The sequence below is a fragment of the Carcharodon carcharias genome, chromosome 34 (assembly GCF_017639515.1).
Source record: "Carcharodon carcharias isolate sCarCar2 chromosome 34, sCarCar2.pri, whole genome shotgun sequence".
Classification (NCBI taxonomy): domain Eukaryota; kingdom Metazoa; phylum Chordata; class Chondrichthyes; order Lamniformes; family Lamnidae; genus Carcharodon; species Carcharodon carcharias.
The window spans coordinates 14293000-14414989 of NC_054500.1; the positions used below are offsets into that span (position 1 = coordinate 14293000).

At 48.4% G+C, this 121990-nt stretch overlaps 6 protein-coding genes across 11 annotated transcripts; 4 read left to right on the forward strand and 2 right to left on the reverse strand.

The window, feature by feature from the left end:
• The first annotated feature begins 23153 nt into the window (after positions 1–23153).
• On the forward strand, positions 23154–30293 carry gemin7 (gem (nuclear organelle) associated protein 7). The gene is made up of 2 exons (XM_041179401.1): positions 23154–23304; positions 29634–30293. Exon 2 carries the CDS (start codon positions 29643–29645, stop codon positions 30021–30023), a length of 381 nt encoding a protein of 126 aa, XP_041035335.1. The 5' UTR covers positions 23154–23304; positions 29634–29642; the 3' UTR covers positions 30024–30293.
• A 12533-nt stretch (positions 30294–42826) lies between these two features.
• On the forward strand, positions 42827–55503 carry yif1b (Yip1 interacting factor homolog B (S. cerevisiae)). 2 transcript variants are annotated; one of them, XM_041179300.1, is made up of 8 exons: positions 42827–42940; positions 46571–46794; positions 49761–49865; positions 51378–51456; positions 53333–53390; positions 54381–54536; positions 54641–54734; positions 55226–55503. In XM_041179300.1, exons 1-8 carry the CDS (start codon positions 42916–42918, stop codon positions 55379–55381), a joined length of 897 nt encoding a protein of 298 aa, XP_041035234.1. In that variant the 5' UTR covers positions 42827–42915; the 3' UTR covers positions 55382–55503. The 2 variants fall into 2 exon arrangements, with proteins under 2 accessions (XP_041035234.1, XP_041035233.1); XM_041179299.1 differs by having other exon boundaries at positions 42855–42949.
• A 5535-nt stretch (positions 55504–61038) lies between these two features.
• Positions 61039–72787, reverse strand: c34h19orf54 (chromosome 34 C19orf54 homolog). Of its 3 annotated transcripts, none has more exons than XM_041179460.1 (7): positions 72728–72787; positions 68715–69112; positions 67623–67691; positions 66892–67016; positions 66196–66325; positions 65320–65390; positions 61039–61563 (listed from the first exon to the last, which is right to left on the reverse strand). In XM_041179460.1, the coding sequence occupies exons 2-7, from the start codon at positions 68963–68965 to the stop codon at positions 61223–61225; spliced, it is 987 nt and encodes a 328-aa protein (XP_041035394.1). In that variant the 5' UTR covers positions 68966–69112; positions 72728–72787; the 3' UTR covers positions 61039–61222. The 3 variants fall into 3 exon arrangements, with proteins under 3 accessions (XP_041035394.1, XP_041035395.1, XP_041035396.1); XM_041179461.1 differs by lacking the exon at positions 72728–72787 and adding an exon at positions 72133–72225; XM_041179462.1 differs by lacking the exons at positions 65320–65390; positions 66196–66325.
• Positions 72368–79116, forward strand: snrpa (small nuclear ribonucleoprotein polypeptide A). Of its 3 annotated transcripts, none has more exons than XM_041179464.1 (7): positions 72368–72495; positions 73602–73692; positions 74716–74888; positions 75822–75989; positions 76990–77163; positions 77700–77788; positions 78375–79116. In XM_041179464.1, the coding sequence occupies exons 2-7, from the start codon at positions 73620–73622 to the stop codon at positions 78532–78534; spliced, it is 837 nt and encodes a 278-aa protein (XP_041035398.1). In that variant the 5' UTR covers positions 72368–72495; positions 73602–73619; the 3' UTR covers positions 78535–79116. The 3 variants fall into 3 exon arrangements, with proteins under 3 accessions (XP_041035398.1, XP_041035397.1, XP_041035400.1); XM_041179463.1 differs by lacking the exon at positions 72368–72495 and adding an exon at positions 72529–72609; XM_041179466.1 differs by lacking the exon at positions 72368–72495 and having other exon boundaries at positions 73600–73727.
• Positions 79117–82673: 3557 nt separating this feature from the next.
• Positions 82674–89053, forward strand: LOC121272682 (melanoma-derived growth regulatory protein-like). The gene is made up of 4 exons (XM_041179402.1): positions 82674–82931; positions 83883–84016; positions 87961–88071; positions 88880–89053. Exons 1-4 carry the CDS (start codon positions 82784–82786, stop codon positions 88898–88900), a joined length of 414 nt encoding a protein of 137 aa, XP_041035336.1. The 5' UTR covers positions 82674–82783; the 3' UTR covers positions 88901–89053.
• Positions 89054–92273: 3220 nt separating this feature from the next.
• On the reverse strand, positions 92274–102865 carry LOC121272496 (CLOCK-interacting pacemaker-like). Its single transcript, XM_041179103.1, has 4 exons — positions 102659–102865; positions 99137–99347; positions 96487–96653; positions 92274–95252 (listed from the first exon to the last, which is right to left on the reverse strand). Exons 2-4 carry the CDS (start codon positions 99339–99341, stop codon positions 94293–94295), a joined length of 1332 nt encoding a protein of 443 aa, XP_041035037.1. The 5' UTR covers positions 99342–99347; positions 102659–102865; the 3' UTR covers positions 92274–94292.
• Positions 102866–121990: the final 19125 nt, after the last annotated feature.

A 121990-nucleotide genomic window follows, 5' to 3' on the forward strand; every position in this document is an offset into this window, starting at 1 on the left:
AGCACCTTCAGGAACTGTCTCCCAGTGAGAGTCAGCACCTCCAGGAATTTTCCCCCAGTAAGAGTCAGCACCTTCAGGAACTTTACCCTAGTGGGAGTCAGTACCTTCTGGAACTGTACCCCAGTGAGAGTCAGCACCTTCAGGAGCTGTACCCCAGTGCGAGTCAGCACCTTCAGGAACTGTCTCCCAGTGACAGTCAGCACCTTCAGGAACTGTACCCCAGTGACAGTCAGCACCTTCTGGAACTGTCTCCCCATGAGAGTCAGCACATTCAGGGCCTGTCCCCCAGTGAGAGTCAGCACCTTCAGGAACTGTACCCCAATGAGAGTCAGCACCTTCAGGAACTGTCTCCCAGTGAGAGTCAGCACCTTCAGGAACTGTCCCTCAGTGAGAGTCAGCACCTTCAGGAATTATCCCCCAGTGAGAGTCAGCACATTCTGGAACTGTCTCCCTATGAGAGTCAGCACATTCAGGGCCTGTCCCCCAGTGAGAGTCAGCACCTTCAGGATCTGCCCCCCAGTGAGAGTCGGCACCTTCAGGAACTGTACCCCAGTGAGCGTCAGCACCTTCAGGAACTGTCTCCCAGTGAGAGTCAGCACCTCCAGGAATTTTCCCCCAGTAAGAGTCAGCACCTTCAGGAACTTTACCCTAGTGGGAGTCAGTACCTTCTGGAACTGTACCCCAGTGAGAGTCAGCACCTTCAGGAGCTGTACCCCAGTGCGAGTCAGCACCTTCAGGAACTGTCTCCCAGTGACAGTCAGCACCTTCAGGAACTGTACCCCAGTGAGAGTCAGCACCTTCAGGAACTGTCTCCCAGTGACAGTCAGCACCTTCACGAATTGTCCCCCAGTTAGAGTCAGCACCTTCAGTAACTGTACCCCAGTGAGAGTCTGCATCTTCAGGAACAGCACCCCAGTGAGAGTCAGCACCTTCAGTAACTGTACCCCAGTGAGAGTCAAAACCTTCAGGAACGGTCCCCCCAGTAAGAGTCAATACCTTCAGGAACTGTCCGTCAGTGAGAGTCAGCACCTTCAGGAACTGTACCCCAGTTAGTGTCAGCACCTTCAGGAACTGTCTCCCAGTGAGAGTCAGCACCTCCAGGAACTGTCCCTCAGTGAGAGTCAGCACCTTCAGGAATTATCCCCCAGTGAGAGTCAGCACATTCAGGAACTGTCTCCCAGTGTGAGTCAGCACCTTCAGGAACTGTCCCTCAGTGAGAGTCAGCACCTTCAGGAATTATCACCCAGTGAGAGTCAGCACCTTCTGGAACTGTCTCCCCATGAGAGTCAGCACATTCAGGGTCTGTCCCCCAGTGAGAGTCAGCACCTTCAGGAACTGTACCCCAATGAGAGTCAGCACCTTCAGGAACTGTCTCCCAGTGAGAGTCAGCACCTTCAGGAACTGTCCCTCAGTGAGAGTCAGCACCTTCAGGAATTATCCCCCAGTGAGAGTCAGCACCTTCTGGAACTGTCCCCCTATGAGAGTCAGCACATTCAGGGCCTGTCCCCCAGTGAGAGTCAGCACCTTCAGGAACTGTACCCCAATGAGAGTCAGCACCTTCAGGAACTGTCCCTCAGTGAGAGTCAGCACCTTCAGGAATTATCCCCCAGTGAGAGTCAGCACCTTCTGGAACTGTCCCCCTATGAGAGTCAGCACATTCAGGGCCTGTCCCCCAGTGAGAGTCAGCACCTTCAGGAATTGTACCCCAATGAGAGTCAGCACTTTCAGGAACTGTCTCCCAGTGAGATTCGGTACCTTCAGGAACAGTACCCCAGTGATATTCAGCACCTTCAGGAACTGTACCCCAGTGAGAGTCAGCACCTTCAGGAACTGGACCCAGTGAGAATCAGCACCTTCAGGAACTGTCCCCCAGTGAGATTCAGCGCCCTCAGGATCTGCCCCCCAATAAGAGTCAGCACCCTCAGGATCTGCCCCCCTGTGAGATTCAGCACCCTCAGGATCTGCCCCCCAGTGAGAGTCAGCACCCTCAGGATCTTCCCCCCAGTGACAGTCACCACCCTGAGGATCTGCCCCCCAGTGAGTGTCAGCACCTTCAGGAACTGGACCCCAGTGAGAGTCAGCACCTTCAGGAACTGGACCCCATTGAGAGTCAGCACCTTCAGGAACTGTTCCCCAGTGAGAGTCAGCACCCTCAGGATCTGCCCCCCAGTGAGATTCAGCACCCTCAGGATCTGCCCCCCAGTGAGAGTCAGCACCTTCAGGAACTGGACCCTCAGTGAGAGTCAGCATCTTCAGGAACTGTACCCCAGAGAGAGTCAGGATCTAAAGGCACTGTCACTAAGAGAGAATCAGTACTGTCACCTCACAGTTGAGGAATGACCACTAGTGTGAGGCATATTGTCATGTAAGGAGCTATACTGAGGAATAGTCAAGTGTTTCAGGAGATCCTGATTCATAGTCTGTGTTAGGCAATTAGACAGTAACATGTGAAAATCACAAGTTAGAATGTCCTTGAATGGAAAACAAGTTCCAGTTTATGTAAAATGGTCATTTCAATGAAAATATGATGCAAATCGACACAAATTTTCTTATTTTTGAACATTTTTTTTGCTTCTCTGCAAATCCTCAGAATATTTTAACCCATGATGTTTCTCCCTCAGAGTCCTGCTAGCCAGAGCCAAAACTTTCATCCGAATCCCTCATAGAACCATAGAAAAGTTACGGTGCAGAAAGAGGCCATTCAGCCCATCGTGTCTGCACCTTTCTCCATTCAAGTTGGAAACAACTGCTGCAGTTCCAGCTTTACCAAGGAGCTGAGATCACAGTCTGCCCTTTGTAAACACTTCTTTCAATTAAATATCAGGGAGACAGAAAATCAAAATATCATAGAATGTTACAGCACAGATGGAGGCCATTCTGCCCATTCTGCCTGCTGGTTCTCCGCAAGAACAACTCAGCTAGTCCCCGTTCCCCCTCCTTACCTCCTGGCCTTGCAAATTCTGTCTCCTCCAATTTCCTTTCGAAAACCCTGATTGTAATTGTCCCCACCAGACTCTCAGCGATTGCATTCCAGACTCTCAGGGAGTGCTTTCCAGTTCCTAACCGCCCGCTGCATAAAAAATGCTTGTCCTCATGTATCCATTGGTTCTTTTGACAATCACCTTAAGTCAGTGTCTCTGGTCCTTGATCCTTCCGCCAATGGGAACATTTTGTCTCCATCTACTCCCACCTTGTACAGCACCGCAAAGTTTATCCACCCTACATCGGTTCCAATCTTCCCCCCACCCTGCTCTTTGATCCTGAAGTGAGTTTTTGACCCCCTATCCAGTCCCTCACTGGGACTGCCTTTGTCAATCTCTGCAACATACCTCACTTCAGCCCATCTGCTAGAAAACCCCATCCAGGCTTTCACTACAGCCTGTGTATATTTGCACCCTCCTTAGACTCCAGCTCTTTCTACCCATCTCCTATTCCTGCATCAACTCACCTATCACTCCAGGGCCCTGGGTAACTTACAATCCTGCAAACCTATTCCTGCTCTGGCTGTGTCCCACTGCCACCAATTTAAGACTTTTGTTTTTTTTTAATTTCTTCTTTCATGGGGGCTGGGGTGGGGTGCTGTGTAAATCACTGGCAAGGTCAGCATTTGTTGCCCATCCCTAATTGCCCTTTGAAATGAGTGGCTTGCTCAGCCATTTCAGAGGGCAATTAAGAGTCAATTGTGCTGCAGGTCTGGGGGAACATGTCAGCCAGGATCCCAGGAAGGGATCCAAAACAAAAACAGAATTACCTGGAAAAACTCAGCAGGTCTGGCAGCATCAGCAGAGAAGAAAAGAGTTGACGTTTCGAGTCCTCATGACCCTTCGACCGAGTTCGGTTGAAGGGTCATGAGGACTCGAAACGTCAACTTTGCTGTTCTCCGCCGATGCTGCCAGACCTGCTGAGTTTTTCCAGGTAATTCTGTTTTTGTTTTGGATTTCCAGCATCTGCAGTTTTTTTGTTTTTGTTTTTATCCCAGGAAGGGATGGCAGATTTCCTTCCCTGAAGGGATTGAATGAACTAGAGAGGTTTTTATAGATAGAGCTAGATAGGTTTTACAATCAATGATAATTTCATGGTCACCATTACTGAGACAATTTTATTAATTGCATTTTAAACTTCACCAGTTGCAATGGTGGGATTTGAACCCTTGTTCCCAGAGCATTAAGTCTGGATTACTAGGCCAGTGATGTTACCACTATGCCACCATTACCTCCTATTTAACCCTCGAGTTTAAATATTTTCATGCTCTATCTCTCCTATTTCTCAAACTGCCTCCAGCCCTTCAATCTCCTCTTCAAACTCTCTGTCCCTCTTAACTCTGATCATTTGTGTGTCACTGTTCCCTTAGCTGTGTTTTCGACTGTTCAGGCACCTGGCACTGGAATTTCCACACTAGACTTCTTCACCCCTATCTCCTCCTTCATGACCCATCTATAAACCCAGCTCTTTAGCCAGTTTCTTGACTATCCCATCTTACACCTCCTTCTTTGTCCTGTACATCCTTTTTCCCTCCAGTCTCCCTGAATTGCACTGATATGTTTTTGAACAAGGTAGAATGTACGGTGTCGAAACAGGCTATTAACTCAACAGGCCAGGAAGAATAAAAGAGAAGCATATTATCTAAATGGTGAGAGATTGCAGAGCCCTGAGGTGCAGAGGGATCCGGGTGTCCTGGTGCATGATTCACAAAAGGCTAGTATGCAAGTACAGCAAGTAATTAGGAAAGCTAGTAGAATGCTATCATTTATTGCGAGGGGATTGGATACAAAAGTAGAGAGGTTATGCTTCCGTTGTACAGGGCACTAGTGAGACCACATTTGGAGTACTGTGTACAGTATTGGTCACCTTATCAAAGGAAGGATGTAATGTGTTGGAAGCAATTCAGAGAAGGTTTACCAGACTAATACTTGGAATGGGTGGGTTGGCTTATGAGAAAAGGTTGGACAGACTAGGCTTGTATCCGCTGGAGCTTAGAAGAGTAAGAGGCGACTTGATTGAAACATATAAGATCCTGAGGGGTCTTGACAGGGTGGATGTGGAAAGGATGTTTCCTCTTGTGGAAGAATCTAGAACTAGGCGTCACTGTTTAAAAATAAGGGCTCACCCATTTAAAACAGAGATGAGGCAAATTTTTTTCACTTAGAGCATCATGAGTCTTTGGAACTCTCTTCCTGAAAAGGCAGTGGAAGCAGAGATTTTGAATATTTTTAAGGCGGGGTGGATAGATTCTTGGTAGGCAAGAGATTGATGGGTTATCGGTGGTAGGTGGGGTGCAAATTTCAGGTTACTATCAGATCAGTCATGATCTTATTAAATGGTGGAGCAGGCTCAAGGGGTTGAATAACCTACTCCTGCTCCTTGTTCGTATGTTCATAACCATTAACGACTCCTCAGATACCAAAGCAGTCCATGTCCAAATGCAGCAAGGCCTGGACAACATTCAGGCTTCAGCTGATAAGTGGCAAGTAACAAGTGCCAGGCAATGTCCACCTCTGACAAGAGAGAATCTAACCATCTCCCCTTGACATTGAATGGCATTACCATTGCTGAATCTCCCATTATCAACATCCTGGGGGTTACTATTGACCAGAAACTTCACTGGACCAGCCATAAAAATACCTTGGCTACAAGAGCAGGTCAGAGGCTAGGAATCCTGCAACAAGGAACTCACCTCCTGACTCCCCAAAGCCTGTCCACCATCTATAAGACATAAGTCAAAAGTGTAATGGAATACTCTCCACCTGCATGGATGTTGGCAGCTCCAACAGCTCTCAAGAAGATTGACATTATCCAGGACCAAGCAGCTCATTCACCACTTAAACATTCATTCTGTCCACCACCTGTGCACAGTGGCAACAGTCTGTACCATCTACAAGTTGCATTGCAGCAACTCACCAAGCCTCCTTCAACAGCACCTTCCAAACATAGGACTTATAAGAACAAGAATAGGCCATTCAGCCCTTAGAGGCCACTCCACCATTTGATAAGATCATGGCTGATCTGATTGTGGTCTCAACTCCACTTTCCTATCTGCATCCCATAACCCTTGACTCCCTTGTCTAGCAAAAATTTACCTAACTCCGCCTTAAATAAATTCAATGACCCAGCCTCCACTACATTCTGGGGAAGAGAATTCCACAGACTAGCAACCCTCAGAGAAAAAAAATTCTCATCTCTGTTTTAAAAGAGAGACCCCTTATTTTAAAACTGTGTCCCCTAGTTCCACACTTACCCCACATGAGAAAACATCCTATCAGCATCCACCCTATCAAGTCCCCTCAGGATCATATATGTTTGAATAAGATCACCTCTCATTCTTCTTAACCCCAATAGATACAGGCCCAGCCTGTTCAACCTTTCTTCGTAAGATAAGTCCTTCATTCCAAGAATGAGTTGACTGAACCTTCTCTGACCTACTTCTAACGCAATTATATCCTTTTTCAAATCAGGAGACCAAAACTGTGTACAGTGCTCAAGATGTGGTCTCAGCAAGACCCTGTATAGCTACTGTTAAACTTCCCTACTTTTATATTCCATTCCCCTTGCAGTAAACAATGTTCCATGTGCCTTCCTAATCACTTGCTGTACCTGCATACTGACTTTTTGTGATTCATGTACCAGGACACCCAGATCCCTCTGTACCACCAAGTTCTGCAATCTCTCTCCATTTAAATACTATTCTGCTTTTCTATTCTTCCTGCCAAAGTGGACAAGTTCACATTTTCCCACATTACACTCCAACTGCCAAATTTTTGCCCACTCACTTAATCTAAATATACCTCTTTGTAGACTCTTTACCTCCTCTTGACAACTTAATTTTCCTATCTCTCTTGGTGTCATCGGTAGATTTAGCTACAGTACATTTGGTTCCTTTATCCAAGTCGTTGATATAGATTGTAAACAGTTGAGGCCCCACCACAGCTTGCCAAATTGAAAAAGACCCATTTATCCCTCCTCTCTGCTTCTTGTTGGCTAACCAAACCTTTACCCATGCTAAAATGTTACTCACTACACCATGTGCTCTTATTTTGTGTAGTAACCTTTGATGTGCAACCTTATCAAATGCAATTTGGAAATCCAAGTAAAGCACACCGACAGGTTCCCCTTTATCCACGTTTCTTGTACTTCCTCAAAGAACTCTAGTAAATTAGTTAAACACTATTTCCCTTTCATTAAACCATGTTGACTCATCCTGATCCCATTATGATTTTCTAAGCATCCTGCTATAACCTCCTTAATGATGGATCCTAAGAATTTCGCTATGACAGATGTTAGGCTAACTGGCCTAAAGTTTCCTGCTTTCTGTCTACCTCCTTTCTTGAATAAAAGTGTTAACTTTACTATTTTACAATCCGCTGGGGCATTTCAGAATCTAAGGAATTTTGGAAGATTATAATCAGTTTGTCTACTATCTCTGCAGCCGATTCTTATAAGACTCTAAGATGGAGGCCTTCAGATCCGAGGGACTTGTCAGCCTTGAGGTCCAATAGTTTTCTCAGCACCTTCTCCCTGGTGAAGGTGATTATTTTAAGTTCCTCCCTCCCTTTCACCTCTAGATTTTCAAGTATCTTTGGGAAGTTTTCTAAGTTTTCTCCAGTGAAGACAGACTCAAAATACATGGCAGCTGCCATGTCCTTATTTTCCATTATTAACTCCCCAGACTCTCTCACTAGAGGAGCAACATTAGCTTTAGTTACTTTTTTTACTATTTAAGTATCTGTAGAAACTTTTAACTGTGTGCTTCTCTATTTCTAGCTAGCTTTCTTTCATGCTCTATTTTCTCCCTTTTCTTTTTTAGATATTCTTTGTTGGTTTTTAAAATCTGTCCAATCTTCCATCCTACCAGTAAGCTTTGCAGATTTGTACAGTGTTTCTTTCAATCTGATACTATTCTTCCTTATTTAACCAAGGATGATGAACCATTCTTAAAGAGTTTTTCTCACGGAGATAATTCTTTGCTGAAAGTTATTATGTATCTCCAAACCCACGACCTTTAGATTTTGGAAAGGAAAGGGTGTTGGGAGACTGGGTGGTTTGCAAAGGCAGAGGGGTTTGAGGAGAGGGGCCAGATTTGAAGGAGCGGGGCATAAGTTGAGGAACGTGAGCTGTTAACAATATCAGCTAACGTGGGAGCCCAGCATAGAATGTGGTTAATCCATTGCTTATTGGGAATATGGTTGAGAGAGCAGGAATGGGTCTCATGGACAAGATGAGCTGGGAGGGGGCATGAAGGGAGATAGGAGGGGAAATAAAGAGAGATAGACGTTTAGGTTTAGAGCAGGAGAAACTAGACAAACACACGAAAGGAATAGAAGGATATGTTGATAGGCTGAGAAGAAGAAGGTGGGGGGAGGCTTGTATGGAATATAAACACTGGCATAAAACTGTTGGGCTGAATGGCCTCATTCTGTGCTGTTTTGTTTCCTACATTTCCAGGGGGGCACGGAACTTATCACAATTCAGTCACGGCATCTAGAAACTTCCACACATCCACTAAGGGTGCGGACTTGGCAGTGATATAGTTGAACAGCCTGCCAACTCTTAGTGTGTACGCTCACATGTTGCATGATGCACCTGAGGGTCTTGAACCATTCCTGGAACTGTTTTCCATAGTGTCAGTTTGCTTAGTTAGTGCAACACAATTGCAACGTGTCTATAGATTCTTGGCATAGACATGGAGAATTTCCATTTCAAATTAGTAAACATTTTAGAGGTGGAAAATTGCTCATTTTTATCTGAGAGTCTCACATCAGGAATTAGACTTTGCAATAACCAACATTTTGTGTCCAGAATGAAAAGATGGGTTTTCACAATTTTTATGGGTTAGTTAACCTCAGTATTTCCAATAAATTGAGAAAAATATTTTACGAAACAAACACAATACAAAAGAGCTGAAAAGATCAAACCAGCACATGCTTACAATAACTCAGTGGATTCTGCCATTGTTCTCTCTGCTCTTCAGCCGTCTTCCCAAATAACTAAAAATACTATCACTAGAGAAAAAAAAATGTCTTTTCAACCAAATTAAGTATTTGTCATGTTCTCACACATTGAGGAAAGGGGGAAGAGCCACAGCAGCAGCACCAAAACCCTCCGACAGGCTTTTTAAAGGGACAGTACACGGTAAATGAAGGAACATGAGAAATTGGAGCAGGAGTCAGCAATTTGCCCATTCAAGCCTGCTCCACTATTCAACAAGCTGATGGCTGATTTTCCACCCCAAGGGCAGAATTTTCAGTTTGATCTGCAGGGGAGCAGGCCCCACACGTCCGCGCGTACAGTGACGCTCGGTGACATCAGGCCGAGCGTCTCAACGTCACCAAGCACCATCGCGATATTTCGCTAGGCGCGTGTGCGATAAAGTCCCGCCATTAATTAACAGGCCAGTTAAGGCCCTTTAGGAAGCGCACGGTCTTAGCTCCCATAGCACAGAGGCGCAACTACATGCAGCGTCGAAGGTAGCAGATGGCTCTTGGCCACAAGGCTCCCCTTCCACCATCTCCTCGCCCTGAATAGGACATGTGCTGGAGTTCTGAGTATGCGCCGAGCTGCATCTCCTGCAGGTTGTCCCCAGACTAGTCATGTGTGACTAAGAGCAACACATGGTGCGGGGGAGAACTCATCTCCTCATGAACCACTCAGGCTGGTGTAAGCATGGTCACTATCTGCTTGTCCACCCAGTGTACGAGAAATGCCCAACATGATTCAATGTAGTCACGACAGTAAGACTTGGGGGGGGCCTCAAAGGCTAAGGCTACCTGCTGGGTTAAATGCCCAATGCCAACATGGTCCTCACCCTGCCAGAGCGCAACAAATCGTTGCAGCGCTTACAGCTCTGGATCCAGGTGCACTGCACCATGACGCGGGAGCTCACCACCTCCGCCACCTCCCCCCAGGCACGTTTCGTCATAATGGGGGGGGGGCCTCTTCCTCCCATCCTGGGAGACCAACACCTCCCACTGTGTGGCCACCACCCCGAGGAGAGCAGCAAGGCAGTCATCTGAAAAGCAAGGGGCACATTGGCCCCCCTGCTGGCCAACACTGCAGCCTGGCCTGCTCCTGTGACAGACCCTGCAGCCTGGCCCTGTCCCTGTGACAGACACTACAGCCTGCCCTGCTCCTGTGTCAGACCCTGCAGCCTGGCCCTGTCCCTGTGACAGACACTACAGCCTGGCCCTGTCCCTGTGACAGACACTACAGCCTGGCCCTGTCCCTGTGACAGACCCTGCAGCCTGCCCTGCTCCTGTGTCAGACCTTGCAGCCTGGCCCTGCTCCTGTACCAGACCCTGCAGCCTGGCCCTGTCCCTGTGACAGACCCTGCAGCCTGGCCCTGTCCCTGTGACAGACCCTGCAGCCTGGCCCTGTCCCTGTGACAGACCCTGCAGCCTGGCCCTGTCCCTGTACCAGACTCTGCAGCCTGGCCCTGTCCCTGTGACAGACCCTGCAGCCTGGCCCTGTCCCTGTGACAGACCCTGCAGCCTGGCCCTGTCCCTGTGACAGACCCTGCAGCCTGGCCCTGCTCCTGTGACAGACCCTGCAGCCTGGCCCTGTCCCTGTGACAGACCCTGCAGCCTGGCCCTGCTCCTGTGACAGACCCTGCAGCCTGGCCCTGTCCCTGTGACAGACCCTGCAACCTGGCCCTGCCCCTGTGACAGACCCTGCAGCCTGGCCCTGCTCCTGTGACAGACACTACAGCCTGGCCCTGCCCCTGTGTCAGACCCTGCAACCTGGCCCTGCCCCTGTGACAGACCCTGCAGCCTGGCCCTGTCCCTGTGACAGACCCTGCAGCCTGGCCCTGCTCCTGTGACAGACCCTGCAGCCTGGCCCTGTCCCTGTGACAGACCCTGCAGCCTGGCCCTGCTCCTGTGACAGACCCTGCAGCCTGGCCCTGCTCCTGTGACAGACCCTGCAGCCTGGCCCTGTCCCTGTGACAGACCCTGCAGCCTGGCCCTGCTCCTGTGACAGACACTACAGCCTGGCCCTGCCCCTGTGTCAGACCCTGCAACCTGGCCCTGCCCCTGTGACAGACCCTGCAGTCTGGCCCTGTCCCTGTGACAGACCCTGCAGCCTGGCCCTGCTCCTGTGACAGACTCTGCAGCCTGGCCTGCTCCTGTGACAGACTCTGCAGCCTGGCCCTGTCCCTGTGACAGACTCTGCAGCCTGGCCTGCTCCTGTGACAGACTCTGCAGCCTGGCCCTGCCCCTGTGACAGACCCTGCAGCCTGGCCCTGCTCCTGTGACAGACCCTGCAGCCTGGCCCTGTCCCTGTGACAGACCCTGCAACCTGGCCCTGCCCCTGTGACAGACCCTGCAACCTGGCCCTGCCCCTGTGACAGACCCTGCAGCCTGGCCCTGCTCCTGTGACAGACCCTGCAACCTGGCCCTTCCCCTGTGACAGACCCTGCAGCCTGGCCCTGTCCCTGTGACAGACCCTGCAGCCTGGCCCTGCTCCTGGTGCTGACCCTGCAGCCTGGCCCTGCTCCTGTGACAGACCCTGCAGCCTGGCCCTGCTCCTCTGCCCTTCCCTCCAGCGTGCCCTGCTCAGCCGACCCCCTGTGGTGCACCCTCAAACTGGCCATTGTCAGCAGCCTGCAGGAGGCTACCAGGCCTCCCTTTAAACAGACAGCCGGGTCACCATTGGACCTGGTGGCCTGTGCACGCCCGCCACAGCCCACACACTCCCGCTATTCACGGGAATCGGCAAATACGCTGGGGTGGGCCTTAATTAGCCCACCCTCATGGGCGCTGATCAGGCCCGCGCCCGCTCTTCCCCCCCACCTCACAACTGAACATTCTGCCCCAAATCTACCTTCCCGACTATCCCCCTATCCCTTGATTCTCTCAAAATCTATCGACCTCTGTCGTGAATATATTTAACGACTGAGCATCTGCTGCTCTCTGGACTGGAGAATTCCAATGATTCACAAACCCTCTGAGTCAAGAAATTTCTCCTCATCTCAGTCCTAAATGGCCGACTCCTTATTCTGAAACTGTGACCTGGTGTTCTAGTTTCCCCAGTCAGAGGAAATATTTCCTCAGTGTCTACCCTGTCAAACCCCTTAAGAATATGTTTCAATTAGATCACCTTTCATTTTCCTAACCTCAAGGAAATTTAGGCCTTGTCCACTCATAGGACAATCCCTACATCCCAGAACCAGTATAGTGAACCTTTGTTACACTCCCTCTAGGGCAATAATGTCCTTCCTTGGGTAAGGAGACCTAAACTACGCAGGACTCCAAGTGTGGCCTCACCAGTGTGATGTTTAATCGCAGCTGGAGCTCTTTACCCTTATAGTCCAATACCTTTGTGGGAAAAAAAAGCTAATATTCCATCTGCCTTCCTGATCGTTTGCTGCATCTCCGTGTTAACGCTCTGTAACTCATGTACGTGTACACCCAGGTCTCTCTGAATGGAAACACTTCCCAGTCTCTCACTATTCAAAAGACATCCTGCTTTTTAAAAAATCCTTCCTACCAAAGTGGACAACTTCTCACTTTGCCACATTATATTCCATCAGCCCTGTCCTTCCCCACTCACCCAATCTGTCTATATCCCTCTGCAGCCTCTTTGCCTCCTCTTCACCGTTTATTTTCCCATCTAACTTTGTATCGTCAGCAAACTTGACTATGTTACACACAGTCGCTTCACCTAAGTAATTGTAAACAGCCGGGGCCTAAGTACTGATCACTGTGGGATCCTGCCAGTTACAAGCGTCCCAAATGTCCCGTTTATTCCTACTCCTTATTCCCTCTACATTAACAATCCTCGATCCATGCTAATATATGACCCTAAATGCCATGAGTCCTAATTTTGTATTTTAACCTCGAATGTGGCATCTTATTGAACGCTTTTGGAAAATCAAAATACAGGTACCGGACCCTGTATCCGGGAAACCCAGGACCGGATGTGTGCCAGATTTATGGGTTTACTGGATTTTGGTCAGGAGGGAAAATAGAAGGAAAATAATGAATTCAAACTCAGAGCCAGGCTGATTTCTCTGCATCAGGGAAGCGATTGGGGGGGTGGGGGTTCGGGGCGGGGGGGGGGGGGGGGGGGGGGGGGGGGGGCGGTGGGTGTTGGTATGCGGACCAGGTTGTCTTGCACATCGTTTATCCTGACAGGGAATAAGTGAGGCCAGACCCAAAGAGAAGGGGGTCAACGCGCCATGAACATTGTTTAAAAAAAACAAATCAGAGGCATGGGTTTTACACTGGATCACTGGCAGGGCGGCCTCTGATTCACCTGCCCTGTCGTGAACTCAGAGGTTCAGTAATCTGTGCACCGTAGTTAAAGGCCACCTCTGCACAGAGCTAGCTCTCTCCAAGGGATAGGAAGGTGCTGGGAACTGATGGCTGCCAAAGCTAGGAAACATACTGCCCCCAAATTTAGCGACACCTCCCTCAAGCGCCTACTAGATGCAGTGGAGGCCTACCACAATGTCCTCTACTCCTGCTCCAGTGCCAACACACTGCAACAGGGGACAGCCACCCAGTGCCGAAAGAGGATGAACGATCTCCTCCGTTCCACCAGGGTAAGCCACTCTTCTCATCACTCTCAACCCACAAACCTATCACACATCTACAGGGATCTCACTCACTGCCAGCTCAAGGGACATTACCACTCACTCTCTCTCTCACACACACCTTCATCTGCCCTGCAAATCATGTCTTCGTCCTGTCCACGGCACCACTCACCACCCACACATGCCAGGCATCCTTCTCATCTGGCCTGGCAGGCGTCCTGCTCTCTCCATCTGTCTTCATGTCGGACAAGCTGGCACACAAGACGGGAAGGGTCCCAGACTGGTGGAGGAATGCCCAACCTCAAGGTCCAGACTGACTTCAAAAATAGCTCTATTCAGCTGGCCGTTGAAGAAGGTGGGCCATTTGTGTGTTGACGGTGAGGTCAGCAGTGCTCAACCAAGTGAAGATCCAGGACCGCAACATCCATCAGACAATGAGTGAGCGATGTGTCCTGTTTCCAGTTGCACTAATTATCTCTCCTTCCTTTCGCAGGCGCATCTGAGAAGCAGCCGAAGGGGGTCCATGAGTCAGGTCTCTGACTCCAGCCCCGAGGATACTATGGAGGAGGATTCTGCAGATAACGGCATTGAAGACCCGCTCACCCACACCCTCCACTGGCATAGAGGCACATGCCTTGGTGCGATCTAGTACTAGAGTAGCTTTGGGATCACAATCTGGTAAGCACGTTGCACTGTCTGATCCACAGCAGGCGGAGGCAGGGACATCCCAGGTTTGCGGCACTCGGAGGACTGCTGGAGGCCAGAAATCTGTTGAGTCTGAGTCAGATGATGAGCCTCTGGACTCAGTTATACCTCGGTTGCTGGAGCTGCAAAGGCAAGCTCGGGAACATCGGGAAGGGATGTCCACTGCACTCCTCAGCTTGCAAGGCACGGTGGAGGATTCCGTCCACCTTCAGACTGAGGTGATGGCGCCAGCATGCCAACGCACTGAGGACAACGTTGGTAAGGTGGCAGTCGCTGTGGAGACCTTGGTCCAGGACATCGGTCCTGCACTGCTGCAGGGGCTGCACTCCATCGTTGAGGCACTGGCTGGCATCCATCAGTGTCAACGCAAGAGAAGGTGCAGGGCATCTCAAACTCACTCCAGCTGCCCCTTTCTCTCAAGGAGTCAGCCAGGGGCCCTCGGGCACCCCTGGGGAGGAGAATCAGCAGGTGTACAGCCCGAAGCCATCCACCCAGATGAGTCTGGGAGTGTCTGACCCATCCGAATCCCCTCTTCCTGTGATCCCAACAGCTCTTGCTCCACAGCTCGAGGAGGGTGTCACTGTCACACAGCAGGACCCCGGAAGCAGGCTGGGGCCCTCCTGGTCTCAGCCCTCCAGACGACGCCCACCAAGGTTATCACGGGCAACAGGGTGTAGCAGTCAGCAGGCTGCCTCCACCTTCGCTGTGGATGTCAGGGATGCACCAAGACGTAGTGGCAGGGTTAGAAATGTCAAGGAGATGTAGTTGCACAACGTGGGCATGGGTGTTAATCACTTGTACGTAATGTTGGCCATTGTAAATACACTCCAAGAATGTCTACTTGTCTACAGCTCCTTGTTATGATGAGCAGTGTTCGTGTCAATCAGGTGAGAAACCTTGGTTCCTGCACAAAATGAAGGCAAGTGTCACAGTCCAGGGCCTCTCCCCTGCGCAGTGTGTAACCTTCTGAGCACGGTGATTGTCTGGCTTCAAAATCGCTCCCCAGATCAGTGATGCCCGCAACTCAATGCAGTTTGTATTTGCTTCAAGAATCTTGTACCCAAGCATCACAGGGTTTCGTGATGTTCTCCGTGTGCTCTCAGCACCTTAGAGGAAGGGCTGACCCCCACCCTCTTGTCAGCATTCCTGGCAGGTGGAGGTGTGGTGCTGAAGGGAACAGGTGGTGAAGCCTGCCAAAGGATCGAGTGCTGTTAAAGTTCCTGTGCCTGCTGTATCCCAGCAGCGTCTCCATGATATGAGCCTCTTCACAGAGCGTATGTGAGCTGCCCTCAGCCAGAGAGGTGTCAGACGTTCCCAGGTGCAATGTGAGGATCTCAGGAGTGTCCTCACTGCATCTCGTCACCATCCTCCTGGATTCTTGTGGCAATGAGGGCCTCACAAGCATGCCTGTCTCGTCTGGCCAGTGCAACGGCCTCATCGCCTGCACCCTCAGCCCCTTCGACTTCCTCCTCAAAGGAGGAGACATGCAGCTCTTCCATCTCCTCATCATCCAGGTCCTCCCACCTCTGCAGTACCAGGTTGTGCAGCGTGCAGGAAGCCACGATGATGTGGGACACCCTCTGAGGAGTGTTCTGGAGTGTTTGCCAGATCTGTCGAAGGCACTGGAACCTCGTTTTCAGGATCCCTATGGTGTGCTCCGACAAACTCCGGGTTGCAGCATGAGCCTCGTTGTACCTTCTCTCAACAGGAGCCTGAGGCCGCTGCACATGTGTCATCAGCCACGTCATTTGCGGGTAGCCCTTGTCCCTGAGGAACCAACCCTGCAGCCTGTGTTGTCCCTGGAAGATGTCAGGGATCTAAGAGCTGCTGAGGATGTACGAGCTATGGGTGCTGCCTGGGTATCTTGCACAAATCTCCATGATCTGTTTATTATGGTTGCAGACCAGCTGAACATCGAGAGAACCGCCTTTGCGGTTCACTTACTGGACCGCTTGTTGCTAGGGAGATTTGAGAGCAATGTGAGTGCAATCGATGGCACCGTAAATCTCTGTAACTCTCAGCGCTCTTGCTTTCTGGCTCGCCTGGTCTCTGCCGAAGTTGACAAGGTTGCATGCTTTGGCAAAAATGGTGTCCATGACCTCCTGGGTACATTTGTGGGTGGAGGCTTGCGAGATCTCGCACAGGTCCCCGGTGGAGCCCTGGATGGAGCCACTGCTGTAGAAATTGAGCACAGCAGTCACTTTCACTGCCACTGGCAGTGGATGCCCGCCAAGACCCCGCGGTGCCAAATCCTGCAGAAGGTGGCACATGTGAGTGACCAGTTCCCTTGACATAAGCAGTCGTCGGCAGCATTGGTTCTCGCTCATCCACAGGTAGCACATGCGCCGCCCACAGACTCAGGTCTAGTGAGGCGCCTACGAGCGACGGCTCTCTGGGGTTCATCCTGTGCATGTGAAAGACGCCATGCCGCCCCTTGGTCTTGAAGGGCCTGCTCCTGCCTTTGGCAAGACAGACACCTCCATCGAATTCTTCACCTTCTTCTCTCCTGCCTGTAAGCAACCAGGCAGACAGCGAGACCACCAGACTCCATCTCCCTGATGGTCTCCTCACTGCAATATCAAAGATAGAGACACGAGTGCCAGCAATTGTCTCCTAAGACCGCTGTTGGTCAAGTCATCGCCTCTCAAGGCCCCTCTACACATGCCGGAGAGTCCTAGCCGCCACATGGATGGCCAGTGTTTATTGCGCATGATGGTTGACCAAAACTCCATCCACCAGCGCCCCACATGACCGAGTGGTGGCAGCTTCAGCCACTCGACTACATCCTGAACTCTCTTCTCAGGCACAGGCATTTTCCTAACCTGCACTCCAAGGCTTCGCTGCTTGCTTGAACCACGAGGGTGACTTTTTAATGTTAACTTGAACAGGGACCAGGAGCGCACCCCGGGTCAGTGTTCCATGGCCCACCTTTCCCAAGGGGATCCCCAAGCTTGCCCAGTCGCCTGTCAGGAAGATCTCATAATTTTCATAATCTTATTGGAATTTATTGTAGAGTAATAGTGGGGTCTGCATCTATGAATCTACGTCTGTGTATGTATGTGTGTGTGTGTGTGTATGTGATTTAATTGAATTAAAGACAGTTGGGCTGAAGGCTTTAATAAATCAGAAGATAAGCTAGGTTTGAAATGTTGAGTAGATAAACATGGGGGAAGTTTCCCTTTGGGAGTTGAGCAGCTCAGCATTTACCATCGGCTGTGCCATAACATCGCACAATTGTTCTGCAGCATCATAGCCCTCATTCGATTTTGAAGTCTGCGCGCAAGGGGTTAGCAGTAGAGGAGCAATCATTGGCACTCCCAGGAATTAGTACAGCCTGAGTGGGCACACTTGCTTGACCAGCCTGACTCCAAGCATGTCAATGAAGCTCAAGCGAATGGGTCTCAGCTGCGCAAGAGTGCTCATCTTTGATGTTTTCCATTTGCCTGGCTGTTTTCTCCCCCATCCACTCCAGGGATGTGTTTGAGTCCAAGCTTCGGTCTATACTGCCATGATCGCACCCCTGCATCAACCCTTGCACTCTAGCCCTGGACCCGGGGTTGCCTTCTCTCTGACACTGTTGCCCTTGCCCCGGGGGTTGCCTTCTCTCTGGCACTGTTGCCCTTGCCCCAGGGGGTTGCCTTGTCTCTGGCACTGTTGCCCTTGCCCCGGGGGTTGCCTTCTCTCTGGCACTGTTGCCCTTGCCCCAGGGAGTTGCCTTCTCTCTGGCACTGTTGCCCTTGCCCCGGGGGTTGCCTTCTCTCTGGCACTGATGCCCTTGCCCCGGGGGTTGCCTTCTCTCTGGCACTGTTGCCCTTGCCCCAGGGGGTTGCTTTCTCTCTCCAGCACTGTTGCCCTTGCCCCAGGGGGTTGCCTTCTCTCTGGCACTGTTGCCCTTGCCCCAGGGGGTTGCTTTCTCTCTGGCACTGTTGCCCTTGCCCCAGGGGGTTGCCTTCTCTCTGGCATGTTGCCCTTGCCCCAGGGGGTTGCTTTCTCTCTGGCACTGTTGCCCTTGCCCCAGGGGGTTGCTTTCTCTCTGGCACTGTTGCCCTTGCCCCGGGGGTTGCCTTCTCTCTGGCACTGTTGCCCTTGCCCCAGGGGGTTGCTTTCTCTCTCCAGCACTGTTGCCCTTGCCCCAGGGGGTTGCCTTCTCTCTGGCACTGTTGCCCTTGCCCCGAGGGCTGCCTTCTCTCTGGCACTGTTGCCCTTGCCCCAGGGGGTTGCTTTATCTCTCCAGCACTGTTGCCCTTGCCCCAGGGGGTTGCCTTCTCTCTGGCACTGTTGCCCTTGCCCCGGGGCTTGCCTTCTCTCTGGCACTGTTGCCCTTGCCCCGGGGGTTGCCTTCTCTCTGGCACTGTTGCCCTTGCCCCAGGGGGTTGCTTTCTCTCTCCAGCACTGTTGCCCTTGCCCCAGGGTGTTGCCTTCTCTCTGGCACTGTTGCCCTTGCCCCAGGGGGTTGCTTTCTCTCTCCAGCACTGTTGCCCTTGCCCCAGGGGGTTGCTTTCTCTCTCCAGCACTGATGCCCTTGCCCCAGGGGGTTGCCTTCTCTCTGGCACTGTTGCCCTTGCCCCAGGGTGTTGCCTTCTCTCTGGCACTGTTGCCCTTGCCCCAGGGGGTTGCTTTCTCTCTCCAGCACTGATGCCCTTGCCCCAGGGGGTTGCCTTCTCTCTGGCACTGTTGCCCTTGCCCCAGGGGGTTGCTTTCTCTCTGGCACTGTTGCCCTTGCCCCAGGGGGTTGCCTTCTCTCTGACACTGTTGCCCTTGCTCCAGGGGTTGCCTTCTCTCTGGCACTGTTGCCCTTGCCCCAGGGGGTTGCTTTCTCTCTCCAGCACTGTTGCCCTTGCCCCAGGGGGTTGCCTTCTCTCTGGCACTGTTGCCCTTGCCCCGGGGGGTTGCTTTCTCTCTCCAGCACTGTTGCCCTTGCCCCAAGGTGTTGCCTTCTCTCTGGCACTGTTGCCCTTGCCCCAGGGGGTTGCCTTCTCTCTGGCACTGTTGCCCTTGCCCCAGGGGGTTGCCTTCTCTCTGGCACTGTTGCCCTTGCCCCAGGGGGTTGCTTTCTCTCTGGCACTGTTGCCCTTGCCCCAGGGGGTTGCCTTCTCTCTGGCACTGTTGCCCTTGCCCCAGGGGGTTGCTTTCTCTCTGGCACTGTTGCCCTTGCCCCAGGGGGTTGCCTTCTCTCTGGCACTGTTGCCCTTGCCCTGGCCCCTCAAACCAGCCATGAAGAAGCCGCTGTGGGGACTTGCCTGTGAGTCCCCCACCCCCCGGAATCCGTGAAGCCACTTCCTTGCATTGGGATCCTCACGAGTGCTGTGCTAATTTGTGAGCGCTCACCTCCAAGTTCCCCTAGAAGTTCAGGGTTGCCAGCTACAGGCAGTTGTAAATCACCCCGTTCTATAATCACGCTGATGTGGGGTTTAAGTTTGACGTGGGGGGCTAATTCCGGCCACAATAGTGAGATGTAAATATATCCAAATTAAATACCCAACGTTCGACAGTGGGAAACGTGACCCACCATTGACAAGGGAAGGGGACAATCGCTTCCTGGATTTATGTCGCCGGGAAACGCGCCTAATGCCTTTCGCGAGATTTTGTGATCTCGTCACCAAGCATGCCTGTCCCAGTTGGGCATGGAAAATCCCGGCCTACGTCTCTGATAATGGATTCTAGCATTTTGCCTGGTAGCGCTGTTAGGATAACTGGCCTATAGCTCACCATTTTCTCTCTTCCTCCTGTCCTAAATAGTGAGGTTATGTTTACTGCCTTCCAATCCTTGGGAACTGCTCTAGAATCGAAGGAATTTTCAGGAACAAATCCACTGCATCCACTATTTTTGCAGTTGGCTGTTTTGAAACCCTAAAATGCAGGTTATTAGGTCCAGGGATTTGTCACCTCACTAATCCCATTAGTTTTTCCAGGACTATTTATTTATACTGATTTTTTTTAAGTTCCTTATTCTTGCTAGACCATTATTTCCAGGGTGTTTACCGTGAAGACGGATATGGAGTATTTGTTTAATGTCGCCATTTCCTTACAGTCCATTAGAATTTCTGCCTGTAATGGACCCACATTTATATTCACTAATCCCCTATTTACATGCCTATAGAAATGTTTCCAATCTGTTCGAATGTCTCTTGCTAGTCTACTCTAAGTATTCATTTCCTTATCAACTTCAGTATCAAGTCCTCCTTTGCTGAATTCTAAAATCTTCTCAATCCTTTACTCTTTGTGTTAACATTATTCATTTAATACTATCTTTAATTCCTCTTGCGGAAAGCTGGCATGGACATGATGGGCCAAATGGTCGCCTTCTGTGCTGTACCCATTCAATGATTCTGTGACTGTTGCCCACAATTGGACTACTTTCTCTGTGGGGTTTTTGTGCCTTCAAGGAAGGTGTATTTGTTTACCTGGAAGGACAAGGATGCATGAAAGTACCATCACCTGCAAGTTCCCCTCCAAGCAGTCTATGTCCAAATACAGCAAGACCTAGACAATATCCAGGCTTGGACTGACAATTGGCAACTAACATTGCCAGGCAATGACCATCTCCAACAAGGGAGAATCTAACTATCGCCTCTTGACATTAAATGGCATTACCATCACTGAATCCCCCACTATCAACATCCAGGGGGTTACCATTGAACAGAAACTGAACTGAACCAGCCATATAAATACTGTGGCTACAAGAACAGATCAGAGGCTAGGAATCATGCGATGAGTAACTCACCTCCTGACTCCCCAAAGCCTGTCCATCATCTACAAGGCACAAGTCAGGAGAGTGATGGAATATACCCCACTTGCCTGGATGAGTACAGCTCCCACAACACTCAAGAAGCTTGACACCATCCAGGACAAAGCTGTCCACTTGACTGGGACCAAATCCATAAACATTCACTCCCTCCACCACCAACGCACAGTGGCAGCATGTGTACCATCTACCACATGCAGATGCAGTGCAGGAATTCATCAAGGGTCCTCAGACAGCACCTTTCAAACCCATGACTACTACCATCTAGAAGGACAAGGGCAGCAGATAGATGTGAACACCACCACCTGGAAGTTCCCTTCCAAGTCACTCACTATCCTGACTTGGGATATATCATCATTCCTTCACCGTTGCTGGGTCAAAATCTTGGAACTCCCTTCCTAACACCACTTTGGGTGTACCTACACCACATGGACTGCAGCGGTTGAAGAAGGCAGCTCACCACCATCTTCTCAAGGGCAACTAGGGATGGGCAATAAATGCTGGCCCAGCTAGCAGAGCCCACATCCCAAGAATGAATTTAAAAAAGTTCACTCGCCATCCTGACGAACATACGAATACGGAGTAGTGGTGGGCCATTCGGCCCCTTGTGCGTGGTCCACCGTTGAATCAGATCATGGTTGGTCTGATCGTAACCTCAACCCCACATTCATGCCTACCCCCATAACCTTTTATTCCCTTGTTAATCAAGAATCTATCTAGCTGTGCCTTAAAATATTCAAAGACTCTGCTTCCCTTCCACTGCCTTTCGAGGAAAAGAGTTCCAAAGACTCAATACCCTCTGAGAGAAAAATATTTCTCCTCATCTCTGTCTTAAATGGGCAACCCCTTATTTTTAAACAGTGACTCCTAGTTCTAGATTTTCCCACAAGTGGAAACATCCTCTCCACATCAACCCTGTCACGACCCCTCAGGATCTTAAATGTTTCAATTAAGTTGCCTCTTACTGCTCTAAATTCCAGCAGAAACAAGCCTAACCTTTCCTCATAAGACAACCCGCCCATTCCTGGTATTAGTCTAGTAAACCTTCTCTGAACTGCTTCTAACACACTTAGATCTTTCCTTAAATAAGGAGACCAGTACTGTACACAATACTCTAGATGTGTTTTCACCAGTACCCTGTATAAATGAAGCATAATCAATTCCCCTCACAGTAAATGATAACATTCTATTAGCTTTCCTAATTACCTGCTGTACCTGCATACCCTTCATGCTTCATACACCAGGACACCCAGATCCTTCTGAATCTCAGAGCTCTGCAATCTCTCATTATTTAGGTAATAAGTTTATTTTGTATTCTTCCTGCCAAAATGAACAATTTCACATTTTCCCACATTATACTCCATTTGCCAGATCTTTGCCCACTCACTTAACCTGTGTCTCTTTGTAGCCCCGTTATATCCCCTTCACAATTTACTCTCCTACCTATCTTAGTGTTGTCAGCAAATTTAGTAACCATTTCCTCGGTCCCTTCATCCAAGTCAATTATATAAATTATAAAATATTGAGGCCCCATCACTGATCCCTGTGGCACACCAATCATCACATCCTACAACCCAGAAAAAGACCCATTTATGCCAACTCTTCTTCCTATTAGCTAGCCAATCTACTATCCACGCCCCCTGTACCATGAGCTTTTATTTTCCGCAATACGTGACACCTTAACAAATGTGCCATGGAAATCTAGATACAGTACGTCCACCGGTTCCCCTTTATACACACCGCATGTGACTCCTTCAAAGAACTCCAATAAATTGGTTAAACATGATTTTCTTTGTACAAAACCATGTTGACTTTGCCTCGTTGCCTTGAATTTTTTAAGGGCCCTGTCTTGGAAATATATCGGCCGTTCCTTCACTGTCGCTGGGTCAAAATCCTGGAACTCCCTCCCTGACAGCACGGTGGGTGTACCTACACCACACGGACTGCAGCGGCTCAAGAAGGCAGCTCACCACCACCTTCTCAGGGGGCAATTAGGGATGGGCAATAAATGCTGGGCCCAGCCAGTGACACCCATATCCCATAGAGGAACAATAACGAATGTGAGTGGGTCTGGCCCCTGGACTATGTGAGTGAGAGATTCTCCATCTGGTCTCTCTGAAGCTGCTTCAAGCTGAGGGGCAGCGTCAGTACCGGCAGCTGCGGCAGGGGGCGCTCACCCGGCCCGGCCACGTCATGAGGGGAGGGAGGATCCGGGGGAGCGGGTTCCGTGTGGGACCGATACCCCCCTCCACCCCCGGGCCGGACCTCGATTCACTTCCCTGGTGTTCAAGAGTCGAATCAAGGCGGAGGCTCCGGCAGTGATGAACAGGCACGGAGCCGGTCACAGAAATTACCGCGGACCCGGGGGGGGGTGGAGGGGAGTGTGGGAGGGGGAGGGGTGGAGGGGAGTGTGGGAGGGTGGAGGGGAGTGTGGGAGGGGGAGAGTGGGAGGGGTGGAGGGGAGTGTGGGAGGGGGAGGGGTGGAGGGGAGTGTGGGAGGGGGAGGGGAGTGTGGGAGGGGGAGAGTGGGAGGGGTGGAGGGGAGTGTGGGAGGGGTGGAGGGGAGTGTGGGAGGGGTGGAGGGGAGTGTGGGAGGGGGAGGGGTGGAGGGGAGTGTGGGAGGGGGAGGGGAGTGTGGGAGGGGGAGAGTGGGAGGGGTGGAGGGGAGTGTGGGAGGGGGAGGGGTGGAGGGGAGTGTGGGAGGGGGAGGGGAGTGTGGGAGGGGGAGAGTGGGAGGGGTGGAGGGGAGTGTGGGAGGGGGAGGGGTGGAGGGGAGTGTGGGAGGGGGAGGGGAGTGTGGGAGGGGGAGGGGTGGAGGGGAGTGTGGGAGGGGGAGGGGAGTGTGGGAGGGGGAGAGTGGGAGGGGTGGAGGGGAGTGTGGGAGGGGGAGGGGTGGAGGGGAGTGTGGGAGGGGGAGGGGAGTGTGGGAGGGGGAGGGGTGGAGGGGAGTGTGGGAGGGGGAGGGGAGTGTGGGAGGGGGAGAGTGGGAGGGGTGGAGGGGAGTGTGGGAGGGGGAGGGGTGGAGGGGAGTGTGGGAGGGGGAGGGGTGGAGGGGAGTGTGGGAGGGTGGAGGGGAGTGTGGGAGGGGGAGGGGTGGAGGGGAGTGTGGGAGGGGGAGGGGAGTGTGGGAGGGGAGTGTGGGAGGGGGAGGGGTGGAGGGGAGTGTGGGAGGGTGGAGGGGAGTGTGGGAGGGGGAGGGGTGGAGGGGAGTGTGGGAGGGGGAGGGGAGTGTGGGAGGGGGAGAGTGGGAGGGGTGGAGGGGAGTGTGGGAGGGGTGGAGGGGAGTGTGGGAGGGGGAGGGGAGTGTGGGAGGGGGAGTGTGGGAGGGGTGGAGGGGAGTGTGGGAGGGGGAGGGGTGGAGGGGAGTGTGGGAGGGGGAGGGGAGTGTGGGAGGGGGAGGGGTGGAGGGGAGTGTGGGAGGGGGAGGGGAGTGTGGGAGGGGGAGAGTGGGAGGGGTGGAGGGGAGTGTGGGAGGGTGAGGGGTGGAGGGGAGTGTGGGAGGGGGAGGGGTGGAGGGGAGTGTGGGAGGGGGAGGGGTGGAGGGGAGTGTGGGAGGGTGAGGGGTGGAGGGGAGTGTGGGAGGGGGAGGGGTGGAGGGGAGTGTGGGAGGGGGAGGGGTGGAGGGGAGTGTGGGAGGGTGGAGGGAGTGTGGGAGGGGGAGAGTGGGAGGGGTGGAGGGGAGTGTGGGAGGGGGAGGGGTGGAGGGGAGTGTGGGAGGGGGAGGGGAGTGTGGGAGGGGGAGAGTGGGAGGGGTGGAGGGGAGTGTGGGAGGGGGAGGGGTGGAGGGGAGTGTGGGAGGGGGAGGGGAGTGTGGGAGGGGGAGAGTGGGAGGGGTGGAGGGGAGTGTGGGAGGGGGAGGGGTGAGGGAGTGGGAGGGGAGGGGAGTGTGGGAGGGGGAGGGGTGGAGGGGAGTGTGGGAGGGGGAGGGGAGTGTGGGAGGGGGAGAGTGGGAGGGGTGGAGGGGAGTGTGGGAGGGGGAGGGGTGGAGGGGAGTGTGGGAGGGGGAGGGGAGTGTGGGAGGGGGAGGGGTGGAGGGGAGTGTGGGAGGGGGAGGGGAGTGTGGGAGGGGGAGAGTGGGAGGGGTGGAGGGGAGTGTGGGAGGGGGAGGGGTGGAGGGGAGTGTGGGAGGGGGAGGGGTGGAGGGGAGTGTGGGAGGGTGGAGGGGAGTGTGGGAGGGGGAGGGGTGGAGGGGAGTGTGGGAGGGGGAGGGGAGTGTGGGAGGGGGAGGGGTGGAGGGGAGTGTGGGAGGGGGAGGGGTGGAGGGGAGTGTGGGAGGGTGGAGGGGAGTGTGGGAGGGGGAGGGGTGGAGGGGAGTGTGGGAGGGGGAGGGGAGTGTGGGAGGGGGAGAGTGGGAGGGGTGGAGGGGAGTGTGGGAGGGGTGGAGGGGAGTGTGGGAGGGGGAGGGGAGTGTGGGAGGGGGAGTGTGGGAGGGGTGGAGGGGAGTGTGGGAGGGGGAGGGGTGGAGGGGAGTGTGGGAGGGGGAGGGGAGTGTGGGAGGGGGAGGGGTGGAGGGGAGTGTGGGAGGGGGAGGGGAGTGTGGGAGGGGGAGAGTGGGAGGGGTGGAGGGGAGTGTGGGAGGGTGAGGGGTGGAGGGGAGTGTGGGAGGGGGAGGGGTGGAGGGGAGTGTGGGAGGGGGAGGGGTGGAGGGGAGTGTGGGAGGGTGAGGGGTGGAGGGGAGTGTGGGAGGGGGAGGGGTGGAGGGGAGTGTGGGAGGGGGAGGGGTGGAGGGGAGTGTGGGAGGGGGAGGGGTGGAGGGGAGTGTGGGAGGGGGAGGGGTGGAGGGGAGTGTGGGAGGGGGAGGGGTGGAGGGGAGTGTGGGAGGGGGAGGGGTGGAGGGGAGTGTGGGAGGGTGGAGGGGAGTGTGGGAGGGGAGAGTGGGAGGGGTGGAGGGGAGTGTGGGAGGGGGAGGGGTGGAGGGGAGTGTGGGAGGGGGAGGGGAGTGTGGGAGGGGGAGGGGTGGAGGGGAGTGTGGGAGGGGGAGAGTGGGAGGGGTGGAGGGGAGTGTGGGAGGGGTGGAGGGGAGTGTGGGAGGGGTGGAGGGGAGTGTGGGAGGGGGAGGGGTGGAGGGGAGTGTGGGAGGGGGAGAGTGGGAGGGGAGTGTGGGAGGGGTGGAGGGGAGTGTGGGAGGGGAGGGGGAGAGTGGGAGGGGAGTGTGGGAGGGGAGGGGGAGAGTGGGAGGGGAGTGTGGGAGGGGTGGAGGGGAGTGTGGGAGGGCTGGAGGGGAGTGTGGGAGGGGGAGGGGTGGAGGGGAGTGTGGGAGGGGGAGGGGTGGAGGGGAGTGTGGGAGGGGGAGGGGTGGAGGGGAGTGTGGGAGGGGAGGGGGAGAGTGGGAGGGGAGTGTGGGAGGGGAGGGGGAGTGTGGGAGGGGAGGGGGAGAGTGGGAGGGGAGTGTGGGAGGGGTGGAGGGGAGTGTGGGAGGGGTGGAGGGGAGTGTGGGAGGGGGAGGGTGGGAGGGGTGGAGGGGAGTGTGGGAGGGGAGGGGGAGTGTGGGAGGGGAGTGTGGGAGGGGTGGAGGGGAGTGTGGGAGGGGAGGGGGAGTGTGGGAGGGGAGTGTGGGAGGGGTGGAGGGGAGTGTGGGAGGGGGAGAGTGGGAGGGGTGGAGGGGAGTGTGGGAGGGGTGGAGGGGAGTGTGGGAGGGGGAGGGTGGGAGGGGTGGAGGGGAGTGTGGGAGGGGTGGAGGGGAGTGTGGGAGGGGAGGGGGAGAGTGGGAGGGGAGTGTGGGAGGGGAGGGGGAGTGTGGGAGGGGAGTGTGGGAGGGGAGGGGAGTGGGAGGGGAGTGTGGGAGGGGTGGAGGGGAGTGTGGGAGGGGGAGAGTGGGAGGGGTGGAGGGGAGTGTGGGAGGGGGAGAGTGGGAGGGGTGGAGGGGAGTGTGGGAGGGGAGTGTGGGAGGGGTGGAGGGGAGTGTGGGAGGGGGAGAGTGGGAGGGGTGGAGGGGAGTGTGGGAGGGGAGGGGGAGAGTGGGAGGGGAGTGTGGGAGGGGTGGAGGGGAGTGTGGGAGGGGGAGAGTGGGAGGGGTGGAGGGGAGTGTGGGAGGGGAGGGGGAGAGTGGGAGGGGAGTGTGGGAGGGGAGGGGGAGAGTGGGAGGGGAGTGTGGGAGGGGAGGGGAGTGTGGGAGGGGTGGAGGGGTGGGGGGGGAGAAGAGAGGGTGGGAGGGGTGGAGGGGAGTGTGGGAGGGGGAGAGTGGGAGGGGTGGAGGGGAGTGTGGGAGGGGAGGGGGAGAGTGGGAGGGGAGTGTGGGAGGGGTGGAGGGGTGGGGGGGGGGAGAAGAGAGGGTGGGAGGGGTGGAGGGGAGTGTGGGAGGGGTGGAGGGGTGGGGGGGGAGAAGAGAGGGTGGGAGGGGTGGAGGGGAGTGTGGGAGGGGTGGAGGGGAGTGTGGGAGGGGTGGAGGGGAGTGTGGGAGGGGGAGGGGTGGAGGGGAGTGTGGGAGGGGTGGAGGGGAGTGTGGGAGGGGGAGGGGTGGAGGGGAGTGTGGGAGGGGGAGGGGTGGAGGGGAGTGTGGGAGGGGGAGGGGTGGAGGGGAGTGTGGGAGGGTGAGGGGTGGAGGGGAGTGTGGGAGGGTGAGGGGTGGAGGGGAGTGTGGGAGGGTGAGGGGTGGAGGGGAGTGTGGGAGGGGGAGGGGTGGAGGGGAGTGTGGGAGGGGGAGGGTGGAGGGGAGTGTGGGAGGGGTGGAGGGGAGTGTGGGAGGGGAGGGGAGTGTGGGAGGGGAGTGTGGGAGGGGTGGAGGGGTGGGGGGGGGAGAAGAGAGGGTGGGAGGGGTGGAGGGGAGTGTGGGAGGGGTGGAGGGGAGTGTGGGAGGGGGAGAGTGGGAGGGGTGGAGGGGAGTGTGGGAGGGGGAGGGGTGGAGGGGAGTGTGGGAGGGGGAGGGGTGGAGGGGAGGGGTGGAGGGGAGTGTGGGAGGGGTGGAGGGGAGTGTGGGAGGGGGAGGGGTGGAGGGGAGTGTGGGAGGGGGAGGGGTGGAGGGGAGTGTGGGAGGGTGAGGGGTGGAGGGGAGTGTGGGAGGGTGAGGGGTGGAGGGGAGTGTGGGAGGGGGAGGGGTGGAGGGGAGTGTGGGAGGGGGAGGGGTGGAGGGGAGTGTGGGAGGGGGAGGGTGGAGGGGAGTGTGGGAGGGGGAGAGTGGGAGGGGTGGAGGGGAGTGTGGGAGGGGAGGGGGAGAGTGGGAGGGGAGTGTGGGAGGGGGGGAGTGGGTGGGAGGGAGAGAGTGGGGTGGGGGCGTGGGAGGGAGAGAGTTGGGGTAGGAGCGAGGAGAGAGTTGGGGGGAGAAGAGAGGGTGGGAGGGGTGGAGGGGAGTGTGGGAGGGGAGGGGGAGTGTGGGAGGGGAGGGGGAGTGTGGGAGGGGGAGAGTGGGAGGGGAGGGGGAGTGTGGGAGGGGGAGAGTGGGCGGGGAGTGTGGGAGGGGTGGAGGGGAGTGGGAGGGGTGGAGGGGAGTGTGGGAGGGGGGGAGTGGGTGGGAGGGAGAGAGTTGGGGTAGGAGCGAGGAGAGAGTTGGGGGGAGAAGAGAGGGTGGGAGGGGAGTGTGGGAGGGGGAGGGGTGGAGGGGAGTGTGGGAGGGGTGGGGGGGGGGAGTGGGTGGGAGGGAGAGAGTAGGGGTAGGAGCGAGGAGAGAGTTGGGGGGAGAAGGGAGGGGAGAGAGAGCGCCCCAGGGAGGAAGGAGGGAGAGAGAGAGAGAGAGAGCCCAGGGGAGGGTGGGGGTTGAGAGAGAGTCTGGGTGTGTCTGACGGGGGAGGATAGGGGAATTGGGAGCCCCAGGGGATCGAAGGGGTGGGCAGATCCTGGGGCTCTGAGGGAGGAAGGGGAGCCGCTCGGGTCTGAGAGGAGAGATTTGGGGCCTGAGCAGAGGAGAGCTCAGGAGTATCTGAAGGGAGTAGATGGTCTGTCTGAGGGGATGGGACCTGGGGTCTCTGGACAGCAGGGTGTTCTAAGAGCATAGTCAAAGCTACTCATCATTGGTTCCTGTGTTTGCTGTGCTAACATTGAGACTGCTGCTGACTTTTAAATCATTCTTTTAGATCTTTAGAGATCCTCGGTACTGGGGAACTCCTTCTGTTTTAAACTTATTCAGAGGAATAAGTGCTATCTCCAGCATTTGTAAAAACCAAGCTTGATAGCACCTGATTTAATTCTTTTCTCTACCCACTCATGTCCATCCTGACTCACCCACCCCCCCCCGCCCCCCCGCCCGAGGGTCACTTCCAACAACACAGCCACTTCCCTCTCTTCCAGGTAGCCCTGAGGGCAGATTCACAGACTCACGTCTCTATCAGTCATTTCCCTGCAGCTTTGGTCACTACCAGATCCCAGTCCTGATTCTAGCAACTCCATAAAGATGTGACCGCTGGTCACGCCGGGGACTTACGGGCGTGAAGGCACCATCCTGGGCAGACTGAGCGGGGTGAAAGCTAAGGCTGAGCCATGCAGAGACGCAAGACCTTGGATTCAGTCTGGTTTGCTCGGCTGGCACGGTCACTGGTCACTGGAACAGTCAGGAGCTTCAGGACCAAGGGGGTGGATGTGTGCGGGGATTTAGCCGTGACGTGTCAATATTGGAGTGGCCGGTCTTGACTGGAAGTCTTGTTTCAGTTTATGTAAAATGCTGATTTTTAAGGAAGATAACGATGCAGACCGACACCAATTCGTACGTTCTGTTCTGTTTCTCTATAGCTCCTCGGAATGACTTCACCCGTGATGGTCGTGCGTCTGCCCCGAGGTCCCGATGGGCAGAGCCGAGGCTTTGATCCGACATCCCCGCGGTACCACGCCCTTGCACCTTCTTCCATCCAAGCTTCAAACAACTGCTGCGGTTCCAGCCTCAAGGAGGAGCAGCGATCGCGGTCTGCCCTGCGGGAACGCTTCCTGCGCAGCCTGACTGCAATGGCGGGGAAGCCGGTGGACTTCACCATGTACGAGAGGGTCTCTGTCACTGCGACGTTCGCGGCTTCAGACATCGACATCCTGAACTTCCAGGTGTCTCATCTGCAGACGCCACTGGGCGTTCAGAAGGAAGCGCTGCTCCGATGTCCAGACATCATCGCCTATGCGTTTAACCTTTAACCCATCTACACTGGTCATGAGAAGGGAGATTGTAACCCTGTTAGATGCTCGGGTCCTTGTGGGCTCAGGTCTGAGTCACACCAATGAGGCCGAGTGAAGCAGCATCAAGGTTTACCCTTTGTTCTCAGTGTGGGAACTGCTGGCTGGCTGAGGTGTGATCTGCAAAATTCACTGTTGTTGCTCAGCTTACAATCTGAACTCTTCACTAAAAATCTCTTGGCAGTATTGTTAATGCTGTACTGAAAACACAATAAAAGTTTGGATTATACATGCACGATTCTGAACTTGCAATCATAGTTCTCTGGTTTCACTTTGTTAAAGCTGAGACACCGATGCCACCTCCTACTTTTTAGGACATCAATACTGGGGAATACCTTGCTGCTTTAAGTCCTTGCTTCTCATACAATCTACAAGTATTTGAAAAAACAACATTCTGTATTTAACATTCTGCACCTTTAACATTATAAAAACATCCCTATGTGCTTTGTGGGAGGGTTATAAAGCAAAATTTGACATGGCGACACATCAGACGATATTAGGCCAGATGATCAAAAGCTTGAACAAAGAGGGAGCTTCTAAGACATGTCTTAAGGGAGGAAAGAGTGGCGGAGAGGTTAAGGGAGGGAATCCCAGAACTTAATTACTTGACTGCAAAAGGCATAGCTGCCGGGGGTGGAGTGATTAAGACTGGGGCTGGTCAAGAGGCCAGAATTAGAGAGCAGAGATCTCGGAGGATTGTGAGGCTGGAGGAGATTACATGGATAGGGAGGGGTGAGGCCATGGAGGGAATTGAAAACAAGGATGTGAATTTTAAAACTCAGGCATTGCTTAACTGGGAACTACTCGGTAGACCAGCAAGCACAAGGGTCATAGGGGAATAAAATTTGGTGTGAGTTCGGACATGGGAAGCACAGATTTGGTGTGAGTTTGGACATGGGCAGCTGAGTTTTGGATGACATCAAGGGTCCAGACGGGTGGACCTGGTAGGCCATCCAGGAGTGCATTGGAATGGTCAAGTCTAGCTCTAGCAAAGGATGAGGATTTCAGCTACACCTGAAGCTGAGACTAGGTGGATGTTGGGTATTGTTACGAAGATGGAAATAGGTGGTCTCGGTGATGTTACAGACTGAAACTTGCTGTCATCTGATTTATTCTGCCTATTACTGTCGTGGCCTATATCTTAAAGGGGCTGTTGAGAAAAAGAAGGCAGAGTCTGACTAATGAGATAGCTGTTTCAAAGAACGGGCACCAGCCTGATGGACTGAATGGGCTCCACCTTGGTCCTGTGCTGTGTGATTCACTCCCCTGCTGACTGTTGCTGTGTTAGAATGGCCCAAGTAGCCTAAAGTGGCACAAAAAGCAAGAGTATCTCAACTTGTTTTGCAGCGTTTTGGCTGATGGCGAATGTGGAGAAGGATGGGGGTGGCATTGATGGGGGTGAATCTTGTCTCTGCATAAACAAAAGAGAGTTTGGAAACTCAAAAGACCAGGGAATTCTGAAATTGCAGAAATATTAATAGCATAGTCCAAAGGCTACCGAAGGAGACAAGGTGGTCCTGTGTCGATCAAACTGTAAAGACCATTATTAATCACTGCCTCATACATGTCTGGTATGATCCCGGGCTGAGAGTTAAAATGTCCTGTCGCCATATCCCAGCATCGTGGGCCACGGAGAAATTCTGCAGCTTGATTACATTGGGCCCATTTCAAAGGATAACCAGTGCACCTTGGTTACACGTGGCTGCTTTCCCAAATAGGAGCAAGGAATAAGCATCAAAAATTGTTAATTGGTTTGAGAGAGGATGCACAAAATCTGAAATAAAGGAAAAAGAGAAAGATTCTGCCCTCTTGTTGACGAAAGCTGCAGGAGTTTGTAGTAAAGGGGCCTCCTTGGAAGAGTGACCATAATATGGTAGAATTTTATACTGAATTTGCAAGTGATTTTGTCAAGCCTTAAATCTAAACAAAGCAAACCATGAGGTACAAGCGGCAAGTTGGGTAAGGTAGATTGGGAAACTCCGTTAACACGTATAATGACAAGTATTTAAAGAATTAATAGACAATTTGCAACAAATATGCATTCCTTCAAGGCACAAAAACCCCACAGAGAAAGTAGTCCAATTGTGGGTAACAGTCACAGAATCATAGAATGGGTACAGCACAGAAGGTGACCATTTGGCCCATCATGTCCATGCCAGCTCTCTTCAAGAGGAATTAAAGATAGTATTAAATGAATAATGTCACAAAGAGTAAAGGATTGGGAAGATTTTAGAATTCAGCAAAGGAGGACTTGATTGATAAGGAAATGGATATTGAGAGTAGACTAGCAAGAGACATTTGAACAGATTGGAAACATTTCTATAGGCATGTAAATAGGGGATTAGTGAATATAAATGTGGGTCCATTACAGGCAGAAATTCTAATGGACTGTAAGGAAATGGAGATATTAAACAAATACTCCATATCCGTCTTCACGGTAAACACCCTGGAGAAAATGGTCTAGCAAGAATAAGGAACTTAACAAAAATCAGTATAAATAAATAGTACTGGAAAAACTAATGGTGGCAAATCCCTGGACCTAATAACCTGCATTTTAGGGTTTCAAAACAGCTAACTGCAGAAATAGTGGATGCAGTGGATTTGTTCCTGAAAATTCCTTCGATTCTAGAGCAAGTCCCAAGGATTGGAAGGCAGTAAGCATAACCTCGGACTTTAGGACAGGAGGAAGAGAGAAAATGGCGAGCTATAGGCCAGTTAACCTAATAGTGCTACTAGACAAAATGTTAGAAAGTTTTTTTTTATTCATTCATGGGATGTGGGGGTCACTGGCAAGGCCAGGGTCATGAGGACTCGAAACGTCAACTCTTTTCTTCTCCGCCGATGCTGCCAGACCTGCTGAGTTTTTCCAGGTAATTCTGTTTTTGTCCAGCATTTATTGCCCATTCCTAATTGTCCTTGAGAACTGAGTGGTGAGAGGGCATTTAAGAGTCAACCACATTCCGGTGGGTCTGGAGGTCACGTAGGCCAAATCAGGAAAGCACAACAGGTTCCCTTCCCTAAAGGGCATTAGTGAACCAGATGGGTGTTTACGACCATCAACAGTGGTTTCATGGTCACTGTTAGACTTTCAATTCCAGGTTTTTTTATTGAATTTAAATTTCACCACCTGCCGTGGTGGGACCCAGGTCCCCAGAGCCTGGGTCTCTAGGTTACTAGTCCAGTGACAATACCACTACGCCACTGCCTCCCTCTATTATCAGAGACATAGGAACAAGGCACTTAAGAAATCATAATATGATTAAACAGAGTCAACACAATAATGAAAAGAAATTTGTGTTTGACAGATCTATTTCTTTCAGGTTGTAGCTAGTGGCTGGATAAGGGATAACCAGTGGACACAGTGGTACTGGACCCCTTATCCAGCGTCCCAAAATCCAGAAGGACCCGAGAACTGGCTCCAACCCTGGAAACTACAATCCCCATCGTGCATTAACTGTGTTCCTCTCCGCAGATGCTGTCAGACCTGCTGAGTTTTTCCAGCTATTTTTGTTTTTGCCCCATCATGCATTGTTGTCCATCACATCCAGGTTGGGACATGACGATCCCCTGCTCTTTGGGTCGGCCTTGCTTATGCTCTGTCGGGGTTAATGGCACACTGCTGGCCTGCCCTGCCTCTCATCCCTTCCTGGGGCAGTGAAATCAGCCTGACTCTTAAGTTTTAATTACTATCCTATTTCTCCCCCCCAGCTCCCCAACCCAAAATCCAGTAAACCCATAAATCTGGCACACATCCGGTCCTGGGTTTCCTGGATACAGGGTCCGGTACCTGTATTTTGATTTTCCAAAAGCGTTCAATAAGATGCCACATTCGAGGTTAATGGCATTTAGGACTCATGGCATTTAGGGTCATATATTAGCATGGATTGAGGATTGTTAATGTACAAGGAATAAGGAGTAGGAATAAGCGGGACATTTGGCACGCATGTAACTGGCAGGATCCCACAGTGATCAGTACTTAGGCCTCGGCTGTTTACAATTACTTAGGTGAAGCGACTGAGTGTAACATAGTCAAGTTTGCTGACGATACAAAGTTAAATGGGAAAATAAACGCTGAAGAGGAGGCAAAGAGGCTGCAGAGGGATATAGACAGATTGGGTGAGTGGGGAAGGACAGGGCTGATGGAATATAATGTGGCAAAGTGAGAAGTTGTCCAATTTGGTAGGAAGGATTTTTTAGAAAGCAGGATGTTTCTTGAATAGTGAGAGACTGGGAAGTGTTTCCACTCAGAGAGACCTGGGTGTACACGTACACGAGTTACAGAGCGTTAACACGGAGATGCAGCAAATGATCAGGAAGGCAGATGGAATATGAGCTTTTTTTTCCCACAAAGGTATTGGACTATAAGGGTAAAGAGCTCCAGCTGCGATTAAACATCACACTGGTGAGGCCACACTTGGAGTCCTGCGTAGTTTAGGTCTCCTTACCCAAGGAAGGACATTATTGCCCTAGAGGGAGTGTAACAAAGGTTCACTATACTGGTTCTGGGATGTAGGGATTGTCCTATGAGTGGACAAGGCCTAAATTTCCTTGAGGTTAGGAAAATGAAAGGTGATCTAATTGAAACATATTCTTAAGGGGTTTGACAGGGTAGACACTGAGGAAATATTTCCTCTGACTGGGGAAACTAGAACACAAAGTCACAGTTTCAGAATAAGGAGTCGGCCATTTAGGACTGAGATGAGGAGAAATTTCTTGACTCAGAGGGTTTGTGAATCATTGGAATTCTCCAGTCCAGAGAGCAGCAGATGCTCAGTCGTTAAATATATTCACGACAGAGGTCGATAGATTTTGAGAGAATCAAGGGATAGGGGGATAGTCGGGAAGGTAGATTTGGAGTGGAAAATCAGCCATCAGCTTGTTGAATAGTGGAGCGGGCTTGAATGGGCAAATTGCTGACTCCTGATCCAATTTCTCATGTTCCTTCGTTTAACGTGTACTGTCCCTTTAAAAAGCCTGTCGGAGGGTTTTGGTGCTGCCGCTGTGGCTCTTCCCCCTTTCCTCAATGTGTGAGAACATGACAAATATTTAATTTGGTTGAAAAGATTTTTTTTCTCTAGTGATAGTATTTTTAGTTATTTGGGAAGACGGCTGAAGAGCAGAGAGAACAATGGCAGAATCCACTGAGTTATTGTAAGCATGTGCTGGTTTGATCATTTCAGCTCTTTTGTATTGTGTTTGTTTCGTAAAATATTTTTCTCAATTTATTGGAAATACTGAGGTTAACTAACCCATAAAAATTGTGAAAACCCATCTTTTCATTCTGGACACAAAATGTTGGTTATTGCAAAGTCTAATTCCTGATGTGAGACTCTCAGATAAAAATTAGCAATTTTCCACTTCTAAAATGTTTACTAATTTGAAATGGAAATTCTCCATGTCTATGCCAAGAATCTATAGACACGTTGCAATTGTGTTGCACTAACTAAGCAAACTGACACTATGGAAAACAGTTCCAGGAATGGTTCAAGACCCTCAGGTGCATCATGCAACATGTGAGCGTACACACTAAGAGTTGGCAGGCTGTTCAACTATACCACTGCCAAGTCCGCACCTTTAGTGGATGTGTGGAAGTTTCTAGATGCCGTGACTGAATTGTGATAAGTTCCGTGACCCCCTGGAAATGTAGGAAACAATATAGCACAGAATGAGGCCATTCAGCCCAACAGTTCTATGCCAGTGTTTATATTCCATACAAGCCTCCTCCCACCTTCTTCTTCTCAGCCTATCAACATATCCTTCTATTTCTTTCGTGTGTTTTTTACGTTTCTCCTGAATGTCTATCTCTCTCTAGTTCCTCTCCTATCTCCCCTAATGCCTTCTCTATGCTCATCTTGTCCATGAGACCCATTCCTGCTCGGTCACCCCTATTCCCAATAAGCTTTGGACCAACCACATTCCGTGCTAGCTCCCATGTGAGCTGATATTATTAGCAGTTCACTCTCCTCAAGTTCTGCCCCTCTCCTTCAAATCTGGCATCATATCCCCTCTCCTCAAACAAAAACTCTTGACCCCTCCATCTTTGCGAACCGTCCAATCTCCAAACACCCTTTCCTGTCTTCAATCCTTGTACGTGTTGTCGCCTCTTAAATTCATGCCTATCTTTCCCAAAACTTGATGTTTAGATCAGTCCAATCAGTATCGAAATGGCTCTTATCAAATTCACAAAGGACATCCTAGGTGTCTGTGACGAAGGCAAACTGTCCCTCCTCATCTTTCTTGACCAGTCTGCAGCCTTTGATATAACCACATCATCCTCCTCCAACACCTCCCACCATTGTCCAGCTGGGTGGGATTGCTCTCGCCTGGTTCCATTCTTCTTTGTCTAATCGTAGCCAGAGAATCATCTTGCAATGGTTTTTCTTCCTGCTCCTACACAGTTACCCCTGGTATTCCCCAAGGATCTATCCTTGTCCCCTTCCTATTTCTCATCCATACTATCTCTCTCCACCTTCCCACTAGATATTCAGACTGCTTATCTAACCAGTACCGGATGAGCTGAAATTTCCTCTTTGGTCCCTGCTACAAACTCTGCTCTCTCACCACCACTTCTATCCCTCTCTCCGGCAACAGTGTGCAGTTGAACTAGAGTGTTCGCAACCTTGGTGTCATATTTGGCCCCGATCACATTTCCACAACATCATTAAGATGGCCTGTTTCCACCTCCCTAACGTTGCCCAGCTACTCCCCCGTCTCAGCTCTTCTGCTACTGAAACCCCCATCCATGTCTTTGTTAGCTCTAGACTTGACTATTCCAAAGCTCTCCTGGCTGGATTCCCACATTATACACACTGTAAACCTGAGGCCATCAAAAACTCTACTCACCGTGTCCTAACCTGCAACAAATCTCATTCATCCATCACCCCTGTGCTTGCTGATCTACCTTGGCTCCCACTTAAGCAACACTCATTTAAAATTCTCATCCCAGTTTTCAAATCTGTCTGTGACCACATCCCTCCCTATCTCTGTAATCTCCTCCATCTATACAACATCTCTGCATTCCTCTAATTCTAGCCTCTTGATAATCTCTGATTTTAATCGGTCCACCATTGGCAACCATGCCTTCAGCTGCCTGGGCCCCATATTCTGAAATTCTGGCCCCATTGTGGTGTAGGTACACTGTGCTGTAGGAACGGCAATATATTTCCAAGTCAGGATGGTGAGTGGTTTGGAGTGGAACTTGCAAGTGGCGGTGTTCCCATGTGTTTGCTGCCCTTGTCCTTCTAGATGACAGCGGTCATGGGTTTGGAAGGTGCAGCCTTAGGAGCCTTGGTGAGTTGCTGCAGTGCATCTTGTAGATGGTACACACACTGCTGCTACTGTGCGTGTGGTGGAGGGAGTGAATGCTGTGAAAGGAGTGCTTTGTCCTGGATGGTGCTGAGTTTCTTGAGTGTTGTGGGAGCTGCACTCATCCAGGCAAGTGCGGAGTATTCTACACACTCCTGACTTGTGCCTTGTAGATGGTGGACAGGCTTTGGGGAGTCAGGAGGTGAGTTACTTGCCACAAGATTCTCAGCCTCTGACCTGCTCTCGTAGCCACAGTATTTATATGGCATGTTGTAAATGTATCTATGTTATTCATCTCCACTACTGTCTGTGGTTCCACACTTCCACTCTCATGGAAACGATGTTTCTACTGAATTACGTTTTGGATATATTAGTGAATATCTTATACTTATGTTTCTTGGTTTTTTGTCCACCGCACAACTGTTGGGGGGGTGGGGTGGGGTGGGGGGCATGCTGTGGGAACATGAGGAAGAAACTTTTTGCATAGCGAGTGGTAATGATCAGGAACTTGCTGCCCACAAGGGTGGTGGAAGCGGAGACGATCGATGATTTCAAAAGGAAATTGGATGGGCACTTGAGGGAAATAAACTTACAGGGCTACAGGGGTAGAGCGGGGGAATGGGACTGACTGGATTGCTCTACAGAGAGCAGGCATGGAATTAACTAAAAGCAAAATGCTCCGGATGCTGGAAATCTGAAACAAAAACAGGAAATGCTGGAAAAACTCAGCAGGTCTGGCAGCATCTGCAGAGAGAGAAACACAGTTAACGTTTCCAGTCCCGTATGGCTCTTGTCCAAGAACTCGAAACACTAACTCTTGTTTCTCTCTCCACGGATACTGTCAAACCTCGGTTTTTCCAGCATTTCCTGTTTTTATGCCAGTATAGACTTGTTGGGCCGAATGGCCTCCTTCTGTGCTATAATGACTCGATTTCTACACCTACCCTGGTGGATCTGGCGGTTTCTCGTGACGGAGGAGGTTCAACCTCAGAGAACAATGGCCAGCTGGTGCCGGGTGGAGGATCCTCTGGGAAGAGGGTTTGCATTCCCTTCAAACACACATGAGGAAGGCAGTGGGAAATTACTTCAGGTTTCCCTTTCACCCTGGCAAATATGGTCAGTACAGACAATCCTTATAAAGACCACAGTGTGAATGGGGTTGGGATCACTCGTGTCAACGCTTCACTCTGTATGGACGATAGGGTTAGAATAGTTAGGTAATTGTTTGACCGGCGCAGACCCGATGGCCGAAGGGCCTTTTTCTGTGCTATAGTTCTCTAAGATTCTGTGACTATGACATCCATGAATTGGAGGTGGAACTAGAACTCCAGTGAGCTCATCCACTGTTGTTATGATCATATTCGATCGAGGTATTCAAAAGGGAATTGGATTGCTATCTGAAAAGAAAGAATCTGCAAGGTTACGGGGATAAGGCAGGGGAGCGGGACTAGGTATGATGCTCTTTCAGAGAGCCAGTGCAGACTCAATGGGTCGAATGGCCTCCTTCTGCACTGTAAATATTCTGTGATTAGAAAGTATGACAAACCGTGGTCAGCTCTGCAAGTTGGCTTGGCATTTAGATAACAATCTTATGGAAGCCCTTCATAATCTTGAAAGATGTTTATCAGGTCAACCCTCAGCCTTTTTTTTTAGAGAAAACGTGCAAATTAGGGGCAGGAAAAGGCCACTTGGCCCTTCGAGCCTGCTCCACCATTCAGTAAGATCATGGCTGATCTGATTGTAACCCCAACCCCACATTCCTGCTTATCCCTGATAATCTTTCACCCCCTTGTTAATCAAAAATCTATCTAGCTCTACCTCAAAAATATTCAAAGACTCTGCTTCCACTGCCTTTTGTGGAAGAGAGTTCCAAAGGCTTGCTACCCTCAGAGAAAAAAAAAAGTTCCTCATCTCTGTCTTAAATGAGCGACTCTTTATTTTTAAACGTTGACCCCAGTTCTAGAAGAAACATCCTCTCCACATCCACCCTGTCAAGACCCCTCAGGGTATTACAGTTCAATCAAGTCGTCTCTTATTCTTCTAAACTCCAGTGGATATCAGCCTAACCTGTCCAACCTTTCCTCATAAGACAACCCACCCATTCCTGGCGATAGCCTGGCAAACCTTCTCTGAACTGCTTCAAACGCATTTATATCTTTCCTTAAATAAGGAGACCAGTACTGTACACAGTACTCCAGATGTGGTCTCACCAGTGCCCTGTACAACTGAAGCATAACCTCCCTACTTCTGTAATCAATTCCCCTCACAATAAACAATAACATTTTATTAGCTTTCCTAATTACTTGCTGTACCTGCATACTAGTCCTTGGTGTATCATGCACTACCCAGATCTCTCTGCATCTCAGAGCTCTGCAATCTCTCAGCATTTAGGTAATAAGCTTCTTTTTACTCTTCCTGCCAAAATGGACAATTTCACATTTTTCCACATTATACTCCACTTGCCAGATCTTTGCCCACTCACTTAACCTATCTATGTCCCTTTGTATCAATGACAGAACAAGCTGGAAAAACTCAGTAGGTCTAACAGCATCTGTGGCGAGAAAGACAGAGTTAACAGTTCCAGTCCGTATGACTCTCCTTCAGAGCTGAAGAAGAGCCATATGGACTCGAAACGTTAACTTTTGTCTTTCCCTCCACAGATGCTGTCAGACCTGCTGAGTTTGTCCAGTATTTTGTTTATGTTTCAGATTTCCAGCGTCCACAGTATTTTGCTTTCATCGATGTCCCTTTGAAGCCTGCTTATGTCCTGTTCACAACTTAATTTCCTACCTATCGTTGTGTTGTCAGCAAATTTAGCCACCATACCTTCGGTCCCTTCATCCAAGTCATTTATACAGTGCTGAGAGCCCAGCACTGATCCCTGTGGCACACCGCTCATCACATCCTGCCAACCAGAAGACCCATTTGTGCCAACTCTCTGCTTCCAATCTTCCATCCAAGCCCAATAGGTTACCCCCCACCCCCCCGTACCATAAGACCATAAGACATAGGAGCAGAAATTAGGCCATTCGGCCCATCGAGTCTGCTCCGCCATTCAATCATGGCTGATAAGTTTCTCAACCCCATTCTCCTGCCTTCTCCCCGTAACCTTCGATCCCCTTACCAATCAAGAACCTATCTATCTCGGTCTTAAATACACTCAATGACCTGGCCTCCACAGACTTCTGTGGCAATGAATTCCACAGATTCACCACTCTCTGGCTAAAGAAGTTTCTCCTCATCTCTGTTCTAAAAGGTCTTCCCTTTACTCTGAGGCTGTGCCCTCGGGTCCTAGTCTCTCCTATTAATGGAAACATCTTCCCCACGTCCACTCTATCCAGGCCTTTCAGTATTCTGTAACGTTCAATCAGATCCCTCCTCATCCTTCTAAACTCCATTGAGTATAGACCCAGAGTCCTCAAACATTCCTCATATGTTAAGCTTTTCCTGGGATCATTCTTGTGAACCTCCTCTGGACCCTCTCCAGGGCCAGCACATCCTTCCTGAGATACGGGGCCCAAACTTGCTCACAATATTCTAAATGTGGTCTGACCAGAGCCTTATAAACCTCAGCAGCACATCCCTGCTTTTATATTCTAGTCCTCTCAAAACAAATGCCAACAATGCATTGCCTTCCTAACTACTGACTCAACCTGCAAGTTAACATTAAGAGAATCCTGGACTAGGACTCCCAAGTCCCTTTGCACTCCAGATTTCTGAATTCTCTCCCCATTTAGAAAATAGTCTATGCCTCTATTCTTCCTACCAAAGTACATGACCTCACACTTCCCCACTTTGTATTCCATCTGCCACTTCTTTGCCCATTCTCCTAACCTGTCCAAATCCTTCTGCAGCCTCCCCACCTCCTCAATACTACCTGTCCCTCCACCTATCTTTGTATCATCTGCAAACTTAGCCAGGATGCCCTCAGTTCCTTCGTCTAGATCATTAATGTATAAAGTGAAAAGTTGTGGTCCCAACACTGACCCCTGCGGAACTCCACTAATCATCGGCCGCCATCTTGAGAAGGACCCCCTTATCCCCACTCTCTGCCTCCTGCCAGACAGCCAATCTTCTATCCATGCTAGTACCTTGCCTCTAACACCATGGGCTCTTAGCTTACTGAGCCTCCTGGGTGGCACCTTGTCAAAGGCCTTCTGGAAGTCCAAGTAGATAACATCCATTGGCTCTCCTTTTCTCCTTTATCTAACCTACTCATTACCTCCTCAAAGAATTCTAACAGATTTGTCATGCATGACCTCCCCTTGATGAAACCATGCTGACTTTGCTCTATTTTACCATGAACTTCCAAGTATTCTGAAATCTCATCCTTAATAATGGACTCTAAAATCTTACCAACGACCGAGGTCAGGCTAATCGGTCTGTAATTTCCCGTTTTTTGCCTCACTCACCCCCTTCTTAAACAGGGGGGTTACATCAGCGATTTTCCAGTCCTCTGGGACCTGACTCCAGTGATTCCTGAAAGATCACCACAAACGCCTCCACTATCTCTTCAGCTATCTCCTTCAGAACTCTGGGGTGTAATCCATCTGGTCCAGGTGATTTATCCACCTTCAGACCTTTCAGTTTTCCTAGCACCTTCTCCTTGGTAATGGCCACCATACTCACCTCTACCCCCCGACTCTCTTGAACTTTGGGGACGTTACTTGTGTCTTCCACCGTGAAGACTGACGCAAAGTACCTATTCAGTTCCTCTGCCATTTCTTTGTTCCCCATTACTACTTCTCCAGCATCATTTTCCAGCAGCCCAATGTCCACTTTCGCCTCTCTCTTACCCTTTATATAATCTAAAAAAAAACTCTTGCAATCTTCTTTTATGTTACTGGCTAGTTTACCCTCATATTTAATCTTCTCCCTCCTTATTTCTTTTTTAGTTGTCCTCTGTTGGTCTTTGTAGGCTTCCCAATCCCCTGGTTTCCCACTGCTCTTCACCACATTGTATGCTTTCTCCTGTACAAGCTAAGCTTATATTTTCTGCAATGAACTTTGATGTGACACTTTATCAAACACCTTCTGGAAATCTTAAGCACAGAACATGCCCAATAACCTTTCCTGAGGATTATAACTTCTTAATTCTGGTATTATGCTTGTAACCTTTTTTTTGCACCTGTTCCAGTCTGATGCCCCCCCCCCGGGCTACCCTGTAAACCAACTCCCAGTGATTGACACTCCACAGAGTCTGGGAAGCCTTCCTGTTAAAGGGGCCTGTCCTGTGACGAGCTGCGGGCTGCTTTCTGCGCCAGTCCACGGGACCGCGACTTTAATTCCCCTCCCCTGAAATTTGGTCGGCGGTTTGAAAAGGGGGGGGGGTGGGTGGAATTGTCAGAACAAGCGTCGGTGCTCCTGCGCACTGGCTGCAGCGACGGAGGTGGGAGACGCCAGCAGCCCCTGACGTCATCACGCAAACCCACACCCCCCCCTTGACGGCGCCCACCGATTGGCAGAGGTATCTGTCCATCAGGCGAGCCCCTCCTCCCCCTCCAGCGGTTGGGGCCGAGCCCAGCGCGAGCGGCGGGACAGTGAAGAGATGGAGAACAGCCGATTCAGACAGCGTAAGTTACGTACGTGACCTAAGTTTTTTTCTTTAAATCCGTGGTCCGTGCGACGGCGAAAGTTTTATTCGTTCTTTTTCGGGAAATTGGCAAAGGTAAAGAGGAACGTAGCAGCAGCATCTTACCCCCCAGGGGCCCCGACTCCAGCCCTGAGGGGGGCATGGGATGTTCCAGAGACAACCTCCCCCCCCCCCAGGGAGTGGCTTATCCCACAGACACCCACCCCTTTCCCAACTCTTGGGGGGGGGGTGGGGGGGCCGTTGGTATCCCAGAGACCACCCCCAAACTAAGGGCTGAATGGGATATTCCAGCAACCCCCCCCCCAAAAAAAATAGGGAATGGCTTATCCCAGTGATACCCCCTCCCCCACACTCACAAAGTTTTTTTTTGTTGGGGGGGATGGTGTGGTATGGGATATTCTAGAGGCACCCACCCCCAAATTGAGGGTTGAATGGGATATTCCAGAGAACAAGCCCCCCCCCCCCCCCCCCCCCCCCCCCCCGAATATCGAGTGGAATAATCCAGAGACCCCCCCAATCCTCCCAGACTAGGTAGTGGTATAGCCCACTTCCCCCCCCCCCCAAAGACTGGGAGGGGAATAGGATAGCCCAGAGATACCCCTTCAGAATTTTGGGGGATGGGGATATCACAGAGAATTCCCTCCCCAAGACTGGAGTGGGATACCCACACTCCATATTGAGGGGGAATGGAATAACCGAGAGATATTCCCCAGACTGATGGGACATGGGCTATCGCAGTGACGCCTTCTTTCTTCCCCCCTCCCCCCATACTGAGGGAATGGCATAGCCCAGTGACCCCACCCCCTGGTCATGCCCCACCTCCCCCAGATTGAGAGGGAATAGAGTAGACCAGGGACAACCCCCTTCCCCTCCCCTCCCCTCCCCCCATAGGGTGGGGTAATGGGACCCCATGTTGCGGGAGGGAATGCGGTCTCATTGTATACCAGGAGGTTGCCGTTGACCGGAAACTGAACTGGACCAGCCATATAAATGCAAGAGCAGGTCGGAGGCTGTGAATCTTGTGGCAAGTAACTCACCTCCTGACTCCCCAAAGCCTGTTCACCATCTACAGTCAGGAGTGTGATGGGATACTCCCCACTTGCCTGGATGAGTGCAACTCCAACAACACTCAAGAAGCTCGACACCATCCAGGCCAAAGCAGCTCCACTTGATTGGCACCCCATCCACCACCTTAAATTTCACTCCCGCCACCAGTGCCTCACAGCGGCAGCAGTGTGTACCATATAGAGAACCTCAGCAAGGCTCCTTCAACAGCACCTTCCAAACCCATGACCTCTACCACCAAGGACAAGGGCAGCAGGTGCATGGGAACACCACCACCTTGGAAGTTCTCTTCCAAATCACAAACCATCCTGACTTGGAAATATATCAGCCGTTCCTTCACTGTCGCTGGGTCAAAATGCTAGAACTCCCTTTCCAACAGCACTGTGGGTGTACCTACATCAGAGGCAGGTGAATGGGGTAAAGAACAAAATTGATCAGCCTGAATTAAAAACAAAATTCTGGACAAACTCAGCAGGTCTGGCAGCATCTGTGGAGAGAGAAGCAGTTAATGTTTCAAGTCCGTATGACTCTTCAGAGCATATGGACTCGAAATGTTGACTCCGTTTCTCTCTCCACAGATGCTGCCAGACCTGCTGAGTTTGTCCAGCACTTTGTGTTTTTATTTGGTTTCCAGCATTGGCAGTACTTTGCTTTTATCTTTAATGATCAGTCTGAGATTGATTGGGAGGTGGCAATATGGAAGGCTATGATATAGCAGCTGCTTGGTTCATCTAGGTAGAAAGTGATTCCATTCAAACGATATCTTTCACATCCTCAGGATGTCTGAGTGCTTCACAGGACATCAGCCCTCTGGCTCACCAGCCGGGGGAAACATCTTGTCCACATCCACCCTTTCACCCCTGTAACAATTTCGTATATTTCAATGAAATCATCTCTGATTCTTTGAAACTCTATACAGGCCCAGTTTCCCCAACCTCTCCTCATAAGACAATCCCACCGTCCCAGGGATTAGTCTGGTGAATGTCTGTTGCACTCCCTCAATGGCAAGTACATCTTTCCCTCAATAAGGAGACCAAAACTGCATACAATACTCCAGATGCTGTTTCACCAAGGCTCTATACAATTGCAGCAAGACATCTTTATTTCTGTGCTCAAACCCCCTTGCGATGAATGCCAATGTACCTTTTGCCTTCCTACTTGCTTACTGCACCCGCATGCTGGCTTTTAGCAACTCATGAGCAAGGACACCCAGTCCCTTTGGACACCACCACTTCTGACCATTTAAGAAATACTCTGTCTTTCTGTTTTTTTTTCTACCAAAGTGGATAACTTTATACTTATTCACATTATATTCCATCTGCCATGATCTTGCCCATTCATTTAGCCTGTCCAAGTTTGTTACGTTAGGTGTGGAGACCTGTGGGGGAGACCAGAACTAACAGCCACAAATACGAGGCGGTCACCAGTAAATCCAGTCAGGAATTCAGAAGAAACAACTTTACCCAGAGAGTGCTGATGATGTGGAACTCTCTACCACGAAGAATAATTGAGTTATAGATGTATTTAAGGGAAATCTAGATAAGTACGTGAGGGAGAAAGTAATAGAAGGATCTGCAGATAGAATGAGATGAAGAAGCCTGTGTGAAGACTAAACACTGGAATAGACTATTTGGGCCAAATGGCCTCTTTCTATGCTGTATATTCTAACTGCACAACCTATAAGACAACAGTTCATTCATTCTCTGGCAGTGGGCCAGTCCTCTTATCTGCCTGTAGGAACAAGTGTTTAAGCAATCCAAATCTTAACAATATAAACATAGAATACACGATAGTCCTGACCGCATTCAGTAAACTTGGAAGACTAGCATTTATACAGCAGCTTTCATAACATCAGGATGTTTCCAAACACTTCACAGTCAATGAAGTTTTTTTTTGACTTCTAGCCATTGTTGTAATGTAGAAAACGTGGCAGCACATCTGTACACGTCAAATTCCCACAATCAGCCAAATGGTAGTGACCGGATAATTTTTTGGTGATGTTGGTTGAAGGGTAAATGTTATTCAGGGCGGCAGGGAGAACTTTTCTGCTCTTTGTCGTAGTAGCGCTGTGAGATCTTTTGCATCCACCTGAGAGAGCAGACAGGGCTTCGGTTTGACGTGTCTCATCCGAGAGGCAGCTCCTTCCAACAGCGCAGCAGTCACTCAGTAAAAGAAAGTCCAAATACGTATACTATGGCTCGGCCCAATTTAGAAATAAACTCCCTCTGCAGCCTCTCCTCTTGCTGACAGGGCAAAATAATTTGCTATGATGCTCATCTTTTTTGTTTGTAGAAGGGGAGGGGAACCTGATGAATTTTGATATTTTTAACACATTTCAAGGTATCTCTAAATTCATCCCCAGCTTCTGTATTTTGGTGGGGGTGGGGCATGAGACAATTCTGCAACTGTGTGTGACCCCTCTGCAGAAGATTACACGTTATAGATTAAGCTTAAGAGGCTGTGGATAATTTGAATTCGGTCCTGAGTGTTAACATGCTTAGCCCGCTAACAACGGTTGGCTTATCTTGTCACTCTTCGATTCCAGCTGCCAAGGTGGGAATGAGGGGGCCACTGCAAGTTGAGGGAGACCCCAGCCATCTCTTTGAAGATACCAGCGGGAATATGGATGCTTCAGGATCAGGATACGAGGGCGGTGCCAGCTTCAGCCTCACGAGGCAAGGCTTCCTCAATGACCCCATGGTGTCTAACCTGGCAATGGCTTATGGCAGCAGTTTGGCAAGTCAGGGGAAGAACATTGTCGATCAAAATGTAAGCAGAGGCGATGAGGAAGTAGGAATTAACTATTCTCTGCACAATAGAGGTCTGTCTCTTTACTAAATGGTTCCTGGACCACACATGCTGAGTGTGCGCGCACACACAGAGATAGACAGACAGAGATAGATAGACAGACGGAGATAGACAGACAGACGGAGATAGACAGACAGACGGAGATAGACAGACAGACGGAGATAGACAGACAGACGGAGATAGACAGACAGACGGAGATAGACAGACAGACGGAGATAGACAGAGACAGAGACACACACACACACACACACATACACACATACACACATACACACATACACACATACACACATACACACATACACACACACACACACACACACACACACACATACACACACACAGAGACAAACGCATGCACACACGCACAGTCTGTGCCAGTGCTGATAACCGACCTCAACAGCCGGCTCCACGTCTGACCCTGGGTTTGTTCATCCCCAGTTGACAGCTTGTCATTCCTTGTCTTGGTCATGCCTTCAATTCATGGAGCTGCGTCCAACAGCTAGTAAAATATCCCAGTGCACTTCACAGGAATGATTATCAAACCAAATTTGATACCGAGCCACACGAGATATTAGAACAGGTGACCAGAAGCTTGGCCAAAAAGTTGGGTGTTGAGCAGCATCTTGAACAAGGAGAGAGAGAGGTAGAGAGATGCACAGGTTTATGAAGGGAATTCTAGAGCTTAGGGCCCAGGCAGCTGAACACATGGCCACAAAAGGTGGTGAGATAGAAATCAGGGATGTGCAAGAGGCCAGAATGAACGTTGTAGGACTGGAGGGGATAGAGAAGGGTGAAGCCATGAAAGGATTTGAAACCCAGGATGAGGTTTTAAATTGAGCCAGTGTAGATAAGCAAGTGCAGGGGCAATAGGTGAATGGGACAGTTCAAGTTAGCAGGGTTTTGGATAAGCTAAAATTTATGCAGGGCGCAAGATGGGCACAGGTCCCTTTCAGTCTGGTAAATTCCAATGACCCTAGGAGAGAATGGGTGGCATTAGAATTCTACCTGTGGATAGACTGTTGACTTTGAAAGAAAACTGATGAACCTGGGGAAGGGAGAGAGAGAATTGGCAGAACCATTTGTGCTGCAGTTTGAACGGAGAGAGAGATGTCTCACGATTTATTAACCATTTTCCCACAGAAAGGTTTCAAAAATGAGTTACGATTGAGTGACGCACTTTAAATCAAAAGCTGTTTGTACCGGTAGTCGTTTGTTAGTACAGAACTTGGGTATTGCTGAAAAAAGAGACATGTTGAAGTTTTTCATCTTGCACTCATCAGAACTACTGTGCATTAGCAACACGAGTGATATTCACCACTAACAGGATGCTGCCGTCAAGTCAAAAAGACGTCCTGCCTATCACACAAATAAGTAACGTGGTTTATGAGTTTCAGTGACAGTGTGATGCTAGGTGTGTAGGCCGTACATCCCAAAGACTGGCGGATCGTATCAAGCAGCAAGTCCCAGCCGCTGTTCGCAACGGGCAGGGTACAGACCATACCCAACCAGCTTGTGCTTGCAAAACTCATATCAGTGTCCGACATTAGATGTGATTCCGCGATTGGACAACATTTGCTAAATAATCCTCAGTGTGCTAAGAATTACGCTGAAACCAATTTAAGATTGTCAGTCGGGCTGGCAGTGTGGTGCATTTGTGTGTACTGGAAGTTGCATATATTAACACACAGGGCCCCGTTCTTTGCAGACAGGCGGAACACATACACACACGGCGCCTGTTTCAGCTAGACAAAATAAGTGAAAGCCATTTGCTGATTCATTCCTCAGGGCAATCCCTTGACCAATCAGGGTCAAGTTGCCTGGTTTAAAATTCCAAAGAATGCTTGGCAGTTAACTGTCAGTCACCATCAATTGGTGCATTATTCATTGCAAGGCCTCTACCAATCACAGTTCACTTGCCAACCAATCAGCACACTTTTTTTCATAGAGTATAAATTGTTTCCCCTTATATTGGTATTCTTGCACAGTATCCTGATGCATGCAAGACAAAAGTCTTCGCCATGTCTCTTTTTTCAATGATACTGGTTCTGGTTTAACCAGTTTATGGTGTGTCATGTCTTTCTTCACCCTGAGATAGTGAGTTAGTTGATTCATCTCAAGACTCTTCAGGATTGTCCCCATTCTTTTAAAGAAAAGGAAGAGCTGCTTTCTTGAGATTCCAAACCAAAGGTGGGAGCAGACAGGTAGCTGCTTTTACTGATGGGCCCTACAGGCAAATAACAGAAAACACCAGAAGGTAGAGATAGCGAATGAAGGATCCAGGGTCAAAGGCATCAGACATACTCCTAAATGTGTAACAGCAATGATAAAGCACTGGTAACATCCACCATCAGTAGGAACATTCGGCTTCTGCCCAAGTAGTGCTGACGAGTATCCTGGAATGTACCCTGGTGAGATTGTAGCTCTGAGGCCAGTACTCACTAGCTTCACCAAACTACCTCCTGTGGATCAGCCCAGGTACAGTTTACTGAAACACAGCAGCCCTCTAACTGAGGAATAGGCAACCATACCCATGGAAGACCCCAGTGTAAGTGAACTGGCTAGTCATGTGTCCCCAGTCACACCACACCTTGCCAGTCCTCATTGGGGCACCAAGATATAGGTCTGGGGAGGGATGTTACTACCTGATGTCCCACAGTACAGTAGCGTGTATGCTTCCTTTGACACTGGGCCCTCATTAACTCTGATCTTTGGTGTCTGGACCCAGAAATCTTGAGGCCCAGGCTCGCTCCTGGCTGAGGGACCATTTTAGCATGACGTTGTGTTCAATCACTCAGCAGCAGTATTGTACACATTGGCATTAAAACATTTTAGTCATTGGGTACCTTTCATTCTGCATTTTACTTCTTAAGCCCTGATATCCATATTGTGGAGAGCGATTGAACCTTTTCCCTTGACTTCTGTAGATTGATCGATTTATTCCAGTGAGCAAATTGAAATACTATTTTGCTGTGGACACCATTTATGTTGGAAAGAAGCTGGGACTTCTCATCTTTCCCTACATGCACCAGGTAAGGGGGGATGACCTTTCACTGGTGATTCAGCTTAAAGAGCATTAATCAGGGAAGCAAAGCTGTAGCACGTAACAGCACGGTTAAGGAGCGACTTGTGCTGTAGCCTTGAAACACGCTGTAACCTTGAAACTCACTGGGCCTTCCACAGGTGAAGGGCTTCTCAAATCTTCGTTGAGTTGCGGGGGGAGAGGCACGGCGTTGCACTTGTCAGTCAGTGGTCAGTGGGAGATGTTGCAAATAGGTTCACTGGCTAGATCAGTTCTCAAATACAGATCTGCAGTTCGATTTAGGACCATCCTTGGGGGCGTGTTGTAAAACATGGCCCTTCACATTGCACAATCTCTTTGTTAAATGAGGTTTCCAGTGGCAAGCAACCATTTACCTGTATTGCTGGGGGTGTTTTGCACTTAGTGGCAGGAAAATGGAACCACTTTTGGAGGCACATGCACTGCCTCGCTTGTAGAGCAGCACCACGTCTCTGCTTGACAGCATGAGTGTTGAGGGGTAAAATGTGATGTATTTGGAGCATCGACAGCAACACCTAAGGAGGGAGAATTGAGCCTGACAGATGTACTATGAGAGGATAGGCAGGTCGGTGTTCCTCAGTGTCTCCAGGATAATGCTCCAGGACTGTTCTCGGTATTTGGTATCTGTTGCTGGTTTGTGTGGAGGGACTTTTTTGTTTTAGTGGTGTTCTTTGCACCGGTAAAGCCTATCCCAAGTCACCCAGAAGGCATTAAAAATCAACCACATGGCGTGGGACTGCAGTAACAGTTTGGGGAGGGGGTGGAAGGCAAGCTAGGGGGACTTCAACATTCCAAACTGAGGGACAGATGGGAATTTACAGGGGAGAAGCAAGAGTCAATTGTATAGGAACAGGAGGTGGCCATTTAGCCCCTCAAGCCTGTTCCACTATTCTGAGATCATGGCTGATCTGCAGCCTAACCCCATATCCCCAACTTTGCTCCATGGCCCTTAACACTTTCGGATAACAAAAGTCTATCAGTCATACTTTAAAATGATCTAGCATCAGTCACCATTTGCAGAGGAGAGTTCAAACCACCACTCTGCGTGTAGAACTATTGCCTAATTTCACTCCTGAAAATCCTGGCTATAATTTGTGGACCATTTCCCCTAGTTTTAGACTCCCCAGCCATCAAAAATAGTTCCTCCAAATCTTCTTTATCTGTTCCCCTCAACTTTGATGAAATCTCAACCTTTTAAATTCCACAGAGTGCAACCCTAGTTTTTGTAATCTCAACTCATAATTTAATCCTTGAAGTCCAGGTCTCATTCTGGTAAATCTACACTGCCCTCCCTCCTAGGCCAATATGTCCTTCCTAAGGTGTGGTGCCTGGAAATTCTCTCAGATCGTTATTTTTAATGCAACACTTCAGCAGATCAGCTGGTTAATGGGCTGGAGATCGACATACTTTCTCCTGAAGTGACAGATTCAGCCCGTGTTGGTTATGCCCTGATTGTCATCAGACTGATTGTTCATGTTGACAGAATTGGGAAGTACGATACCAGCAGGACAGCCCCGTGGCCCCTCGGGTCGAAGTGAATGCTCCTGATTTATATATTCCAGGTAGGTGCTACCTCTATGCTATCAGTACTATCTATAGTATTAACCATTCTGGGAAGTGTTTCTGGATTGGGTGGGCAAGGGGGCTGACACTCTAATCAACCCAGATATGATGAAAGGTAACAGACCTGAAACGCTAACTCTGTTTGCACAGGTGCTGCCAGACCTGCTGAGTATTTCTAGCATTTTCTTATTTTTACTTCAGAATTCCAGCATCTGCAGTATTTTGCTTTTGTATTTATTGTAATCAACATATATTGTGAGGTTCAATACACATGAGCGAGGGAAACTCCTATTGCAGGGTGATTTTTACCTTTACGTTTTAGAGAGAGTGAATCGTGAATCACTTCCTAGTTATGGAGAGGTTTTGCGCTGAGCGGTATAGGTAAGCTCTGCCTCCAAGAACTGAAATTGGCTTTGTCTTGACCTATAGAATTTACAAAATTGCCAACAAGATTTCCAAAGATCTTCATTTCAATTTGTAAACGGGTCTTAGAGCTACAGCTCCTCATGCACTGGCTGCCCTCTGATGTCTTCATGTCTGTGAGTGTCAATGGGTTAGTTAATCATGTACAACGTTGTAGATGAGCCCAATTTCATTCCCACCTCCCTATCCACGCATGCAGTTTCCAACAGGGGATATGGAAGCAATCAGGAACGGGAACGCTCCCCGTTTTGTTCACTCACACTGAATTTTAACATGTTATGGCACAGCTGATGGTAAATGCTGAGCTGCTCAAATCTCAAAGGGAAACTTAAAACAACTGCCACAACTGTTTTGCAGTTTGTGTAAATGTTGACCCGTGTGCCTTGAATTCAGTACTAAGACCACCAAGTCTTACAGGTTTCTTACAAAGCTCAATTACACCTTTATTAATAGAAGAAATGATTTAAGCACACACATTGATCTACAAATTACTACTACGATAATTTCTAAATCCCCTAATTAATCTAACTCCCAGTTACACCTTTGTTAAGGCAACAGTGAGACACACAGATTTTAAAAGACCCAGGCAAAGAAACATGATACCCTGAACAATCCAATTCAAAGCGAGGTTTCTTAACTTCAGTTCTTTGTAGACAGCAGCTTGAAGCTTACATGCTGGAGGATTTCACACTTTTTAGATCTTAGAATGCCTGCCCTTACACACAACCTTCTCTCTTTTTATACATATTTTCCCCTTTGAATGCAAATTCCCATTGTTTCACTATCTTTGGACTTTACCCTTCTAATAATAAAAATCTCTCATAATATCAATTTTACCAGTAATCTTTGGGGAAAAATAAACACACTGTTTCTTAACTTCCGCTGGCTAAGTGTAATATTTCACTCTCTCTTTTGAAATCAATCTAGTCTGGTTTATTTAAAAATTCAAGTGTTCCCTTGATACCCATGTTTACCTACTTAACATTTCAAACCTACTTTACCTTCTGACACATCAAAGCCATCAGCCCAGCTGCCTTTGATTCAATTAAGTCACACACAGGCATAGACCCCCACTATTACACTACAATAAATTCCAGTAGCATTATAAAAATTATTATATCTTCCTGACAAATATTTCCATCCTGGGTGAAATCCGTTAACAAGTTTCAAACCAGAAGTGGAAAGTGGGTCTGTACAGCTCGGTCACGTGTGTTTGCTCACTGCCCCTCCCAAATTCCGAGGGTTCAGAGATTTAAATTATGCTTAAGTAAGGCTCGTTGTATTTGTGTGACTACACATTTCGATTGGTTGGTGATTACTACCTTGTGAAAGAAGGTCATTAAATACTCTTGAATTTGCAGTAATAACGTCACAGGCCGGTTTAATGGGCTGCTGTGCTGTATCTCACTGTCCACGCTCTTGTCTTATAGCCATTTCTCTCTCTCTCTCCAGCAATGGCGTTTATCACATATTTATTGGTAGCTGGGTTTGCTCTTGGAACTCAAAGCAGGTGAGAATCCTCTTGTCGCAATAGTCACACGATCACAGGTCCTGCTTTCTATTCTAACCAGGAGTGTTGTTGTGTGTTTAAGTAGAACGGCCTTTGGGATTCAGCATCATTTACGTTGTTCTTAATTTTATGTTTCCTATATGGGGTGGGGTATTGGCACAGAGAAAGAACTTGCGTGACCTTTAGGACATCTCAAAATGCTTTGCGGTCAATGAAGTACCTTTGAAATATTGCAATGTAGGAAACGCGGAAGCCAATTTGCACACAGCAATAGCAACCAATCTTTTTTTTAATAATGTTGGTTGAGGGAGAAATATTGGTCAGGGAAAAGGTCCCCCCCACCCCTCCCCTCGAAATAAGTGCCATGGGATCGTTTACACCCACCTGATAGGGCAGTTAGGGTCTCAGTTCAAAATCTCATCTAAAAGACAGCACCTTGTTAAATTCGATTTGAGGTACAACTCGTTTGCAATAAGTCCCCAAATTATTGGTTTTAAAACCATCACCAACCTCCAACTCTGCCACATTCCCTTGGTGCTGCGCTGGGGTGTCAGCCAGATTTTGTGCTCTAGTCTCTGGAGTGGGACTTGAACCCACAGTCTTCTGGCTCGGTTGGTGAGAGTGTTACCCACAGCCACAGCTGAGGAACGTTTTCTTGTTTCAAGCTTCAAGCACTTCCTCTATTCTGTCATTCTTTATTGTGCTTAATTACTTGTGTTCATTCTCCCACCCCAAAACAAGTGCCATATCAAAGCCAAGGACCCACCTCTTGCGTTTTATGCTGTTCTGTAGCTGGCTACTGGGGAGTGTATGAGAGGGGATTCGGTTCAGAAGTAATTCCATCCCAAAGTGACTGGAATTGGCCAAGAGTTCAAACCTGCGTTATCACTGCACAACAGTATCTCGATCTCCAGTGCTTTATTGTGCCGCAGTTTCCAGGCAGATGCTTATGCACGCCCAGCATTCACTAACTTATTTCTTCTCCTACAGGTTCTCTCCAGAGGTGTTGGGAATGCAGGCCAGCTCAGCATTAATCTGGCTGGTCATTGAGGTGCTCGCTATCCTGCTCAGCCTCTACCTGGTCACGGTGAACACAGACTTAACCACCATCGACCTTGTTGCTTTTGCTGGGTACAAGTATGTCGGGTGGGTTTGTGAGCGATGGAGTCGGGCGGGTCCGTGGTCACCAATGTCTTCACAGTTAAGCGGGTATGGAGTTGTATGTAAAATGTCTGTTTTCTTACCCACAGGATGATCACTGGAGTCATGGCTGGGCTGATTTTTGGGAGAACGGGATATTACGTTGCTCTGGGCTGGTGCTGCATCTCAATTGTGGTGTTCATGGTGGGTTTAGTTGTTTAACTTATTTCCTTGTTCCCCTTACAACTTAACATTTACCCATCAATATCTTTTCACCATGACCTGCCTTGAGATACTGATTCTCTCAGGGATGTGGTTCCATGGATGCTGACTCTCTCTCTCCCTGGGGTACAGGTCCAAGGGTGCCTACTCTAGGGTACATATCCCCTCCCTTGTGGCTACCTTCTGCCATGTGTCTGTTTGCCCTGTGTAAGTGAGCAGGATATTCAGCTATGAGGGTCTGTTCCACCAATTCTGACCTTGTCAGACATCCACGTATTCAATTTCCTGCAGCAGAAATCATGGCTGAGTTCCTTTCCGTAAGGCAGATCAGCTTGTAACTATTGCTACCCCAGGCTGAGATCAGTTAGCTTGGCACTGACCACCTTGATCTGTTCGGCTCGGTATCGTTGGATAGCGCGTTCAGCGTTGTGCCATCCCAGGGGCCTCTTACTTCTACACAAATGCTTTTTCAGATTCGAACGTTGAGACTGAAGATTCTGTCCGAAGCTGCAGCCGAGGGCGTTCTGGTGCGAGGCACTAGGAATCAGCTACGCATGTACCTGACCATGGCGATCGCCGCAGTGCAACCAATCTTCATGTACTGGCTCACGTTCCACTTGGTCAGATAGGAAAGCTGGGGTACCTCTGTGTTCCCTGGGGATGGGGATCAGAGGTGTGTCCATCTCCCCCCCACCCAATGCAGGGCGGAGGGGAGAACACAGTTGGGGGAATCTAAATCCCAGAGGTTGACAGGGGGGGCGGTTGGGGGGTGGAGGGGCAGGGGGGGGAACGGGTGTGAGCGCAGGACAGATTTGTTGCCCCAAGGGGTTGGCTGTCTCCCGTGGCGATGCGGAAGGACGCATCTCGCTGAGAGGAGGGCTATACGGGAGGGGTCCAACTCCCCGAATGGTGGGGGTGCAATACTGTCTCCATGTATGGGAGGGTGGCGCAGGAGATGTGTCCGTCTACCCAAAGGGTGGGGTGGGGGGGGGGGGGGTGCGCAAAATGATTTCCTTGTGTGTGGGGAGGGAGGACGCGCAGGACGGGTCCATCTCCCTGAGGTGCATTGGGCTGTGTCCCCTCCCTGCGTGGATATTAGGCTTTTTCTGCTGGGCTGCCTGTATAATCTGAAACACAACAAGTTCATTGTTTGGTGTGTCTGACCCAGATAATTAACCTGATCGGAAATAACAGGCCAGTGGACATTTCTGCTGCATGTTGACTTTCTACTGTCCGCACAGTGGGAATTTTTTAAATATCTATTTATAAACATTGAAGTTGGGCAAATAAAATATGGAAAGTATAATATCTTGTGCAATTATTGGGATTGTTTCAGCAGAATTACTTAAAGGGGAAAGTATCTTCTACTGTAGGAGCTATCGACCAGGAGTCTGCAGCCCCCTAGGGATGAATAAGATGGTTTCAAGGGCTCTGCCAGTAGCTTCTGTCTCCATTGTGCAACGATTTAAAGTTGTTTTAATGGAGATCCCCGAAGGTAACAACGTTTTACCTTCCAGGCCCAAATCATCGATCATCGCCAGCACAGTAACTCTTTAATTCCCCGGCCCTGGCTCCGCATTGGACATGGGGAATCGGAAACTGCTGCTTGGTCCCAGAGGCCCATGGTCATCGGTCCACTCTGTGGCCAAGGAGATGGCATCCAGTTTCAGTAGTTGCACTTGGCCTTGTTGAGAGCTGGTACAGCCATCAAATAGCATAAATCCCATCAGCCCTGTAGCTGTGCCACCTCCAATGACACTTTAACTTCAGTATAACTACCAACTTTCGGAAACAGTCTAACCAAGTAGGCAACACTCTTATCAATCGCTGTGATGGCCTCCAAAGTCGAGCCAGGCTGAACATTGACCATGTGCTTGTTGAATTACCTCCAGGTCTTGACAGAATTTGTTGCTCAGCACCAGCAATAAGTTTCATGTTAAGTTTAAAAAAATAAATATGTTTAATTGTACAATTTGCCTTTATACAGAAAGAATACTTGTGTTGCACGACAGGTGGCGGGGTCTGTGTCAGTTTGTTAATACGGGAAATGTCTACTGCATTGACCAGTATCTCTGATAGGAGCAGGAGTAGATCAGACAGCTCCTCGAGCCTGCTCCGCCATTCCATACAATCATGGCTAAACTTCGGCCTCAACTCCCATTTCATGTCAACTCCCCAAATCCCTTGATTTTCCCTCCTTGATATCCGTTGATATACTCAAGCATGCACAACCCCCTGGGGTAGGGAATTCCAAAGATTTATAACCCTTTGAGTGAAGAAATTTCTCCTCATCTCAGTCCTAAATGATAAGCCCCTTATCGCTGAGATCCTGCCCCCGTGTTCTAGATTCCCCAGCCAGGGGTAACAACCTCTCTGTATCTACCCTGTCAGGCCCTTTCAGAATCTTGTGTACTTCAATGGGATCGCCTCTCATTCTTCTAAACTCCAGGGAGTGTAGGCCCAATTTACTCGGCCTGTCATCACAGGACAACCCTCTCATCCTGGGAGCCAACCTAGTGAACCTTCACTGTGCCGCCTCCAGTGCAAGTATATCCTGTCTTAAAAATGGAGACCAAAACTGTGCACGGTATTCGGGTGTGGTCTCATCAAAGCCTTGTACGTTTGTAGCAAGACTTCCTTATTCTTGTGCTCTAATCCCCTTGTAATAAAGGCCAACATGCCGTTTGCCTTCCTAATTGCTTACTGTACCTGCATGCTAACTTTCTGTTCCTTGTATGAGTATGGTACACCCAGGCCCCTCTGAAGATCAATGTTTATAAGTTTCTTGCCTTGTTTTTAAAAAATCTATTACTGTACTGCCAAGGTGAATAACCTCACACTTACCCACACGTCACCTTGTTGCCCACTCAGCCTGTCTCTATCTCTTTGCAGCTGCTTTTGTGTCCTCCTCACAGCTTACATTTCCATCTAACTATAAGCTCCCAATAAGACTCTTGTAGTCCTAGTGTTGTTTTTCAGTTATTCCTCTCTGAACTGCTGGATGGAGGCAGAGGGGAAACAGTCGGTAGCAATTGCCCTGTACAAGTTCTATAAAACCTGTTGATAGATGGATCAGTAGCCAGATGATGTAGGATTAAGATAATCGGCAAGGAACCAACGGGGAGATGAAAAATGTTCTTAACGGAACATGTGATCGTGATCTGGAATGCACTGGCCTGAAAGGCTGGTGGAAGCAGATTGATTAACTTCTCAGAAGAAATTGGATAATTACTTAGGAGAAATTTGCAGGACTAAGGGGAAAGAGCATAGGGGTGGGATTAATTAGATAGCAGAGTCAGCACAGGCACAATAGGCTGAATGGCCTCCTGAGAGTACTGCTGTCATCCCCTGTTTGTACCCCCAATGTCATAGAATAGTATGGCACAGAAGGAGGTCATTCTGCCCATTGAGTTTACATCAACTCTTTCAAAGCGCAATTCAGCTGGTCCCACTCCCCAATCCTTCCCATATTCCTGAAATTTTTTTCTTAAGTAGCTATCAAAAGGAAATTGGAAGGCTACAATCAAATCTATCCACCCTATCAAGCAGTGCATTCCAAATCCTAACCACTCATTACACTTCTTTAAAAAAAATTCCTCATGTTGCCTCAATTCTTTGACAATCAACTTAATTATGTGCCCTCTGTTTTTGACCTTTTGGAAGCAATATCTCTTTACACCATTTAAGCCCTTCATGATTTTCAGCATCTCCATCAAATCTCCTCTTAACCTTCTCTAATAATAATCCCAGCTTCTCGAATCTTCTACATGGCTGTATTCCTTCAGCTCTGAAACCATTCTGGTAAATTTCTTTTGTACCTTTTGCAATGCCATCACGTTCTTCTCTAAGTGGGGTGTCCAGAATTGGAGGGAGGTCTTGTGGCGCAGACGTAACGTCCCTACCTCTGGGCCAGAAGCTCCAGGTTCATGTCCCACCCTTCAGGACATGGTGGCCACGGAAGGTGCTTTCGTAAGGTGGTCAAACAGGTTGATTGTCAGCCTGTAAATCCTTGCCTGGTGATAGGTGGAGATGTTTCTGGTCTGCCATACCGCAGAAGGCAATGGCAAACCACGACGGTACTTTGCCCAGCTTAATCACTGACCCAGTCCAAGGTTGCCAATGCCCTCTTAGGGCATGGTACCTGAAGGAAGAGGAGTGCTTGGCACGTCATAACATTCAAAGCTGTGGGCCAAGTGCTGGTAAATGGGATTAGGCAGGGAGGTCAGGTGTTTCCCACATGTCGGTGCAGACTCGACGGGCCGAAGAGCCTCTTCTGCACTCTGTGATTCTGTGGCCCAAAGCTGGATGTAATGCTCCAGCTGGCAGACAAACTTTCCAAAGTATCTGCTCCCAGGTTTCCTGTAACAGCCAGTTCTGATGTATAAAACTTCAAAGTAGAACAGCAGAGACCAGATGCAGCACAGACATCTCTGTAATCAAACACTGGAAGCTTCTGCTAAGCCACACCAGTGAGAACCAGGGCTGTAATCTCTGGAATTTAGAAGGTTATGGGGTGATTTAATTGGAAGCATAGTCAAAAATTTAGAGTCAGATCTTTCAGGGGTTAAGTTAGAAAATTAGGTTCACTCGACTGATATCTGGGATGAAGGGGGTTATCCTATGAGGAGAGGTTGGACAGTTTGGGCCTGTATCCGATGGAGTTTAGAAGAATGAGAAGTGATTTTATTGCAACACATAAGATCCTGAGGGGGCTTGACAGGGTGGATGCTGCAAGGATGTTTCTCCTTTTGGGAGAGACTAGAACTGGGGACACCATTTTAAAAATAGGGGGCTCCCATTTAAGATAAGACGAGAATTTTTTTCCTCAGGGTTGTGAGTCTTTGCAACTCTCCAGAGAGTGGTAGAGGAAGGGTTATTGAATATTTTTAAGGCGGAAATTCTTGACTAACAAAGGAGTCAAAGGCTATCGAGGGTAGATGGGAATGTGGTGTTGAGGCCACTCATCATTGAATGGTGGAGCAGGCTCGAGGGGCCGAATGGCCTGCTCCTGCTAATTCCTATTTTCTACACACAAAAGGTGGTAGAGGTTCGGAACTCTTCTGCAGTGAATAGCAGAGCAAGCTCAGGGGTCTAACTGGCCTATGCCTGTGCCTCTGTTCCTGGAGATGTCAGGATTTAGTCTCTGTTCAGTTAATTGATTAGAATAGATTACTAACCTGACTGGGAGTGATGATGTTTTCACTGTTAATTTTATCCTTGTGTTCCCGCCCCTACCCCAGGGAGGTGCTAATGTAGAAAAAGGTACATTTCTACAGTGTCTGATCCCCCTTGAGTACCTCTCCCAATTGGCATTCTTCACTCCTGATCCTGAATAGTGTGCACATCATTAGACTTACTTAACCTTGGAGGAATTTACAGCCACAGTAAATTCTGAAGTCTAAATACCTGCACCTTCCAACTGGTCGGGGACATTGAGGACCTGTAGCAGAAACCAAGATCATATCGATAGGAGAGAAACTTAGCAAATTTGCTAACTGCTTTTCATAATTAATATCACCAGTGGATCTGCATTGATCTTAGGCCAGACCACCAAAGGCCCAATGGCACTAGTTAGGCAGTCAACAAGAGAATACCTATGTTACACTGGCAGAAGTGTCAAGCCCCATTTCCCCTCCCTTGCTCTGTGACAGACAAGCAAAACATTTAACCTAATTATTTCTACAACCTGTCACTAAATATTTAAGTGGAGTAAATGATCAAAAGGCTGTACCAGCAATATGTGAAGCGGATTTTCACGTGGAGCTGAATGAACCGCAGGGAGTGAGTGAGAGCAAACCAAGAGAAACCTGTCACTGCCTTACTTCAACTGTTTTATTGGTGTAAGTGGCTCTGAACTGGATCAAAGGCACCCGTGTGGTGCTGACTTATGCATCAACCAGGTCACCTAGGAGCGGTTTGGCATGCTAAACAATTGGCAAGATCCCCTTAAAAATGCAGCACCATGTTGCCATTTCTTCCAAGTATGGAGCCTGTGCACAGGTTAAGGTAAATTCAATTCTAAATGTAAAGCTCCCTGGAAGGGAGCCAGTTAAATCGGTGGTTTGTCAGCTCTACTTGAGCACATGATCAAGGCTGGCTAGCATTCCAGTGCAGTACTGGGTGAGTGCTTTACTATCAGAGTTGCCATCTTTCAGATGTGACATCAAACAGTCTACACACACAGATGGGCATAAAAGATCCCATGCCACTATTTTGATGAATAGCAGGGGAGTTGTCCCAGGTGTCCTGGTCAATATTTACCTGTCAACAATATGATTCAAACAGATGACCTGGTCACCATCTCATTTACTGTTTGCCAGAGCTTTTGCAAACAAAATGATTAACACATTTCCTACATTACAACAATTAGAAACTATTGTACTTTTATGAAGCACTTTGGGATGTCCTGAGTTCTTGAAAGGTGCTAGTTAATCAAAGCTCTTTTACGAAGTCAGTGCTCTTGGAAGCGGCTAACTTTTGTCTTGTTCCTGAGACAAAGGTTGGAGAAGAATCACAGCCCCGCACAATCCTGACTCCACACCCCCGTCAGGGACCACGTAGACAGTTCCGTCATACTCTCGCTTTGGGCTGAACTCTGTCAGCTGCATGTTACTCTTATGTACTTGCTCGTACTGCCACAACTGGTACTTCAGACTCTTCCCTTGCTTGGCAAGCAGGTGTGTCTCGACAACACAGTCCTCAGGATAGCCGGCTCCAGGCACATTCGCACGCCGATGGAAAAGCCCAGGGATATCAGGATCTTCTTCGTAGAAATCTTCTGGCAGACCACACTTCAGTCCCAGCAGCACTCCTGCACAGCAATCAGAAGCAATATATAAGCTGCTAAACAGCCAGCAAGCACTGAATTAACCTATTCACATAAACATCTTGAGTGTGTCTATTCTCAATAAGTGCCAAAGCTACTTTTACAATAACCTTTTCTGAAAGCAAGCTGTAAACTCACCAAACAACAATTAAATGGATTAACCTTGGGGGCCTATTTAGATCATCTTTACACAGGGATAGTAACTGAACATTGATCTTAAAGCAACAGGCTGGGTTTGCCAAGAAAATTGCAACAGGGTATGGTAAGGGGAGATTCTTGACTAACAAGGGAGTCAAAGGTTATCAGGGATAGGTGGAGCGTGGAGTTGAGGCCACATCCAGTTCAGTCATGATCTTATTAAATGGGGGAGCAGGCTTGAAGGGGCCAAGTAGCCTACTCCTCCTAATTTGTATCTAATGTAGCGGTTATGTTATTAGAACTAATTAATCTTACCATGGCAGTTTAGGAATTTGAAATATATTTATGAAAAAAGATCTGGAATTAAAACCCCAACTGGTTCATTAATTCCTTCCTTAATCTGCAGTCTTAATCAGTCTGACCAATGGTTGACTCCAATCTCAGGACATTAACAATCTTTCAGTCACACAGATGTTTTAAATTACTACTATAGAATGTTTTACTCCAAAAAGCCACTTGGTGAAGATAGTACTGAAGCCAATCTATACTTAGTCTTCTATAATATAAAGTAAAAACAGAAAATGCTGGAAAAACTCAGCAGGTCTGACAGCATCGATGGAGAAACAGTTAAAGTTTCGAGTCTGTATGACTCTTCTTTAGAGCTGAAGTCTTATGTTTACTTTCGAAGCGAATCATCATAAGCATACGTCTCCGAACTCAACACTACCAGTTTCAATAAGTGTCTCTAATGTGTTCAAGTGAATTAAAGCTCTCCATCTACATATGATTAAACACAATCTATGATTAACACAGAGGAACATGGGATGAGCAATAAGTGCTGGCTTTGCCAATGATGCCCACATCCTGAGAATTATTCGTTTTATAATTGCTTCAGTGGATCTGCTAAAGATATTAAATGTTTTGAGACACATCCCTCACAATTCAACATATGAAACTTCTACTTCAGCTGTGGCTCAGTTCAAACTGCACTCCCGAGACAAGTAGAGTGCTGCACGGTCGTCTTTCAGATGAGACGTAAAACAGGTCCTCTCAGGTGGGTATTGAAGATCCTGTGATACAATTGGAGGAAGAGCAACGGGAGTTCTCCCTGGTGTCCTGGTCAATATTTATCCCTTAACCAACAGCATCACAGCGTATGATCTGGTCATTTATCTGATTACTGTTTCGGAATGGGGGAACAGAGGAGTAGGCCATTCTGCCCATCAAGCCTGCTCCACCATTCAATTAGATCATGAAGCCTTTGGTTTCACGGTTTATGGAACTACTGTGTATGCATATTGGCTGCTGCAAACACCAATATTATAATAATGGCTGGTAATATTAGCAGGTTGTGGAGAGAGAAACAGCTTTACTGTTTTAGATGGTTTTGGCAGTACAGTTCTGGGACCTGAAACATTAACTCTTTTGCTCTCCACAGAAGCTGCCTGACCTGCTGGATATTTCCACCGTTTTCTGTTTTTTAAGTTGAGATTTTTAGCATCTGGGATGGTTTTGCTGTTCTTATAATAACAACTAACTTTTTTAGCTGTGAAAACCTTTCTGTACGTGCAAAATCTTTAAACAATGACACCTGACATTTACAAAGCATGTTAACGAAGGGAGGGCATCCCAAAATGGCTGACTGAAGAACAATCGTAAAATGGAGGCCGAACCAAAGGATAAAATAGGGAAGGGGAGACGTGAACAAAAGCTTAACTAATGAGGTGAGTTTTAAGGTCGGTCTTGAGGGAGGTGCAGAGGCACAAGCATTTAGCGAGGGAATTCCAGAGTGTCGGATCCAGAAACTGAACTGGACCAGCCATATAAATACTGTGGCTACAAGAGCAGGTCAGAAGCTAGGAATCGTGTGATGAGTAACTCACCTCCTGTCTCCCCAAAGCCTGTCCACCATCTAGAAGGCATAAGTCAGAAGTGTGATGGAATACTCTCCACTTGCCTGGATGAGTGCAGCTCCCACAACACTCAAGAAGCTCGACACCGTCCAGGACAAAGCAGCCCCGCTTGATTGGCATCACATCCACAAACATTCACTCCCTCCACCACCGACACACAGTGGCAGCAGTGAGTACCATCTATAAGATGCACTTCAGGAATGCACCAAGGCTCCTTTGACAGCACCTTCTAAACCCACGACCATTACCATCTAGAAGGACAGGGGCAGCAGACGCATGGGAACACCACCACCTGGAAGTTCCTCTCCAAGCCCCACACCATCCTGACTTGGAAATATATCGCTGTTCCTTGACTGACGCTGGGTCAAAGTCCTGGTAGTCCCTAACAGCACTGTGGGTGTACCTACACCACATGGGCTGCAGCGATTCAAGAAGGCAGCTCACCCCCACCTTCTCAAGGGCAATTAGGGATGGGCAATAAATGCTGGCCCAGCCAGCAAAGTCCACACCCTGTAAATTTTTTTTTTTCAATTTTAAAAAATGGTGGGGAAAAGGTGGTGTTAGAATTCGGGGTTAATTAACCCTTTCAGCCCTTTTCTCAAGTTCCAAAATGATTTAAAGTGATAATCCTTATTGGTGACAGTGGTTATATTTGATTTAGTATAAGTAAGACCTGACACATGCTAATGTCTGAACAGTAATATAAAGGTGCAACAGCATAACTATTACATTCTAGGTAGAAGCACAACCTTCACAGAAATACTCCCTGATCATGCTCCAGGCACTGTTGCATCAATCAATGCAACATGTAGAACCTGCACAAATCTCTGTGCTTGGTGAATGTGTGCCCACCTAAACCAGGCCTAGCATAGCTACCCATGCTCTGTCCCCTGTCAGCTATCCAATGACAAGCTATGTAAAAAAACATGGTGGCCTTGCCACCCAGGTGTCTTGTCTAGGATTCATGGCACTATTGTTTTCCAGGTAGGAAGTCAAGTTGTGAGGTGGACACAGAGAGAGTCAAGGTATGTGGATAGATTAAAGTGAGTGGGCAAACATTTGGCAGATGGGACTGTATGAGGAAATATGAGGTTGTCCACTTCAGTGCGAAGAATAAAAAAGCAGAATATTATTTAAATGGAGTGAGACAACAGAATATTGAGGTACAGAGGGATCTCGCTGTCCTTATAGATGAATTACAAAACGTTGGCATGCAGGTACAGAAAGTAATTGGGATGGCAAATGGAATGTTGGCCTTTACTGCAAAGGGGCTGGAGTATAAAAGTAACGTGGCCCTGTTAGGTTAGAAAGATAGCAAGTGAGGCCATGAAGGGATTCAGACATAGGAAGAAAGTCAGTCTCTTCTTAATGGTTTTTACTGAACTTCAACCTCTGGAAGACACAGAAATGAGATCTTGTGTCCTTAAACGCTGCATAATGTATGAACATGACTTCGCAGGAGGGTAATACATGGTGTGACTGACCATGTAACATAGTGTGTCGTGACTTAGCGTGAGTGAGTTCAATGGACAGCCATTGACACGGTCTTTATATAAAGGAAAGCTAAGTGATGGCAGGGCGGGGTTGCACACTGTATAATTGTCTGTAATATGAGTGGGGGTGGGGTACCAATACGCTGACAGTGACACAGCCTCTGTGGGCAAAGATCCACTTAGTATTCAGCTCCCACCTGAAACAACTGCCCAGTGAGCTCTGTGTCCTTTCCGCAAGCAGGGCTCGTGGTTGAAATCTTCATCGTACCTTCCTGTAGTTAAGGAAATGCCCCAGTTTATCGTGTGCCCCAATTTACCAGGCGTTTGCAATGTGCTCCCTCTCACCAAGGCCGGCCACAGCACATCAAGTGCTGCCTCAGGTAATTCAGCACAGATCAGTGATTTAACCTTGAGCTGTGCAGCCTGTTTGACTCAGTGGGCTGCGCTTTTCAGTGGAGCTGGCTTTCCCATTAAACCATCAGGGGAGCTGGCAGATGTGGGACTGAATCATACAGATCAGGATGGTCCTGGGTTCTAGCTCAAGTACTATTAGGGATTTTTACAGTTGGCCTGCTTTATGAAGTGGGGATATCCACCAGAATCCTGATCTACTGCCCAGTGAGTGAACTCTAGGCTAGAAAACGGTAAATTACCTAGGGTTCCTGCCTCTGATCACTATCCAATGATCCTTGGATGAGAGAGGGTATATCAGCCAGAGTTCTGGACCCTGATCACTACCCAGTGACCCCCTGGGTAAGAGAAAGGGCAAATCATCCAGGGTTCCAGATCCTGTTCACTGCCCAATTTAGAAAGTGCGCAGCTATGGGTAATGGGTAAGGCCAAGATCACACTCACTCACAATGGAGGAGACTACATGTACAATGGCCACTGTGTGGGGGTATGGGAGAACAGCCAGCCTCTGGAACTGTACCCAGCCCCTCGTCTTCCTTGGAAGTGGAGGCCAATTCTGGAAACCTGAGCTTGCATCCAACAACAATCACTGATCTGCAGCCTGAAGCTATATAGGAAGTGGCTATCTTGAATGTCGACATGACTAATTGTTGTAAGGATACGGTATTAACACAGGATAACCAGCGAGGAGGTGGTGCAATATTCTGACTTTGTTCCTTCCCATTAAGCCTCCATTGAGGAGTTCACCGTGACATTGAAAAACTTCCTCAGCCAGTTTCACCATATTTGCACCTGGGATCAGCAGAAAAAAGAACTTGTATTTATTTATTACACAACCTCAGGAACATTGCAAAATGATTTATAGCTCAAATTAAATATTCTTGAAGTAGTCACTATTGTAAAATAGGAAACCCAGCAACCAATTTGAACGCAGCAAGGCCCACAAACAGCAATATGATAACGCCCAGATCATCTGCTTTTGTGAAATTGGTTGACCAGGTGAGCACTGGCCAGGATGCTAGGTAGAACTCCCGGACTCTTCATCGAGTAATGCCATGGGATCTTTTACGTCCACCTGAGAGAGCAGTCAGGTCATTGGTTTGAAGCCTCGAAGGAAAGACTACCTCAGACAGTGCAGCACTCCCTCAGTACTGCACTGAAGTGTCAGCCTAGATTCTGCGCTCAAGTCTCTGGTGCAGGACTTGAACCCCCGACCTTCTGACTCAAGTGTAAGTGTTACCCACTGAGTTACAAGCTGACACAGAAGGTAAGATGGGAACAAGCAATAGAGAAAAGAACATGGAGCAACAGGAGCTGCAGAGTCAGGAGATATCCTGCAGTTGTGTGTTGGAAGGTACCTGAGAACATTTCTCCTTGAACAGTGTAGCCTCTGGCCTTTGCACATCCAACAATCTCCTCCAGATCCCTCACTTCACACGTGTTCAGCAAATGTCCAGCCATCCATAGAGCGACCAGGCCACACCTGAAGGACAAGAAAACACAACAAAATAGCAGAAAGTGCCCTTGGAAGGAAGGGTGCAGTGGGGCCCAGTGCAGATGGGAGTGGGGTCCACAGACAGGCTGCAGTCCGGGTGGGTAATGGAGCCGTTATTCCATCAGAGAGATGCCGCGTGTTGAAATTTCACCAACAAGGAGTGAGTGGGAAATCTGGATTACATTTGGATTACATTTAGAAAGAAAGGTTTGTCTTTATGTCGCAGTTCAAAGCACTCTGTGTGAAATGAATTATTCTGAAGGCAGCCAATATTGTTAAGTCGCTGAGGGCAATGACAATTTTGTGCACAGTGCAATCCATCTACAGAAATGGAGTGAATGGGCAGTCTATCTGCTTTGGGAATTGGCGGAAGGCTGAATAGCTGCCAGGACACTGGTGAAAGACCCCTCGCTCAGCAGATCAGGCAGCATCTGCGGAGAGAGAAAAAGAGCTAACTTTATCAGGACGAAGACCCGTGTTCAGAAATGTTAACTCTGTTTCGCCACAGATGCTGCCAGACCTGCTGCATATTTACAGTGTTTTCTGTTTTTGACAATTTACACTGATGTAGAAAAATCAGAATTGGATACTCACTGTGGACCATCCTGGATGAGCGAGGGGACATATTTATTAATAAGGAGCCAATTCAGTTCTTTACTGAAACTGCAAAAAAAAATTCAAAAAAAAAATCTCAGTCATTGGAGAAAAAAAACTATCACTTTATAGCAGGCTAAGTTCTGATGTTAATCCGCAATAGCACACAGGGTAGACTGCTAACCCTGCAATCACACACAAGGATGCACTATTTTACTTGTAATAGCACAGTTACCAGGCAAATATGCTGTTAACCTGTAAAAGCATACAGGGATACACTGTGAACCCAAGAACGCATGGCAGGGTGCTGTTATTTTTTAAAATTCTTTCATGAGATGTGGGCATCGCTGGCAAGGCCAGCATTTGTTGCCCATCCCTAATTGCCCTTGAACTGAGTGGCTTGCTCGGTCATTTCAGAGGGGGCAGTTAAGAGACAACCATACTGATGTGGGTCTGGAGTCTGAGTAAAGATGGCAGATTTCTTTCCCTAAAGTCCATAAGTCAACCAGATGGGTTTTTTACAACAACCAATGATGGTTGTCACTGTCGCCATGACTGAGACTGAATTTAAATTCCACCAGCTGCTGTGGTGGGATTTGAACCCATGTCCCCAGGACATTAGCCTGGGTCTCTGGAATTACTAGCCCAGTGACATTACCACTACACCCTTAAACCTGTACCAACACACATGGGGAGAGCTTTGAGTCTCTGATAACACACACCTGGGTCACTGAGCTGTGGAGAAGGGGAGGCTGAAAGCAGCATGCACGGGGAGGGAAATAGGAACAGGAGTGGATATTTAGCATTTCCACCACTCAAGGCTGATATGCAACCTAACTCCATAAACCCTGCTTTCCCCCGTATCCCTCAATAGCTTTGGGATATGGGGCAAAGGGGAGTAAATGGAGTTAGGTCTCGGATCAGTCCATGAATGTTGGGGTTAATGAAACGTGGGTTACACTGAGCTGTGTCCCACTGGTCAGTGTCAGGGTCTCACCCTGCGATCGCTCTGCGCCGGAAACCTGACCGAGGGAAGCAGTGAGGAACCAGCAGCCGTGATAAACATGGCTCGCGCTGTCTTGGATTGTGTACCTGTCAGGTCTGTTCTGGAGCAGCATCTTCACCTCCTCCCGGTCTCCAATCACTGGCAACCGCTGACCAGCAAGAAGCTGGTACAGTTTCTTTTTCGATGGTACAGAAGTCGGGGCCAGAAAGGGCGGAGGTGGGGGCAGAGGAGGAGGAGGAGGAGGAGGCATTCGCGACCATTCTGAACCGTCAGACTTGTCCTCGCTGGGATTTCCCCCCAACTCCTGTGCCATTCCGATGTGTAGGAGGTTGCTCATGCCGGGAGCTGGCCTCCGTCAATCCTCCATTCAAAACCTTTGGGCCTCGGTCTGATAAATTTGACCACCTCTCGATTGCAACTCTTTTCGCTGGTGAGTTCCCTCAATGATCAGGACATCGAGGGTCAGAGACACTGAGTTATGACACTTGCAGGCGGGAAAAAAAAAGAGTAAATCAGTCTCGCTTATAACTCCAAAAACTTGTCCTGCATCTTTTACGAGGAAGTTATGGTAGATTGAGGAGGTGGAGCGGGAGGCGAGTGTCTTTTTTCTCTTTATTGGCTGGCACGGACATGATGGGCTGAATGGCCTCTTTCCGCACTGTAACTTTTCTATGGTTCTATAAGGATTAGACGAGATATGAGAAGAGCTGAAACACTTGTACATGTAAAGGGTGGTAGAAGTTTGGAACTCTCTCCTGCAAACGGCAACCGATGTCAAATTAACTGTTAATTTTAAAGCAGGACCAATAGATTTTGGTTAACCAGAGGTGTGAAGGGATATGGGGCAAAGGTTGGTATGTTGAGTTAGGTCGCAAATCAGCTATGAGAGGCTGAATGGCCTCCTCCTATTCCTTTGTGTTGATGGGAAGGCTGGGGTGAGGGGTGGAGATGGGGGGGTGGCGGAGAAAGGGGTAGTTGGGGGTGTGGTTGGAGAAGGGTTTGGGGACGGGGTTGGGGTGGGGATGGGTGTGGAAAGGAGTGAGCTGGATAGGGGTGGGGAAAAGGCTTGGTTGGGGTTGGATGGGGTAAGCTGGAGATAGCTTGGGGTTTGGTGGAGAGGGTTGGGGGGATAGATTTGAGGGTAGATGGGGAGGGGAATTGAAGGGAAGGAGTGGGTCGGGGGAGGGGTGGAAATTGGGTGGGAGTGGATGAAGGGGGAAGGGAGAGTGATGATGTGGTTATGAGTGGATGGGGAAAGGTGGGAGAGGAGGGGTAGGGATAGGGTAGGTTGGGGATAGATGGGGAAAGGGGTGGGGATTGGGTGGGTTGGAGTGGGGGAGGGGGATGGTGTGGAAAGAGGTTTGGGTGTTGAGGAGGGGAATGGGGTGGGGTTAGGTTGAGTGTGGGATAGAGTAGTTGAGGGGTGGATTGGGGGAGGGTTTAGGTTGGGGAATTTAGTAGGGGAGGGTAATGAGGATGAAGGAGGGGGTGGGGTGATTGGGGAAGGGTTTGGGTTGGGGAATGGAGTGAGGGAGGGATGAGGATGAAGGAAGGGGGTTAGGGTTGGGCTTGAGGTCATGGGGTCACTGGATAAAAGCAAAATACTGCGGATGTTGGAAATCGGAAACAAAAACAGAAAATGCTGGAAAAACCCAGCAGGTCTGACAGCATCTGTGGAGAGAGAAACAGAGCTAATGATTCAATTCCATATGACTCTTCTTCAGAGCTAAAGTGAAGTCGAAATGTGACGAAATTTATACAGTTTAAAGGGGGATGGAGCAGGTGAAGCTGGATAGAAGGCCAGCAATGGGGGGTGGGGGGAGGGGGGGGTCTAAGGACAGATTGACAAAGATGACATGGGCAAAAAGACGAAGGGAGTGTTAATGATAGTGGTAAGGGCTAAAGAAGGTGCTGATAGTGGCGTAAAGGTAAGAAAGCAGAATGTGTTGATAGCAGAACAAGGGTCAGTACTCTGTGAAAGAACAACATAGAAAAAGTGACAGATGGGCCTTGTGGGTGTGGGGAAAAGGGTAGAAAATGCAAAAAAGGATAAAAAAAGATAAAATAATGAATAAAAACAAAAATAAATAAAAATAAGTGGATAAAAAATAAAAAAAGAATTTTGAAAAAAGAGGATTAAAAAAAGGGTGAAAATAGAGGAGAGAGTTCATGGTCCGAAGTTGTTGAACTCAATATTCAGCCCGGAAGGCTGTAAAGTGCCTAGTCGGAAGATGAGGTGCTGTTCCTCCAGTTTGCGTTGAGCTTCACTGGAACAATGTAGCAGGCCAAGGACAGACATGTGGGCATGAGAGCAGGGTGGAGTGTTGAAATGGCAAGCGACAGGGAGGTCTGGGTAATGCTTGCGGACAGACCGAAGGTGTTCCACACAGCGGTCACCCAGTCTGCGTTTGGGCTCCTGATGTAGAGGAGTGTGAGGTGATGCATTTTGGTAGGAAGAACATGGACAGACAATATGAAATAAGTGGTGAAATTTTGAAGGGGATACAAAAGCAGAAAGACTTGGGTATATATGTGCGTAGATCATTAAAGGTGGCAGGACAGGTGGAGAGAGCCGTTAATAATTCATATGGTATCCTGGGCTTCATTAATAGGGGCACAGAGTACAAGAGCAGGGAGGTTATGCTGAATTTATATAAGACACTCATTAGATCTCAGCTGGAATATTGTGTACAGTTCTAGGCACCAGACTACAGGAAGAATGTGAACATATTGGAGAGAGTGCAGAACAGGTTTACAAGAATGGTTCCAGGGGTGAGAAACATCAGCTATGAGGATAGATTAGATAGGCTGGGACTGATCTGCTTGGAGAGAAGAAGGCTGAGAGGAAATTTGATAGAGATGCTCAAAATCATGAGGGGGCTAGACAGAGTGAAGCTGTTCCCGCTTGTAAAAAGGACCAAGAACGAGAGGGCACAGATTTAAAGCGGTTTGCAAGAGAAGCGAGTGCGACGTGAGAAAAAGCTTTTCCCACACAACGCGTGAACATTTAAGAAGCATTTAGATGAGCCCTTGAAGCGCCATAGCGTGTGGGGCTACGGGCCAAGCGCTGGAAAATAGGATTGGAATAGATAGGCCACGATGGGCTGAACGGCCTGTTACTGTGCTGGCGTGACTGGGTGAGGGGCAAAGCCGCGATGGGCCGAAGGGCCTGTTACCGTGCTGGCATGAATGGGTGAGGGGCAAAGCCGCGATGGGCCAAAGGGCCTGTTACCGGGCTGGCGTGACCGGGTGAGGGGCGAGGCCACGATGGGCCGAAGGGCCTGTTACTGTGCTGGGTGAGGAGCTGCCTGGAAAGGCGGTGGAGAGGGGTCCAGTCGCGAGGGCATCGGGAGATTATCTGAATAGAAACAACGGGCAAGGGGTAGAGGGAAAGGGCAGGGCCATGGCACTAGGGTCATGATGGTCATTCAGAGGGACGGGGCGGACACGACGGGCTGAATGGCCGTAAAAATCCGGCTGGGACATTCGGCGGCCGGAGCTCACCTGTGATTGGCCCGGAGGGTGCGCCCCCACGTTGGCGGGGGTTCCCAATCCGCCAATCAGCTCGGCTCCTTCGATTGGCCTCATCCAATCAGCCCAGACCCCTTGAAGCTGGGGTTGGGGGGGGGGGGGGGGGCGGGAATGAGACGGTTTAAAAACCGGAGCGCGCGAGCGGCCGGTGTTTATCCGCCGGAGGGAGACGGGCGGGGATTCGGGACAGATTCAGCCGGTGGGTGAGGGGCGGGGTCGGTCCGCCGGCCGGTCTCGTCCTTCCCCGTCAACCGGCGGTCTTGAGCCCGCCTCGCTGATTGACAGGACTCCCCAGCCAATCGGAAAGCCGGCTGTGGGCGGAGCTGACCAATCAAGGTGGGGAGGGGAGGCGGGGCATGAGGAGAGGAGGGGGCGGGATTTCCGGTCAGGCTTCGAGCCGAGCGGGCGGTTTTTGGCGGTTGGAATCCGGGACACAATCCGCGTCCATCGGTCAGTCCCCCGGTGCCATCGGCGGCCGAGACCCCGCGGGGCCGCCTTAACCCGACCCCCCGTGTGTGGCGGCCGGTACCGTGCCCCCCCGATCCTTCCCGGAAAGCGCCGAGCTTACCGACTTTACACGGAGCAGGCTTCTGGCGGCTGGATGGGGATGGGGGGGCAGGGGTTAAAGGTCCCCGCCGCCGGGCGGAAGCTTCCGGTTCACGGCCGGGGGTTTTGGGGGGGCGAGAATTGGGCACTGTCTGACCTGTTTTTGGATGGGCGGGTGGAATTGGGATCTGATGTGTTTGTGGGGGGGGGGGTGTGATTAGAGACTGATCCGTCTGTGGGGGAAGATTGGGGACTGACCTGTCTCGAGGGGGGTGTAAGTTGGGGGGGAGGGGGAGGTGTAAGTTGGGGGGGAGGGGGAGATGTAAGTTGGGGGGGTTGTATTTTGGGGGCGGTGGTTAATCTGGGTATTTGAGTTTGGGGTGGGGGGTAGTGTAATCTGGGTATTTGAGCCCAGTGTGGTTCGGAGGGGGGTGGTATCTGGGTATTTGAGTTCATGGTTTGGGGGGGTTGGTATCTGGGTATTTGAGTTCATGGTTTGGGGGGGTTATCTGGGTATTTGAGTTTGGGGGCAGGTGTGTTATCTGGGTATTTGAGTTCAGGGTTTGGGGGGGGTATCTGGGTATTTGAGTTCAGGGTTGGGGTGGGGGGTATCTGAGCCCAGTGTGGTTTGTGGTCTCCTTCCCTGAAGAACTTGGTGAGCTAGTTGAATTTTGCTGATGAACTTCTGGTCACTTCTTCCCTTGGCCTCAACCAAAAACCTTTTCCGATTTATTGAATTTCAGAACTTGCCGCAGTTGGGTTTGAACTCATGACTTTGAAGTTGAGTTCAATACTGTGTGTTTGGTCGTACTGGAGTTAGAAAGCTTTGGGTTTTTTTTTTTTTGCTGAGACTGACTTTCATTTGTACTTTTCTCTCTCCCCATTTTGATTTTCAGTTACGCCAGTGGAGAGCAATGTCTGTTCAAGAGACCCGGCCGAATCATACCATCTACATCAACAATCTGAATGAGAAGATCAAAAAAGATGGTAAATGCTGGGGCAGTAGTGTGTCGTGATAACAGGTTGGTCAGGAGAGCATTTGAAAATGGGGGCTACAGAGGTTAACAGCTCAAACAGGCCATTTGGCTCAACTGGTCTCAGCTCCTCATGAGCTTCCTCCAGCTTTTCACCTAATTCCGACCTTGAGGTGCCCCCCCCCCCCCCCCCCCCCCCCCCCCCACACACACACACACACACACACACACACACACACACACACACACACACACACACACACACACACACACCATCCTGACTTGGAACTCCCTCCCTAACAGCACTGTGGGTGTACCTACACCACATGGGCTGCAACAGTTTTAGGTGGCTCACCACCACCGTCTCAAGGGTAATTAGCGATGGGCAATAAATGCTGACTTAGCTAGTAACGCTCGCATCCCATGAAAGAATAAAAAAATCTATTTCCTTCCCCCCCCTCGTACTTCCCTAGCATTGCTTCGAGGTCGTTTTCCTCTGATTCACTGGTAGCAAATTCCACATTCTCGTCATTCGCAGCATAAACAAGTTCTCCGGATTTCCAGGTTGGGTTTATTAGTTACTATCATATATTTATCAACCCTTACTTTGGAGTCTCCAACAATTGGAAACAGTGTCTGTCTGCTTGATTGAACTCCTTTATAATGTTCAAAGCAATAATTTTACAGGTCACCCCCTCAGCCTTCTCTCTTGTAGAGAAAAGAGCCCCAGCCTGTTCAATCTTTCCTGGTAACTACTGAGTCCTGATATCATTCTAGTAACTCTTTTTTGCATCTTCTCTAGTGCTTCTATATCGTTTTTGTGATAGAGAGGTTGTGGGTCATGTACAGTACGGCATGACACGAGAAAATATATTTGCCATCAACTGGATTTACTGGGCAGTCATAAACTTAAATTGTGGCTTTCACCAGTGAATGAAAACTGACCATGATATTAAAGTCTGGCTGTATTTGCAGCTATAGGTGGAGTTGAAACAATTTGATTGGGTTGTGTGTGTCTGTTTTTTTCCCTCTACAGAGTTGAAGAAGTCGCTCTATGCCATCTTTTCCCAGTTTGGCCAGATTCTGGACATCCTCGTCTCCAGGAACCTGAAGATGCGAGGACAAGCCTTTGTGATTTTCAAAGAAGTCAGCAGTGCTACTAATGCCCTGAGATCGATGCAGGGCTTTCCCTTCTACGACAAGCCGATGGTGAGCACTGTAGAGTTTCGATCTGTCGTGGGGCATATACTACAACGTGGCTCTGGTACATTTCAGTTGATTTCAATGCCCCAGTGATGTGGTTGGGCTGCGATTGATCGGATTTTACAGCACAAATGCGCTGTTCAGCCCGATGGGTCCGTGCTGCGTTTGTTCCATGAGAACCTCACCCTCCCCTCCCCACAAAATCCCTACTTCATCTAACCCCCCTCAATACATCCTGTTCCTTTCTCTCTCTTGCTTATCTAGCTTCCCCTTAAACGCAGCTGTACTATTAGCTTCAGTTGCTCTGTGCAGTAGAAATTTTTTATACGAGCAGGGGAAGTTGGGGGAAATTTAATCGCAGTCTCAACTTTGGTCTGAAGTTCTCATCCCAGCTGTCAGTCAGAATGGGAATGCCTGCTGAGCAAGTGCTGGGTTCCCATTTCCTCACTGGTGTAAATTGTAATCTTGCTGAAAAGAGACATGTTTCTGAAGCTTCCTGTCTTGCTCTCATCAGGACAAACACAAGAATGCCAAATTTCAAATGATCGCAACAATTTATACTACAGGAGGAAAGGTTGCTGATTGCTTTCTTCATGGCATTGCCTCAGCCAATCAGCACCCTTTCCTCCTGTGGTACAACTTGTTGTGATCATTTGAAATTTGGCATTCTTGTATTTGTCCAGACTAGAGCAAGTTGAAAAACAACATGTCTCTTTTTAGCATTATTCAAGTTCTGTACTACCAAGAAATTGTGATCTGTAGAGGATTTTCTTGGCTGCAGAGCAACTTAAAGTGCCTGACCTCTGTGGGTATGAGACCCATTGAGTGTAATCTTACTGGATCTTTGAACAAAACCTGAAAACTGTTTCATGGGGTGGCCTTTGTAGATATGGCCTGTGGTGTTTCAGTGGTTTAATGCCTCTTTCCCCTTGCCCACAGCGGATTCAGTACGCAAAGACTGATTCTGATATTATCGCTAAGATGAAGGGCACCTACGTGGAACGTGACCGAAAAAAGGAGAAGAGGAAGGTGAAGGCTCCAGAGCCTTCTGGCACCAAGAAGGGTTCAGCACCCCCAACAGCCAATGCTGTACCCCCTCCTGTCTCAGTAAGTGTGACGGTCTCTGATCTGGTTGTGCAGGAAACAGTGTTTGCATGTAAGTAAGCAACTGACTGGAAATGAAGTAACCTCCCCTTGTTCAGGGAAGGGGGTAGGTGCATGTGTTGGATGAGGTCTGTGGTCTTTGCCTCACTGACGTGGCAACTCCTGTAAGCACAACTCCATGGAGATATCGGCTATCTACAATCCAGCAGCTCGGATTCCACCAATAAGCTCTCTTCCCGTGCGTTCCTGTCCGGTGACACTAACGTGGGGGTCTTGATTACTGTTGCTCTCAACCAGCTAACTGAATGAGGGCTTCCTGATCAGTTGGCATGGTCCTTACTGGTTCATGTATGCACTTTTTCCAAATGAATTTGTTGTGCTTTTGGCCTGAAGTAAAGGCAATGTTTGATATGACCTAAAAACCCCTACTGGATTTGGCTTTTTGTATCTTTCCATCACAAGAACACTGTTAGCAGTCCCTGTTAAATGAGTCTATCCTGCTGGTGAGTATTCTCTGGTTCTCCTGCTGGGTTTCTAGGGGTTGGTTTTCCCATCTCTGGAAGGCAAGCCAGGTCAAAGGGCAATTGAAAAGTTAGTTTCACTTGGCCCTGCCACTCCTTTTACTTATGGCCATCCACACCCCCCTCCCTCCCTTACACACCCTGCTCTTTGACCTCCCTACTCCTGGAAAACCCACCTTTCACCCCACTGTTGATCTCGCCACTTGCGTCCAGTGTCTTGGGCGTTTATATATTAAAGGTGGCTGTTCAGTGGCTGTCGCTGAACAGCTTGCTGCCGAGCGATTGGATTTGTTTTGAGGGGAAAAGCAGCAGTGCCCTCTGCATGGGGTCAGGATGGGGCGGAAATGAGAGAGCAGTGATGGCACTGCCATTGGAACAGTCTCAGCGGCCCGGGCATAAAATGGTTACCGTTGGTTCTTGGCTTTTGTGTAGACTTGTTCCATGCGCCATTGTCTGTTTCTTCACCGTTTTGTTTGTTCCAGGGTATGCCCATGATGAGCCAGGCCCCACGGATGATGCAAATGCCAGGACAGCCTCACTACATGCCCCCACCAGGGATGATGCCACCACCTGGGATGGCACCTGGCCAGATGCCGCCAGGCTCCATTCCTCCTGGCCAGATGATGGCTGGACAGATGCCGCCCCCTGCTCAGACGGTAAGTGTTCTGCTGGTGCAGGGAGCGATGGAACCGTCGCTGTACCCTCCCCCATAGAAATTGTAGTCAATTGTGTGAAAGCTTGGCGGCTTCCTTATGAGCACTTGGAGAAAAGTCCTCCGTACGGTGGGTGCCCTTGCTGCCCAGGAGAGGGTCCTCCAGTAAATCTGCACAAATCTCCCTTTCTTATCAGCAAGGCAATGCTTTAGATCATCCTGCGGCTGGGGTTTAATCCTGCTGCTGACATCACAGCCATCCAGCACATGTCAGGTGCTCTGCCTGAGCTGGATTACTGAGCAGTGTTGGAATGCAGCTTTTGGAGCAGAGAGATTAGTGTCAGACTCGGTCATCGTACTGGGGATGTGATCAGGGTTCCAAGGGGCCATGGATGGCGTGTGTGTGTGCGCATGGCCGGAGGGGGTGGTCTGTGTTTGGTGAGGAGGCGTTGTGATGGTTTTATGCTGCATTGAGGAAGGGGAGGTTGGTGATATGATTTTATGCTGCATTGTTTTAACTGGTGTCTTTGTAATTTCCAGGTGCCTGAGAATCCACCCAATCACATCCTTTTCTTAACCAACCTGCCTGAGGAGACCAACGAGCTGATGCTGTCCATGCTTTTCAATCAGTGAGTATGGCCAGCAGGGAAGCAGGACTTTCACCTTGAGTGGAGTGGGGGGTGGGTTTACTGTGTAAATATTCCTGCGGTTTCTGATGGGGGGGGTGGGGGGTAAATATTCCAGATCCTCTGTTTGCTCAGACTGTATCGCTTGGGTGGGGACCATTCTCTGGAGCTCTTGTTCAGTGAGTAATGTTGCTTGGGGTGAGGGCAGGCTGCAGAGCTTTCCCACTCCCACTGGCTGGGAGAGGTGACGTGTCCTTGGCGGTGTGTATTCCATTATAACCAGCTCCCCCACTGTAACCTTTCTGGCTCCCAGGAATGGCCTCGTGCTATCCAAAAGGGGAAGTGAGGTAAAACTTTCAAACAAGCTCTGAGGGAGGGACTGACGGTGGGGAAGTGGGGTGAAAAACCCAGAAAATAGCCCTTATCCAGAGGCTGCTGGTGGTGTCTCATATATAGTATGTGCCCCTTGTGTGACTTGCACTCACTCCTCATGGGACAGTAAGGTGTGTATCCTGCTTGCTAGATTGGGTTCTCTCTCTCTCGCGCTCTTTCCCTCCTTCCTCATGCTGGTCTCTCTGCGTTTCCGCAGGTTCCCTGGATTTAAGGAAGTTCGTCTGGTACCTGGCCGCCATGACATTGCCTTTGTGGAGTTTGACAATGAAGTCCAAGCTGGGGCAGCACGTGATGCCCTCCAAGGGTTTAAGATCACGCAGTCGAACGCAATGAAAATCTCCTTTGCAAAGAAATGAGGGGTCGGGAGGATCGCACTGGTTAATTCCGGCTTTGTTTTCAAAAGCTGCTGTTTTTATTTTTTAAATTGTGCAGTAACTGGTCTGTATTAGATTTAAAAGTTCTGATGCTTCAGGTAAGTGTTGAATGAGGAGGCTCCTCAGCTTCGCCCTGCCCATCGGATGATTGTTCACACCCGGGTGAGCCCTTCAGCGATGCTGCTAAGGCGAGCTTCCTGTGGTCTGAAGGCTGTTCGGATTGCGGTGTGGGTGTTTCACCATTGCCTTGCCCTACTCCACCCTGGGTCCATCAAATTAAATAATTCCCCCTCCCTTTTCTTTTTGAGTGATATCCAGGAGCAGCCAAATCCTGACTGAAGAAATTGGATGGACTTTAAATCTCCACTTATGGTATTATTTTAGATTTGGTTGCCCCTATTTGGCTATATTTTTGAGTGAATGTGTCTGACTGGCTGAGGCAAGCAACAGTTTGGCTTAATCACACCATAAGAAAGCTGTTCACCCAGAGTCTCAGTGACATTGCACCTGGAGCTTTCAAACTTACTGAATGAACCGATGAATAAAAAGATTTTTTTTTTATAACCACCCTGTTGAATGTGTTTTATTTAACACTGAGTTCGCTTAACTTACAGGCGAATGGAGCTTGGCTGCTTGGCCTTCACAACACAGGATATGTGAGTGAGATACACAGAACAGGCTTTTCAGCCCAATTGGTCCATGCTCCACACAAGCTGCCTTCCAGCCCTCTTCAACATAATCTCCTTTCTCACTTTTGTTACTTAACTTTCCCTTAAAGACACCTGTTCTTTGCCTCACTCCTCTGTGAAATTCTGCATTCTAACTGCTCTCCTAGGTGAAGGTGCTCCTGATTCCCTATTGGATTTATTGGTGACTGATTTGATTGTCCTCCCCCTTCCACACCCTCCCGCCTACAAGTGGCAACTTTTTTCCTAGAGGAAAAAAACTCCCAGTAGCTGACACAATCCAACCCATGGGTTTCCGGTGGGAGTGCTTTTACTTGCTGTGTACTGTACAGATACAGGAGTTGACAGAGTGGAGATTCATACTGCTTTGGCAGAATATTGGGACTGAGGGAAACTACCAGAAATTCACATTGGTCTGCTGGGTTCTTGAACAGTTGTCATGAAAATCTAATTTTCATAATATTATTGTAAAGGTAGGTTAATAGTGGGGTTTGGATTAGTTGTTCTGTGTAGATGTGGGGGTGGGGGGGGGGGAAATTAATTTGTTTGGAGACAGCTGGTCTGGAGCCTTTGAGATATCAAAGGAGCTAGGTTTGAAATGCTAAATACATAAACATGGCTGCAGTTTTAAAATGAGGTGAAGAAAATATGCATTTTTAGATTCAGTAGTTTGAATTTCAGAGATGGTAAGACGTTACACCTAGCTAAGAGAAGCTAAGCCAAACAAGTGTTTATTTTTCCCAAAGGTTACTGATAATATAAGTCTTGCATGGTACTCATCATAAGAAAAGTAAAGTCACAAAAGCATATGGGAACAATGGAGTTTGCATTAAAAGTAACGTATAAAGGAAATGAGGTTATGGGTAAGGGAGAAGGTGTTCTAAGGTCTAACATGTGAAAAGCTTCCAGGCTCTGTCTTAAGTTGCTATCTACAGGAACCGAAGCTAAGAAAACTCATTTTGAATATCACTGTCCAGGGTACTGTGTGCTTTGCCTGGGTCTGTTGAAATCCATTTTGTTTTACTGTCCTCTTAATGGAGGTGTAACTGGGAGCCAGATTAATTTGGTTTTAGGAGTTATAGTAGTAATTTGTAGACCTATGTATGTGCTTAAAATCTCTTTAATGAATTGAATGTTGAGTTTATTTTCTTTTTAAAATATCTAAGTCTCAGTGGAGTTACTACTGAATTCATGGCACACATCTCGAAATAAAATACAAATTGCAAAACAGTTGTGGCAGCTGTTATAAAGTTTCCTCTGGGATTTGAGCAGCTCAACATTTACAATCCTTTGTGCCATAGCAACAGTGGTGTCTTGGGATGGGCCTGAGGGGGAGCTGGAATGATGCACTATAAGGAAGGGGAGGAGAGAGTGAGTGAGTGGGTGCACAGCCTGTGAAAGCTGCTGGGGTTTGAGTGCAGCACCAGCCATTCACCACCATCCCCCAATCCTTTCAAGCATGGTTTGCAGCTTCACTTGCTTTTGGTGTAAGATGTTCGCTGCTGGCGCCTCAGTTCAAATGGTACCTTGAACAAAGCACTTAAGCATAACAGGCAGTAAGCTTCAAGATTGTGGGATCAAGTTAGGAAAAGGCACCAAGAAACATGTGTTCGTAATCTGCAAGATTATGCATCAGATGTACTCTTGCTACTTTTCTCAATGCCGTTTTAATAAATCCTGAGCCTCTGAGGGTGTGTGCAAGGTGGGATCTTGTTTGCTGAATGCACCAGGCAGTGCAGCTTGCCCCAGAGCAGCAGCTTCACTGCATTGAGTTGCTGATTGTTTACTGCAGTATCAGCAGAAACCATGGGCTATTTAGACCATAAGACAGGAGCAGAAATTAGGCCAATCGGCCCATTAAGTCTGCTCCACCATTCAATCATGGCTGATAAGTTTCTCAACCCCATTCTCCTGCCTTCTCCCCGTAACCTTTGATCCCCTTACCAATCAAGAACCTATCTATCTCGGTCTTAAATACACTCATTGACCTGGCCTCCACAGCCTTCTGTGGCAATGAATTCCATAGATTCACCCATTCTCGAAGTTTCTCATCTCTGTTCTAAAAGGTCTTCCCTTTACTCTGAGGCTGTGCCCTCTGGTCCTAGTCTCTCCTACTAATGGAAACATCTTCCCCACGTCCACTCTATTCAGGCCTTTCAGTATTCTGTAAGTTTCAATCTGATCCCCCCTCATCCTTCTAAATTCCATTGAGTATAGACCCAGAGTCCTCAAACATTCCTGCATTTAGTGCATCCTCCCTCACTGCTCTTTGTTTCTGGTTCTGCAGAGTTAATGCTGCCAGTTGGTGCTAATGGATGTGGGAATCTCTGAGAGACTTCACCTGAGAGCTGGGTTCATAAACAGCTTTGCCTGGTTGACTGATTTAAGGTGCTTATCTGCTGAGTGAGCATGTCTCTGCAGCTCCAGCCAACAGCTGGAAATTGGCACTTAAAGCAGCCATGGGACTGCTAGTGTGGCAACAGTATTACATTGGTGTAATAGGGAAGGAGAGCTGTACTTTGTAGCTAACCTGGCTGTTCCTGCCCAGGGATTGTTTGGGGACAGTACAGAGGGAGCTTTACTATGTATCTAACCCCGTGCTGTACCTGTCCTGGGAGTGTTTGATGGGGACAATGTAGAGGGGGTTTTACTCTGTATCCAACCCCGTGCTGTACCTGTCCTGGGAGTGTTTGATGGGGACAGTGTAGAGGGAGCTTTACTCTGTATCTAACCCCGTGCTGTACCTGTCCTGGGAGTGTTTGATGGGGACAGTGTAGAGGGAGCTTTACTCTGTATCTAACCCCGTGCTGTACCTGTCCTGGGAGTGTTTGATGGGGACAGTGTAGAGGGAGCTTTACTCTGTATCTAACCCCGTGCTGTACCTGTCCAGGGAGTGTTTGATGGGACAGTGTAGAGGGAGCTTTACTCTGTATCTAACCCCATGCTGTACCTGTCCTGGGAGTGTTTGAAGGGGACAGTGTAGAGGGAGCTTTACTCTGTATCTAACCCCGTGCTGTACCTGTCCTGGGAGTGTTTGATGGGGACAGTGTAGAGAGAGCTTTACTCTGTATCTAACCCCGTGCTGTACCTGCCCTGGAATTGCATAACGCCGACACGTTGTGTACCATCCCCAGCACAAGGTATGAAAGGGACTGTCAGGTGTGAGGGATATTATCAGCGTGGTTCATTCTCATACGCTGTCAAGAAGAGAGAACACTTGTTAAAACGAAACCATTCCAATCAGAAACTCAATCCAACTCAAACATCAGAAGTAGGCAAAAAAAAAATGTTTTTTCCGTGCACAGAGGGTGCTTCGAGTTAGTTTTTTTTAAAAAGGCAGTTGTTGCGATTTTTTTCTTTGATTGGAACCAGTTCCTGTGGGGAAGGACATTCCACAGATTTGTTGGCTGGCAAAACCAAAACCAATTCATTAAAAAAAAACAAACCCAACTCCCGTGGGTGGGGGGGTGCACACACTCGGCATTCTCACCGAGCCTGCCTCCACTCTCGCCCTGGACTCCGAGGGCTGAGGACTTGGCGCCGGGATGCGAGGCAAGATGCAGCCGGTGGTGTCCCTGGCGGCCTGGACCCTCTGCCTGGTTGTTCTCGGGGCCGGAGGCGCCTCGTCCGCCAGGGGCGAAGTGATGCACAAACTGGCCGAAAGGAAGCTGTGTGCGGACGAGGAATGCAGCCGTGAGTAAACAAACCTCAGAGACAGGGAGAATGTAAATGCAGCTGCAAGAATCACCCCCAGTGCTCACACCCCACCACCACCACCCCCACCCACCCCCCCACCACCACCGAGTGTGTCTTGGTTTAAACCGAAGAATTTTGAAGAATTCCCCCCCCCCCCCACCTCCAACTCTCCAACTTTTTCAAGTATTTATCCGGTTCCCTTTTTGAAAATTACTAGTGAATCCCCCACTTTAAGACACAGTCAGATCTTGCTGGGTAAGTAAAAGTTCTTATTCCAAACCGTGCCTCTTCCCCCAACTACCCAAATTTTATTTATTGCCAATTCTCTACTTACCAACCACCCCCCACACCCCCCCGCCTCCCAATAGGAACAGTTTTCTCCTTATTTATTCTGTCAAAACCCTTCCTAACTTTTAAGAGTTTGAGAGTTAATTTTTAAGAGTGTAAATAAAGTCCCACCTTATTTACTCTTAACTGAACCGCAGTTTGGGGAGGGAGGGGCTGGAGGGTGATGAACAGAAACAGAAGCTGATATTTCACTGTGAAAATCTCTTTCTGGGTATTTCCCCCCCCCCCCAGTCTCCCAGTTATTCAGTGGGGTGGGGTTGTTTGCTGGACGGTGTCGGTCCATCACTGGGTCTTTATTTCTCTGCTAGCTTGTTGTCTGCCCTAAGCATTCTTGATGTGTGTGGGCCCAGACAGGGAGGGGGTGGGGCGTGGGGGGATGTTGGCTGATTTGTTCTCTTTAAAGATATCCACCCCCCACCCCCCCACCCCCCAGCATCCAAGTGCCTGCCTTGGGTAGGGATCAAGAGAGCAGGGACGGTGTGTGTGATTTCATCCCCCTCAAAGCGTTGGATAAATGATGCCCGGGTGATTGTGAACTCCAGCTGCCCCAGGCTGGACACTGACTGTACGCTCTGCTGAAACATCCCTTTCCCTTTGTAGATCCCATTTCGATGGCTCGAGCGCTGGCAGATTACACGGGTCCCGACTGCAGGTTCATCAACATCCGCCAGGGGCAGCTCGTCTATATTTACGGAAAACTCAAAGGAAAAGGACGCAACTTCTGGCAAGGGACTGTAAGTCTGAGCTCAGGGTCTCCGTACAACTTTGTTCTTGGTCTTCACTGCTGAGACTGATCACTGGCTCCTCACTCACCGCGGCACACGCTGGAGGTCCACTGCCAGTGTTTGGTCTGTGCGGTTTTGGTGTGAGGCTGACTATTGTCTGTGAGATTAAGCAGTGTCTGTGTGAGATTGACTGCGTCTGTGGGACTGACCACTGTCTGTGGGACTGACCACTGTCTGTGGGACTGACCACTGTCTGTGAGACTGACCAGTGTCTGTGTGAGTCTGACCAGTGTCTGTGTGAGTCTGACCAGTGTCTGAAAGACTGACCAGTGTCTGCGAGAGACTGACCAGTGTCTGCGAGAGACTGACCAGTGTCTGCGAGAGACTAACCAGTGTCTGCGTGAGATTGACCAGTGTCTGAAAGACTGACCACTGTCTGTGTGAGACTGACCACTGTCTGTGAGACTGTGTATTCGTCTGGTTTTAGTGTGAGACTGTCCAGTGTCTGTAAGACAGCCCTGCATCTGTGAGACTGCCCAGTGTCTGCGTGAGACTGCCCAGTGTCTGCGTGAGACTGCCCAGTGTCTGCGTGAGACTGCCCAGTGTCTGCGTGAGACTGCCCAGTGTCTGCGTGAGACTGCCCAGTGCCTGCGTGAGACTGCCCAGTGCCTGTGTGAGACTGACCATTGTCTATGAGACTGCCCAGTGCCTGTGTGAGACTGACCATTGTCTATGAGACTGCCCAGTGTCTGCGTGAGACTGCCCAGTGTCTGAGAGACTGTGTATTCGTCTGGTTTTAGTGTGAGACTGTCCAGTGTCTGTAAGACAGCCCTGCATCTGTGAGACTGCCCAGTGTCTGCGTGAGACTGCCCAGAGTCTGCGTGAGACTGCCCAGAGTCTGCGTGAGACTGCCCAGAGTCTGCGTGAGACTGCCCAGTGTCTGCGTGAGACTGCCCAGTGTCTGCGTGAGACTGCCCAGTGTCTGCGTGAGACTGCCCAGTGTCTGCGTGAGACTGCCCAGTGCCTGTGTGAGACTGACCATTGTCTATGAGACTGCCCAGTGCCTGTGTGAGACTGACCATTGTCTATGAGACTGACCATTGTCTATGAGACTGCCCAGTGTCTGCGTGAGACTGCCCAGTGTCTGAGAGACTGTGTATTCGTCTGGTTTTAGTGTGAGACTGTCCAGTGTCTGTAAGACAGCCCTGCATCTGTGAGACTGCCCAGTGTCTGCGTGAGACTGCCCAGTGTCTGCGTGAGACTGCCCAGTGTCTGCGTGAGACTGCCCAGTGTCTGCGTGAGACTGCCCAGTGCCTGCGTGAGACTGCCCAGTGCCTGCGTGAGACTGCCCAGTGCCTGCGTGAGACTGCCCAGTGCCTGCGTGAGACTGCCCAGTGCCTGCGTGAGACTGCCCAGTGCCTGCGTGAGACTGCCCAGTGTCTGCGTGAGACTGCCCAGTGTCTGCGTGAGACTGCCCAGTGTCTGCGTGAGACTGCCCAGTGTCTGCGTGAGACTGCCCAGTGTCTGCGTGAGACTGCCCAGTGTCTGAGAGACTGTGCATCCATCTGGTTTTAGTGTGAGACTGTCCAGTGTCTGTAAGACAGCCCTGCATCTGTGAGACTGACCAGTGTCTGTGAGACTGACCAGTGTCTGTGAGACTGACCAGTGTCTGTGAGACTGACCAGTGCCTGTGTGAGACTGACCATTGTCTATGAGACTGCCCTGTGTCTGTGTGAGACTGCCCAGTGTCTGTGAGACTGCCCAGTGTCTGTGAGACTGCCCAGTGTCTGTGAGACTGCCCAGTGCCTGCGTGAGACTGCCCAGTGCCTGCGTGAGACTGCCCAGTGCCTGCGTGAGACTGCCCAGTGCCTGCGTGAGACTGCCCAGTGCCTGTGTGAGACTGCCCAGTGCCTGTGTGAGACTGACCATTGTCTATGAGACTGCCCAGTGTCTGTGAGACTGCCCAGTGCCTGCGTGAGACTGACCATTGTCTATGAGACTGCCCAGTGTCTGTGTGAGACTGCCCAGTGCCTGCGTGAGACTGGACAAAAGAGCTGAACTCCCAAGGTGAGATGAGAGTGACTGCCCTTGACATCAAGGCAGCATTTGATCGAGTGTGGCATCAAGGGCCCCTAGCAAAACTGGACTCAATGGGAACCAGAGGGAAAACTCTCCGCTGGCTGGAGTCATATGTTGCACAAAGGAAGATGGTTGTGGTTGTTGGAGGTCAGTCATCTTACTCCCAGGACATCACTGTAGATGTTCCTCAGGGTAGTGTCCTCGGCCCAACCATCTTCAGCTGCTTCACCAATGACCTTCCCTCCATCATAATGTCAGAAGTGGGGATGTTCACTGAGGATTGCACAATGTTCAGCACCATTCGCAACGACTCAGATACTGAAGCAGTCCATGTCCAAATGCAGCAAAAGCGGAACAACATTGAATCTTGGGCTGATAAGAGGCAAGTAACATTCATACCACACCAGTGCTAGACAATGACCATTTCCAACAAGAGAGAATCTAATCATCTTCCCTTGACGTTCAATGGCATTACCATCACTGAATCCCTTATTATCAACATCCCGAGAGTTACCATTGACCAGAAACTGAATGGATTAGCCACATAAATACAGTGGCTACAAGAGCAGGTCAGAGGCTGGGAATCCTGCAGAGAGTAACTCACCTCCTGACTCCCCAAAGCCTGTCCACCATCTACAAGGCACAAGTCAGGAGTGTGATGGAATACTCCCCACTTGCCTGGGTGAGTGCAGCTCCCACAACACCATCCAGGACAAAGCAGCCCGCTTGATTGGCACCCCATCCACCATCTTAAACATTCACTCCCTCTGCCACTGACACACAGTGGTAGTAGTGTGTACCATCTGCAAGATGCACCGCAGCAACTCACCAAGGCTCCTTCACCAACACCTTCCAAACCACAACCTCTAGCACCTAGAAGGACAAGGGCAACAGACACATGGGAACACCAGCACTTGGAAGTTCCTCTCCAAGCCGCCACTCACCATCCTGACTTAGGACCATATTTGTCTTTAATTCTTTCACAGGATGTGGGGCATCACTGGCTGGGCCAGCATTTATTGCCCATCCCTGCTTTTGAGGAGGTGGTCACTGTGGTCCATGTACACCCACCCACAGTGCTGTTAGACAGGGAGTTCCAGGATATTGACCTAGCAATAGTGAAGGAACAGTGATGTATTTCCAAGTCAGGGTGGTAAGTGAGGAGACTGAGCCTGTGTCCTCTGGAGTTCAGAAGAATGAAAGGTTTTGCAACTTTGTAGTGGTTTGATACAGCTGAGTCAACCACATTAGTGAGGATGACAGATTTCCTTTAGTGAACCAGTTGGGTTCCATGGTCATCAATAGACTTTTAATTCCAGATTTTTATTGGATTGCCATGGTGGGATTCGAACCCAGGTCCCCGGAGCATTACCGTGGGTCTCCGGATTACTAGTCCAGCAACAATACAACTATGCTATCACCTCCCTATCTGTTACTGTGAGACAGACCAGTTTGTGAGACTGACCAATGTCTGTATCAGACCAGTGTCTATGTAACTGACCAGTATCTGTGTGAGACTGACCAGCATCTCTGTGAGACCAGTGTCTACGTTACTGACCAGCGCCTGTGTGAAACTGACTGGTTTGATCAGGGTGATACTGACAATGTCTCTGATTGATGAGTGTCTGTGACTGACGAGTGTCTCTGAGACTGAGCAGTGCTTGTGTGAGACTGATGTGTGTGACTGACCTGTGCCCTGTGAGACTGTCTGTGAGACTGACCAGTATCTATGAAACTGACCAGAGTCAATGAGTCAGACTAGTGTGTGTGAGACTGACTTGTGCTTGTGTGAGACTGACTTGTGCTTGTGTGAGACTGCCCAGTGTCTGTGAGACTGCCCAGTGCCTGTGAGACTGACCAGTGTCTGTATTTAGGTTCAAGGTGATTATTTCGGGGAGCAGTCAACAACTCTTGGATTTTTCCCAAAGTCGATTGTGAAAGAGATCCAATATCTGGGGACGGAGCTTGTGGAAATGCCAACAGTAGTAAGAGCATTTAACTTCATTACTCTTATTTCTTTTATCTTTATTGTTTATTCATGTCTGCTGGCGAACTGGGGCACTAAATGGCACATTGGGTCAATGGGTGTCACCGTAGACAATCAAAAGATTGTGCAATACTCTTTACACAGTAGAAACCTGGTACCTCTCCTAGCTCTCCCTCCTGCCAAGAATAAGCAGGAAAACTGCTGATGCTGGGAACCTGAGACAAGAATGGCAAATGTTGGAAACACTCAGCAAGTCATTCAGTGCCAGCACAGAATGGGCAAGTTAGTGTTTCAGTCTTAATGGCCTTCCTCCTGCTGTATGCTTCCAGCATGGTCTGTTCTTGCTTCACTAACGCTGCAACCACTGTGGGACCAGGCTATAGGGAGAAGGAAGACACCAGACTTCCCTCCAGTCCAAGCTGATCTCGGTTGGGGCAGTAGTAAGTGGCAAACAACCGGCTTCAGTCCTTGGACAGGGAGAAAATGAAGGCTGGAGAGAGAGATCAGATCAGCCAGGGTTCCTGATCTTGCTCACTGTCCAGTGAAACCCCTATTGTATGATGAGTTTGAGTGACGAAGCCTACATTTCAATAGTCTGATGTCATGCCAAGTCTGGGCTCATACATGAAGCCTGATCACTTGGGTGAGAGAGCAGAGGGTAACTGATACCGATGCAAGGCGTTCCCCAGTGGGAGTCATTGTCTTCACTGGGGGTTTGGGACTGGGGGGAGAGGGGGTGATGTGGCAAATGTAGTGGTCAAAAAGATGAGTTTATTACAGACTGACAATGAACACCTGTGTTGTAGGACTGGGATTTCTACTGTTAGTGAAAGAAGAGGATAAGAGTGGACTCATGCTCTGAACAGCAGAAGACCAGCTAGCGCCATGGAATCATTGTATTGAGTTATTACTAGAATACGCTGTAAGCTGTGTTGCCAGTGACTGGTAACAATTGTTTAAATAAATAGGATTAGAACCGCTGGGCTGCTCATGTTCTTATTTAATATTTCTCTAGTTTACACTTTCAGTGCCTGACAGGCAAGAGGTATTTATGAAACACCTCATCCAGTGTCCCAAACATCTCAAAACACTTCAAATTGGAGGGAATGCAGTGACTATTGTGTCTGGTGCCCCATGGTGCGGAGATTTCCTGGAGAGGAAGTGGGAGGTACGCTCTGTCTCACATTTCCTTACACCGAGCAAGAATTCCCTGGGAATATCGCTCCATAATCCCAGTGGGAACCACCTGGAGGGTATCGCTCCAAGGTCTCAGCAGCACTTTCTGTGCTGTTGTGCTCTACCTACAGCTTGACCAACACTGGATGCTGAACGAGCACAGTAAGAAACAGTCAGCTTCCTCCCCGTGTGTCCGTCCTCATTGTTGACACCTCTCAAAGTAAACTCTGCACTTCAATAAATTACAGCAGCTTGTGCCAAATAAAGCCTCTTGGTCCAGCGATATTTTATTGCAGACTATTGTTGCGAACGGCAATGGTGGTCTCTCCCCTGCAATTGGAGATCGCTGTGATAGTATTGTGGCTATTCTGGGAGGCTGAAATGATATCTGTTCATTGTAGTACTTCCACTCTGTCACAGGATGGCACTTGTGAGCTGTTAGCAGGAACTAGGGTTTCTGGTCCAGCTGTTTAAACACCATTGAAGAGAGAAGTCAGAGAAAGGAGTAAGAATATGTTATCTGTCGGCTTTCTGTGGGGACCAACCCTGATGTCCCCAAGTTGAGGGAGCTTGGGGCATAGGCTGGAAGAGGAAACAGTTAGGGTCTGCCAATTTTATGCTAGGATACTGCAGGAGTTTAACTAACTAACCTCTTACAGCGCAGTACAATGTTACAGAGGAGCACGAGTGGGCCATTCAGCCCCTTGAGCCTGCTCTGCTATTCAGTAAGACCACAGCTGATCGTCTAGCTCAATGCCATTTTCCTACGCTATCCCCATATCCCTTAATGTCATTAGTATCTAGAAATCTACTGATTTCTGCCTTGGACATGCTCAATGATTGAGCTTCCACAGTCGTTTGGGGTAGATAATTCCAAAGATTCACCACCCCCTTAGTGAAGAAATCCCTCCTCATCTCAGTCCTATATGGCTTGTCCCTCACTGGCTCTAGACTCCCCCCCCCCCCCCCCCCAACCCACCCAGGAGAAACATTCTTTCTGCGTCTACCCAGTCTAACCCCTTAAGAATTTTGTACCTTTCAATGAGGTAACCTTTCATTCTTCTGAACTCTAAAGAATACAGACCCAGTCTCCTCAATCACTCAGGATAGTCCCACCATCCCAGGAATTAGTCTGGTGAACCTCCATTGCAATTCCTCTATGACAAGTATATCCTTCCTTAGGTAACGGGGCGAAAACTGAACAGAGATAGGCAGGACAGCAGGTGCTGGAGGAGGGTACAGAGTTAGAGAGGATCGCAGGTGCTGGAGGAGGGTACAGAGTTGGGGAAGATAGCAGGCGCTGGAGGAGGGTACAGAGATGGGGAAGATAGCAGGTGCTGGAGGAGGGTACAGAGTTAGAGAGGATCGCAGGTGCTGGAGGAGGGTAGAGAGTTGGGGAAGATAGCAGGCGCTGGAGGAGGGTAGAGAGTTGGGTAAGATAGCAGGCGCTGGAGGAGGGTAGAGAGTTGGGGAGGATAGCAGGCGCTGGAGGAGGGTATGGTTCATTGCCCCAGGGACGCCCAATTCATTAAGTCACTGGTTTGTAGGGATATCTCCTTTCCTCACTTACCATGGAGGCATATCCTTCTCCTTGTACATTTCTTGCAGCTGATTCCACTCTGTGCAGAGAAAGTAGTGTCCCTATTGTGACAGAGCAGCATTTCCCATCTCTCTCCCATCTGCTCTAACCATCAACATTTCAGTCACTGCTTTCTCTGGCCGCTTCCAACATCAATCACAGCTTAATGCATTAACCAAGAGGAATGGAAGGGACAGACAAAACAGACCTAGCCTATCATTGAGCACAGAGCTTGACCAGAGTCAAGGGAAGAGGGGAGAAACAGGGCAATGACCTCATGCCGACTGCTGTAGAGAGCTCCCTCTCCTTGCCTCTCCCTTCAGTTTAAAGCACCTGTTCAGCCAGCCCTTCAGATCACAGACCACCTTAATCCGCGATATATTAAAATCTTAAAACAGCAAGCAAATCCCACCTTTTTCGATTATAAATTCCAGTGCAGCTTAAGAAATTAACTTGCAACTCTAAAATGTCCAGTTCAAAACTTTATTTGCACCAACACTGTACAAAAATTGCTGCCGTTAACCGTAAATTCAAGATGCTTCCCCCACCCCCCGCCACAATCCCACCTTTCCCAGTAATCCTGGACAATTTGCTTCTACAAATCAGGAACAAAGCTACCTCAAACATTTGCTTGATATAAAAGGACTAAAGCAGAACGAAGAGCTTTCTGCACAAGGTCAGGCTGAGAATCTGAGGGATGGCTCCTGGTTCAGGTACAGGTGATTGCTCCAACACATACGCATGTTAGATTGAAAAAGTTCTGACTTTTCCTGCAAATGCGAGACTGACTCATGCAGACAACGGGACTGTCTCCACAGCTTCCAGGATTGGATGAATAAAAGACTTGCATTTATCTGGCACTTTATTATATGCCTTGTGAACTTCTCAAAGTGCATCATGTTCAGAGAATCACTTATGCAGAAGAAAATGGCAGCCATTTTCACCCAGCAAGATACAACCAGATCAATCGACTAATTAATCTGAACTTTAGTAGTGGTGTTGGTCGAGGAACAAATGTTGGCCAGTTCACCACTGACCGTCAAATAGTGCCTTGGGATCTTTTAACGCCCACCTGATCAGATCACCACTTGGGAGTCCTTCTCGTGATGCCTGTACTGCACCGTTTCTACTTCCCACAGTCCAATTACAACCTAAACAGGTTTGTGTGGTTAACCTCAAGTCTAAATCACATCATAAGGGAGAGAGTGGGGTAGCGGTAATGTCTCTGGGCTACTGGGGACACGGGTTCAAATCCCACCACAGCAGCTGGTGGAATTTAAATTCAATTAATAAAATCTGGAATTGAAAGCTAGTCTCAGTAACAGTGACCCTGACAGTTATTACTGATTGTTGTAAAAACCCATCTAGTTCCTCTAGGGAAGGAAATCTGTCATCCTTACCTGCTCTGGCCTACACGTGACTCCTGTTCCACAGCAATGTGGTTGACTCTAAACTGGCCTCGGAAATGGTCAAGCAAACCACTCAGTTTGAGGGCCATTAGGGATGGGCAACAAATGCTGGTCTTGCCAACAACACCCACATCCCATAAAAGAATAAATTTTAAAAACCCTGAACGTCTACTGAGATACTCTGCTGCTCCCGAACCGGGTCCTGCACACTTGTACTCATTCCTGCCCTTGCTACAGATCCCTCCACTGTTTAGAGTTAAAATTCCCACCCTCATGTTGAACATGTAGCCTTGCTACTCTCTGTATTCCCAACCCCCTCCTGTGCCACAACACACCCCTCCTCACACAGAAATCAGTTCCTCTGACTCAATTTCTTATGCATCCTCCCCCCCCCACCATACTGAAATTTCATCGCCCGCTCTCCAACATATCACCCAAATGTGGCTTCAGGCTATTCCTCCAAAAGGTCATCACAGCCTGTCCTCATCAGAGGTCCGCAAGTACATGCAGCCTCCAGCAGATATTAGGGGACAATGCTTCAGGGGCTGGAGTTCTGATGCATGGTCACCAACCTGAAACTTTTTAAATCCCTTTATCTCCCCACGAACGCTGCCGGACCTGCTGAGCATTTCTGGCATTTTCTATTTATGTTACAGGTTTTCAGAGCACCGCAATGCTTTGTCTTTTGTTGTGTGTCATCGCCTTCCTGATTTTTTTTTGTAGGAGAGAGGTTTTGTTTTAATTTTAAATCCTGTCTGTGCTTACGCTCAAGCTGTCAGTCAGCCAGACTGCAAGGGCAGGAGAAAAATGCTGCCGGTATTGGGAACGAAAACAGAAAATACTGGAAAAGTGCAGCAGGTCAGGCAGCGGCCCGAGAGGAGGAGACAGACTTAACGTTTCGGGACAATCTTCCTCTCCGCGCAGGCCGACGCTGCTTGACCTGCTGGATGCTTCCGGAACACCAGAGCAACACAGCAACTCCGCAGGCTGCAGGGAAACCCACCGCTGGCATTTCCAGACATGGCGAGGGTTGCAGAGTCCGCTCGACGAAACCGCGCGGCCCCAGTTGGTCAGAACAAGAAGCCCAGGCTTCAGTAATGTGAAGTTCCCACTGAGCGTGGAGACAGAGGTGGGGCGGGGGGCTGCAAAACAATCTTGCATTAACACAGAGGCTCATTACCCTGCTCAGAAAATGTCCCACATCCATTTATACACTGAAATTCAGTAACTTATTACGACAAGCATTACAACCATGTTGTGCACATCAAAGTTTCACAAACTGCAGCAAGACTAGTCAGCAGTAAGCCAGTGGTACCTGGGAGAATTCCCTAGCTCTTGCAATAGTGCCAGGGGATCTCTACCATCCACCCGGGGGGGCGGGGGGGAGGCAGGCGGGCTCTTGGCTTAACTTTTCACGGAAAGGCCGGCACTACTGACATCGTGGCTCTCTCTCAGTACCGCACTGGGAGCATGAGCACGGACAAAGCATGCAAACCCCTGAAGTTGGACCTTCTGACTGCTAAGCTACCTCAAGGGGCGGGAGGAATTCAAGCCCCGTAAATGTGCGCTGGTGAGCACCAGGCTGCTGCTCTGAACTGGAATGGCAAAAAGGTAGGATTGCGAGTTGCTGAGGTCTCTCTCCCAGCGAACTGCGCAGAACTACCAAGGGAACTGGTCAAACAAAGCAATGACAGTTCTTCAGCCAACTTGAAAGTATACAGCAAATAAATATATTTCTATGGAGACTGAAGTGTCTCTGCTAAGATAGCAAAAAGAGTAAAACCTGTAAAAAGGGGAATTTTTATTTTAAAAAGCTGGGAGTCTGAGGCAATCGTTCACACCCATGTGTCCATGGCCTCTTTTGTGGAAGGCAACTTACAGGTGTAAGTACTGGCCCCTCAAACATATGGCCCCTCGAGCCTGCTCCACCATGCAAGGAGATCATGGCTGAACTTCAACTCCACTTTCCTGCACACTCTCTACAGAGCGCCCTACGGGGGCTAACACAAGGCCTTTAGTTCACCAAAGACCCCTGGTTAAAGTAGGGGTGTCTGCTCAGAGGTGGCTCGGAGTGGCTGAGGAGGAGACCCCTCCACTGGTCATCGATCCATAACTCCCGGAGCACTTCATCACTTCCTGGAGCCTCAGCAGGGCCTGGGGCTCCCTGCTCTGCATGGCGCTGCAGAAAAGCCGGACATGCTCCTTCAGTTCATCGATCTGCCGCTGGGCACCGTTGTTCTGCCGGATTAGGTCCTTGGTTTTCAGCGTGATCTCCAGCAACCCCGACCGGCTCAGGATCTCCACCGTGTTGCGGAAGCGCCGTTCCTTGGCGGGACTGGGAATCGGCCGCCTGGGGGCTCGAGCAGCCGGTCTCGTGGTTTCGCCAGCGGGTGACTGGACACTCGGGGCGTGGGAAAATACAGAGCAAGTGGAGGAGGGGGATGAGGAAGAGGAGCAGGAGGAGTACGACGACCAGGAGTACAAAGATTCAGAGGATTCGGACTGGGATACAAGATTTGGAGAGAGCACTGGCGACGGGGAGACCGAGACGTCAAACTGACTCAAAGTGCTCGCTGCTCCGAAGCAAGGCGGCTGCTGCGTATTCTCAGCTGGCCCGCAGTTGGCCACTGGCGCTACGTGCGAGGTTTGGTCATTTCTAGGAGTTCCCTGCGAGGCTACTTCCACCTCGTCCAGGCATAGCCGTTTACTCCTGCTGTGATCGGCAGTCCTGTCATCCTGAGCTGTGCACTGCCCGGTCTGCCTCGGCCTGCTGCCGGCCTCCTGGCTTTTGTCCGGGTGAGGGGCTATCCTTGGGTAGGAGTTTAAAATCGGGAGGTAGGTGTCTTTCCCCACCCCAGCCTTCGCCTCCATCTTCTGCAATTTCAAAGAAGCCTTCAAAGGCTGTCGGATGAAGACGACTCGGGCCTGGCCTGCTGGTGCACCAAGGGAGTGCTGGCTTCCCCAGGTCTGTAGTTGGGCGTGAATAAGCTGGCTCCTTGTTGGAACGGGCAAAGGCTGTTCAAAACAGGGCAATGGGATAAACAGAATTAGAATCCGATCGCTGAACAGGCCCCCCCGCTCCCTGCAAGCGCACAACGAGACCCCTGCTCCCTGCAAGCGCAGAACGAGACCCCCGCTCCCTGCAAGCGCAGAACGAGACCCCCGCTCCCTGCAAGCGCAGAACGAGACCCCCGCTCCCTGCAAGCGCAGAACGAGACCCCCGCTCCCTGCAAGCGCACAACAGGTCCCCCGCTCCACCCAAGCACAGCACCCATAGGTTTAACATGAACATTCCATCAATGCATCATGTCATCACACAAACAGCCATCCTATTTGCCAGTCAAACAATGAACACATGCAGGCTAACAATAGTCAGGTCAGGATTCTTGGCAATGTGGACAGATGGATCAGGGGGTGGGCAGTGGTGGAGAGTTTTCTCTAGTCTACTCCAATGCAAACAGTCAGGATCCTGGCTCTGGACTATAAAGCTGGAACAGGCAGAGTACAGCTCTTGGCCAACTGAGTTTTCATGCAGCAAGCGGCTTTCTCTTGATCAAATTAAAATTGTCTTTGAAATGAAGAAACTTCAATGTCAATATTGGCTGTGTTGCTTTAAGAACATGCTGGGGTGGCCACAACTTGTCCAGCTGTTAAACCTATCATGAACTGTATTTGCTTTAACGTAACTGATATTAGTACAGTAACACCCAGTGATCTGAACAGAAAATGGAGCTGCCCTTTAAAACGAATGGAAATTGTTGCCCACAATCTTCATTTGTATTTTGTGTAGGCTGAGTATCACAGCACCTGCCCACTCCAACTGTACCTCATTGGCAGGGTGTTTCTTGCTCTCGTGAAGGTACGAGTTCCACAGGGCCAAATTTTACATGCGTGAATCTTAGCAGCGAGCTTGGGAACTATTCACCATGGGGTGGCATCACACCCTCCTCACAGCACTGACGGGAGCTCTCCAACAAAGCCCACTATAGCAATCCGGAGCAGGAACACTGGTTGATCCTTCCCTTTCACAGTTAGATTTAGCCACATGACTTCGATCAGGAGTCATCCAATCAAACCATTTAATCTCAGAGCGACCCTCTGCGTTCACTTTAAAGAGTGTACATTAGGCGATTGAAGTTGCAGAGTCTAACCTTGCACATGCCACACCGAGCAGGACTTTATGATAACACCCAACCCACACCTTAACAGGGTTTACTACAGAGGATTGTGGAGTAGGGAAGGACTGTACCTCTTTCAGGAGGACATTCTTCACAATGTAGACAGGAGTTAGGCTGGTGAGTGAGCTTTGTGCAGCAGTGATCCTCTCGGCATGGTTCAACGCCGCTGGTCTCTTGTGCAGGTACTGATCCTCCGAGTCGGTCTGTTCCAGTGTACTCAAGTAGTCTGAGCTCGTGTCTGAGAACAAGGCAAAGAAGAAGTGGCACAGCTAATAGGTGACATAGAGACACCACAAACCGTCCGTAAGTAAGAACCATTAAACCACCCCAACCCAGCGGAAATAAGGGAAGAAACTAGTCTCTGCCTGCCGGCCAGAGTATCTCACGGCACAGTAGGCCATTCAGCCCATTCTGTGTGCTGGCTCTTTGAAAGAACTCAACAATTAGTCCTACACGATCCTGCCATTGTTTTCCATTCAAATATTTATCCAATTCCCTTTTGAAAGTTACTAATGAATCTGCTTCCACCACCCTTTCAGCACATTCCAGACCACAACTTGCTATGGAAAAGAATACCTCATCTCATCCTGATACCTTTTGCCAACAATTTTAAATCTGCGATCTCTATTTATGACTCTCCTGCCAGTGGAAAGTTTCTATCAAAAGCTTTCATAATTTGGAATACCTATTAAAGCCCCTTTACCTTCTCTGTTTTAAGGAAAACAATCCTAGTTTCTCCAGTCTCTCCACATAGCTGAAGGGTCTCTGCCCTGGTACCATTCTAGTAAATCTCCTCACTACCCTCTCCAAGGCTTTTACATCTTTCCTAAAGTTTGGCACCCAGAATTCAGCCAATAAAGCAAAGGAAAAAATAAAATCACTGGCCAATCACCCAGTTGTTGTCCGTGGGATATTATTGCGTACAAAATGGCTGCCTGTATTCAAAAGTAATTTTTTTTTGCACGCAAACTGCGGTGGGATGTTTCCCAGACATAAACTGCTTTATAAATGTAGGTTTACTAGGAGGTCAGAGTCTCAGGATAAGGGGTCAGCCATTTTGGAATGAGAGGAGGAAACATTTCTTCACCCAAAGAGCTGTGAATCTTTGGGATTCTGTATCCCAGAGGACCAGGAACGCTCAATCATTGAGCATATTGACACTGATAAGATTTTTGGACTCAAAGGGAATGAAGGGATATGGGGATTGGGTAGGAAAGTGAAGTTGATGGCAAAGATCAGACGTGATCTTATGGAATGGCGGAGTAGGCTTGAGGGGCCTAATGACCTACTCCTATTTCTGGTGTCTTAATGGACACTAGATCTAACTGAATCCTAACCAGTATTTTATATGGGTTTAGCATAGCTTCCTTACTTTTGCAATCTATGCAATCTAAGTAATAAAACCAAGGACCATATGCTTTTTTAAAAAGCATTATCAATTTGACCAGCCACCTTCAAAGATTTGTGTATTTTTGTCTCTAATCCTGCACCCCCTTTAAAATTCTACCGTTTAGTAGTGTATAACACAGTATACTTCCCTTTAGCCTGTAAAATAATCATTAAATACTGCTCCATACCTCTTATCTAGTGTTGCATCCATGCCCATGCTGCAGCTGCCTCTTTAAACACAAGTGATGATATCAAACAATGCATGATAGAAGCACTTCGGTGACCCCCTGCACCATCCCCCACTCACCATCTTGCAGATTCAGAGACAAGAACAGTCCTGATCCTAATATAACCCTGATCTCTACACACAATACAGAAAACCGCAAGGCATGGGAAGAATCTGAGGTCATGGAATCAGCACTTCTCTGCAAAGTGTTATGCAGCTATAAAGATTCTACACTGGCTGTCACGACCGTGGAGTGGAAAAATGTCTGAGGGAGGCCTAAAGGTTGCAGTTAATTCTGGTTTAAAGAAGAGCTTCCAGGGTCAGGAGTGCTGGATAAAGGGATAATAGCAAAATTCTGCTGTTGCTGGAAAACAGAAAACACGTCAGTCAGCATCAGAGGAAAGAACAGGTGTGTTTACTTCCCGTATGTGGATCCCTCAAAAGAACAGTTTAGAAAAGGAGCCCACATCTCAAACATTAACATGTCTGTACTCCCCACAATGGCTGGCTGTGCCAGTGTGCACTTCCACAACGTTTCTTGCCATGGGTTATCTCATTGAAATATATAAAACTCTTAAAGCACTTAGGGTAAATGCTAAGGGGCTGTTTCCCCTTTTTCTAAAGAGTGTAGAACAAAGGGTCTCAGGATAAGGTGCTAGCTATTGAGGACTGAGATGAGGAGAAATTTCTTCACTTGACGGTCATGAACCTTTGGAATTTCCTACCCCCAGAGAGATGTAGTGTTCAGTCATTGAGCATAATCAAGAGTGAGAGCGATAGATTTTTGGGCAGTTAAGGGATTCATGGATATGACGGGGATGTGGAATAGAAGTAGACAATCGGCAATGATTTTATTGGAAGGTGCAGCAAGCTCCATGGGTTGCGTGGCCTACTCCTATTTCCTATTGTACAGGTTTTCTGTCCCCCACTCTGGTGAACGTGCTTGTCATAAACTCCTAGTTGTAATCCCAACCGTTGCGACGAAATGATGTCACTCCCTGTACACTGCCTAACCTGAACTGGTAAATGTGGTACCCAGTCTTCTTCAGGCTGGCACAAAGAGACAGGCTGAACCGTGCATTTCAAATCATCACTGAGCCCATTACCTGAAAACCCAGAATCTTTTTCCGACTCTCCCAGTGACATCCGCTGGTTCTTCTGGGCACTTCCCGTGGGATTCCTTTTCTCTGCTTGCCCGTACTGACTGTCCAGCATATTTTCCAACTTAACCGACACTCCGTTAAACCTGTCCTTCAGACTTTTGCAGGAGGTTCTAGAGCTTGCAGCCATGGGCACTTTATCCAGAGACATGATTCTCTGAAAACATTTAGAATAAAAAGGATTGTTAATCATCACATTTGGAATTGGAATGTTTCTAACTAGCCCCTCCATCTATTCTTTGAAACGACCTGCATTGTTTTTTTTCTCCCTTTCATCTTTTTCCAAAAAGGAGCCATAACAGCACAGGCCATTCAGCCCATCGAGTCCATGCTGGCTCCTCACTAAGTACTTCAGTCAGTCCCATTTTCTTGCTCTATCCATGTAGCCCTGCAAGTTTGCTTCCTTCAATGTCCATCCAATTTAACTTTGAAATCATTGTTTCCACTTCCAACACCCTCATAGGCATAAAGGGACTAAAGAACATGCAATAACAGATTTACAAGGATGAGGGCAGAACTGGGAGGTTAATGTTATCAGAAAAGGCCTCTAGAAAAGAGAAGACTAAGGATGGAGGTCTCTAAAATTACAAAGCAGTTTGATATGGCAGACTTAGAGAAGCATGTACTTATGGGCTGAATGGCTTTCTGTACTGTTATGACTCTATCCTTTGTGGAAGATGTAAGAGGAAAAAAAAGCTTTCACTTGCATTGCAGTTCAAAACGAAGGATGATGAGCGTATGAACCCAGTGGGGAATTCAGGAGGAATTTCTATACCCAGAGAGTGGTGAACATGTGGAACTGACTACAAGGAATGGTAGAATAATTTAAGGGGAAGCTAGACACACACGAGGGTGGGAAGGAATAAAAGGTTATGCAGTTAGGATAATTAAGAGCATGGAGGAGGCTTCTGAGATGCATAAACACCGGCAAACACCAGCTGGGCTGCCGAACGTCCCTTTTTTGTGCTGTAAAAATCCTTGCAATTATTCAGCCTCCTTGAGCTTGAGGGAACATTGGCAATTTGTTCACTAGCCCTGGGCCACTGGAAAACAACAAGAGCTCTTCAGCGTGACTGGACAAAGGCCAGCTTTCCCCAGAAAGCACACTAGCGAGATGGTGAATGCAAACTGCAGTGTGCATGCACAAGCAAACTTAGGAATTTTTTTTTAAAAATCAAGGCACCAAAATGTGAAGGGTTGTAATTTATTTGCAACCTAAATTTTCACCAGACGTCCCTGAGCTTCAGGAAATTATAACAGGTGAACAAACCAGCATAGGATGCGGGAAGCGGTACTCAGACAGACACAAAGCTTCCACGCAAACAGCCACTGAGGTTTAATCTGCGATTGATTAGCGACACAGGGTGCAGCACACTAAGAAAAGAAACTGAATGAAGTGTGAAGTAGAGATTTAATTAAATGGGAATCAGAATATGCAATGATTTGAAAATTGCAAATCTCCAGACAATTTAAATAGCAAAACCCCGAGCGGTTTCTACTGGAGGCTCTGCAAGTGTAGGGCTGGTATTTTTAACCCCTCAGTGGCTGTCTCACACCATGGTCACTCAGGGGGACAGGTACAGATCCTGCTGCAGATCCAAGGTCACATGGAGCTTACAACAGCCTGAAAATCACTCTCCAATTCTGCCGGGAGTTTCTCCTCTCCCCCCACCGTGGGCTGCTGGAAGCAACAGAAACTTGCAAACACAGTCATTAACAAATCTGAACAATACCATCTCTTGTTCCTTAGAAATAAACCAATCCCATATCGAGCACAGACACAGTGACTACTCTTCCCTCCCCAAAAGACATGGCAATTCAGTCCCACGTTTATGAGCAGTTTGCTGGGAACTGCCCCACTTATTTAATTCAATTCCTTATCTCCCCCTTTCCCTGCACCCCCCACCAGACTCTGCCTCCCCAGTGCATCCTCTCCCCAGACCCCATATTAACACCCCCATGACCCTACCCCCCAGATTAAAACCCCAGATTCTCAACACCTGCCTTCCCACATTTATCCCTATCAGATCCCCCATATTTACCCCCCATCAGATCCCCCAGGTTTACCCCCCTCAGGTCCCCAAAATTTACCCCATCAGATCCCCCAGGTTTACACCCCCATCAGATCCCCCAGGTTTACCCCCCATCAGATCCCCCACATTTACCCCATCAGATCCCCCAGGTTTACCCCCATCAGATCCCCCAGGTTTACCCCATCAGATCCCCCACGTTTACCCCCCTCAGATCCCCCACGTTTACCCCCCTCAGATCCCCCACGTTTACCCCCCTCAGATCCCCCACGTTTACCCCCCTCAGATCCCCCAGGTTTACCCCCATCAGATACCCCAAGTTTACCCCCCTCAGATCCCCCACGTTTACCCCCCTCAGATCCCCCACGTTTACCCCCCTCAGATCCCCCACGTTTACCCCCCTCAGATCCCCCACGTTTACCCCCCTCAGGTCCCCCACGTTTACCCCCCTCAGGTCCCCGTTTACCCCCCTCAGATCCCCCACATTTACCCCATCAGATCCCCCACATTTACCCCATCAGATCCCCCACATTTACCCCATCAGATCCCCCACGTTTACCCCATCAGATCCCCCACATTTACCCCCATCAGATCCCCCACATTTACCCCATCAGATCCCCCACATTTACCCCCATCAGATCCCCCACATTTACCCCATCAGATCCCCCACATTTACCCCCATCAGATCCCCCACATTTACCCCATCAGATCCCCCACATTTACCCCATCAGATCCCCCAGGTTTACCCCCATCAGATCCCCCACGTTTACCCCATCAGATCCCCCACGTTTACCCCCATCAGATCCCCCACGTTTACCCCCATCAGATCCCCCACATTTACCCCATCAGATCCCCCACATTTACCCCCATCAGATCCCCCACATTTACCCCCATCAGATCCCCCACATTTACCCCATCAGATCCCCCACGTTTACCCCATCAGATCCCCCACGTTTACCCCATCAGATCCCCCACGTTTACCCCATCAGATCCCCCACGTTTACCCCATCAGATCCCCCACGTTTACCCCATCAGATCCCCCACGTTTACCCCATCAGATCCCCCACGTTTACCCCATCAGATCCCCCACGTTTACCCCATCAGATCCCCCACGTTTACCCCATCAGATCCCCCACGTTTACCCCCCTCAGATCCCCCACATTTACCCCCCTCAGATCCCCCACATTTACCCCCCTCAGATCCCCCACGTTTACCCCCCTCAGGTCCCCGTTTACCCCCCTCAGATCCCCCACATTTACCCCCCTCAGATCCCCCACGTTTACCCCCCTCAGGTCCCCGTTTACCCCCCTCAGATCCCCCACATTTACCCCCATCAGATCCCCCAGGTTTAGCCCATCAGATCCCCATTTACCCCCCTCAGATCCACTCCCCCCATTTACCCCGCCCCCACTGACCCCCGCGCTCAGCCGCCATTTACCGGCCTAAATTCCGAGCCAGGCCTGAGGGAGGACTCGCTCCCCGATCTCCGAGCCCCCGGATGGGGATTTGTTTATGTCTCGGGCACCGACGTTAGACACCCAACCGCCCCCTCGCCCAGGCCGCTCCTTCCTCCCGCTCCAGCCGCCGTTTCTCTCTCGCTCGCTCCCGCCGCCAGATTCTCCCGGGACGCCGCCTCTCACCCAAACCTGCTGCAAAGTCACCTCCGCCTCCCGGCCTGACCGACCGCTCCTCAGACCAATGGGAAGGCAGGCCCTCGGACGGCTCCCCCAATCGGAGAGGAGGCACCGCCCCTGCCCAGCAGGTGGGGTTACGCCCCCACCCCGCCCCGCCCCGTGCGCGGCCTCGTGAGAGCGGCCAAGATTGACAGGCAGTTTCCATGGCGACCGGGCACACGCGCCGCTCCTCGAGCTCTGCAACGTGACCAGGTTGCAGGCTGCAAACATTGGGAACAGAAACACTGGAGCGGTGCATGCAGCCCCAATGCAGGGGCAGAGGCAACTGTGCAAACAGTGCCAAAGGAATAATTGCAACCAGGGTAGTGCAAAGTGTGCAAGACAGGGACCAGAGAATAGTGCAAACAGGCGAATCCGGACACCATAAATGCAAGCATGAGCAAAATTTCACATCATAGAATCAAATAATGATCCTAACAATAGTGCAATTCCAGAAATCAGTGGTGCACACTGGTGCTAGGATTACTGGAAGCAATGCAGATAGAAAAGGGAAGAAATAATTAATTATAACTTGAGTGCTAATCACACACTAGGTAACTAACCAGATGGGCACCAAGACGGAATAGTGATGCTGATAGCCATGACTGCAGAGTTGGGGGTGGTTCAGTTTATTACTGCTGCAAGCCAAAGTTTATGGACCTATTTCAGCATTTGTCATAATATAGAGTCGATACAACACAGGAGACCACCATTCAGCCCATTGAGCAATCCAGTCAAACCCATTTCTCATCCTATCCCTGTAGCCCTGTAGGTTTATTTCCCTGGAACGCCTGTCCAATTTCCTTCTGAAATCGTTGATCGTCTCCGTTTCCACCGCCCTCGTGGGCAGCGAGTTCCAGAACCATTAGCACTCGCTGCGTAAAAATGTGCTTCCTCACATTCCCCCGCACACTTCTTGCCCAAAGCCTTAAATCTGTGTTCTCTAATCCTTGCTTCATCAGCTTTTCTTTGTCTTAATTTATCCGAAGCTGTCATAATCCTGTACAACTGTATCGAACCTCCCCTCGCTGTGACTTCCTTCGTCACCATGAAGGGAATGAAAGGGCTAAACAGGACAGGTTAGGCCATTATTCGTTAGAGTTTAGAAGGATGAGGGGTGATCCTATTGAAACGTAAAAGATTCTGATGGGGCTTGACAGGGTAGATGTTGAGAAGGTGTTTCCACTAGTGGGGGAATCTCAAACTAGGGGGCATAGTTACAGAATAATGGGGCACTCATTTAAAACTGAGATGCAAAGGAATTTCCTATCTCAGAGGGTAGTGAATGTCTGGAATTCTCTACCCCACAGAGTTGTGGAGGCTAGATCGCTGAAAGTATGTAAAGAGGAGGTAGATAGACTTTTGAAATATCAGGGAGTTGAGGGCTATGAGGAGCTGGCATGAAAGAGGAGTTGAGGCCTGGGGCAGATCAGCCATGATCTTATTGAATGGCAGGGCAGGCTTGAGGGGCCGAATGGCCTACTCCTGCTCCTATTTCATATGTTGGAGTCGAATGCTGCTTAGGGTTGACAACCCTCCAGGATTGACCTGAAGTGTCCAGGAATTGAAGATCAATCTCCAGGACACTGCTGTGTGCAATGCTGGATAAAAATCATTGTGGCATCAGAAAGGTTATTTTTCTTTTGTCATTTTCTTCTCTTTACCAGATATAAAAAGATTGAAAATGGCGGGGGGGGGAAAGTCTGTTTGGCTGACGCATCATCCAACTGGGTAATGAGTCCTTTTGCTTTCCAGTTGGCATAGGAAGGCCATACATCACAAGGATGGACGTGTTGTTTGACCAATGGTTACAGCAGGGGGGCAAGTCATGTGATTAAATCTCCAGGAATACATTTAATCACAGTTGGCAACCCTAATACTGCTGGATGTCGGAGTATCACTCGATACCACTGACGGGTATCAGTAGCGCAGGAGAGAATCTTGGCTTCAGGGACTATCTGTGAAACTCTCAATGTCACGAAGACACAATGAACTTAAGACAAATTTTAATTATACAGTAGTTATAAACCATTGGTACATTTTACAGATTAAGCTAATTGGCCTATAGTTTCCCACTTTCTGTCTCCCTTCCTTTTTGAATAAGTAAGTTGTAAACAACCTATCTTTTATTTTTCTTGGACAGTGGCTTTAAAGTTGTACTGTGGCTTTAAAAACTACCATGGCTGCAGTTGAAAGACATATTTGCTAGAACAGGATGAGGACTCTCTACAATGTTGCTATCCTGGAACATAGCGTGCCGCAAGAGAAAAGGATGGTGCCAGAAAGGAGTTCTGGATTAGGTGAAACTGCCTTATTACAGCATTTTAATTGGCTCCTGACTAGGTGACCAGGGTTTTGTGTGGTAACAGTGCAGGAAGAACAGCTCCTAGACTACAAAGAGGGAAGACCTGAAACCTCTCTCTCCCATGTTTGTAAGATTCCAGCAATTCTGCCATAATAGCTAGCTCCCTCACATCTCTGTAACCTGCTCTCTCTGAAAATCCCTGTCAAGAGGAAAAGGGGAAAAATCACCAGGAGAGACAGTGAAAAGCAAGTTTTTCAACCAGCGAACCACAAGCTGAAAGTGCTTGGAGACCACCTCGTGTTATCAACTACAAACTGCAAGGAATTTGGAAGACATCAATCAATTCTGTTAGCTTAAATTAAAGTGTTAGGCAGAATTGAGGAAATTTGGTGGTCTAATCAAACTTCTCACATTTGTCGCAGTTTGGGGAACAATGGGGCTGGATATTACAGTGCCCTATCCCCAGTGAGTCGTGACAATGTTTGGGGGCTCAAGTCTGGGCTATTTTGGAACAAAAGACAATGATGATTTGGGTATAGATTTAGTAAGTAATAAAATCTAAACTGGGTTTGTACTATGAAAAATATGATGGCACTGGAAACTGCTAAAACCTTCCTGCAAGTGGAAAAGATGTCCCTGACATTTTTACAAGGGATCCCAAAAGCCAGGTTAATCGGATTGGCAAGTAAATTAAGAATAGGGTTGCCTGCCAAAGCTAGGAAGGTGGAGATCAAAGGCATAGCGCACCATTTAAAGTTAGAAGTGATAGTCACTACCTCACAGCTGGAGGTAGTGAGATTTCAGTTAGAAATGAAGAAACTTGAACTTGAACAAGCAAAGGAAATGGAAAAACTTGAGTTAGAGACAAAAGAACAAGAAAGGGAACAGGCAGAAAAGGAAAGAGAAAGGACATTTCAAAGGGTGTTAGAAATGGCAAAGTTAGAAAAGGAGGAAAGAGAAAAAGAGAGATAGAGATTGAGAATTCCTGCTTACAATGCAGGTAGTTAAAAAAGAGACTTTTTTTGTCTGCGCTGGAGTGCTGATTTGGGCTGCAGTAGAGTGCTTAAGTTGGAGTTTGGTGACTGAGGGAGTTCGGTGAGGAGGGAACGAGGCAATCCTTTGAGTACCGTGAGTATGGTCGGGTAAGTATTTACTACTTATATCGCTTATAGTTTTTACGACTTTATTTTGTGGTTCATTGTTTGTGAGGGCTATATTCTGCAACAACGAGGAGCAGGGAAGAAGGGCCCTAGAGTAATTGATATTATTTGATATTAAGTATCTTCCAAAACGTTTAATTTAATTTAATTTAAAGGGGTAAGTCATGGCAGGAGAGCTCATAGCTGTTGTGTGCTCCTCCTGCTCTATGTGGGAAGCCTGGGGCCAACACATGTGCGGGAAGTGTCTCCAGCTGCAGCTGCTGGAAGCCCGGGTTTCAGAGATGGACCGGTGGCTGGGTATGCTGTGGAGCATTCGGGAGGCGGAGAGTATCGTGGATAGCATGTATAGAGAGGTGGTCACACCGCAGGCTAAGAGTCCACAGGCAGGAAGGGAATGGGTGACCACTAGGCAGAGCAAGAGGACTAGGCAGGCAGTGCAGGAATCTCCTGTGGCTATTCCCCTGCAAAACAGATAAACCGCTTTGGATACTGTTGAGGGGAATGGCCTCTCAGGGGAGAGCAGCAACAGCCAAATTTGTTGCACCGTGGTTGGCTCTGCTGCACAGGGGAGGAGCAAAAAGTGTGGGAATGCGATAGTTATAGGGGTTTCAATTGGGGAATAGATAGGCATTTCTGTGACTATAAACAATACTCCAGGATGGTATGTTTCCTCCCTAGTGCTAGGGTCAAGGATGTCTCAGAGAGGCTGCAGGACATTCTGAAGGAGGAGGGGGCGTGGGTGGTGAACAGCCAGTGGTCGTGGTACACATTGGTACAAACAACATTGGTGAAAATAGGGATGAGGTCCTAAAAGCAAAATGTAGGGAGTTAGGAAGTAAGTTATAAAGTAGGACCTCAAAGGTAGTGATCTCAGGATTACTACCAGTGCCACATGCTAGTCAGAGTAGAAATAGCAGGATATATCGGATGAATACGTGGCTGAAAAGATGGCGAGAGGGGGAGGGTTTCAGATTCCTGGGACATTGGGACCGGTTCTGGTGGGAGGTGGGGCCAGTACAAACTGGACGGGTTACACCCGGGCAGGACCAGGGCTCATGTCCTAAGGGGAATATTTGCTAGAGTGGTTGGGGAGGGTTTAAACTAAAATGGCAGGGGGATGGGAACCTATGCAAGGAGTTAGAGGAGGGGGAATCAAGGACAAGAACAAAAGACAGAAAGGGGAATAAGAAGTGATAGGCAGAGAAATCAAGGTCAAGAATCAAACAAGGCCTCAGTGAAATATAGTGAAAATGGGACAAGTAATGTTAAAAAGACAAGCCTTAAGGCTTTGTGCCTTAACACGAGGAGCATTAGCAATAAAGTGGATAAATTAACCATGCAAATAGATGTGAAGAGGTATGATATAGTCAGGATTACAGAGACAAGGCTGCAGGGTGACCAGAGATGGGAACTGAACATCCAGGAGTATTCAGTATTTAGGAAGCACAGACAAAAAGGAAAAGGCGGTGGAGTTTCATTGCTGATTAAAGGGGAAATTAACGCAATAGTGACGATAGATATTAGCTCCGACTATATGGAATCTGTATGGGTAGAGCTGTGAAACACTAAGGGGCAAAAAACTTTAGTGGGGGTTGTATATACACCCCCAAACTATAGTGGTGACGTTGGGAATGGCATTGAACAGGAAATTAGAGACACATGCAATAAAAGAACATCTGTAATTATGGGTGACTTTAATCTGCATATAGATTTGGCAGATCAAATCAGTAACAATACCATAGAGGAGGAATTCCTGGAATGTATACGAGATGGTTTTCTGGACCAATGCGTTGAGGAACCAACTAGAGAACAGACCATCCTAGACTGGGTATTGTGTAATGAGAAAGGAATAGTTGGCAACCTAGTTGTGCGAGGCCCTTTGAGGATGAGCGACCATAATATGATAGAATTCTTCATCAAGATGGAGAGTGACAGAACTGATTCTGAGACTAGGATCCTGAATCTTAATAAAGTAAACTACGATGGTATGAGGCGCTAGTTGGCTATGATGGATTGGGAAACGTTACTTAAAGGGATGACGGTGGATAGGCAATGGCAAACATTCAAAGAGTGCATGGGTGAACTGCAACAATTCTTTATTCCTGTCTGGCGCAAAAGTAAATCAGGAAAGGTAGCCAAACCATGGCTTACAAGGGAAATTAGAGATATTATTAGACCCAAGGAAGAGGCATACACATTGGCCAGAAGAAACAACAGGCCCGAGGATTGGGAGCAGTTTAGAATTCAGCAAAGGAGGACCAAGGGATTGATTAAGATGAAGAAAATAAAGTACGAGAGTAAGATTGCAGGGAACATAAAAACTGACTGTAAAAGTTTCTATAGGTATGTGAAGAGAAAAGATTGGTGAAGACAAATGTTGGTCCCTTACAGTCAGAAAGAAAGGAATTTATAATGGGGAACGCTTTTTTGCTATAGAGGGAGTGCAGCAAATGAAATAAAGAATTCTTCAACATCTCTTTCTTCAAATTTTGGAAGAGCTTGTACAAAGTTAAACATCCCCCCCGCTGGATCCTGATCTGGACATAAAAGTCCTGCCTCACCTCCTGGTGTCATAGAAACATAGAAACTAGGAGCAGGAGGAGGCCATTCGGCCCTTCGAGCTGCTCTGCCACTCATTATGATCATGGCTGATCATCCAACTCAATAGCCTGCTCCCGATTTCTCCCCATACCCTTTGATCCCTTTCGTCCCAAGAGCTATATCTAATTCCTTCTTGAAAACATACAATGTTTTGGCCTCAGCTGCTTTCTGTGGTAGTGAATTCCACAGGTTCACCACGGATCAGATGGTGGGACTGACATACGAGGAGAGATTGAGTCAGTTAGGATTATATTCGCTGGAGTTCAGAAGAATGAGGGAGGATCTCATAGAAACCTATAAAATTCTAACAGGACTAGACAGGGTAGATGCAGGAAGGATGTTCCCGATGGTGGGGGAGCCTGGACCCAGGGGTCACAGTCTGAGGTTACAGGGTAGACCATTTAGGACTGAAATAAGGAGAAATTTCTTCACCCAGAGAGTGGTGAGCCTGTGGAATTCGCTACCACACAAAGTAGTTGAGGCCAAAACATTGTATGTTTTCAAGATTGAGTTAGATATAGCTCTTGGGGCGAAAGGGATCAAAGGATATAGGGAGAAAGCGGGAGCAGGCTATTGAGTTGGATGATCAGCCATGATCATAATGAATGGGGGAGCAGGCTCGAAGGGCCAAATGGCCTCCCCCTGCTCCTAGTTTCTATGTTTCTATGACACCAGGGGGTGAGGCAGAACTTATGTTCACATCAGAATCCAGTGGGGGGATGTTTAAATTTGTACAAGCGCTTCCAAGATTTTAAGAAAGAGCTGTTGAAGCATTCTTTATTTCATTTGAGAAGATAGCTGGACAGACGAATTGGCCGAAGGAAAACTGGACATTGCCCATGCGCAGCAAATTGACAGGTAGAGCACAGGAAATTTATGCCTCACTGTCGGAGGAGGTTTCTAGGGATTATGATGTGGTGTAAAAAGCCATTTTGAGTGCATATAAGTTGGTCCCTGAAGCATACAGACAAAATATTCAAAATTTAAGGAAACAGCCTGGGCAAACTTACATTGAATTTGAAAGGCTTAAGCAAAATAGTTTTGACAAGTGGATATGAGCATTAGGAATTGAAACTACCTATGAAGTCCTCAAAGAGACCATACTCTTGGAATAATTTAAAAACTCCCTACCTTCTGTAATAAGAACCTATGTTGAAGACCAAAGGGTTGCCACTGCTAGACAGGCAGCAGTAATAGCTGACATTTATGAGCTGATCCATAAAACTAAACCTTTTTTCCATCACCCTCATAAATTTGAAAAGTATAGAAATTGGGAGAGTGAAAGGAAGGCAACTAGCCAGGGTAAAGAATGGATAGCTGGGAATACCTTGAGATCTTCTCCCCAGATCAGGAAGGTAGATACTGAGGGTGGAGATGAAACTCAAAGGCCTAAGCGTTTCCATTGTAATAAAGTGGGACACATTTGTTCAGAGGGAAGCCCATGCGACTTATTGAGGTTCGTAAAGGTGAGTCCAAAAAGGGAACTCAAAAAGAAAATGCCATGGATCAAATTGTAGCTTTAACTACAAATAAGGATCTGGAAGTAAACCCCCGGCGTGTTCACCGAATGCAGGTGAAGTGAATGAGGTAGGTGAGAGATTTAAAGGGTTTTTATCTAAAGGGAAGAAAACCCCTTTTTCATCAAATGATGCAGCTAAACCCATAACTATATTAAGGGACACAGGAGCTACTTAAACTCTTTTGCTGGAGAAGGACTTAGTTTTCCCTCCAGAGAGTTCAATGAAAGCTAAAGCATTGCTAAGCGGGATAAGTGGAGAGTGTATCTCGGTTCAAATGTAAAAAGTGCAATTGGAATGTGATTTGTCTGGATCGGTGGTTGTAGAAGTGGTTAAGAAATTACCTGTGGATGGAGTTGATTTACTCTTGGGGAAAGATTTGGCAGGAGTGAAGGTTATAGCTTTGCCCATAATTATGGAAAGTTCGAGAGAGGCTAAAGAGACAGAGCAGTTACAAGAACAAGATCCTGGTATTTTTCCAATGTGTGTGGTGACTAGAGCAATGACTAAACAAAGTCCATCACCAGAGGTCAGAGTAATACTAGGAGCAGGTGTTTGAGTAGCTGAAACTTTCTTTAAGGATGAGGATAATTCAAAGGAAGTGTTTGGCATGTCTTCATTAATTGAGGCTCAGAAAGCAAATCCAGAGTTAAACAAGTTAGTACAGTTAACTCATGCTGAAGCTGAGGCTGAAGGAGTTCCAGCGTGATACTGCTTAAAAACAGAGTTCTGATGAGGAAGTGGAGACACCCTCACAGACCTGTGGATGAGGAATGGATGGTCGTTCATCAGATAATGGTACTGTCCAAATATTGTAAGGAGATATTGCAAGTAGCGCATGAAATCCCTACAGCAGGATGTGTAGGAAATGGAAAATCCAAGCATCAATAAACAGGCATTTTACCTGGCCAAAGCTTCATAAGGACATAGTGCAATTTTGTAAAACGTGTCATGCATGTCAAGTAGTAGGTAAACCTCAACATGTAATGAAACCAGCACCTTTAATACCCATACCAGTTTTTGAAAAAACATTTAATCGGGTATTGTAGATTGTGTAGGGCCATTACCCAAAACGAAAACAGGAGCATGTAAAGTAGCACGAGGGAAGACTAATGGAAGAGAGTTGGAGAAACAAGTCAAGTCAAAATCCAGCACACATGATCCAGAGCAGAGTAATGATAGAGAGGCAAAATCTAGAAGTGGAGATCATAAACAAAGTAAAAGCAAAGAAAGAGCAAAATGTGACAAATCAAAATCTAAAAGTCGAGAGCGAAGTAAAAGCAGAGATCAAGAAATCTAAATCAAAATCTAGAAGCCGAGATAAAAGGCAGAGTAAAGGCAAAAACACAGGGAAAAAAGACAAATCTAGGAGTAAAGATAGGGTAAAAGAAAAAATAAAGAAAGAGAAAAACATACAAACTCAAGAAGCAGAGGCAGGGGACAAAAACACAAAGAAAACTGGGTTAAATCCAGTAGTAATGATGCAGAACAGGGCAAGAGTAAAGATCAAGAAAAAAGAGCAAAACCCAAAAGCTGGGAAAGGGATAGAGAAGCTGGTGGGGTACCTCTCCAAGAAACTAAACCAATATCCGAGGAAGTACTCCACAATAGGAAAAGAAACTCTAGCATTGTTGTTGTCTCTTCAACACTTTGAAGTTTATGTCTGACACGTTAACAAAGAAACACTAATCTACACTGACCATAATCCACTGGTGTTCGTTGAAAAGTTTAAAACTCGAAACGCGAGACAGTTTAGATGGAGTCTATTGTTTCAACCATTCAATGTAAAGATTGTTCACATTGTCGGCAAAGGTAATGTGATCGCAGATGCATTGTCCCGGGCGTAAATTATTGAAATAAGTATGAGGATGAAGAATGGATGAATGAATGTAAGTCTCATGTTTTGTTGACCATGGGTCACATGCCTTGTAATGAAACACATTTTTAAATGACATTTCATCTTTTTAAGGGTGGAGGCATGTAAATGACCTATTTTTTATTTTTCTTGGACTATGGCTTTAAATTGCACTGTGGCTTTAAAAACTACCATGGCTGCAGTTGAAAGACATCTTCACCGGAACAGGATGAGGACTAGCTACAATGTTGCTATCCTGGAACATAGACTGCCATTGGAGAAAAAGGATGGTGCTGGAAAGGAGCTCTGGATTAGGTGGAACTGCCTTATTTCAGCATTTTAATTGGCTCCTGACCAGGTAACAGTGGAGGAAGAACAGCTTCTAGCCTGCAAAGAGGGAAGACCTGAAACCTCTCTCTCCCATGTTTGTAAGATTCCAGCAATCCTGCCATAATAGCTAGCTGGCTATCCCTCATATCTCTGTAACCTGCTTTCTCTGAAAACCCCTGTCAAGAGGGAAAGAGGAAAAATCATTAGAGACACTGAAAAACAAGTTTTTCAACCAGTGGACCACAGACTGAAAGTGCTTGGAGATCACCTTGTGTCATCAACAACAAAATGCAAGGAATTTGGGAGACATTAATCAAAATCAACCCATCTAATCCTGTACTCCAGATTAGTGTTATGGAACTGTATTATCTCAACATTAAAATCCATGTTTTGTGTCTTATGTGTGTGTATATATATATATATATATATACATATATATAGGGGTTTAAGCAGGGGTAAAGTTTAATTCATAGAGTTAAATGTTAACAGTTCATATTTCTTTCTGTTGCCACTAGTTAAACATAATTTCTTTAATAAACAGTTATTTACTTGTTAAGTTTCTAAACCTGGTGCTTGTATTCTGTTAACCTAAATTAAACAGTTAGGTAGAATTGGGGCAATTTGGTGGCCTGATCAAACTTTTCACATTTGTCAAGGCTCAGGGAACAGTGAGGCTTGACATTACAGTGTATTATTTCCAGTGAGTCATGACAGAGTTACATTCACAATCTTCCAATCTAATGGAACCCTCCCCATATCCAGGGAATTTTGGAACATTAGAACTAATGCATCAACTATCTCTGTAGCCACTTCTTTTAAGATCCTAGGACAAAGTCCTTAAGGACCCGTGGACTTGTCAGTCCACAGCTCCAACAATTTGCTCAGTACTGCTTGCCTGGAGTTTGTAATTTTGTGAGTTCCTCCCTCCCTTCTATTTCCTGATTTACAGCTATTTCTGTGATGTTACTTGTATACTCTATAGTGAAGGTGATGTAAAATAACTGTTTAATTCATCTACCATCTCATTTTCCTTTATTAATATTTCTGACTCACTTTCTATAGGGCCAACACTCACTTTGTTAATTCTTTTCTTTTTAAAATACCTGTAGAAACTCCTACTTTCTGTTTTTATATTTCTAGCTAGCTTTTTCTCGTATTCTAATTTTTCCTTCCTTTTCAATCTATAGTCATTCTTTGCTTTTTTAAAAAAATATTCTGTCTAATTTTCTGACCTGCCACTCATCTTTGCATAATTATATGCTTTTTCTTTAAGTATGATACTATCTTTAACTTTTTTAGTTAACCACAGATGGTGGGTTTTCCCTTTGGAATTTTTCTTTCTTATTGGAATGTATCTATTCCGTGTATCCTGAAATATCCCCAGAAGTATCTGCCACTGAATCTCTATAGACCCATCCCTTAACCTAATTTGTCAGTTCACTTTAGCTAGCTTTGCTTTCCTGCTCTTAGAATTGCCTTTATATAAGTTTAAAATTCTAGTCTTAGACCCACTCTGCTCTCCCTCAAACTGAATGTAAAATTCAATCATTTTTGATCACTGCTACCTATGAGTGCCTTCACTAGGAGGTCATCAATTAACCCTATCTTGTTGCACAATACCAAGTTGAGTACAGGCTGCCCTCTGGTTGGCTCCAGGACATGCTGTTCTAAGAAACTATCTTGAAAACTTTCCATTAACTCTTCATATAGGCTACCTTCACCCATCTGATTTTTCCAGTCTATCTGTAGATAAAAAGCTGCCATGATTATTGACGTTCCTTCCTGACAAGCTCCCATTATTTCTTCCTTTATATTCTGTCGTACTGTGTAGTTACAATTAGGGTGCCTGTACACCACTCCCACAAGTGACTTCTTGCCTTTATAACTCATCTCAACCCAAACCACTTCTACATCCTGGTTTCCTGAACTTAAGTCATTCCTCTCTATTGTGCTAACACTATTATCCACCTTTTCCTCGCTTCCTGTCCTTCCTTCATACCGAAGGACAACATTCACCATCGAAACTGTATCCCAGCCACAAGCTAGCCCCTCTTGTTGGGAGATAAGATTACAGTGCAGAATGAGACTGAATGCGGGTGATGTTGGTCTGCGAGGAATGTGACTGGATTATTGTTGAGATACTTTTACCTCATCAATCCAGAACTGGGAAAGAATAAATAAAATTCTTCAACATTGTGACTAAACAAAATCATGTATCCTGGTAGTACTGGGATATTCAGTGTGAGATGTGCAAAGTGGCAGAAAGATTCAAAGGTCTGCCGTGTCCATTGGTGTTTTGTTTGTGCCCACGTTATACATAAAACAGGATAAATAAAATGAGCATAAAACAGCAGTGTCTGATCATAATATCGTAAGAAATAGGATGAGTGGACCATTCAGCCCATCGATCCTACTCTGCCATTTGATAAGATCGTGATTGATGTTATCGTGGCCTTAACTCCACTTTCCTGCCTGTCCCCCATAATCCTTGACTCTCTTGCCGATCAAAAATCTACCTAACGCAGCCTTGAGTATATTCAATGACCCAGTCTCCAGTGAAGACTTCTCACCCCCAGGGTCCTGATTCTGAGAAAGTGCCTGCCAGTGGCCCATTAAGTACTCGGTTGGCCCATGATTTGGCAGGTCACTCACCAGCTCTCCAGCCAGTGTGCTGGACCCCCATCACCTCTAGAAAATTCCACACTTTATATCCTCCTCACAGCTTGTTTTTCTCGCTATCTTTGTATCATCAGCAAACTTGGCTACAATGCAGCTGATCCCTTCGTCCAAGTAATTAATATAGCTAATGCATAGTTAAGGCCCCAGCACTGATTCCTGCAGCATTCTTAGTTTGTCAGCCTGGAAGTGAGCCATTTATACTGACTCTGTTTCATGTTAGTTAATCAATCCACTATCCATGCTAACTTATCACCCGAGTTTCCATCTTGTGCAGTAACCTTTTATGTGGTACCTTATCGAATGCCTTTTGGAAATCCAAATACACTACATCTATTGGTTCCCCTTTATCCATCCTAGCTGTTACATCCTCAAAGAACTCTAATAAATTTGTCAAACTTTTCCTTTCACAAAACCATGTTGAATCTGCCTGATTGTATTATGATTTTCCAAATGTCCTGCTATTACCTCCTTAATCACGGATTCTAACATTTTCCCAATAATTGATGTTAGACTAACTGGCCGACATTTTCCTGCTCTCAATCTCCCCCTTTTCTTGAATAGTGGTGTTACATTTGTGGTATTCCAATCCACTGGGACCTTTCCAGGATCTTGGAAAGTTTAAATTACAACCAATGCAGCCATTATCACTGCAGCCGCTTCTTTCAATATTTTAGGATGCAGGACATCAGGCCTAGGGGACTTGACAGCCTTTAGTCCCATTAGTTTTCCTAGTACTTTTTCTCTAATGATCTTAATAAAAGTTCCTCCCTCTCTTTTGCCTCTTGATTTTCTACTATTCTTGCAATGTTTTCTGGGGCTCCTGTGAAGACAGATATAAAATGCTTGTTCAAAGTCTCTGCCATTTCCTTGTTTCCCATTGTTAATTGCCCAGTCTCACCCACTTAGGGACCAACGCTTACTTTAGCTACTCTCTTCCTTTTTATATACTTGTAGAAGCTTTTACTGTCTTTTTATATTTCTTGCTAGTTTTCTATCCTACTCAATTTCCTCCCTCATTTTTTAAAAAAGTCATTCTTTGCTGGCTTCTAAAATTTTCCAAATATTCTGGGCTACTACTAATCTTCGCAACATTGTACATTTTTTTTTTAATTTGATACCATCCTTAACTTCTTTAGTTAGCCTTGGGTGGTACATCATTCTCATAGAGTCTTTCTTTCACAATGGAATACACTTTTGTTGAGTTATGAAATATCTTAAATCTCTGCCACTGCTTCTCTATCATCTTACATTTTAACATATTTTCCCAGACCACTTTAGCCAACTGTCTTCATATCCTTCTAATTGCCTTTATTTGAGGCATTTGTTTCAGAATCACACTTCTCACCCTCAAATTGAATGTGAAATTCTATCCTGTTATGATCACTCTTACCTGGAGGATCCTTTGCTATTGGGTAATTGATTAATTCTGTATCATTACAAATTACCAGGTCTAAAATAGCTTGTTCCCTGGTTAGTTCCAGAATGTATTGTTCTAAGAAACTGTCCCAAACACACTATGAACTTATCCTCCAGGCTACTTTTGCCAATTTGATTTGTCCAATCTATGAATATTGAAATCTCCCATGATTATTGCAGTACCTTCTTCCAAGCCCCCATTCTCTCTTGATTTATGCTCAGAGATTATTACCTTTGTGGTTCTGCTTTTTAGTCGTAATTCTTCAACAGAGCCAATGTCTTAGTACCCTCGTGGACCACGACAACTGGATCCTTCCCCTCCTACTCCAAGTTCCCCTCCAGCCCCGTGGAGATGTCCTTAACCCTGGCAGCCTTCCGGACTCATGCTGTCAGCTGCAGGGAACAGTTTGTAACCTCCGACCTGTACTGTCCGCTGCAGCTACATTACTTTTTACTCACCCCACTGGAATGGCTCCCTGCCAACATGGTACCATGATCAGTTTGCTCATCTTCTGTGCAGTCCCTGCTCTCATCCACACAAGTTTCAAGAACCTCAAACCCACTGGACAACGGCAAGGTCTGAGGCTCTTCCATTGCTACCCTCTGGGCCCCCATACCTGCTTCACTCGCAGTCACATTCTACTGTCCTGACCGCTAACTAAACCTGAAGTACCTAGCCTAAGGAGTGTGACTGCCTGCCGGAACAAAGTATCCAGGTAACTTCGCTCCTCCCTGATGCTTAACAATGTTCCAAGGTCGGACTCCAGCTTATCAACTTGGGGCCGAAGTTGCCCAAGCTGTAGACACTTACAGCAGGTGTGGTTGCAGTGGATGACACTTGTGCCCACCAGCTCCCACATGCTACATATCAACTGCCCTGCCATCTTGGTGTTTAACAAATTAGTTTTCAAATTTAGAAATATTACTCATCTGTTGTCCAAGTGGTTAACTAGTTAAGCTATAGATTTAATCCAATACTTATATTTCCACAGTACTGGTTTAAATTACTGCCCATGTTTTTTCTGTCAACTCCAGCATGATGCCACCACCAAAGACATCTTCCCCTCACCCCACCCCTCACATTGTCGGCATTCCATAGGGACCGTTCCCTCCGGGACACCCTGGTCCACTCTTCCATCACCCCAAGCTCCTCAACCCCTTCCCACTGCACCTTCCCATGCAATCGCAAAAGGTGCAACACTTGTCCCTTTACCTCCTCCCTCCTGTCCATCCAAGGGCCCAAACACTCCTTTCAGGTGAAGCAGCTCTTCACTCATACCTCCTTCAATTTGGTCTACTGTATTCGCTGCTCCCAACACGGTCTCCTCTACACTGGGGTGGGGGAGACTAAACGCAGACTGGGTGACCACTTTTTCGAACACCTTAGCTCAGTCCACAATCATGACCCAAACCTCCCTGTCGCTTGCCATTTTAACACTCCACCCTGCTCTCATGCCCACATGTCCGTCCTTGGCCTGCTGCATTGTTCCAGTGAAACTCAACGCAAACTGGAGGAACAGCACCTCATCTTCCAACTAGGCACTTTACAGCCTTCCAGACTGAATATTGAATTCAACAACTTCAGACCATGAACTCTCTCCCCCATTGTTACCCCTTTTTAAATCCAATTACTTATTTATCCTTTTACCCCCAACAGACCCTCCCCTACTCACACGGGGCCATCTGTCACTTGTTTTTATCTTTTGCTTTCACAGAGCACTGACTCTTGTTCTGCTAACAACATATTCTGCGATCCTACCTTTGTGCCACTATCAGCACCTTCTTTAGTCTTTAATACTACCATTAACAGTCCCTTTGTACTGTGTCCGTGACATCTTTGTCAAATTTTTCCTCAGCTTCCACTTATCCCTGACCTTCTATTTTGCTCCGCTCCCTCTTAAACAGTATAAAATACATCACATTTTTATTTCTCTTTAGCTCTAAAGAGGAATCATATGGACTTGAAATGTTAACTCCGTTCCTCTCTCCACAGATGCTGCTAGACCTGCTGAGTTTTTCCAGCATTTTGTTTTTATTTCAAATTTCCAGGTCCATAGTTTGCTTTAATATTATTTATGCCCATGTTTTGGATGAATAAAATCTCAATAACTCACCAATCATCTACCTGTTCACCTAATTAAAGCCTTGAACATTCACCAGTTACTAGGGGTTGAAAAAAGAGAAGCTGCACCTCCTTCCCCCTCCACATCAAATTCCCTAATTAGCACTTGTACTTTGTCACAATATATTCCCACTCACTCTGCATCAGCTAAAGTGGGCAACTTTTATAGGGAGCTGATGACTCACACCCAAGTTGCAACTACCAAGTCAGCCTTCTGCTCCAGTGATCAACACCTATTCGCTTTCAGTTGAGCAAATAACTGCCACTCCCAGGCAGTTTTTGTTAACTAGGCTCCTTAACTAGCTTGCAATTTTAAAATTCTAAGTCGGGGTCTGAGCGCTAATCTAAATTCTCGCTTGAAAAAAACTGGAGTGAGATTTCCACCTGCACCAAAATTCCTAAGTTAACTCTTGCACCGTGTCACACTCTGTGCTCCCTCACTCTCTCAGCCTGCCACCCCGGGTCCCAGCTTTCTGTTCAGTGGAGGTTCCATACAGATAGCACAACTTACATTCATGTAGCATCTTTCATTTGTAAAATGACCGAGATGCTTTCCCCCAGATTTGAAACTGGGCCGCACAAGGTGATATCAGGACAGGCAACCAAAGGCTGGGTCAAAGAGGCTTTAAGGAGCTTCTGAAAGAAAGAGAGGCAAAGGGATTTTAGGGAGGGAATTCCAGCGCTTGATCCCCAGTGGCAGGGCAAAGGATACGTTCGGGTATGTTTGTTCTTTCATGGAATGTTGGCAAGGCCAGCATTTGTTGCCCATCCCTAACAACCCTTGAACTGAGTGGCTTGCTAGACTATTTCAGAGGGGCAGGTAAGAGTCAACCACGTTGCTGTGTGGGTCTGGAGTCACATGTAGGCCAGACCAGGTAAGGGCAGATTTCCTCCCCTGAAGGACGTGAGTGGGATCAGATAATTTTTTTTTTTAAAAACAACAATCGACGATAGTTTCTTGGTCGCCGTTACTAAGACCAGCTTTATATTCCAGATTTATTAAATCGAGGAGTTTTGAATTTAAAATTCCACCAGCTGCCATGGGTGGGATTTGAACCCTTGCCCCCAGTGCATTAACCTGAGCCTCTGCATTGCTAGGCCACTGACATTACCATTATGCCACCAACATCCCCATGCATGTGCATTTCGGGAGCTGAACAGATTACTGCTCCTGCCAGCAATAGCTGGAGGAAATGGAAAGTCCTTCACTCCCACTTTCATCAATCCCTTGAGCGGGATCATCTCAAACATTTTCCTCCCAAAAGAGTCGACTAGGTCACCAGCTTTACAAACACATACAACCACTTTCTTTTTTCAAAAAATGCTGTTCTGCACCCCCCCCCACCACCCCGGCCCCCCTCCCATCACCCCCAATCCCAATTTTAATGATTCTTTTAATGGCCAAAACACACATTTCAAATGGGCATACAGGCCATTCGGCCCTTCATTCCCTTGGCCCTGCCCCTCAACATTTCCACTACCTCCTCAGCAGCAATCCCAGTTATCTTCAAGCATTCCATCATTTCCCAGAAAACTATCCCTGACTTCTGGTAGATAGTTTGAAAATCCAACTCCAGGCTCCCGGGAGCGAGAGAGCACGTTCTAGTTTCCTGTGTGCTCCAAAAGAAAATGCTGTTGAGCATATCTGCACTGCATGATCACCTTCCCCATCGTCTCTCTCAAAGGCCCCATTTGGTTTAAGCCACAGGTATTTATAGGAGCTGGTCAATGGTTGGAATCCTATTGACTATGCTAACCATTTTCTTTTTAAAAAGACTGCAATAGCACATTATACTCCTAACCATCACTCACCCTATACATCCACAATTGGAGGAATCTCTCTGCCTTGAACTACCTTCCCTCGTTGCTCACAGTTCTTCATTTGTAGAATGATTACAGCACAGGAGGCCATTCAGCCCGTCACGTCTGTGCCACTCCCTCGCAGCCCTGCAAATTTGTTCCTCTTCCGATAATTATCCAATCAATAACGGATATCTCCCCCTTATCTCAGACACTGGTGGCCCCTTCTGTTTGCTGTTGAGTTCCCCTTTCATCATTTACCTCATCATCTTTTATTTAAAAGATGCAGAGTGAAGCCTCCTTTATTCAGCCCCAAAAACATGACTCCCCCCCACCAAACTCAAAAGGTGTTCCCCGCTCCCCCCCCACAACCCTCCTCACTGCACCAGGGTAACATGTGGTTGTGGGAGGCTCCCAGTTTTTGGGATGTGGAACACTCCTCCAGAAACCTCAATGCCATTAGTCTGGGGCTGGATTTGAACCCTTGATTGCTTGGCAACTGTGTCTAATCCCCTGCACCTCTGCAGCCTACACACACAAATATTGCCTTTGCTATTGTCGAAGTGAAGGAAGTCTTGTGGGGCAGCGGGTAGCGTCCCTGTCTCTGAGCTAGAAGCTCCGGGTTAGAGTCCCGCTCCAGGATCCCATGGCCGAGGACAAACAGGTCAAGTGTCGACTTGTAAATCTTTCCAACCTACACCAAGCTGGAGAGATTCCTGACCAGCTTTGTGACGGAAAGAAAAAAATTGTGGAGCTTCCGCCATCACTAGTCACAGCTCCGGGCCTACACCGTGCAGGTGGAAGTGCATTTGCCTTAGCAACTCTGACTCCTTGGTGGGTGTGGTGGGGCGGGGGGTGGGGGAGGGGGGTGGGCGGTGGGGGTAGTGCTGGTTAGCTGTACGGCCGGTACAGATCAGATTGGTACCAACAGAATGGGGTTCGACCCCCATTCCAGAGGGGGTGGATTCAGGACCTGCCTCCCTGCCCTGCCCTATGCTTGGTAGAGGTTACGGCCCTTTGGGTCAGACCTGTCCATGGGCAGAGAACCGAAGATGATTACAAATCACAGGGTTTTTGGCCCTGAAATTAACTTTCGCCCAAATTGAAATTAGTGACGCACAAGTATATTTAATTCATTTTATTTTTTAAAAAAAGCATTTTTTATTGCATATTTCAGGATAGCTTAATGTTGACCTTGGGGCTCGCCAAGGGGTTTGAGGGACAATGAGATGCAAGGAAAATATCGGCATCAGTTGAATTCTATTGGCCAACAAAAAAGTGTGCAGGATTATTCTAGGACTGGATCGAGACA

What these genes read in the sequence shown, in the direction of transcription:
- gemin7 (XM_041179401.1), top strand. Translation starts at nt 29,643, where the DNA reads ATGACTTCACCCGTGATGGTCGTGCGTCTGCCCCGAGGTCCCGATGGG.
- yif1b (XM_041179299.1), top strand. Translation starts at nt 42,916, where the DNA reads ATGGAGAACAGCCGATTCAGACAGCGTAAGTTAC. An exon ending in ATTCAGACAGCGTAAGTTAC is followed by an intron (nt 42,950 to 46,570) that starts GTACGTGACCTA and finishes CTTCGATTCCAG; the next exon opens with CTGCCAAGGTGGGAATGAGG. An exon ending in TCTCAATTGTGGTGTTCATG is followed by an intron (nt 54,735 to 55,225) that starts GTGGGTTTAGTT and finishes ATGCTTTTTCAG; the next exon opens with ATTCGAACGTTGAGACTGAA.
- c34h19orf54 (XM_041179460.1), bottom strand. Translation starts at nt 68,965, where the DNA reads ATGAGCAACCTCCTACACATCGGAATGGCACAGGAGTTGGGGGGAAAT. An exon ending in TCAAGGAGAAATGTTCTCAG is followed by an intron (nt 66,326 to 66,891) that starts GTACCTTCCAAC and finishes TGCTGATCCCAG; the next exon opens with GTGCAAATATGGTGAAACTG. An exon ending in TCACTGGGCAGTTGTTTCAG is followed by an intron (nt 61,564 to 65,319) that starts GTGGGAGCTGAA and finishes ATTGCTGTGCAG; the next exon opens with GAGTGCTGCTGGGACTGAAG.
- snrpa (XM_041179464.1), top strand. Translation starts at nt 73,620, where the DNA reads ATGTCTGTTCAAGAGACCCGGCCGAATCATACCATCTACATCAACAAT. An exon ending in TGAGAAGATCAAAAAAGATG is followed by an intron (nt 73,693 to 74,715) that starts GTAAATGCTGGG and finishes TTCCCTCTACAG; the next exon opens with AGTTGAAGAAGTCGCTCTAT. An exon ending in CCTTCTACGACAAGCCGATG is followed by an intron (nt 74,889 to 75,821) that starts GTGAGCACTGTA and finishes CCTTGCCCACAG; the next exon opens with CGGATTCAGTACGCAAAGAC.
- LOC121272682 (XM_041179402.1), top strand. Translation starts at nt 82,784, where the DNA reads ATGCGAGGCAAGATGCAGCCGGTGGTGTCCCTGGCGGCCTGGACCCTC. An exon ending in TGCGGACGAGGAATGCAGCC is followed by an intron (nt 82,932 to 83,882) that starts GTGAGTAAACAA and finishes TTCCCTTTGTAG; the next exon opens with ATCCCATTTCGATGGCTCGA. An exon ending in GCAACTTCTGGCAAGGGACT is followed by an intron (nt 84,017 to 87,960) that starts GTAAGTCTGAGC and finishes GTCTGTATTTAG; the next exon opens with GTTCAAGGTGATTATTTCGG.
- LOC121272496 (XM_041179103.1), bottom strand. Translation starts at nt 99,341, where the DNA reads ATGTCTCTGGATAAAGTGCCCATGGCTGCAAGCTCTAGAACCTCCTGC. An exon ending in AAAAGATTCTGGGTTTTCAG is followed by an intron (nt 96,654 to 99,136) that starts GTAATGGGCTCA and finishes CCTTGTTCTCAG; the next exon opens with ACACGAGCTCAGACTACTTG. An exon ending in AGAATGTCCTCCTGAAAGAG is followed by an intron (nt 95,253 to 96,486) that starts GTACAGTCCTTC and finishes TGTTTTGAACAG; the next exon opens with CCTTTGCCCGTTCCAACAAG.